At 43.9% G+C, this 142,888-nt stretch overlaps 3 protein-coding genes across 7 annotated transcripts; 1 reads left to right on the top strand and 2 right to left on the bottom strand.

Moving 5' to 3' along the window:
* Positions 1-21,809: 21,809 nt before the first annotated feature.
* On the top strand, positions 21,810-77,116 carry TBC1D8 (TBC1 domain family member 8). Of its 3 annotated transcripts, none has more exons than XM_068419532.1 (20): positions 21,810-21,957; positions 36,261-36,371; positions 42,591-42,709; positions 44,626-44,854; positions 50,581-50,821; positions 58,302-58,509; positions 59,694-59,888; positions 61,154-61,336; positions 61,734-61,902; positions 62,797-63,011; positions 63,867-63,984; positions 68,252-68,537; positions 69,039-69,168; positions 69,467-69,565; positions 70,154-70,222; positions 71,583-71,823; positions 73,098-73,163; positions 73,774-73,863; positions 74,027-74,127; positions 76,134-77,116. In XM_068419532.1, the coding sequence occupies exons 1-20, from the start codon at positions 21,831-21,833 to the stop codon at positions 76,590-76,592; spliced, it is 3,456 nt and encodes a 1,151-aa protein (XP_068275633.1). In that variant the 5' UTR covers positions 21,810-21,830; the 3' UTR covers positions 76,593-77,116. The 3 variants fall into 3 exon arrangements, with proteins under 3 accessions (XP_068275633.1, XP_068275626.1, XP_068275618.1); XM_068419525.1 differs by having other exon boundaries at positions 36,261-36,416; positions 61,752-61,902; XM_068419517.1 differs by having other exon boundaries at positions 36,261-36,416.
* A 566-nt stretch (positions 77,117-77,682) lies between these two features.
* On the bottom strand, positions 77,683-83,191 carry RPL31 (ribosomal protein L31). Of its 3 annotated transcripts, none has more exons than XM_068425164.1 (5): positions 83,100-83,191; positions 82,259-82,375; positions 80,512-80,637; positions 78,307-78,419; positions 77,683-77,749 (listed from the first exon to the last, which is right to left on the bottom strand). In XM_068425164.1, exons 2-5 carry the CDS (start codon positions 82,363-82,365, stop codon positions 77,718-77,720), a joined length of 378 nt encoding a protein of 125 aa, XP_068281265.1. In that variant the 5' UTR covers positions 82,366-82,375; positions 83,100-83,191; the 3' UTR covers positions 77,683-77,717. The 3 variants fall into 3 exon arrangements, with proteins under 3 accessions (XP_068281265.1, XP_068281267.1, XP_068281266.1); XM_068425166.1 differs by lacking the exon at positions 83,100-83,191 and adding an exon at positions 82,920-82,944; XM_068425165.1 differs by lacking the exon at positions 83,100-83,191 and adding an exon at positions 82,613-82,718.
* A 2,679-nt stretch (positions 83,192-85,870) lies between these two features.
* NPAS2 (neuronal PAS domain protein 2) lies at positions 85,871-140,384 on the bottom strand. Its single transcript, XM_068421587.1, has 20 exons — positions 140,331-140,384; positions 135,029-135,177; positions 131,772-131,863; positions 128,387-128,476; positions 123,740-123,860; positions 122,607-122,720; positions 113,204-113,322; positions 110,768-110,850; positions 109,382-109,488; positions 108,013-108,160; positions 107,329-107,410; positions 106,492-106,633; positions 105,649-105,755; positions 105,377-105,469; positions 98,106-98,252; positions 91,933-92,127; positions 90,560-90,741; positions 89,991-90,083; positions 88,171-88,357; positions 85,871-86,978 (listed from the first exon to the last, which is right to left on the bottom strand). Exons 1-20 carry the CDS (start codon positions 140,360-140,362, stop codon positions 86,802-86,804), a joined length of 2,460 nt encoding a protein of 819 aa, XP_068277688.1. The 5' UTR covers positions 140,363-140,384; the 3' UTR covers positions 85,871-86,801.
* Positions 140,385-142,888: the final 2,504 nt, after the last annotated feature.

Here is a 142,888-nt window from a genome sequence, read left to right as displayed (position 1 = left end):
CAGGCTATGGCTATTAGGAGCAGAGGGGAGTGTTCATCTCCTCTGGTTGAAGTTACTTTGCTTTGTTTACAGGGCTTAAAGATTCCCTGGAAGGGAAAAGGAGCAAAAGCAGGGCCTGATGGTTTTAGTGAGAATGTGCTCGGTGAGATGCAGGATGGTGGTCTGCTCCAGGAACAAGGCAAGCATGTGCGCAATGACAATCAGGTATAAAAGCATAAAAATACATGTCTGTAGGGACTGGAAATCTGTTGTCCCTCTTGCCCATTTAAACTCCCAGCCATTGGGAGGGTCACTTCTTCCCATTCTTTCTCTTTAGAAAAAAAAATCAGAAATTTAGTAAAGAAGCTTTCTTTCTCTCATATGTATATAATTGTATATGTGCATCCTTATTCATGTATAAACATATGCACATATTTAAATATTAAACCAAAAGTTTCTCATTAGACATTTATTTCAGATAGGGAAGAAGTAGATTAGAGTATCTGATGACATGACACTTTTCCACATGACATTTGACCAGAAAGATGCTTGGAAATGCTAATTTTTAAATGTGCTTTTGAGACCTGATAAAATCCTTTTGCACAAGAGGGCAAAATGTCAGTAGTATTTTTAGGGGCATTACTGAGCATTGTGGTATAGTGATATATATACACCAGGCAAAGAGAAAATCTCAAACTGCAAAGACCCGTTTATAAAAGTATCTTTAAAAATATTTGGCAATTTTGTTTTCCTCTGGCGGCGGTGCAGCTCCACGGATTTGGATCCTCAAAAGTTCTGCGTCATTCTTTTTCTTGTGTTCCCCCATATGTTTCAAACACCCAGTGAGCTCTTTGCTTTCCAGCTGCCTACGAAGTTTCTCTTGTGCCTGACTCTTTAGTGCCTTCTAAGGCCTTGTTATTCATCCCATCTCCTGTTTTATGCTGAAAGCTTTTAAATATGTTTTAATGATGCATAACAGCAATATAATGAGCCTAATAGCATGCTATTGATTTTCATTTGAAACACTGACATTTGAACATTTCAATAGCCTTTTTACAGTGTGTATATTTAATGTGATTCAAAGACAAGGCAAATGCAACACAGTATCTGTCTACTAAAAAAACTCCACAATCTCTATCTAGTGAACATCTCCCCCCTCACCCGCAATCTGCTGCATTAGAAGTGCATAATTTTCAGTGTCTTAAAACAAGCAAGCCATAATCCATGGTATAAGGAAATAAAAGGGAAAAACACAAAATCGCTGTGTCCAGACACAGCTTTGCTTACCTGCTCTGGTTGTGACGAAGATATTAATGATCCACATCCAGTCAGTGCTGTCAGAGAATGTAACACGTTCACTCCACAGGGAAGTAAACTGCCCAAGGATGCCCTCTAGATAGGAGATGGGACACCTTAACTCAGGCTAACTGGGTGGGCTGAGAAACAAGAAAAAGAAAAATGGAACCAGCAAGCATACACATCAACATAAAATAACAGTTCCCTTTTGATGAATAACTCAGTAGTTGCATCCTATGGAGAGTACTGTTTTCAGGAGAGGTTTCTGAGAAGTCAATGAGCAAGATGGGAAGCAGCCATTCAGTGCCCTGACTAGCCCATGTGTGTGGCTACTTGCCATAACGCTAACAGCAGTGTTGTCAGGCTGCACCAGCCATATATTTTCTTGCAGCTCCTTGTGTTATAAGTAAAAAACTTATTTTTTCAGTGCTGTGATGTGTTTTTTTGGGGGGAGCGTTTATAGGAAATGAATACAAGTCAAGTTTACAACAAATATAAGCCTTACCCTTCTGGCCTTTCACAGCATCACTCATGTGCTTTACACATCAATTATCTGTACAGCCACATAAATGTGCATGACACTATCAGATATTAGGAAATACAGTTTCTGTCCTATGGGTTGATTGAACATAAGGTAATACAGAGAGAGAGAGAAAAGCAAAGGACCAGGGAAACAAGGAAGACATGCTTTTGTAAGGTCTTCGGTTCGCTTGCTTTCCCAATGTGCAGCTGTTGGTTTGTAACCACATCAACCAAAAGGATCATCTGCCAAGTCATGTCTCAGACTTTATTGCAGTTGAGTATAATTAGACAGGGTTTTTGCTATTGAGCTTAAAAAAAAATCAGCTGCTTTGATTACCATTTTGTTCAGCTGTTTTTTCCAGCCTCTGTGCTTTTCTTTCAAGATCGTGATGCAAGTGAGGTCAGGAGCAAAATTTCTGAGAATATGTAAGTGATTGTGAAATCTAAGATGCTTTTAAATTAGTAGTAGTTTCCAGTGTGCAAATTAGGCTGAAATTAAGATACACAATTCTCAGGGGTTACCTAAGAAAGTCAAAACTATTTAACAATAAGGTACCTAAGACAGGCATAGGCACATGTTTTGTGATCAAAGTGTAAGTAAAGTTCTATTTCTGCCCATACCAGAGACACCGACTTCTAGCTAGTGACAGAGATGATCAAGAAGACCATCATAATTTGGTTGACAAATTTGGAAATGGGAAAAACATTCTATCTTGTATAGATGGTGGTAGTAATGAGTAACTCTGCTGAAAGCAGTAGAGCAGAGCACGGGTTTTAAACGACTCAGAGAAGAAATACCAGATGCATATAATTGTAGACAGAAGAAATGGCTGTTATCATTTTATTTAAGATAAGTCACATGAATGGTCCCCTGGAAGTACCTAATACTCTTGGCTGACCACGGAGGGATTGTAGAATGATGAGCTCAGATGTCTCATTTTTGACCTCTAAGTTAGGACAGATCAATCCCATCCCTAAAGTCGTGCTGAATCCCCTGGGGAAGCGATCAAGTTTGAAGCTGAGTTGAGGCTAAATCCTGGTAAGAGCCCCAGTTATACCTGCAGGCAAGATGTATGTTCCTATTCTTATCTTCTAATGTTGTGTTACATCCCTTTTTCCCAGACTGTGCTGGTCTTTCGTATTTTAAACATAAATTCTTCAGGACAAGGACTGCCTCTAGTGACAGTCCTCAGTGCAGCATTTGCTGGGACTGCAGAGTATCCCTGTAATGGAAATTCTAGCCTGTCTCAGGAAGAAGGGGCTTCCGTACAAAGGCCGTTGAAGCAAAAACTAAAAGGTAGTGCAAAAGCAAAGGAGATGGCCAGTACAACCGCTTCTGTTCTGCCAGCCCACCATGAGGGAAGTCCCCCTCGGCTCCTGCTGTATGAACCGTTCTCTTTTTTTGATGTTATGTCGGCACTCCTGTCTTGCAACAATCAGAAGTTTCTAGAGGATGTGGAACTACTTTGTTCCCTGTCTGTTACGTATGACTATAAAAGCCCCAGTCCACAATACTGCCAGTTCAATGAAACCGAAAGGTAGTAAATTAAGATCTTGTAAACAAAAAGCATTTTATATACAGCGTGCATAAAAAGAACTTACTGCCACTGACTATCACCAAGGCCAAGGTTGTAAGGAGGCACACGACATCTTCAAAGATAATAAAATATCTAGAGTTAATGCAGGACAGGAGACATTTAGAAGGCGAATAAGTGCTTCTTCAGTTTACACAATCTGTTAATGGTGGATGAGACCTATTTGGGGAGTATTTCCTCTGAAGTAGCTAGTCTTGGTCACCGTCAGACAGAAATCTCTAGACCATAAATCTGATCAAATATAGCAATTCCCATGTTACTCACACCTGAGAGAGCCTGCTGACTTCAAAGTGCACGAAGGGTTTGGTCTAAAGCACATCATCCATCATTGGTGCAGAAAAAGTGCGTTCATTCTGTGGTGGTGTGAAAAATTGCCCAACAGGAAGTTGGTTTGCAGGCCAGCGATGTACACACCTGGGCAATGTGGCATTGGTGTGCAAGACCCTGCATTTGTTGCTGTGCTGTCATATGCCTAAAAGGATCCCAGGTTTTGAAATTCAGGCACCTCCTGCTCTTCCTTTTAATTCTTTGCTCAAAATCCAGTGCAAACTTCCTCTCTCATCCTGTTTATAAGTATACACAGAAACAAATGTTTTGTAAAGATGTGAGAGACATTCTGCTTTATTCCCAGGGGCAAATAAAGCCTTTTATTTTTAGCCCAGTTTCCTAAGGAAACGAGACTGATGCAATCACATTGTCTATTTGTCTGTCTATCAAATCAGCCCCCTTCCCCTTTTCCCTCCCCCCATCAACTTCTCACCATTAATCTTTTCCAGACAGATCTGAGAGAGGTAAAATTCTTTAAAAAGTGTGAAATGCATGTAAGTTTTATGAAAATCAGTGGCTTGGCCAGGGGAGAGGTCTCATCAGTTCCCTCACTGGAGAAGTAAGTACTGGTTGAATTCAGTGGGTAGGCAGCAAGGCGCTGGCAAGTCACCTTGTGCGTGGCTGTAACACTGCCATGACGCATGTTGTCTCCTGAAGGTGGAAGAACAAGAGGGACTGATGTGGCAGTTCAGAGGTACTTCTGGAGGGGCTCTCCTGGGTACTTGGTGGTATTTCAGGGGTGGGGAGAGAGAGGTGGCACAGGGGAGGGGAAGGGAAGGAGCATCATTGTTGGACCTGTGGGAGGCAGGGGTCAGAGCATGCTTGGGGTTTTTCTTTATATCCCAAAGGGACTGAAAGTTAATGTCATGTTCTGGGGAGCTTCTCAGTGGTGGCTCAAGGAACAAGGTGGAAAAGAAATGCAAAGCCAGTGCTAGGGAAGTGGTCATCTTTGTAATTACCTGGCAAGTGTTTCCCAGGTAGTTCCTGTCATGGAGAATAACATGGACTGGAGAAATAGGGACAGGTTCACATCTAACCAGTCATTTGATAAACCCCTTGCAAGTGCATGTGCTGCCTCAAATGGAGAGCACAGATTTGCCCACATATTAAGTTGTGGACAGTCTTTGAGTTTTTCCAGTGTCACGAACACACCAAGTATATTCAGGCAGAATATACCAAGGCAGAAGCCCAACCTGTCCCCTGGCTGACCACCTGCCTGTTCCGCTGTAAGGTATGGTCCTGAGTGGCTTATGAGTTTCTGTGTTAGAGGGAAGTATGCAAGGTAAGTATTTATTTACTCTACCCGTGTTTGCAGTAATATCTGGAAAACAGTCCAGATGCCTGGAAAATAATCTTAGATAAAGCTAAGATTATAAGCCCAGTGAACATGAGTTCATGTTTCCACTGTGAAATATATATTCTCTTATATTTCAGCATCACAGCATTGTCCCCAGTGACCTGTATTTTAAGTCTCAGTGGCAATGGAAGTGTGTAATCACCTTGGAGATGTGTAGCATGATGCCACATTATGAGAGAAGGGCACAAAACTAAAAGAAAAAGCAATTTTTGTTTTTAAAAAGCTTCTCAAACTTAGTATGACGTCTGCTAATGCCTTCCAAACACCCTTATTGTGATGTTTGAGAATTATTTTTATTATGGAGAAATTGGTAAGATCATTTAAGAGACTAAGCTTCCTATAGTTCCTCCCTATTCAACAATACACTGGTCAGCAGATAATGTTTAAACATCTTAGCAAAGACATAAGGTCTCTTGTCACAGCTCTGGGAAGCAGCTTCTTCTGTTAGGGAATTCCAACAAGTCAGTACCCTAAAAATCTATTTAAACCAGTGTTGGTGACATACCTTTTCTTCAATTGCCCTACCCTTTCTCACTAAACCTGAGCTACTTGTTTCCTAAATTCTTTCAAGCCTAAATCTGAAGTATCTCCTAGAGTCTGGAAATTACTGTCTTGCAAGGGATTTGGAACAGGCTAATGGGTAGAGATGAGATAAAAGAGATACCGTAAAGATTGTGACCCTGTTGTGATGAACAATGTAAATGAGAAAATTCTTTCTTAGTAGAGGGAGTAGAATACAGTTTTATTCTTAGATGAGATGACAGCGCAGGAATCTCTTGGGAGGGAATAAAGGTTCTCCGTTCTCCTTCAAATGCTTAGTGATCTTGGACACAGATCCAAATTGTTTTGAATGTGGTTGGCCGTGGAGTGCATGGGAAAGGAAGAAGAGTCAAGAAGTACCTACAGCGTGAAACTCTTCCTCTCACATACACAAAGTGTGATGCACACAAGCACACAAGCATGCCACTTGCAGTACAGAGATATGGGACCCTGTGGCACCCCTGATTTCTCTTTCTGTCCCTGCCTATCACAGAAGACTTACATCCTTAACTGACACCCTCACAGAAGCTGTGAAGGTGCAGAGTGCTGTGTTAACACAAATGGCACGGAGCACACTGGCATCCAAACAAGTTTGAAGGCTGGGCCATTTTGCCTTCAGCAACTGAAACCATTCTGCAAGTATTTAATATATAATTAAATGTTCTTTTCCCATCAGGTGATCTGAGCTCAGCTTATAACTTTGCATGCCAGGACAGAAGATGGTGAGGTGGGTCAAATAATGTCATAATGGGCAGAAGCATTCTATTTGTAAGTATATTATTGGAAATAAACTGAGTCCCTTCTCCAAAGGGAAAACCCTAGCCTTCCTCAGGATCCTTGTTTCATGCACTATGCATCCTGTACTTGTGTCCATAAATGTTTCCCTGTGACCAGCCACCATCTGCAGATCTGTGTCCCTGACTGCCAGTCATTCCCACGTTTCTTGCAGAAATCACACCAGGGACACACGCATGCAGTCGGTGTGGTTGGAAAAGTGCACTCGCCCTCAGCCAGCTACTATTTCATGTGTATTAGCCACTGGAGCCTGTGGTTTGGCATCAGCAAACACAGCACAAACATCTTACTATCACAGCATTAGAAGTTGTCTAATCAACACAAAAATGGTTACCTAAGCCTGGTGCAGCCATCCCCAGTTACTAGTGATGACTCATTCGTGCACTGCCCCCGCTACATGGTTTATTACAGCACCTGTGGGTCAGAGCAAGCTCTTCACAGGGCTCCATGAAGGTGGCTTTCCCTATTCAATAACCCTGTAGCTGCTGCTTATCACCCCTACTCTAGATCTTGGTGCAATTTCACAACCCTGTGGCACCAGAGACCTCAGCTGGCGAGGGCTGAGGCAAACAACAGCTGTCTCCCTTCTGCTACGTCAGCAGCATTGTTTCTTTGGCAGGAACTATCACGGTCAAGTAAGGGTTAAAAAAAACACTGCTGAAATGCCCTTCATGGCCAGAACCTTCTGTGTGCATCCTTCTGAAATAACATCACAGCCCAAAACAGGAACAGCTCATTCACGGGTGCAGGATCTATGCCTGGGCAGCAGCTGGAGAGGACACAAGGGAGAAAATGCTGAATTAGAGGTATTTTATTTTTGGTAGTTTAATAATGGACTAGGAACATCTGTGAGCAGGAGTTGAAAGACAAACACGTCTTTCCTCAGCACACGGTGAAACAGTTCCTTAGGTAGTTCATACCGGTGATGCTTTGAAGTCCTAGTCACTCTCCCAAAACTCCTCGTGTGGACTTGCATATAGAACTGTGAATCAAATGTGTGCTTTCAGGCAAGTTTGGTTTGTCTGGGTATCCACACCCATATATGTAAGTCAGGGTAAATCCTACAGCGAGAAGTGGGCAGAGGTCTAACTTGCCAGAGCTGCAAATGTGTCGCAGAACTGAAAGTGTCAGGTCCTCCGAGTCCTAGGGCTGCTCCTGAGCCAAAAAAAGGGCAAAGCGCTAACATGACTAGCTTAATTTTGGTTCCCCCATTAGTTCACTGCTTTCTCCATGTAGGTATACAAAGTGTCTGTACAGATGTACGTGTTTCTGTATTTTTGCAGACATGTTCTTTGTCTTCAGAAGATGGCATGCCCCAGCAAGCTGCTCGGTTTACAACATCCTTCCTCTGGCCAGAAGGAGTTATTGCAGCTTGCACAGGCCGTGCCAGGGCAGAGTAAACTTTATGTTACTTTGAAACAAGGTAGCTGGGCTGAGAGCTACTACAGGATAGTTTGATAGCATGAAAATGCTTCTGAAAATGTTTTTTGTTAAGGTCCTGAGTCTGGTTGCTGGAGAACATAAGCACTTCTGCTGGACACAGCCACTGTGTCCTTCAGAAGATTTAATCTGTAGCAAGAATGGATCAACTCACATACAAGCACCACTGTGAGTACAAACCTTGTAAAAAGCAGCAGAGAAAGGTCAATACTGTACTTAGATAAATGGCCTCAACAGGAAAAAGTGAGTTTGCTCAGTGCAGTTTATTTACGATCTGAATATTCAGAGCATTTCAAATGTCTACTTGATCAACAAAGGAAGAAATGAACTCTCTGTTAATATAATCTTGTACCATCCTCCCTGTTCCCAGTAACTCTTAAACCTGTGACTAATTTCAACCAAAGGAGGGGGAGAGACAGAGGCATGGAAGAGATGGAGCTTTACAAGCTCCATCAGCACAAAGCTTGGTGGAGAAGGGCTCTACTGTGGAGTCTGTCCTCATTTTTACTCTTTGGTCTCTCAAGTCTAACCAATCTTCCTGCTCTCCCTTGTTGGCCACTCTGCAGATGTGTCGGACTAGCCAGTCTCAGCACCAAGGCCTTGGGAGGGAGTCCAGGACCATGCTGGAAGGAGGGGAGACAGGAGGCAGTGCGAGAAGGGGGGATTGAAGATGTAAAGGCAATGTGGGGATCTAGGGAGGTGGGTACAGGGAAACTGTTACAGTGAGGGAAGACAGAGGTGAGAGCGGAGGCTGTTACAGGTTTTCTGGTTCTGCTGCCCGCAAAATCCTCTTCTTTGACATGTGAAAGGAACGTGAAGGTGCAAGACAACGGGAATTAATAAATAATCAGTAATACTCAGTGCTTTTCAATTCCAAGTGTTTTATAAACATTAATGAACCCTCACGAGCTGTTAGAGAGTTATTTAAGCTGTATTGCATTTTCATAGATAAGAAGATGAAAGCTCTGGCTTAAGTCCAAAGATTTCAAAAGCAGAAACTACTTTTAAGAGCTCCCCTTGACGCTCAGCACCAGAACTCCAAAGGGACTGATTTCACAGTTGCCATAATTGTCAACTATACGTTTTTGTCAACTGTATGGCTACTTCTGCAAAGCGAGGTCCAAACCTGTGCACTCAAAAGCAGCAATAGCTTCTGAAAATTCAGGCTCTGCTGGCTTGTTGGGTTTTCCCAAAGTGTATATGGAGAGGCTTGTTCATGAGATAAATAGATATGTAAAAAATTTTAATTTGTCACTATTGCACCATGACAAGGATGGAAACAAAGATTTTGCAGGCTTAAGACACTTATAAAAAGAGCAAAGAAAAACGAAGTTTAAAAGAAAAGACTTCCAAGTAAACCCATTCATCTGTGCAAATGGGAAGGGAAGCAGAGCATGTTTTTAAATCTTTCTACATCTCCTGTAAAGACTAGGCAGATGGTTTGGGTGCATCTCTGTAAGTGTGTGATGAATATTTTATCCCTGAAAGGAATAGAAAACATGGACGTGTATGTAGTCACCAGCTTCACTGAAGTGAGGGAGGAACATGAGTGGTGAAAAAGCCTCCAAATTCTGTAGAAATGGAGGGTGTCACATTTAAATTAGCCAGCAGCCAAAACAGGAGGAAATCACAGAGCTTTCATTAGCAGTCAGGTAGAAGCAGAAATGAAGTACTGATCAAAGAGAGCAAGTTCAAACCCAGTCCTAGGCATGTGCAGCATGGTTCCTACCCAGCAAGATCAGCATTGTGCCGAGTACAGTCTCAGCATAACCCTGAGTGTCACAGCAGATCAGTGGGAAGATGCAAGAATCACAACAGAAATGCTCCTTTGGGGATCCCCAGCGCACAAAAATGAATAAAAAATTGCCAGAAAAAAATATCGTAAAGGATACCTCAAAGGCACTCACATACACATTTTAAAACTTGTCTCAAAGCGCTGACACTTCTGTGGCAATCAGGTTTGTGCTGTGACACAGTTTTGCCATTCTTGCAGCTGCAGCTCCCCATGGGTGGTTTCCAATCCTCAGGAGATGAGCAGAAATGGTGGTTCTTCCCTATGTCCTCTGCCGCACCACCGTGCCCAGCCCCATCACCACTGGCAGCCCTGGCAGCCCCGGCACGCTCACCCTGACACTGCTTGGGTGGTAATACAGTGTCAAGCTCTACAATGGGAGATGCTGACTTCTCCACAGGTGTCAAACAGGCGGCAGGATTTGCAAAAATGGAAAGCAGTTGAGTTTTATGCAGCTTCAAGCTGGTCATAGGGTCCCTGTGTGCGCAGGGTTATGAGAAATCCCATGGAACAGGAGTACGGCATCAGACCCTGCTGCGTATAGGCAGGATGGAGACCATAATAACTTTAATGAGGCAATACACTTTCATGTCTTCCTGTTCTGCAGCTCTTGTGTGCCCCGAGTCATCTCTGACAGAGAAACAGGCACGGTTATTTCACAATTTCAAAAAGGTTTTACTGTCTACATGGATGATATTCCAGGAGATAGATTTTCAAAGGAAAAACAGAGTAAGCTCCTAAAGGAAATCTTTAAAACAAGAACCTCTAGCTCCAAATGCAGCAAAGCAAAATGGAAATTCTGCCAGCTTCCCAGGCCATACTTTTAGCTAAGGCAGATTGTACCCGGATCTAGCAGAAGACAGCTGTGGTGGAAATACCACTGCCCATCTTCATACAGAAACAAGATGGGGCACTATAAATAATGTTGGCTTACTTTTGGAGGTGTTTGGGTTTTGTTTGTTTTCCCAAAATCACCTAACTATTGCTGAACTCCTGAAGATTTTTTGATCTTGGAAGATGAATTAGAATGGGGATTTTGGATCAGGAAACAGCCTTGAGGAAGTTGCTGCTAACACTGGCCACTCCACTTCAGGCTTTCTTTGAGACTGCCTAGCATGAGTGAATGCCAGCAGCTACGCTTTCAGTAGCGTGTTAGTGCAGCAATACCTTTTTCCTACCAAGGTCATTTGCTTTCACTGCTGAAACACCACTGCTCTACAGAAAATTGCAGTTAGAAAATGGGCAGGTCAAAACCTCTCTTTAGGAAATTTTGTCCTCTCTGCTCCGGGCTTTTCACCTTGTCACACATTATGGAGCCTTTGCAGCTTTACCTCTGATTCTGCCACCTTTGTTCTTGGCACCGCTAATTTGCTCTGTTGTTCAAGATCTTGTATCACCAAGTTTAATTCATCACATTCCAGAAGGTATCAAAACCACTGGCTGCTTGCTTCATTCTCCTTAAAGGGTGCCGATGCATTTTACAAGGCCAGCTCTTCCATTGCCACTGCACTATAGCGACTATGCCATGCCAAAAATAAATGGTATTCTTGGAATGCAGTTTCTTATACAGGGATGGGTATTGCTCTCCTTTTGTACCAGAATAATTTTGGTGTCTTATTTCAATGTCAAACTGTGTAATATATAGAAGTCCTGAGAGGATTGGGTCTATCCATAGCTATGTCTTTGATAATGAAAATGCCTCTGAGCTGAGGGGTCAGGTCCCTGGAGGATGGGCAGGGAGAGTATTCTGGGTGGTAATATGAGAAGTAGATTCTTCTTTCCATCGTACCAGAAGTCATCAACAGCATCTCCTCTTGGCTTCCCGGGGTCATTACCAATGGGGCTGGACAAGCTGTGATGAAGAGAGGTCTTCTGCACCTACTGAAGGGGGAGAGGAAAGTAGGCATGACTGAACTCTGGCAGAGTGCAGAAGCATTATTAAGCACTGGTTGGGGGGGTGTCAAGTGATTGGCAGGGTAAATAATGGTCACACTCCTCTGCTGTCCTTTGCAGAAACAGTGGCCATGAAGTCCCTGCCTGGGTTTGCCCTCTGTCACCTGCATGCTCTGCAGGGGTTTGCTGCATGTGAGTATAGGGCTAAGGGACTGGTTTTGCCTCCAGTGTTTTGGAGAACTGGAAGTTGAGTGAGACAAGAAAAAAGCTGGAGAATCACTGCCTTAAACCACATGTATGTATTATTTTAATTACATGTCCTGAGAGGGGCTCTCTTCTCAAGAAATGTTTGTCAAACACCTTGAAATGTGATGCTCTTCCAGTGTCACAGTAACTGTGTGGTTCCCAGAAGAGGCTTGGCAGTCCTAAATTGCAGAAGTGGGTTTTGCAACTGGAAGGCAGGGAGTGATGCTGGAAGTAAAACAAGAAGTGGAATCAGCAGCACAAACATTTTGGACATTGATGTCCTAAACAGTTCATCAAAAGACCTAGTACTTGAATGAGTTCATCCAGTTGAAGTACAAAAATGCACATTATAATGTTGTTGACAGGGAAAAAGATGTGAAATATTATTGTATAAAGCTGTGAGTCAAGACCTCTAATGTGTTTTTACAGTGTTGCCTGTAGCTTAATTGCACATGCTCCTGATAGTGTATTATATCTTCTTCTATCTTCATTATTGCACAGGCATTAATTTAATCAGAGATAATAAATGAAACCTCTGGAATTAATTACAGGTCATAACAGTTTTGTTACTTTACTGGAGCAGGCAGGAAGACAAAAACATGTGGACCCATAAACATTAACTGGCTTTTGCAATCCAGTCATCACAGGAGAAAGACGATGAAGATTAAATTACTTGGAAATGTAGCCCAGAATGCTCAGGCATTTCCACAGCAGTTCTCAGTGTGGAAGACCTTGACTGCCTTTGCCATCTCCTGGATCATTTCAAACCCAAATGCTTCTTGTGCTTGAATCTATTTAAAAGATCTAAGCTTAAAAACTGCTTTTGTGTATTCCCGGGATCTGATATGTCTGGCAGGAGGGGTCTTTGCAGTGTGGTTTCAATGGAGGCATGCTGCCAGGAGCTGGGACCTGCGTGTGAATTACCGTGATTTCCCTTTGGGCCCTCTCTTTTCCGCCAAATTTGAAGCGGACTTTCTGCAAGTGAGAAGCAAACATGGCCCTTTTCCAACAGGACAATGTCCGGGAGGGTGTCTGACGTGAAAAACCTTGCACAGGAGCCTTTCAAAGCATCTTTAAAAATCCCCTCTTGTAGAGGATTTCTTGTAGGGAAGAAAGTCATTAGCTGGACATAGGAGGCAGAGGGCATCTTACTTGGTTGCCTCATCTTTCTGATCAGAGAGTTACATTAGAAAGTAATTCCATCTTATATAAAATGACTCATCTCATACTATTTCTAAAATGCCTCTAGTCCCTCGGTACACTACTCAGCACAGTAAAAAACTTACTGGTGAGCAGGATTTGCTTAGTATTTAATCTAACATTTCCTTTTTGAAAAAAACCCCTCTCTCACTGCTTTTAGTGAATTGCTTTTTAAATGCAATAAATACATCATCATCTTTGTGTTTAACACACTGATACTTGTAGACAGCTATTTTTCCTCCACTTCGGTTGTCACTTTCAGCTGAGGCACACATATATCAGACCCATCAAATCAGAGCTTGCAAGTCAGCTTTAAACACTTAATCATTTCTGTTGTTCTTTTCTCAAACTGTCTCTGCTAGATCTACGTCATTCAAGCACTGAAGTACTCTGAAATTAATATGAGATATCAAAAATGGTCCCTTTGGACTTCTGTAGAGGAATACTGTTATCTACCTGGTTTGTGATGGGGATTGTCCTGGTTTGGCCCAAACCAGGCCCATTAGTCTTAGAGAAACCAAGGTCACTGCTAAATTCCTCACTGCTTACGAGTGAAGAGCCAAAGGGGGGTCGCAGCTGCAGGGGGGAGCAGACAGGGCAGGTGACCCAAGATTGACCAACAAGGTATTCCATCCCACACACGTCATTCTCACTTTCTTATTTATCACTAACCCACTGCCTCCTGGAGGTGGGGCCCAGGAGGGAGGGGTCCTCCTGTCTCCCACTGATTGGTACCAGCTTTGCCAATTCTCCAGTTAAAAGCCTGCAGGTGTGATGGCAGGGGGAGCTATTGCATTTTGCCCTCTGCCCGTGCTGGGGGGAGGTACTGCATTTTCCCCTCTGCCTGTACTGGGGGAGCAACTCTGCCTGAGGAGGATTTCCAAGCTCTCAGTCTTGGCTTTGTATATATTTGTATATATTTGTATATATTTGTATATATTTGTATATATTTGTATATATTTGATTATTTCTATTATTATTGTTATTATACTCTTTTTCATTATTATAGTTTATTAAAACTGTTTTAACTTTTCAACCCATAAGTCTCTCTCCCTTTTCCCTTTCCCTTAGGGGGGGGGGAGAGGGTTAACAGAGAGCATCTGCCACCTGGTTAATAGCCAGCCCAGCTTTAAACCGTGACAGGGATTTGTCTCCACAATGCAAGAAATATAATCCTACGTTACACGGAAAGCCTGGCAGTCTTAGCAGTGGGGGATTTTGGATTTTGAAGGTCCTTTCAAAGGTGACCACGTTCCTGGGAGCAGCGTGCTGAGGGCTTAAGGCTGCTGCTGGGTGCTGACCAAACGTGTCACCACATCTGCTCCTTAGTTTGGTGTAGGTGGGAGATAAGGTCTTTACAAAATCCAGCCACATATCAATATGGAGAATCTGAAGGCTTGTGGCTCAGTTCTTCAGAAAAATCCCTTCCCTGCTGTCAGAGTGATCCGTGGTTTTCAGCCAGAGGGCTGCAGACCTCCACGTTGACGGGTGGCTTCGAAGGGACATGCCACTCAGAAAAACAAATGTATTGATGCCTGCTGACAACTGGTCTACAGGAGTCTGAAGCCGTAGTGGAAAACTTTGGGGGCTGCAGAAAATAAAAGGTAGAAAACAGATGCTGTTGATTAATCTCTGTGAAGCTTTTTTTTTTGTCCCCTGGAAAAAGTATATTTTAGTTATTTTTCCCTAGGTGTATTAGCCAGCAGTTTGAATTTCCAATGTTATATTCACTAATGTGTATTATTTCCCTGGCACCCTACACATTATTTCTCTGCACTCACTGCTGCCTCTAGCATGTCCAAACTCAAGATCATCTGTGAGTTTCATCAGATATGTCTTGGGAATTGAATTAGCTCACTGATTAGGGCTTTTTCAGACACTAATAAAGACACAAGGTAAAGATTCAAAACTGGAAACATGGAGCTGATTGCACTGTGCACCTGCAGAATGCTAGACAAATTCCAGCTAATTTGTTGCTATAAGTATAAATAAGTTAAGCTCTATCTTTAGTCTCTTATTTCACAATAAATGCAAATGAATCTCCCTACGATCTCCTGCCTGAAAGATCAGCCTTTTTCTTTCACCCAGCCCAGGATGTACATTTTTACCCTAGTATTCCTACAGTCTCAACATGACTAAAGAACTAACCTATCCGAAACATTTAAATAAATAAAAGTTAGCTTGCAACTAGTTTAGTTAATGCAATTCACTACAGGAGGTATGGCTGGGGCAGAGCATGGACAACCTATTTTGGTGTCAGGCCATATGTGTATCAGCTTCAACCATGCAGCTGCAAGCCTCGGAGCCTACCTAAAGCATTACATACTCTCCTGGCAGCGTTAAAGCATTGCCAGCCCCCCCGGGTGCAGGCTCAGAGGGTTCGGTACCCTCTGCAGAGGGCCAGGCAGGCAGGAGGCCTAGACCACCGTGCCTGTTCCCTGCCCATGGAGGCATCATTCATGAGGAATCCGCCTTCCCGAAGCATCTCGGTGGCATCCAGAATAAAAATTGTATCTTGGTGGGTGAAAAAGGCGAAGTGTGTGAAGTTAGAGGGCATGCCCAGGGTTGGGAGGGCAGTCAGTGGCAAAAGAAAGAAGGGAAAGCAAAGTTTTGTCGCTCTAGTGTTGAGGTAGACCAGGAGGCCTCCCATCCCCCTGGTGTGAAATCGGTGTGCTCAGCTCGCTCCCTGAAATGCCTGTACACCAATGCGCGCAGCATGGGGAATAAACAGGAGGAGTTGGAAATCTGTGTTCGGTCGGGGGGACTATGATCTAGCGGCAATTACAGAGACTTGGTGGGACGCCTCGCATGACTGGAATGTGGTCATGGATGGCTATGTCCTGTTCAGGAAAGACAGGCCGCTAAGGAGAGGTGGTGGAGTTGCTCTTTATGTGAGTGAGCAGCTAGAATGTATTGAGTTCTGTCCAGGGGCGGATCAGGAGCGAGTTGAGAGTTTGTGGGTGCGAATTAAGGGGCAGGCTGGCAGGGGTGATACTGTTGTGGGTGTCTATTACAGGCCACCGGATCAGGATGAGGAAGGTGATGAGGCCTTCTACAGGCAGCTGAGAGCAGTCTCACAATTACAGGGCCTGGTTGTCATGGGGGATTTCAACTACCCTGATATTTGCTGGGAGGCCTACTCAGCCAGCCATCCTCAGTCCAGGAGGTTCCTCCAGTGCATTGATGATAACTTTCTGATGCAAATGGTGGATGAGCCAACTAGGAGAGGAGCGCTGCTGGATCTTATCCTTACTAACAAGGAGGGTCTGGTTGAAGAGGTGAAGGTTGAGGGCAGCCTTGGTTGTAGTGACCATGAGATGGTAGAGTTCAGGATGTCATGTGGCAGGAACAGAATAGCTAGCAGAATCACAACCCTGGACTTCAGGAGGGCCAACTTTGGCCTTTTCAAGCAATTGCTAGGGGAAATCCCATGGGACAGGGTACTAGAAGGTAAGGGGGCCCAAGATAGTTGGTTAGCATTCAAGGACTGCTTCTTCCGAGCTCAAGATCAGAGCATCCCAGCAGGCAGGAAGTCAAGGAAGGGTACCAGGAGACCTGCATGGTTAAACAGGGAACTGCTGGGCAAACTCAAGTGGAAGAAGAGGGTGTACAGATCATGGAAGGAGGGGCTGGCCACTTGGGAGGAATATAAGTCTGTTGTCAGAGGATGTAGGGAGGCAACTAGGAAAGCTAAGGCCTCCTTGGAATTAAACCTTGCAAGAGAGGTCAAGGACAACAGAAAGGGCTTCTTCAAATACATTGCAGGTAAAGCCAACACTAGAGGCAATGTAGGCCCACTGATGAATGAGGTGGGGGCCCTGGAGACAGAGGATAAAAAGAAGGCGGAGTTACTGAATGCCGCCTTTGCCTCTGTCTATACTGCTGGAGGCTGTCCTGAGGAGCCCCGGACCCCTAAGGCCCCAGAAGAAGTCAGGATAGAGGAGGAATCTGTCTTGGTAGATGAGGGCTGGGTCAGGGACCAATTAAGCAATCTGGATGTCTATAAATCCATGGGCCCTGATGGGATGCACCCGCGGGTGCTGAGGGAGCTGGCGGAAGTCATTGCTAGGCCACTCTCCATCATCTTTGCTAAGTCGTGGGCAACGGGAGAGGTGCCTGAGGACTGGAGGAAAGCGAATGTCACTCCAGTCTTCAAAAAGGGCAAGAAGGAGGACCCGGGTAACTATAGACCGGTCAGCCTCACCTCCATCCCCGGAAAGGTGATGGAACAACTTGTTCTTGGTGCTGTCTCTAGGCACATCAAGGATAGGGGGATCATTAGGGGCACTCAGCATGGCTTCACCAAGGGGAAGTCATGCTTAACGAACTTGATAGCCTTTTATGAGGACGTAACCCGGTGGATAGATGATGGTAAAGCTGTGGATGTGGTCTATCTCGATTTCAGTAAAGCATTTGACACGGTCTCCCACAGCATCCTCGCAGCTAAACTGAGGAAGTGTGGTCTGGATGATCGGGTAGTGAGGTGGATTGTGAACTGGCTGAAGAAAAGAAGCCAGAGAGTGGTGGTCAATGGGACAGAGTCCAGTTGGAGGTCTGTGTCTAGCGGAGTCCCACAAGGGTCGGTACTGGGACCAGTTCTATTCAATATATTCATTAATGACTTGGATGAGGGAATAGAGTGCACTGTCAGCAAGTTCGCTGATGACACCAAACTGGGAGGAGTGGCTGACACACCAGAAGGCTGCGCAGCCATTCAGAGGGACCTGGACAGGCTGGAGAGTTGGGCGGGGAGAAATGTAATGAAATATAACAAGGGAAAGTGTAGAGTCCTGCATCTGGGCAAGAACAACCCCATGTACCAGTACAAGTTGGGGACAGACCTGTTGGAGAGCAGCATAGGGGAAAGGGACCTGGGGGTCCTAGTGGACAGCAGGATGACCATGAGCCAGCAGTGTGCCCTTGTGGCCAAGAAGGCCAATGGCATCCTGGGGTGTATTAGAAGGGGTGTGGTCAGCAGGTCGAGAGAGGTTCTCCTCCCCCTCTACTCTGCCCTGGTGAGGCCGCATCTGGAATATTGTGTCCAGTTCTGGGCCCCTCAGTTCAAGAAGGACAGGGAACTGCTAGAGAGAGTCCAGCGCAGAGCCACGAAGATGATTAAGGGAGTGGAACATCTCCCTTATGAGGAGAGGCTGAGGGAGCTGGGTCTCTTTAGCTTGGAGAAGAGGAGACTGAGGGGTGACCTCATTAATGTTTATAAATATGGAAAGGGCAAGTGTCATGAGGATGGAGCCAGGCTCTTCTCAGTGACATCCCTTGACAGGACAAGGGGCAATGGGTGCAAGCTGGAACACAGGAGGTTCCGCATAAATATGAGGAAAAACTTCTTTACGGTGAGGGTGACCAAACACTGGAACAGGCTGCCCAGAGAGGTTGTGGAGTCTCCTTCTCTGGAGACATTCAAAACCCGCCTGGACGCGTTCCTGTGTGATATGGTCTAGGTAATCCTGCTCCGGCAGGGGGATTGGACTAGATGATCTTTCGAGGTCCCTTCCAATCCCTAACATTCTGTGATTCTGTGTTTTCCCTGTGCCTCCCTCCTGCGCCCTGTGCAGCCTGTACTACGTCTGATGGATGCTCAGGGTCTCTGCAGTTTATGACACTCCCCACGAAACTGCTGTTTATTCCAGGTATGAGTGATGCTGTGCTCTAACGTACTCCGAACAGTAGACTCCCTGCCTTGTGCTATTTGGTACTGAAATCTTGGAAAGATACATAGCATCATAAATAACCCAAACACAGTCATTTCAGAGCGCATGTTAAGGGTGGCATAAGGCCAGAAACCCCATTTTCTTTCAGCTCTTTCCTTTCAAATACATCTTCATTTTTTCTAAAGCTATTTTTCTCCTGCCTACTAACCTTAAGTACCTTCCGGCAATTGAGTAAGGTAGTGCTATCTTTTCTAGACTGTATCAGAGAACACATAAAAAGGTGTATAACTTCTCACAGCACCCTGGTTTTTGACTAATAACCTATTAAATTCCTGTTCTCCCTGATTTTACTTACCTCTCTAGACACCAGCATTATAAAACTGTTGCCCCACAGGAGATTTCAGAAGATCCTCAGATCATCCAAATCCTGTTGAAATACTGGCTGTGGAAATAGCCAGTGCATCGCCGCAGGACTTTCTCCTTCAATGCAAACCTTTCGTTAGCTGTTGCCAAAGGCTCTCTAGTTAGCAAGGAGAGGCTGTGCCATTTGCTGATGAGACATACACGTGTGGGGTGTTTTTTCCTTGCTGATTTTTGGTTAAATAATATAAAAAGCATGTTCAACTTCTTTCTGCAAGCCTTTTTGACCTCAATGTTATCGGCGCCTGTTTTGGTGCCGAAGCGGCTGTGTTACTGCGTCCTCATGCCTGCAGCTGCCCATGTGTCCGAGGTTAGGAGCAGCGCAGAAGAGCCACAGGAAGGGTGTGTGTACGGTCCTCAGCCGTGCCGCAGCCAAGGCCAGGAACCATTCAAAATACCTGGCCTGGCGGCGTGAGGGATATGGTGCATGCCAAACGGCTTCACGCTCAAAGTGGCTCCGGTGGGTTCATGTGTCCTGCTGACTTCTATGGGAAAGGAGATGCCTGGTGGGAGTTGGGTGGTAGCATCCTAACGCTCACGGGCATTCTGACAGCGAACGCCTCTCTGTAGCCTCCTCGGGATGTCAGGGAATGCCACAGGCAACGCTACGTTGAGAAAGGAGTACAGTCCTACTTTCAGTAGATGTGAAGTGTTTATTACAATATATATTACAAAGTGCGTTGTTTTACTCTGTCATCTTGGATCAGTTTTTCCCTCTTCTCATCCATCCCCCTTTTTCCCCTTTGAAGTCTTTTCTCAGAGGCTCTTTGTTAGTTTACTTCCACCAGTTCCATGCATTGGAAAAGCTGCTTATTTAAAAAGCGTGAATGATACCACTTTGATTGAACGATTGTCAGGCCAGCCTTGATGCGGTTCCGAAGACCATGATTTTGAAGGAGTACTGTTGGTGGGGTTCAACCAGAGGCATGTCTCAAAATGGAATTAACAGAGGTGACTGTGCATGACACCAGATCCTGAAACCAACTGCTTTACTCTTTCGCTAACTCTCAAGCTCAAAAGCACCCCAAAGGCCAGCAATCTGCTTGGACCTCTACTCAGTTACATCTCAAATCAGCCTGCCCAAAAAACAAGGTTGAATGTAAAAAATGCTCCCAAAACAGTAACAGAAATTCGTATTCAAATATCTGAAAAGGGAAGAAATATTCACCATCTCACTTCACTGTGCATTTAAAATTTCAAGACTTACATGTCTTCAGGATTGTTTTGGGGGCAGGGGAAACCTCTGAGCTATTTTTATCCTGAAGAAGCATTTTAAATAGCTCCTTCTTACACTCTGATTAATTTTTAAATACATTGTTTTGTGGTTGTCCATCATCTCCTCCTTTAAACAGCTTTTATTTTTATATCAGACAAGTAGTATGCTTCCATTCTATGTATGGAAATGAAATCATTGCTTTACACTGAAATTGTAAAGAACAAAGATCACACAGTGTTGACTAGATTGCAGCTGAGTACAGAATTTTGCCTGCTAAATGTTCCCACTGGCAGCTGGAAACCAGTCCACATGGTCACCTTCCAAATCCTACTTAATAATTACTGCTGGCTGTGCTAAGTAGCGCAACTGCAGCATCAGTCCCTTTCAAAGAGTTGGGAAGTTCACAACTCACAGAACAATGGCTTCAGCTTGGTAAAGTGAAGCTCAGGTCTTCTTCCATAATGGACATTCTCTACCAAGGGGGATCTTTGCCCAAATTACGAGTACATGACTTAACCCACAGTGACTGGGGTCTTTAATCCTGATGAAGAGTGTGTGAGGTTTAGCAGCTTGCTACTGCAGTGGTTATAAAGCATTATTTAACATTTGCTGTTAATCGGAAGTGGAATATGACTGAGGGAAAGTACACTGGTCATGTTTTAATGGCAGTCTGGGTTAATGAAAACGTAAAATACAGTGTCAGAGGATTACCAATGTAAGGTGCTGCAGCAGTAACCTTTTGTGCAGTTCACAAACGATCCCACCGACAGCTCAACCCCAAGCAGCGCCTGATTATTTCTTAAATGAAAAAAAAAAACCTGTAAAATTAAGATCCTGACTTTTCAGTTGAGAGATGAAGTTTCGAGCACTGGCATTCAAACATCAAAGCAAGTAGCTGCGGGCTCATGCTTTAAGCTGTGCTCTAGCAGAAGGCAGGGAAGCAGAACCGCCCCCCGCTGAAGCCGATGCGCCCGTTCCTCCGCCGGCGGAGGCCGTGGGACACAGACCCACGGGTGGCGGTGTGCACCGACGAGGCACATGCCGGCAGTGTCTGCGCAGCCCGGGGAGGCCGGGGGGCCCGATCCAGCCCCGCTGTCAAGGGGAACGGCGTGTGCCTTCCCCGAGCACTGCGGGTGCCGTCCGGCACCGGGCTGCTGTACGCCCGGCTGCCGGGCCGATGGCAGGAGCCCGGGGCGCCATGGGATCCCCGAGAGGGAGAACCAGGCCCAACCTCCCCGCTCCCCCTCCCTCTCGGCCGCAGTCCCCCCCGCCACCGCCGTAACTGTCCCGCCGGCGTGTACACCGGCCGCCGCCGCCACCTCCTCCGCCGCGCAAAGCCCCCGGCTCCGCGGCAGGGGCGGCCCGCACACGGGCTCCGCCTTCGGCCCCTCCCCGGGCCGGGCCCGAGCGGAGGGAGCCGGAGCCGGCGTCGCGCAGCCCGCGGGGGGCGATGTGACCTGGGTAGCCGGGGTGCCGCGCGGCGGGGGGCAGGCGGGCGGGCTCGGGGGGTGGGAGAGGGAGAGAGACTCCGAGCCGGGGAAAGATGTGGCTGAAGCCCGAGGAGGTGCTGCTGAAAAACGCCCTCAAGCTGTGGGTCACGCAGAAGAGCAGCGGCTACTTCATCCTGCAGCGGCGTCGGGGCCACGGAGACGGCGGCGGCCGCTTCACGGGTACCTGGTGGTGCGGGGACTCGGCGGGGCGCCGGGCCGGGCCGGGCGGTGGGTCCCCCCTGCCTCTGCTCTGCCCCGCGGGAACTTGGCCGCGCCGGGGGGACCCGCCGGCGGGGCGGGCTGCGGGAGGCGGGAGCGGCCTCTTTGTTCGGCCCGCGCTGGGGCCCCTGGCCGGGCCGGCTCGGCTCGGCTCGGCACGGCACGGCTCGGCCCGGGGGATGGCGCGAAGCGGAGAGGGCGGAGGCACGGGGCGGGCTGGGGGCGCCGCTGGCCTGGGGCATCGCGGCTCCCCCGCCGCGGGCGGTGCGGAGGCTGCCGCCGGCTGGGCCGTGGGGGCGGCCCCGGCTCCCCCCGAGTTGCCTCGGGGGTAGCTTTGTGCTTCTGTAGCCTTGAGCACCGCTAAAGCCACTTTTATTTTTATTTTCCCCCTCTGCCCTCCCGGTGGCTTGCTTAAACGTGACTACGGGCAAGCTCGGCCCCGTGAGCTGCGGTGCGGAGAAGCCGCCCCGGGGCCCGGTGCCGGTGGAGTTGGCTGGGGGGAGCCCCCGAGGAGTCGGGGGCGGCCCCGCTCCGCGCAGGGCTGGCTGCAGCCCGCGGAGACCCGAGCGGCGACCGGGCGAAGGTCCCTGGGCTCGGCGGCGGGAGGTGGAGGGATGCCGGGGGGGCTGTTGGTGCAGCGCGGCTGGGCTGGGCCCCCTGTGCCCCCCAGACCGGCCGCTGCCTGCGCTGAGGCTCGCCCCTCCTTTGTATAATGGGAGTTATATAAATACCTATAGGACTTCTGACTTTTGGCCGATACATACATTGAGGGGAGAGGGTTGTTAATTCAGTGTGGTGGAAAAGTGGATTCTGACTTATTTTTGCCTTAAAGATACTACGCTTATGTAGCTGTAGGTAAGCTACGCTGTATCCATGTGGTACGTGTAGAGACGGATATATATGAAGAACAAGGATGACGCTCTACCCTCGCAACAGTATAGATCTGTGAATAACTCTGGCGAGGATGTTGCTCTACGCTGCGTTGACTTTGTAGAGTAACTGAGTGAGGATTTGGGCCAAACTTTTGGTTCAAAGGGATCAAAAACTGAATTCAAACAAACACTGCTTTGGAGAAATAATACAGTTTAACAGTGTAATTCTTGCATAAAAGCAGGTAAGGCTGTTCTGTACCTTTTAAAAATCAGATTTTTTAGTGGTGGTTTATATATCTGAAAGGATGTTCATGTGTTTTCAAAGTCAATATTTTCTAGGCAGTTCAAGAAGCTACATTACCATGTTTGATATTTATTTTATTAAAACCTTTTGCTCGTGAACCATTGACCCTTGCCACTTGATAATAGTGCTTTCTGCATTGGTTGTTTTTTTTTTTTTTTAAATCTGAGCTTGTCCTAGCTGTGAAGTCATGAAGAGCACAAAACTTCAGTGTGACTTGGTAGGTCCCATGTTATCAGTGTATTACTAATGAGATGCTAGCCCTGGTAAGGTTAATGGAAGTTTTGCTAGCGAGTTGAACAAATGTTTACCCTCATATTTTCCTTTGCTCGCTGTGTGGAAGCCATAGGCCACTCTTTTGTGATTGTAAGAATGATGTGGTTTAATTTTCAGAGTTAAAAATAGCCGTTTACAGCTGCTTGATTTAGGTCCAGGACAATCATGAGGTTCAGATCCACAAATGTTAACTCCTCGTGCCTGAGTTTTCCACGGCAGAAATTTTGCAAGTTTAAACCAAACAAACCGCTTTTCTCTCTGGTTAAGTTTCAGGTGAATCATTTTGCTGAATCCACAGTGCACGGGCTTGCACAAATCTCTTTGGGCTGGCAAAGGAAAGCCGCTCCTGTCTCATACAACGTTTTCCAAGGAAACTAAATTCTGACAGTCTCTTAAACCATTTGTAAATGTTTGTATTTAAAAGGGCTTAAAAATTAGAGTCCTATAACCAAAAAGCAAGTGTGGGGGAGCGTTAAGCATAGCTGGCGTTAGGCGGATAGCTTAATTTTTTTTCGCAGTTTTTACTTGGGACGAGCGAAATGGAGACCTGTACTGAGAAACAGCTGGGCTTTGCTGGTGAACTGTTTGCTTTTGGTGCAAAGCTTACCTCCTGAATCTTTCTTTACGTGACTATAGAGACACTTTATTAGTACCTGCCTTTTCCAACTGACAGATACAAAGGGCAGTTAAGCACTACTTTATTTCAGAGTATGGTCTACCGAGCTGTAAGTTAGAAAATTTTGTTTGTTTTACTGCGGAAGCAAAGCTTAAGTGAGAACGATATCCATATCTGTTTTTTTTTTTTCTCTTTAGTAACTTGAGCTTTGGCTGATAGCAGTTAAGTTTGATGGAAAGGTAGAAGTTTCAAAGATGTGAAGATCCCGTACGTGAAAGCAGGTACCCTGGTAAAAGGGACCCTCAGCTCCTCCCGTGAGGAAGAGGAGGCTGTGTATCCTCAGGCTGTGTTAGACCCATGTGGGATCAGCAGAACAAAACCTCCAGGAGACTAGATTTCATAAGTAAAGAGTGCAGATGGGGCAGCGGACCAGCCGTGATGTAATTTGCTTTAAACAGGGTGGCAGGGTGCAATGCCTGAGCTGCCCTTGTGCGTGCTGCTACAACGTGGTATTTGCACTGAACCTACGTGAGGACATCTGTTTTATGGTCCTATTCTCATATTCGCATGTTTTTTTTTTCTACTAGGACACTTCTCTCTCCTTACCAGGGCATTTTATCCATTACATAAGAGTAAGTTAGCTGGAGGGTGTATTTTATGTGGATTTAATTCCTGAAGGATGGACTAGAGAAGATCTCTCGCACAAAAGCGCTTTTCTTCCCTATCTACGTTTCTTTCTTTGAGTACTGTGTTTCAGTCAGACTCTGAGCAGATGTTTGTAAGAGAGAGACTATATTTACTACTGTTATTTAATTTGCGTCCTAGGGCAGTTGCCAAATGCACACTGGGCTTGCAACAGCGGGTACAAAACATGATGGCGGCTGTGTTTAACTCTTCATTACCTGACCAGTGTCATTCTGGTTTCTGCCTTCCTGAGGGATATGCTTTTCAAGTAAATGTTCACCTTGCCACTTCACCTGAGTCTCTACTTGAGAACTCTGTTGGATCAGAGACTTATGAAGGAAATTAGTAATGTTTTAGAAATAATTTACAGAAACAGATTTATAATTTTTTAACTAATAACTAATTTTTAAACTAAGTTATGGATGATTTTAAAGAATGATTTAGCTCAGCAGTTTCTGTTGGTTCTGGGTTTGTTTTTTTTTTTTTCCTAATTGAAGGCCTCTTTTGCTGTCCCTACAAAAAGACATGATGTAGCCATGATTAACAGGTCAAAGTTGGCTGGATTTGATACTTGCTGATATCTTTGGTTCTGAGGTTACATATTAATGATTAGCTTGAGATGCCACTGGTAGTCAAAAATACTGTCAGATCCCTTATGGTAGAATAGTACAAGGTGGTTTAGCTTGTAATTGAATCACTACTTTCATTTTTATTAGGGGATGTTGAAAGCTTCATTCACCTTCCTGTTTGATTAGATTAGTTTTGTGCATTTTGACAGCAAAACTGCTTGTTCTAGGAGGTGTTGGGAACGATTTCATCGTGGGCACTGGATTGAGGTTTGCAGTCTTCCCAAGCAGTAGCTTTGCAGTTGCTGTTTACACAGTACTTCACATTGCACACTCTTAGTATATAAAAACTCACTTAGGATTCTTTTAAATACTTGTGAATTTTCCCTTTTGTAAATAAGGTTAAATAAAACTTTGAAATGAACTCTTGTTTCAAGCAGCTTTTTGTCTTTACTTTTTGAGGAACAGTGCTGCTTTAACTTCTTGCTTGAAGTAGATCAATAAAAGATTATGTTTTGTTCCTGTTTTACCCATGTTTTTAATTTAGCTATGATACTTCCCCTTACTATTCTTCCAGCCTCCATTTCAGCTCAGGGCACTTTCCAAGCTGAATGTGGTCTTACATTGTTTGCAGCTCACAGAGGATGAACATTTTGAAAAGAAATTAATTTCTCCTTCAGCTCATATAAACCTTTAGGTTCACAGCTTTAAATATAAGGTAATACACTGACAAAAAGGAGCATGTTCTGTATATGAATCTGAACCTTATTCCTTTAATGAAAATAAATGTGGTAGGCACGATAAATACCCTTCCTTGACCTGTATGCCAGCAATTGAAGTAAACTCCCATCTTAGGATTTTATGTTGTCTTTTAAATAAAATTCTTGCAGGGTGATAGCTTTCAAAATGATCTATAAAGCACCTCTTGGTTGTGAGTGGAAATCTGACTAGTTACATGATAAGATCTCTCTTCCTTATTTTCCCCTTACCTGGATTTTAATTTTTTAATGCATACAGAAAAATGGCTATGATAAACTCTATGTTCCTTCTCTGGAAATTAAAAACCAAAAGAGCTTTTGCTGTTCTTTCATGTTTTCCAGGCCAAACAGTACTGTAATCATCGTAAATACATCATCTGTTTAGTAGCCCTGTGCATCTCCCGAGGCCTGGGTAAATAATATCATAACAGAGTCTATTTCAGAGAAAGGCAGCGAGGGGACCGCAGAGGTTGAGGGTTCCCACTACTCAGATGGGGAATCCATGTAGATTGCCCCTGTTCATTACATTGTAGCAGGAGAGGGTCAAAAATGTGGTGAAGACTTGGATTTTTAGTAGAGAATGCCAATGGGTATCCGTGTAAACTTCTTTACCTTTTGGAGGGGTGAAAAGCAAAATGAGTAGCATATTAAAAGATCTGTCCCGATACAGTCTTCAAAACAGCTTGCCTGTTTTGTCTTAAAATATGTTCCAAGATACCAAAACAAGCTACTGATAGATAAAGGCTCAATCTGAGCTCTAATTTATTAAAAAAAAAAAAAAAAGCCTTTATTTTTAATGCAGCAGATTGAGGAGAGCAAGACGCCACAATAATTATGTTAATAAAGGATATTGGTAGTGCTCACTGTCTGTATTCATGGTTTTGTTTTCTTAAGGAAGAGCTCTCTGAAGCCTTGCACAAGGAGAGGGGGAAGTCCAAATACTTTACTGAAAGCTTGGACTCTCATCAAAATGTTATCTAGCCTTGCCCACGGCTGGAATTCAAACCAGCAGGGTTTTTTCCCCTTTTATTTTTATTTTTTTTTGGTCTTTATTTTACTGTAACATTTTTTAAGGAGAATGCATGCTTCTAAGCTCTTTCCCAAGAGGGTGGCTTCTCCGTCAGAGCGTTTGGCCGGGAGGCATGAGCTGGAAGGAGGGACAGCAGCGGGAGGGCCAGGCTCCTACCTGCCAAGCCGGGCACCCTGAATTCCTGCACCCCGAATTCCTGACCCCCCAAGCCTCCCGAGCTCTGTGTGCCGCTCTGGCTCCCTCTGCTTGCCTTTCTGGGGTGGGTTTCCTGCTCCTAAGGCACAGCTGAGATGGGTAAGGTGGAACACAGCTGCTTGTGTTGAAATGCTAACGTTATGTTAAATACTAATATTAAAGGTGAGGATGTACCTGTGCATGGAGAGAGGGGTCTGGGTGGTGTCTGCTCAGAGACTGACCACCAGCCTGCACAACACTGTCATCCAGTGAACAGCTACGACGGCTTTTTATTTTTGTGTTGTGGAAGCCAAACGGCACCAAAAAAGGGAGGAAAATCACAGAATGGTTTGGGTTGGAAGGGACCTTCAAAGATTATCTAGTCCAGCTTCTCTGTCGTGGGCAGGGACATCTTTCACTAGACCAGGTTGCTCAAAGCCCCATCCAGCCTGGCCTTGAACACTTAACAACGATGGGGCATCCGCATCTGGGCAACCTGTTCCAGTGTGTCACCACCCTCATCGTAAAAAAACATCTTCCTTATAAAATAATTGAGCATGTCTGTGGTGGCAGAGTTTAAGTAATGCTAGATTAGTCTCTTCAGCATTATTTACAGCACCCACCAAAAATGAGAAGGACTTATATTGCCCCAAGGAGTGTCTCGTGTCCAGGTAATTTGCGGGACTGCAGCAGCAGCTCGTGTGTCCCACCTTCTCGTCTGTGTTCAGGTGGAAAACAGTTTCAGGTATTTTCGCTTGTAACGTGAGAATCGAAGCATTTGCCTCCGCAGCCTTCGGGGCTATAAAAATAGGCTTGGCCTGACCCGGACTGGTGGCAAAGGACTGAGATAAGCAGCTGGGAGAGCCCTGCCATGGCAGCGTGCCCACCTGGGGAAACAGCCCATGGGGAAGCGAGGGCGAGGAGAAATAACCAGTGCCCCTGGGGGCTGCGGTGCTCTTTTTGGCACCCCAGGAGAGTGGGTGCACGGCTCAGCTCGCTTCTTTTTCCCCGCTGTGGTCTTTCCATACCCGTGCAGTGGTCCGATGCCGGAGCAAGATGTCAGCATCACATCCAGGGATACGGGAGTCATGGGGACCACGGGACACTGACCTCTGCAGTGAAATGCCCAGACTCTCCTCATTTCTCATGTCCAGCCTCCTCGGAGCACTGAGACTGAGGAATAATGATTAAACAATTTGTTTCAATTCATTTCTACATGCCAGACTGAAAAAAAACCCAAACAAATCAACAAACCCCAATTTACCTAGTGACAGTGTTTGATCTGGCAAAGCCCATGTTGGAAGCAATGGAAGGGCTTGAATGTTGTTATTTCCCCGGATGCATAAATGCTTCCAGCGTTAGGTCTGTACGCTGAAATCTAATGTTGTCTGTGCTTATCTTCATGTGTGGTGAGCCCTTATCGTTACAAAGGAAACACAGCCTTCCTTCAGCCCTTGCATGAGTCCTCCTTTATCCTTTTTCTTATGTACTTGCCCAAATATGTTCTGCAACTTTTTTTTTTGGTGAGGGAAGCCTAATAAGAAATACTCTCTCATGGGTGCTGTATTGTGTCAAAACCTGTTTATATAATTTTGCAGAATTCAGTGAAGACAGTGTGGCTGGTGTAACACCAAGATGTTGAGCCGCTGTTGTTAGTGCCTTGCATAACTGACGGGGCTCTTATCCAGCAAAAACATGGATTTTAGGGAGGCCTGAGTGAAAGTCACAACCCGTTAACCATCTGAGTTTTGAACTTTTAGAGAAGTCAAATCAAGGTGGCATGAAAGACCTAGAGACATCCCCAAACGTTTTTGCTGGAAGTCACCACTGGCCAGCAGAAGCTGGGCTGTGTCCTACCTTGGTGCAGCTCGAAAGCCTCTGCCCTAGCCTATAAAACCCAGTGCGGGATGAGCAGCACTCTCTGGCTGGGCTGTAAGAGGTGAGGATGAAGACAGGGGTGTTCCTCAGTGCGTCTGAGCTCTGGGTCTCACCTTGGACCAGCACCGGGGTTGTGATCAACAGTTAGGTCTCCTACATGGTGGGATGGTTGAGGCCAGCTGTCAGCCAGCTTCATAACCTCTCCATCCCTCTCTCAGCAAGGACATAGCTCCTAGGGAGAGCTTTGGAGATGCCTTGCAGAGCCAGGGGAGTAACCCCTGCTATTTGGTGCTGTCCTGGGAGTGCCCTTTTGACAGGCTGAGCTTATTCTGATTGGTGTGAAAACCACCTTTCTGCTCCAGCTGGAGCACAGGGATGATGTGGGGCTGGGGAACGGGGACATCCAGGTGTCCCTTCTGGTTCTGCTGCCTGGTGGTGGGCTGCTCATTCAGCCGGTTGCTGGCCTCCTCTAGCGAGGCTAATTGCTGCCCACCATGGCTATTGTGAGACTCTGAATTGTTTGCAAATCATTTCGAGATGGAGGAAACTATGTGAAGAAGTATAATTAGGATTCAGGGTATGGTGTGCTTCTCCGCCTCAAAGAGCTGAGACTAATTCTTTTGTATTGAAGTTGTTAGTTCAATTTCACTGTCCTAAAAAAAACCCCCAACTTTATTTTTATGATCATCTGAATTGTTTGATTTGCTCTTTTCTCCCAGTTCGCGTGCTTGAACAGCTTGGAGTGCTTTTTGCAGCTGTTACTGCTCCTTGTGCAACTACATCCTCTGGGAAGCAACCTGTACTGTTACCCCTTCCACTTCCCAGGACGAGATTTCTCCTTTCAGGTGAAGTATTCGCTTTGTCAGACTGCTGCTTTTGCTTCCTGGGCTTGTTTTTCTTTCTGCTCCCAGCTTTCTGATGGAGGAGCAGCAGCAGCAGCAAAAAGCAGCAGTGAGGATGAATTCAGAGGCATGCTTTATGCTTCATGGCTTTGTTCGGGAGTGGGAGCCTGACGGGATGCTGGGCTGTGGCTGCAATCATAAATCCTTCAATTTGGTGGCTTTGTCTTACAAAAATAACCTAGCCTTACTGAAAAAAAAAGGTACGAGTATTTAAAACAAGGCTTTGGCATGATCCAGGTAAGCGTAGCCACCAGCTGCCCTTCTGCCAGGCCCTGCAGATCAGCCACAGAGCATCACTGCAGTCACTGGAGACGGCGCAGTGCCACTGCTCTTCTGACCTTCTTCACGGAAAGGGTTATCAAACATTGGAACAGGCTGCCCAGGGAAGCGGTGGAGTCACTATCCCTGGGGGTATTTAAAAGATGTGTAGATGTGGTGCTTAGGGATATGGTTTAGTGGTGGACTTGGCAGTGTTAGGTTAATGGTTGGACTTGATGAGCTCAAGGGTCCTTTCCAACCAAAACAATTCTATGACTCTAAGTGCCAGGTGCCTGCGGCTGAGAGCAGCCTCAGTTTTGGAGGAGCTGAGCACCTTGGCAAATCGGTTTGGGTACTGTGGTGGGGTTCCTCTGCCTGTTTTCTCGAAGGGCTCGATTTGGCAGATATTCTTAAGGCAGGCCTTCTTGCACATCTGTCCAGCTGTGCTTATCTCAGGTGCAATGGAAACATCAAGTCTTTTTTTTTTTTTTCGAGTAGACCAAGAAGCGGAAGGACAGTTTTCTCTCTGCTTCGAATTTCTGCAGTAGTTGCGTTGCTTGTAGAGTGGCTAAAGCTGTTCCCCAGGATGCTGGAGACACAGACTGGACTCTGTCTTCTGTGTGACCCCTTTGGTTTTGGGAGAGTGGGTGTAAGCGCTTGATTTGGGAGGTTTAGGGCTGTGGCACATGGGTGGGAAGAGGTACCTCTTTGTGCCTGTGCCTGGCATCCAACCCGCTGCTCCCCAGCTTTTAAAACTGCTGTCAGAATTTCTTAGCAACTAATTGCAGATACCACATGTTATTGCCTCTTTGAACTACATTGACCTTCACTTCCCTCTTTGTAATGAATTTATGAGTTTGTGTTGAACAAAAGATCCTGGCTGTGGGGACCAGATGTCTTATTTAAAAACAAAGTAAAACTATAAGGGTAGCGTTAATCAGTATTGTGGTACTGCAGGCTTCCTTGTCACTTAGACGTAGATTTAACTCTGCTTTTTTTTTCACCCAAAAAAAAGCTGTAGCAGCTTTGGCCTTTTGCTTTTTTGTTTTCTTTTTTGAGGATTTTATTAATTTATTGGTCCCAGACTCCTAAGTGATCAGTCCAAGTCTCTCTGCCTTGCAGCATGGCTTAGCTACTGAAGTGACCACCCCATTTATGGGAAGGCATTTGAGTAGTTCTGAAAAATTTCCCTCTCAGACCTTTAAGATATGATGGAGGTAAGCAGAAATCATCTTGCTCTATGTAGAAGGTGCCTTATTTCATGTGCTGTTGAGCCAGGCATAATTGTTAGTGCCTTGGACTGTCTGTTGAGTATTGTCCTAAAAGATGGAAATAAGATAGGTTTTCAGTTCCAGTTTTTAGTTTTTAGAGTTCAGCTTTAGTCATCCACTGTCCAGTGTCTCAGAAGTTTAAAAGAATTTTTAAAATACCACGTGGATAATTAACACCGATCTGGGAAAGGAGCTTGCATTCTTTACTTTGGAAGATACAGTATGTTTAGTAGAAATTGGTATTAGATTAACTTATTGTAAACATGTTCCTTTTTCTAGATTAGTTACGAGCATGACACAGGATAACCTGTAATGGGATCTTTTATCTTTCTGGGGGCGCATAAGGAACCGTGTGTTTGAAGATGAAGAGTGGTGCCCTTGTGATAGTTCAAAGTATCCTTGACTTTTTTGTTTTCTGTAAGAAATGCTCAACAAGTTCGTTGTGCATGATGTCCCATTTGGTTACAGATTGACCTCTGTAAAAGGGAGACACTCCCTACCTGTTGCAGAACTTGAAACGATTCTGTGCTAATTTTCATACTTGAGTTTATTTGTGGTATTGTAACCATAATGCACATGTAAGTTTGATAAAAATAAATCTGCAATTAGAAGTACAACATTTGTTTTACTTTGAGATATTCCCATTTCCAGTATTGAAGCAATAAAATATGCATAAAAGTAGATGTTTCAGTGAAATAAAAACTACCAAGTAAAGTGTGGGATTTGTAGCGAGTTTTCCAGATTTGTTTTATAGACTTAATTCTGAAAAAATATAGATAGGTGTTCCCTCTACCTGAAATCTACCTTACAGCTAAAGTAATCAGATTTATTGAGGAGAAGCATATAATTTCAGTAGAAGTGTCTCCTTTTCCCCTCTTCTGTCCTCTCCTCCATATTTGTCAGAGGTATACATTATACCTGAAACTTGTGTATGGATTTTAGCCTGGGATTATTCTTTCTGCATGAGAAAACTTGTGCCTTTTGAGGAACCTGGCATGTTCTGTCAGTGGTCTTTAGCAGAAGGCTTTGCAAACCTACGTTTGCAAGGTTCCTTGGTGCAGTTACGGTACAGTTATCTGCCTTCCTGAAACGCTTCTGCCTCTTGGACAAGAAGTTGGTGGAGTGACTTGTTAAAGGGAAAGAGGTACTGTGGATTTTAAGTTCCTCCCCAAAATCTTGTCCCACCTAGAGTAAAAAAAAAAAAACAAAACCAAAACACAAACCCACAAAACGATGGGAATTTTGGGAAGGAAACCATTGTAACAGTTCTTCTCTCTTTTCCCCCTCTGCTTCTGTTTTCTTTTAATTTTTTACTGACCTATAGGTACAAATGGTTTCACTGTTGCCTGTGATAGAGGTGATGTCTGCTGCATCCTAACTGAAGGCATGCTAATGCATCAACATGTGAGCCAGAGACCTTTTTATTTTATAAACAGACCTTTTTTTATAAGAGACTCTTCAATGGAACAAGCTGTTAGGACATTTTATTAGAAAGGTGCTTGCTCACTAGCTATTTTTCAAAGCATGTTTCAAAATCAGTGTACTGTGTAAAGTTTCTTGTTTGTTTGTTCAGGGGTTTTTAGGTTGTTTATTTTTCATGCGTCAGTGGGAAGCACGGCACAAGTGTTGAAATTCGAAAGTTACCCCAAATGCGTACGAGGCAACTCACATGGGAAAAATTTTGCCTCTAGTTTTCATAATTTTCATGCTACTTCAGTTTCAATTAAACTGTCATATTAGGCTTGGGTGTGTTTATTAGTGTTTAATCCTTTTCATGCTCCTGCAAATGTAATTATTAGCAATTCCCTTTTTCTTCCCTCCCTGCCTCTGTCACTCTCTCCTTTATTTTTTGGCACTTAAGCATCAGCTTCACGTGCAGCTGAACCACTGCAGAGGCACCAGTGCTAAACCACAGTCCCGGAGTCCTGCCGAACAAGGCTGCTGCTCTGACAGGCTTGGCTTTAGCAGTACTCGCTTTTATTCCCCCTCCCTGCTGTCCTCGTGTCACTTCTGGAGTGACCCCACCACACGACCCCCCGGCAAAGGACAGGATGGGACCCCCGTCAGCCACAGCACTGGCTCCAGGTGATGGAGGCGTGGGGTCCAGCGCCCTTGTGAAGCCCTTGCAGGGACTGCCGGCACACGGCTGGGATTCTTGGGCTTTATTCTCTCAGGTGTCCTGTTGCCCACGCTCTTTTTCTTCTCTTTGATTATTAGTCTTGGCTTCTCTTTGTCGTCCTTAGTTAATGTTTTAGCTATGGGTAGTTTAGACAAGGGAGGTGATTTTTTTCTTTGCACAGTTGAAGGAGGAAACTTTTGAATAGTTGGTAAGCAAAATGGAAGTTGTAAGCAGAAGTAAACAGTGAGAAGAGGAATTGGTTTTTCTGGTCAGTTATTCAGGAACAGAAAAAGGAATTAATTTTGCACAGGCTAAGAATTAAAAACAAAATTTTGCAGCTACTTCTGTGCTTTCATGTGGTTTTTTTTCATAATTTCTGAAAAAAAAAGTATTTCATAAATCAGGTGTTCATTAAGCATTCTCTTGGGATTTGGGTAGCACTTACTGTTAGTTGACTTTTTTCCATGACTTTAGTGAAATGAAAAAGAAATCTTTTTCCTAGATCTGTCATCAGGGGAAAACATGCACAGCACTTCATAAGTTTCTTCTTCTTTCTATTTCTTGTAATGTCTCAAGTATTTTGAAATTTGAAAGTTAAACCCTACTTTTGTTCTCTGCATCATTTGATACTATCTTAGTGGCTTTAATCCAGCTATTTTGAAGACCACGCATTGGAGTTGCTGCTCTGTTTTCTGTAAGCACAGATAATTTGCTACCTTTTATACTTGGATGAATTTTTGTGTCTTTTTCTTACAGTTTCAGGAGAGCATTTAGCGTTTTCTGATATTATACGTATTATTGGTTTCCAAATTCAGGTCTTAATTTAAATAGATGGGTGTTATATCTGGACATGTATATAGATGAGAAGCAAACTGGTGCTGAATACAGTTTTAAAACATATTGTGTCCAACTTCTGCTTGGCTTTGAAAGCATCATCAACGGTGTGTGTGAATGCAAGGAGGAAGTATTTGATGTAATTTTCTTCACTCTCGGAAGGTTTTTGATGCTATTCCATGTGAGCTGCTTACACCTCCTAGACCAGAAAGTGGTTACACTGCTGCTTTGTTGTGCTGTATTCAAATTAATTACCCGTGGTTTGTTGTCCAAGTGAGAAGGCATTTCAAATGAGGACTTTGTAGGTATCATTTTATTGTTTCCATTAATCACTTAGGTGGTGGACTGGAGAATGCAATTATACAAACTGCATGTGGTGCCAAGGGCTGGCAAAACTTTTGGAGGTTGAGAATAGTTCTTTTTATGTTGGGTTAATGGTGAAGGAACAAAAATACAACAGGTTGGAAAAATTAAATGTGCAAAGGGAAAATGTAGCATTGCAGAAAACTTCCTGGATACTCCAGTGGCTTAAGCAAACATGGTAAAGCCATTCCTCGCTGTCTGCCATCCCTCTCCATAGGAGGTCATATCTCTGCAGGACATACAGTGTAGAGGAATTGGATATAAAGCTACTCCTGAAATGCTATTTGTAGGTGACATAAACCAATTCTGAGTTACTTTAATATGCCAGCTTGCAGATCATGGCATTTGAATAACTTTTTCATGCATAGCTTGGTTCTGCCTTCTGCGGTGGTGGGGAGTGGGTAACGGGAAAGGCCAACAGCTCCAGCTGGCTTCCAGACTGGAAAATCTTTTTTGGGGGCAGCAATTGCTCCAGCTCTCCAAAAGGAGCTTGCCTGTATTTATGTCAAGTGCTGATTTACAGTGGGATACTGCTGCAAGCTTTCTTGGCTGTAGTGGTGTGTACACAAGATACAGGAGGTGATTTTCCACTCTTACAGATGAGACCTTACTGGTAGTGAGCATCATGTCCAGTTTGGAGTGTCATGCTTAAAGATAAAGTGGAGAGATTCCAGTTTAAGTTCAAGAACAATGAGCTGTTTGAAAAATATGACCCATAAGGACGAGATGAGGTGATGGGGGTTTCTTTAGAAAAAGAGAAATCATTAAAATGTGGGCAACTATGATGATACTTTTTCAGTATGCCAAGCATTACCATAAAAAATGTTTATGGCCAATTACTCTCTATGTTCCAGGGAGCAGGATTAATTTCCAGCAAGAGATTTTGAGATTGTGGTGGTTGGCTTGTTTGTTTGGGTGTTTTTGGGGTTTTTTGCTATAAGAATACTTAATGAAAATAGTGGAAGAGGCTAGCCGGGGCAGCTGTTGCATTTTGGGTTTGGGAGGTTTGAGGAACAGGTTAGACCAACACCACTTGTGGCATAGGTGTATTTATCCAGCTTCAGAGCAGGGCTGGAACGGTAACTTCCCAAGGTGCCCTCAGGTCTTTCCACTTCAATTCTGTGATTGTATACATATATATGAGGCAAAACCAGAAACTCAAAGAACTCAATATGCTTTTGATCTTCTAATCTCGTTTGCCTTTTGCATTTTGAGCATCTGTGCATCGCAGCATAAAATAGGGGAAGAATTGTTATTGTTACATTCTGTATTTTAATTTTACGGCTTTAGATGTGAAAAGACTTGCAGGCTACAGAAGTGAGAGTTGGTGTTAATTCCCTTTCCCCCCCTTTTTCTTTGCAGGTCGCTTGGTTGGTGCCCTGGATGCCGTGTTAGATTCTAATGCACGCGTCGCTCCATTTAGAATTTTACTCCAAGTTCCAGGCTCACAGGTTTACTCTGCCATTGCATGTGGTGAGTTATTGAACGGATCAGAAGTTTACTGGGCCATAGCTATTGGTGAGTCACAGACGAAAAACCCCAAACCGATTCTGAGCATGGTCAGTGTCTGCATGTCCAAGAAGCTCAAGGTAACCCCAGCTAGTAGTGTGTGCGTGGAAAGCTATTGCCTATAGCTTGTTTAATAACCAAATTAACCTCTGGTTAAAATTCCATATACAAATTACGAAAAAGTATTAACTAGGAACATTAAGTTTCTGTAGAAAGCTTGTTCAGCTGAGGTTGTTTTGCGTTAATTTTCTGTCTCTTGCAAAGCAGTGTGATTCTGTTCATATGCATATCTTTTCCTACAGTAGTAATAGTTCCTTACGGCAAGAAGCTGCTTAGTCTAGGCTTTCACCAGTCTAGTCTTTTACTTGCTTACTATGAAATGTCTTACCACACTTGGTTGTAATGAAATATAACTGGAACATTTGGAAGATGCTACATGATTTAGGAGGTAAAGTTGTTAGGAGGGAATGTCAGATTGCCTGGTCTGTTGTGCACTAATCCCTTTTGCAGTATTTCTGCAACCTCTGAAGGCTGAGCTGATTGATCTTCAGGAAAGTGATATTGATGTGAATTGCAGCAACCTGGCCATGGCACACTAAAGGCCATCTTTTGGGCCCCTCAGTACAAGAAAGGCATCGAGGTGCTGGAGCAAGTCCAAAGAAGGGCAACGAAGCTGATGAAGGGTCTAGAGCACAAGTCTTATGAGGAGCGGCTGAGGGAGCTGGGATTGTTTAGTCTGGAGAAAAGGAGGCTGATAGGAGACCTTCTCGCTCTCTACAATTACCTGAAAGGAGGTTGTAGTGGGGTGGGTGTTGCTCTCTTCTCCCAAGTAACAAGTGATAGGACAAGAGGAAACAGCCTCAAGTTGTGCCAGTGGAGATTTAGATTGAATATCAGGAAAAATTTCTTCACCAAAAGGGTTGTCAAGCATTGGACCAGGCTGCCCAGGGAAGTGGTGGAGTCACCATCCCTGGAGGTATTTAGAAGACATGTAGATGTGGTGCTTAGGGACGTGGTTTAGTGGTGGACTTGGCAGTGCTATGTTAATGGTTGGACTTGATGATCTTAAAGGTCCTTTCTAACCAAGATGATTCTGTGATTCTGTGATCCGAATGCACTTGTTCCATTCATCGTGTTCTTGCTTGGCCAGTCTGCAGGGCTGGTCTCATCCCTTCTCCAGTCTATAAAATCCTAGCATTGAAATTTACGGCAGGTTTTCCTTCGGGAATGGTTCAAAGCTGCGTCAGGGGAGTTTCAGACTTGATATTAGGAAACATTTTTTTACTGAGAGGGTGGTCAAACACTGGAGCAGGCTTCCTACAGAGGTGGTTGATGCCCCAAGCCTGTCAGTGTTTAAGAGGCATTTGGACAATGCCCTTAATAATATGTTTTACCTTGGGTCAGCCCTGAAGTGATCAGGCAATTGGACCAGATGATCGTTGTCGGTCCCTTCCCACGGGGCTATTTTTTCCCTTTTCACTTTTCGCTTTTCCTTGAATCATAGAACCATAGAATGGTTTGGGTTGGAAGGGACCTTAAAGATCATCTAGTTCCAACCCCCCTGCCATGGACAGGGACACCTTTCCACTAGACCAGGTTGCTCAAAGCCCCATCCAACTTGGCCTTAAACACTGCCAGGGAGGGGGCATCCACAGCCTGTCTGGGCAACCTGTGCCAGTGTCTCACCACTCTTACAGTCAAGAATTTCTTTCTAATATCTAATCTAAATCTACCCTCTTTCAGTTCAAAACCATTACCCCTTGTCCTGTCACCACATGCCTTTGTAAAAAGTCCCTCTCCCGCTTTCCTGTAGGCCCCCTTCAGGTACTGGAAGGCTGCTAGAAGGTCTCCCCGGAGCCTTCTCTTCTCCAGGCTGAAGACCCCCAACGCTCTCAGCCTGTCTTCATAGGAGAGGTGCTCCAGCCCTCTGATCATCTTCGTGGCCCTCCTCTGGACTCGTTCCAACAGCTCCATGTCCTTCTTATTTTGGGGGCCCCAGAGCTGGACGCAGTGCTTCAGGTGGGGTCTCACGAGAGCAGAGTAGAGGGCAGAATCACCTCCCTCGACCTGCTGGCCATGCTACTTTTGATGCAGCCCAGGATACGGTTGGCCGCCTGGGCTGCAAGCGCACACTGCCGGCTCATGTTGAGCTTCTCATCAACCATCACCCCCAAGTCCTTCTCCTCAGGGCTGCTCTCAATCCATTCTCTGTCCAGCTTGTATTTGTGCTTGGGATTGCCCTGACCCACATGCAGGACCTTGCACTTGACCTTGTTGAACTTCATGCGGTTCACACAGGCCCAGCTCTCAAGCCTGTCAAGGTCCCTCTGGATGGCATCCCTTCCCTCCAGCGTGTCGACCGCACCGCACAGCTTGGTGTCATTGGCAAACTTGCTGAGGGAGCACTCAATCCCACTGTCCATGTTGCCAACAAAGTTTTTAAACAGGACCGGTGCCAATACTGACCCCCGAGGAACGCCACTCGTCACTGGTCTCCACTTGGACATCGAGCCATCCTTTTTTTTCCCTTTTCCCTTTTCCCGCCATGAAATAGTTAGCTAATGTAAGTTTTGATATGTTATTGATGGTGTTTGGCACAATAGTCCTTTAACTGGAAGGGGCAACCTGTATAGTCGCCCCCTTCCTCTGTACAAGCCCATTCAGCATTTCTTCCTTGGTTCAGCAGAGACCCCTCTGCATGTTCCCCATTAATGCTGGGATTTTTTCCGTGTGCCAGACATGTGTGAAGAAGCTTGCATAAAATCTATTTGTGCTGTTTCTGTTGTGGCTAGGTTTTCGTGGGTTTGCAATTGCTCTGTGCTTTATATCCCTACCCCCTTCCTTTTTATATTTAAATAATACCATCTCATGGAGAAATTTAAGAGCTTCATGCTTTTATAGTCCTCTCATGAAGCCAGGTAGCTTTCAGTGGAAAAGCAAGCTCAGTTTTGCTGTCATGGGCTTCTTGATCATTTGAATATAAGTAGCATTACTTTCTGGGGCTGACCCTTGCCCTAGCCACACTATTATTCCCACAGGTTTTGGGGATTTTTTGGTTTGTGGTTTTTTTTTTTTTTAAGTATATTAAAGAAACTACAAATCAAAAGCTTGTTTGGTTGGAATGGTTAAGGATTTTGCTGAGATAAACTTATTTGATTAATGTTTTCTAGAATTCTCTTTGGCTCTTCTGAATGGATGCTCAGCCCTGAGAAAACGAGATTTGTAGTAACAGTGGAAAGCAGAGGGCTGTGTTCTGTATGCCGTGTGGGTAGGACATATGTGGTTGCCAGAGCTGCACGGAAATGAAGAACCATGGTAGCAGCAGTTGTTTCTGAATAATATCTCTGCTGTTAAATCGTGGCGTGAGTGTCCAGGGGAGAGCTGGCGCTGGCAATAGAGTCAGAGGAACAGCATCACCCAACCCTTTTCTTAGAAAGCTGGAGGACTTCCCCTGCACAGAAGTGGCCATCGCTGCTTGCCCAGCTCTGCGGTGTCCGAGTGAGGTGCTTCCCACAAACATGGCATTAAGAGTTTTGTTACTGGATTTGGAAGGAGCAGCAAGTCCAATTAAGGTTCCTGCTGTGTAACAAGGACGAGCAGCAGCTGCATGAGCTCCTTCTAGTCTCCTGGTGTAACTTCATTAGGGATAGCCATCATGTCATTAGGCAGTTAATTAAAATGACATTTTTTAATTGTATGCTGGCAGTCCTCTGTTCCAGGAGCTGTAGGCTTAAATGATAATGTATGCGTGGGGGTCATGTCTGTGTTAGACTTTTGCAAATCTCCAAGGGCTGCTAGGAAGTCTGATCCCTGCCCAGCATGGCTGTTCTGCCAGAGACGTTTTAGTCCAGATGGCTAATCATGTTGCACCAGTACAGAAAAAAAAAAAGCCTAACCTTAGCCCTAGTGTAGAGCCACCTAGGACTTTCCTTTCAGAAGGCTTGTGGGCAAAACAGAAACCCAAGTCACAGGTGACGTAGCTTTTGGGAGAGGGAGAGCAAAAGGGTTCAGTGAGAAGTGGGTTTAAAGAAGAGATTATGAGGAGCGAGGCTGTGGTTAGACTTAATATACTTTTGGTGCAGGCACATAAAGAAGGTGGGTAAAAGGTGGAGTACAATGCTGTGCAGAGGATCGGTGCAGGAAGAGGAATAAGGAAGAGATTGGCAATGCTTGGGTCAAATCACAGGATGACTTTAAGCCATGAAATGGAAATTAGAAATCACAGAATCACAGAACGGTTGGGGTTGGAAGGGACCTCTGGAGATCATCTAGTCCAAGCCCCTGCCGAAGCAGGTTCCCCTAGAACAGATTGCACAGGGTCACATCCAGGTGGGTTTTGAATATCTCCAGAGAAGGAGACTCCCCACCCTCCCTGGGCAGCCTGTTCCAGTGGTCTGTCACCCTCAAAGTAAAGAAGTTTTTCCTCATATTGAGATGGAACTTCCCATGTTTCAGTTTGTGCCCATTGCCCCTTGTCCTGTCACCGGGTACCACTGAGAAGGATCTGGCCTCATCCTCTTGACACCCGCCCCTAAGGTATTTAGGGGACCTGAAAAGCTGAGGAGTTCGCCTGACCAAATGAAAGGGGCAAAGAGATCTTTCAGTATTCGAGCAGAATCCCTGGAGATACCTAAAGGCAGGCAGGAAAGATTGCAATAGCCCCCGTGTGAGATAGCCATTGCCAGGCCCAGGCTCAGAGCAGTCCGAGCTACGTGGATGCTGCTGTGAAAGGCGTCTTGCTCACGGCTTATTTCACAAGAGGCAGCCCACCAGCTCTCCCATACAGCTGGTATCTTTTAGGTGGCTCAGAAACAAAAATTCAGCTCAGTATTTGCTTTGCACAGCCATTTCAAAATAAAATGACTGTATTTGTGGTTTTCTTAACCATTGATATAATTTGTTTTCTTTACCTAAAGGGCATTTAAGTGTCTCTTCTTTTGTGATTTTTTTTTGTTTAACCTTGATTAATTATATCTATGAAGTTCCATCACAAGACCTTCCTGTCAAGGAAGTTAAAGCTTGGAAAGTTTCCTTGCCAGTTGGCATTCTGCATGGAAAACAGAGCAGAGCAAAGTGGAAAAACCTTAGCTAAATTTATCATTTTTTTGTTGTGAGGCAACATGGTGCATCTCTAATGTACACACAAATCAAATCTTGAGATAATGGGTCTTCTGTTTGAGATTCATTTTATTATAATATTCATCTGTGATTCGTATGTCTCTTACGTCCAGCTACTTCTCTCCTTTCTTCCACTAGCAAGGCATTAGGAAAAGCGACTTTTGCTGCCTTTACTTTGTTACCTGTAACGTTTAATCACTGACCAGTAAGACCTGCAGGGGCCAGATTTTCCCCTGATTGCCCCGTACGTTGCCTGTCTTGCTCTGACTTTTCTGTCGTCGTGTGGTGCAGCGACAGTTCAGTTTCAAGCAGAAACAGCCAAAGCAAATAGGTGGTGACTGAAATATTATTTCTGGAGTTAGTGTGAACACATTACATTTAAAACCCTCAAATAAATCCTTAGGGGAGGAAGTCTTAAAGATTTGAAAATCTGTATTTGTCAAAGATTTTCTGTTCACTGTATTTCTTCTGCAAACTGCAGAATTGTGCTCTTGTAGACCTTTTAGGTGTTACTGAACAAAACTCTTGTATTTTTAGGTATTTAAATTATTATAGAGAGCTTTTCAAATAGGATGCAGATTATGACCATGTATATTCCTCTCAAAGGAGGTGTGTGTGTGTGTTGGGGGGGTGTGTGTATGCATGTGCATACTGGGGGAGAGAGAAAAGAACATCAGGGACTTCTGGGAACAGGACTTAAATCAAAGGTTTCCAGTGGCCTCTTGAGGAACACCATGTCAAAATAAGCTGCAGTCTAGCAGCTCAGGATGAAGTTTTGCTTTTTCTGCTTTGACTTTTAATGCAGCATTTGCTGGCTGAGAGCGTTTGAGAAGATAAAACCAAAAGCACTAAAACTAATTCTCTAAAACAATGAGGTTTTTGTTTTTCTCTAACTATACCGCTACGAATGAGACCTTTTTGACCTGTTTGCTACCAAGAATTTTGAGGTTGAAAGTTCAGTTTGTCATAATGAATTTATGAAATAGTGTGTTTTATTATGTTTTTTCTTCCTTTCAACTTTATTTTGTAGGATGAGTTTCAATATACTACTTTTTGCTTTTCTAGGTGCCACTGCAGATGAGATAAACCAGCACTGGGAATGGCTGGAACAAAACTTGCTCCATACTTTGTCTGTGTTTGACAATAAAGAAGATATTGTTAATTTTGTCAAAGGGAAAGTGAAGGTAAGGAGACTGTCTTACTTTCACCCTTCCCTGCCCGATTACGTGTGGTTTATTAGAAATAATGTCATGATGTTGTCATTCATATTTGGTTTTGTCCATCTAAACATTATTGGTTTTCTGTGTGACACTTGCACCTGATGTGACCGGCATCTCTGCATCTTTACTCACATTTCCTTGGAAACATCTCAAAACCAGAGTATCTAATTTAATCTTTATCCCACCCATCCCTTTCCAGCTTCACTGTTCTTCTCTTCCCTGTGATGTGCAGCTGAGCTTTCTTCAGCATCTACTTTCAAGTCTTCCACCTCTCCAAGACATTATGTTAAATACCTTCCCTTCCTGTATCTGAGCTTTTCCTCCTTATTATGTTTCTCCTCCAATTTCTCATGTTTTTCCTAGCTTTATCCCATCAGGTTCCCCTGCCCGTTTCTGCCCATTTCCATACTCCTGTCCCTCTTGATGGGGCTCAGAGGTGTCAGCAGGTGATAGCCACAGTGCCTAAATCTGCTGGCAGCACATCCGTGTGGACAACGACGCAGTCCCCGCAGCACAGGGACAGGGGACAAGGCCCTTGTGCAACGTCACCTTTGTCGTAAGGGTCCGGCATGGAAACTGCTGGTGGCTTTGCAGGTTGAGGGAGTTGTGGCCGGGCACCGCAGTGGAGCTGCTGTGGCCCCAGGGTTGCAGAAATGAGCATCCTTTTGGAAGGCTAAAGAATTTTAAAAGTAGGGGAATTTGGTGACTGGAGACCAGATTTAAAATAGTAACGGCACGTGTGGTAAAGCTTGGAAAGCCTGGTGCCCTGTGCTCTGCTTCTAAAAACACACGCTCCAAGAGGAGCTTGGTGATGGCTGGTGCGGGAGCGGGTCTGCTGTTGACTACCATACCCCAAGTCCTGCTGCAAGCGTTTGCTTTCTAAGAGTCTTAGTGAGGTGCTCTTCCCCCCATACTCTGCTTTTTGGTCTGGAAAATTTGTAGGAACGTAATGTTTTTGGTGAATTTGGTTGGACTCGATGATCTCCAGAGGTCCCTTCCAACGCCTAACATTCTATGATTCTATGATTCTATGAATTTCAACCCTGCTGCTGTGATCTCAGTGGGCTCTGAAGTTGGGGAAGAAGGGACAGGCAAAACATCACTGGGCAAATGTCAGTTTTTATCCCGCTTTCTTAAAAAACCCACTTTGTCTCAGTGCCGTGAAAGGCTCGAATACAATTAATCGCTCCTGATAACGCTGTGGCAGCCTGTTACCTAGCACAGCACATATTTAAAATTCTTCAGGTTTCATTAGTTAATGTAAGTCCAGGTTTTGGACCCTCACCTCTGCTTGGGACTTTTGGTGTATTAGGGCTGCTTGGTAATTGCAAATTGTACCAGGTGCTGTAACATAGAGGTTATTTGTCTGAACGGTGCACTACATACTTAGCTCCTTTGTTGTGATTACTGCTATTACATTTCTCAATGCTTAATTGTATTTATATAGATATTCTTGAAACCATGTTTTTAATCGTTCCAAGCATGTTAACAAGTTACTGACACAGCTCACTGCATTGCCTCTTCATAGGAAAATAGCGCTGGTCAGTATACACAGTTGTTACTCTACGTTTCCTCTGTATACACCAAATAACAGCACATAAGCCACAGTGAAACTGTAAATATATGGTTCTGCCAGACTTATTGAAAAAATTATAATTAAAAAAAAAAAGGCCCCAAAAGTCTTGATTTGGAAGCATTCGAAATGTATGAGAGATGCAAACACCACAGAAATATCTCAATTTGTGACAATTGCAAATCAGCTTGAATTTCTTTGTAAGAGAGGGTTGCGTTATTAAAATTTGAATGGGCAGCTTGTAGCAACTTGCTCGACTGTGAATGCTGTAGCTTTATCCTGATATATTATCTCGTTATGGACTCAGGCACTGATTGCGGAGGAAACGAGCAGCAAGCTCGCCGAGCAGGAGGAAGACCCCGAGAAGTTCCGAGAAGCCCTGGTCAAATTTGAATCCAGATTTAATTTTCCTGAAGCTGAGAAGTTGATCACCTATTATTCCTGTTGCTGTTGGAAAGGAAAAGTTCCTCGGCAAGGCTGGCTTTATTTGAGCATCAATCATCTCTGTTTTTATTCCTTCTTCCTGGGCAAAGAATGTAAGTATAAATGTGTAAGAAATGTAATGCTGGGGAGAGATATAACTATTTTAAAAGGCAAGAATAGCTAGAATTTTTATGAAAAGCCTAGTTTGCGTCTGAAGCTTAGTTTCTGAGGTTTTTGTTTGTTCATCTGAAAGATCCTGTTTAATTTAGTTTTCACTTCAGTCTTTTATGTTTATGTTTCAGTATGAATCCGGTGATAAAAATGAGACTATAAGAGCATGCAGCCACAGCTGTTATCTGGTTCTTTTTCTTGCCATGGTGAAGCAGCCTTAAAATGCAACAGACCTCCTACAGATTCTGAAATAGAGACTTTTAGTGCCAAAAAGGATGAGTAAGGATGGGTACCTGCAGAGGCGGGGAAGCAGAGTGATCGCTGCCAGGTGGCAGGGCAAGGGCTGGTGGGGCCAGGGATGCTGGAGTCCAGCTGCCTGCCTGGAAATAGCCCAGGACACATAACAGGGCTGTGCCCTGAAGAGCCAGGTGAAAATTCAGAATTCTTGAGGGAAAACAACAGGAATTTAAGGATTTCTTTGTGTTTCAGAATAGCAGTGCAGGAAGGTCATGAGAAGTGTGTCCTGGGGTTTTTAGGCCTTCAGAGGGTGGCAGACTTGGGTGTAACAGTGACTGTAACAAATGTACATTTTAAAGAAGTGAGTTGAGCATGGTGTTCCTCTACAGAGGAAGGGTCGTGTGATGATGAAAAGCCTGTCAGAACAGATATTAGAAAGTAAAAAAGAATATAATATATATTAGAAGGTAAAAATGAATGTAGCCATTTAAACTCTATAGCATTTCTCTGTTGAGTAAGATTGATTGTGAACTGATAGCATTTTACGTCCTGTTTATCCTGCTGCAACTTCAGCAAGGACAGTAATATAAATCTATACTGCTATAAATACAGCAAGAATTGTCAGTTATAACAATTAGGAAAACTTTACCATTTACTCTCCGGATTTAATAGTTAGGATGGCTAGTCAAATAAAACTGTAGACTTAAAAATGAAATACATTAATGTAAAAATAAGAAGGATAGTAATGGGTAATTTCTAGGACTTGAAACATACAAAGACATGCTTAGTTAGAGGTCCTTTTTCTGCTTATATTATTTCAGGCCAATAATTTTGTCATATCTGCAAAAGGTGTCAGAGTTATATTTAAAATGCTGGTAAGTTTGTTATTCGTTATAAAAACAGAAGTTGAGTTTTGCTGGGAAGACTAGAATGGAGTCTCTCGATACATACTAGTTATCTGAGTTTGTGTTTAATCTCCTTGTTTTCTGTTTAGTATCAAATAATGCCCTTGTCAATTATTTCTTCTTGTTACCATTGCAGGCTTTCTCTCATTAAATCTGAGATATCCAGTCTGCCAAAGCACACAAAGCAAAAATGATACTTGTTAATGATAGATAAAGGGGGAAGAAGGAGGGAGAGAGAAAAATCCTTCATATTGTTCCAAAAGCTTTGTTTATGCAATACCACAGATCGTTAAATGATACTGAAAGTACAACATCACGCTGTGTTATTTAAGAAGAAATTGCTTCTCATCTCTTTTAGTAATAATTCATTCTGAAAATGCAGAAAACCCCCAAACAACTACATGTTTGCAACTTTTCATTTTGACCGTGGAAAATACACTGTTCATTCGCTGTCGCAGTCAGTTGCATTGCCTTTGTGTTCCCATGCATTTGCATGGAAATGTGAAATAAAACCCTGAAATTTCTTCTGGTTAAACAGAACTTCTCTAGCTCAGTGGGAAGTAGTATAATTTGCCCACCACCTTGATTCTGATAAAGCAGATTGCTTCTATTTCAAAGCTAGTATTTTGTCACATTTATGAAATACTTGTATTACATTGAATAATCCAGATTTACTGTAGTTCTTGTTATTGTTGGAGAAGCTGATGCTGATTATATGTAGAACAAGTCATTCATTGTCTTTTTTTTTTTCAGGTAGTAATCACAAATTAAATCTGGTTAAATCTGGTCTAGAAAATACTGCTAAGAAATCACATTTATTGCATTCTTCAATACAGCGCAGGGAAAAAACCCAATATATGAGTTGCAATCAAAATAGTTCTTATATGTGTTAACTCTATAAAAATCCCCCCAAATTGTGGACTGAAATCTCTTTATAGGGAAAATGTTAAGTCTTTTGCTTCTGGCAAGACTATCCCCTTCCCCTTGTTTTATTTTATGTTGAAATGACCTGGAATGCAATATCGGAACCTATTTTCAGATTCTCATAAAATTAACTTATGGCTTATGCGAGCATAAACTCCATGGAACATTTTTTCCAGGACAAGTCCCCTTTTATCTAAGCCTCGAAGTATTTGCAGAATTTCAGAGGCTTAGAATGTCACATTTCTTGAAAGGACGTGCCAGGGTTTCTTCACATTTTTTAATTAAACTCGAGTTTTTCTAAATCTTTGAAGACTTGATACCTTTCATCAGAAGTTTGGGCCCCTTACAGTCTGGTGTGCTGTTTCTGTAACCAGCACTGTGGAGCCTATGTGATTCTGACCTGCGTGAACAATAGGGCTATTGCTACGGCGCTGTTTAATCTTTCTTCCCTTGGCTGTGCCCATGCAGATGATTTTATGACCATTCACAACAGTTTGTGTGTGTTGACGCAGCTGTGCTTTATTTCAGTAAGAAAAAAAGTAATCTGCAAATAATCTTGACAGCTGTGGTTCATGTAGTACAGAGAACTTGCTGAGGGTAGCTCCTTAGGCAATTAATGATCATGGATAAGTGTCATATATATATGACAATGTTTGTTATTACTGCCTTTTTATGGCTTTATTGGCATCAGGAGACCAGCTAGGGATGTTAGGGCGTGCAGTCTTGATGTTATTGGCACAGAGAATCCTGGGAAGCTTCCAACAGTTGTTAAATAGAAATCTAGTCTATTTTAAAGTCCTTTCCAGCCTAATTTCTACCCAGAGATTCATGTGAGAGAGACAAATAACATCCTTCAGCGGTTATCTAAAATAAGCTGATTCCGTTTACCATTTGTTTGTATATGATTCAGCAGTGTTTAAGTATAGAGAACAGTGTCCTATGCTTTTTCTTTTCTGTAAACAAGTCTGACTAGAGTTAATGTGTGGGGCAAGATTTGCCTGTGCACCTTTTTAAGTAAAAAGTAACCAAAATGGGAAGATTCCCAATGCCTGAGTGGCTTTTTTTTTTTTTGAATGCCCTGTTTATAGTAACAGTTAAACTTTATGAAAACGTCCGTGTGCAAAAGCTTCCTTTTGTATGGGAGTTAGCTGTATTTTAAAAGTTAAAGTACTGTGCATGTAATTGGGTTTCCACCCCAATTGTACTGGTACATGGGGTTATTCTTGCCCAGATGCAGGACTCTACACTTGCCCTTGTTATATTTCATTAAATTTCTCCCCGCCCAACTCTCCAGCCTGTCCAGGTCTCTCTGAACGGCTGCGCAGCCTTCCGTTGTGTCAGCCACTCCTCCCAGTTTGGTGTCATCAGCGAACTTGCTGACAGTGCACTCTATTCCCTCATCCAAGTCATTAATGAATATATTGAATAGTACTGGTCCCAGTACCAACCCTTGAGGGACTCCGCTAGACACAGGCCTCCAACTGGACTCTGTCCCATTGACCACCACTCTCTGGCTTCTTTCCTTCAGCCAGTTCGCAATCCACCTCACTACCCGATCATCCAGACCACACTTCCTCAGTTTAGCTGCAAGGATGCTGTGGGAGAGAGTGTCAAACGCTTTACTGAAATCGAGATAGACCACATCCACAGCTTTACCGTCATCTTTCCACCAGGTTACATCCTCATAAAAGGCTATCAAGTTGGTTGAGCATGACTTCCCCTTGGTGAAGCCATGCTGAGTGCCCCTAATGATCCCCCTATCCTTGATGTGCCTAGAGACAGCATCAAGAACAAGTTGTTCCATCACCTTTCCGGGGATGGAGGTGAGGCTGACCGGTCTATAGTTACCCGGGTTCTCCTTCTTGCCCTTTTTGAAGACTGGAGTGACATTCGCTTTCCTCCAGTCCTCAGGCACCTCTCCCGTTGCCCACGACTTAGCAAAGATGATGGAGAGTGGCCTAGCAATGACTTCCGCCAGCTCCCTCAGCACCCGCGGGTGCATCCCATCAGGGCCCATGGATTTATAGACATCCAGATTGCTTAATTGGTCCCTGACCCAGCCCTCATCTACCAAGACAGATTTCTCCTCTATCCTGACTTCTTCTGGGGCCTTAGGTGTCCGGGGCTCCTCAGGACAGCCTCCAGCAGTATAGACAGAGGCAAAGGCGGCATTCAGTAACTCCGCCTTCTTTTTATCCTCTGTCTCCAGGACCCCCACCTCATTCATCAGTGGGCCTACATTGCCTCTAGTGTTGGCTTTACCTGCAATGTATTTGAAGAAGCCCTTTCTGTTGTCCTTGACCTCTCTTGCAAGGTTTAATTCCAAGGAGGCCTTAGCTTTCCTAGTTGCCTCCCTACATCCTCTGACAACAGACTTATATTCCTCCCAAGTGGCCAGCCCCTCCTTCCATGATCTGTACACCCTCTTCTTCCACTTGAGTTTGCCCAGCAGTTCCCTGTTTAACCATGCAGGTCTCCTGGTACCCTTCCTTGACTTCCTGCCTGCTGGGATGCTCTGATCTTGAGCTCGGAAGAAGCAGTCCTTGAATGCTAACCAACTATCTTGAGCCCCCTTACCTTCTAGTACCCTGTCCCATGGGATTTCCCCTAGCAATTGCTTGAAAAGGCCAAAGTTGGCCCTCCTGAAGTCCAGGGTTGTGATTCTGCTAGCTGTTCTGTTCCTGCCACATGAGATCCTGAACTCTACCATCTCATGGTCACTACAACCAAGGCTGCCCTCAACCTTCACCTCTTCAACCAGACCCTCCTTGTTAGTGAGGATAAGATCCAGCAGCGCTCCTCTCCTAGTTGGCTCATCCACCATTTGCATCAGAAAGTTATCATCAATGCACTGGAGGAACCTCCTGGACTGGGGATGGCTGGCTGAGTAGGCCTCCCAGCAAATATCAGGGTAGTTGAAATCCCCCACGACAATCAGGCCCTGTAATTGAGAGACTGCTCTCAGCTGCCTGTAGAAGGCCTCATCACCCTCCTCATCCTGATCTGGTGGCCTGTAATAGACACCCACAACAGTATCAGCCCTGCCAGCCTGCCCCTTAATTCGCACCCACAAACTCTCAACTCGCTCCTGATCCGCCCCTGGACAGAACTCAATACATTCTAGCTGCTCACTCACATAAAGAGCAACTCCACCACCTCTCCTTAGCGGCCTGTCTTTCCTGAACAGGACATAGCCATCCATGACCACATTCCAGTCATGCGAGGCGTCCCACCAAGTCTCTGTAATTGCCACTAGATCATAGCCCCCCGACCGAACACGGATTTCCAACTCCTCCTGTTTATTCCCCATGCTGCGCGCATTGGTGTACAGGCATTTCAGGGAGCGAGCTGAGCACACCGATTTCACCCCAGGGGGATGCGAGGCCTCCTGGTCTACCTCAACACTAGAGCGTTGCCCCAGTGGTGCAAGCCCAGCTACTACCCCATCCCCCTTCGAATCTAGTTTAAAGCTCTCCGAATGAGCCCTGCTAATTCCTGTCCCAGAACCCTTTTGCCCCTACGACATAAACCTTTCCCATGTATTACAGTCACGCCTGGTGTCTTATAAAACCAGCCACTTTTGCTTTTTTCTCCAATGGCAGTGAAGCTTATCATTCCTTGGGTTGAGGTCCAGAAGTTGGAAAGAACCTCCAATGTCTTCATGACCGACACGGTCCGCGTCACCACTCCAAATAAAGAGCGTGACTTCTCCACGTTCCTCAATATCACCGAGGCTTTCAGGATCATGGAGCAACTGGCAGATGTGACACTCCGAAGGCTATTGGATAATGAGATCTTTGATCTGGATCCAGGCCTACAGGATCCTACTCAGATTACCAAGAGGTAAAAAGCTATATTGTCCTTCCTTGCGTGAGCAGAGATTCAGTGGTGGGCTTCATGGTTTGCTTTGGTAGCTGAGTCAGATTTCACAGGTTTACTTGATTGGGCAAAAAGAGATTTTATGATGTACTGTGGTGTATCAAATAGGTGCATTTTAACTTGCATGCAAGATACTTTTTTCCATTCTGTCTTCTTCCCTTGAACATCACTGTGGTTTTTTTGTTCATTTGTTTTAAAAGTACCATTCCCCGTAGAAGGGTAGATTGCAGCAAGGGATGTTTCCTGTCTCCGCTGAAGAGCGACATTATTTTGTTTATAATTTTGGCAACGTGTAGGCTTTCCTAATGCCATCAATTCTGTAGAATTATTGCTTTTGGTCATATCTGAAACATGGAATTTCCCACTAGCGTGATTGCCATAGCCAACCTAGCAAGCAGTTATAGGACTTAAAAAACCCACAGGCAGTTGCAACAGATTAATATGCTGTTGTCAGCTCTACCCCATGCATCCCCGAAATGCATCTCTGCATTCCTCTCCCACTACAGAAATGCATTGGGCTCTCAGGGGGAAGGTTGGTAACTATTTCTCTGCCGGTAGCACAACGCACAACTTTGTGTTTTATTTGCTGCTGTGGGAAAGGGGAAGGGAAACTGCCCAGAGGAATTTTAGGCGGGCAGGATGGAATAGCCCAAACTGGAATTTGCCTGGGGCGTCAGGGTTAACGTGCTGATTTAAAATACTTATTTTCTGAATGGGGTGTGAGTGGAGCACTTATCCCCTCCTGAATCATACCCTTTCCTGCTCTTCCTTCCTCTCCCTCTGCCAGAGGTATGAAGGCAATGACCCAGGTGTTGCCTCCTGGGTAAAACATGAGGAATGAGTGGTAAATGCCCAAAAAAGAGAGACATGTCCAGTAGCTGTTTTTTTTGTTTCTGAGGGGCATTTTTGCAGTGGTGTTGGGTATACAACTCGGCTAAACACTTCTGCAAGTTTCATAATGGAGTTTAAAACAATAAAATGCATTCTCTCTGCAATTTCGTATGTACACACGATAGGGAAAATCACTGACACCAGGATTTCATTCATTATATCATCAAGGAATTCATTTGAAGTGATATAGTGGTGAGCAGCCACGGACATCTTTGCAGGCTTTTTTTTTCATAGCCAGGGTTCCTTTAAACACAAGAGCGACCGTTGTTTTTACAGTCTGTGCATAGCTGGATGTTGTTAACATTGTAGACTTTTGGTCCAAGAAATGTAAGATATGTACTTTGACTAAGGTAGGGTATGGCTTTGAGTGATAGGTTGTATCTAAGTCCCCTTCCATGCTTTACCATTCCACCCTTCTCGGGCTTTTGGATGGAAAATGTAGATGCACGAAGCAAGGAAAGTAAATCCTGAGGAGATGTAACAAAAAACTGGGGGGAGATATTTTCAGCATCTACAGATTTTTAACTCGTTGTCACTTCCCAAAAGTCTTTGAATCAGGGGTATTGACTGAATGGAAAACTACAAAGAAACTAAAATGATAGTTGCAAAGAAGAGTATAAGCTTAGTAACATGCTCTCAGGGAATCAACCTGTAAGTACCTTGTGGCATTTTTGAAAAGTAGTATGTCTGTTAGCAAACAAGTAACAAACATCCCACACATTTACTCAAACAGTTTTTTTCCTCTCCTTCCTTCAAACTTAAAATAAAAACCAACCTTGGGGAGGGGCAGAGGTGAAGGAAAGATAAAAATATGCTTACTGGAGAGTTCCTGGGCAAGTTGTTCTCTAACCTGTGCTGATGTTGATGTGCTGTAACTTGAGATGGCAGAAAGGAAAACATGGAAACACTGAAGATGCCAAAATCCCATTTTCTCTGCACAAATTAGGTAGTGGTTGGATAAGTTGCTCTTTCTGGTGCCCTTTGTCACACTTCAGCAACCACTTTGATGTAACGTGATTAAGCAAGACCGTAGTTTGAATAGTGGATAAACGGGTTTTTAATGCTAATGTATTTTGGGGGGGTTTGAACTTTTTTGGTGAAGTTTTTGTTGCTGCTTTTTTTCCTGAAGCCATTGTAGTACTACAAGAGCAACTCTTTTTCACTTGACATTTTTTCCCTAATAATTGTCTTTGTTAATTCTTGCGCATGATTTGAAAGCAAATAGTAGTCTATCAAAATGAAAGCAATAATCCACACATCGTTAAAAATATTCCAGCTGTGTCAAATTAATGAAGTTGCTGTAGATTTCTTTTGTTTGTTAGGCTTTCTTTTGCAAGAAGCTCATCTCAATGTCTTTATTTTTAAAAAATGCATTTTTAATGTTGTCATGGTCTGTATATTCTACATTCTGAAAGCCAGAAACCTTTGCTGCTGTTCCTGAGGCTCTTGGGGTCATCCTGCTGAGCAGTGGGGGTCGGGGCTCAGAGAGGCTGTGGGATTAGGCCCACAGTCTGTGACACAAATTATATCACAGCCAGAGTCAAACAAGTTCATATACAAGTTTCTGTGCTGCTTAATGAGAGGATAAGGCTTGGAACAATGGATTACAAAGGGATTAATGGCAATTAAGTTAATTGCTATAAAAAGCCAAAGTAAGGCTGAGGTGTTTGATAACTACAAATGCCATTTCCTGCAGATATATTTATGTGCCATACAATTTTACTGGAACATATGGTAACTGTTTTTTCTTTTTTAATATGGAGGTCACTAAAATCTCTCGCGTAGGTTTCTTGTACTTGTTATTTCCATCTCTTTCAGGATGGAAGAGTATCCATTGTATTCCTCAAAGGTAGCGAGGAAGCTGGCCAGGGCAGAACACGTAATTTAAAAGCTTTAGTGCCAGTGAGGTTTCAAAAGTATGATAGGTTTCTCCAGGCTCTAACCACCTCGGTTTCTTTTCTTCATGTCTAACTGTGAATTGCCAATGAGGTTGGCTTTTCTTCATATGAAGGCAAAGAAGGTTTTTAACACTGATCTAAGCTGAACGGAAACTGTTTGAAGTATCTTGGATCGTAAATGTCACTTCAGTCCGCATTAATTCCTTCAGAGAGGGAATCTGAGAACACTGTAAACCTTGAGTAACAAGGAGGGTGTGACTAGAAAGAACCTCCTTTTATTGCATCTGCCCGGCAAAAGGCAGAATTTGGACAATCTCTGCGTGTCACTTGTGACAGATGATTGCCTAATCTGTTTTTAAGGATTTCCAGTAATGGAAATACCAGGATCCATACTGGTACTTCACTGTCCTATCACTGAGAAGTCTTTCTGAAGTCTAACTTGAATCTTTCGTGCTGCTTTTTGAGTCTGTTACTTCTTGTCCTACCCAGTACTATTGAAGAGATCAGATGTTCTGTCTTTCTTTAGAGCAACCCTTTATGTATTTGGAGGTTGGTAGCATCTCCTTTCTTTTTTCTTCTTTAAACTGCACTGCCCTAGTTCAGCCAGGTTTTTCGTATTGGTCCTGATTTTAGCCCTTCTGGTCACTCTTCTCTGGACATGTGTCACTTATCCCATGCAGCTGCAGGCGTGGGGTGGTGGGATACAGGATTACCCCCGACGCCTTGCTGGTGCTGACCAGGGCAGGAGCAGCATGACTGTCTCTGCAGAAACTCCAGGACTGCCATGCTGCATCTTGGTGGCTGTCCACTTCTGCAGCCCAGCACGGTGCTCCTCTGCCTCTTGTGAGCATGAGGCTGTTGGCTCATGTTCAGCTTGTTATCCTGTGTAACCCCTCGGTCTTTTCTTTTTGCTGAATGGTGGCTGGTGGAGTTGATCTCCATGCTGCATTTGTGCAGCTTATGGTGCACAGCTGAAAATACTTGTAATGCTTTTTTTCCACACCATCTGTTAAGTTTATGAATATCAATCTGAATCTGATCCTGTTCTTCTGCTCATTAGCCTATACCAGCCTCATATCATGTGCAAGTTTAATAACAGCAATCTCTTGATCCATTGTGCAGATTGCTAATGAAGATGTTGAACAGAAGTTAGTCCAGGACAGATCCCCAAGGACGTCCTTTCGATACAGCCTTCCAATTTACCAAGGAGCCTTTGAGCGCTGCTTTTTGGGGTACTCCTTTTCAGCTGGCTTGGTACAACAGCTTTTCACTTCAATCCAGTTTTATTAGTTCCCATGAGAGGAAATATCAAGACTTTCATAAAGTCTGGCTAAAATATACGTTGCATCTCCTCCACCTACAAGTCCAATGTTCCTGCTACGTAAAGGAATTAGGTTGGGTTTACATTTGTCCTGACAAGTCCATATTGGCTTTTCTCATACAACTTCTGGCTTGCTTACGAGAAGCCTTTCTTGCCACGCGAATTTAAGTTATTCCAATAAACAAGACGTGATATCATTGGATGTGTTACTTCCAAAATCTGTAAATTTCTGGAGTCTGAATAGCAAGAAGAGTCTAGTAATTGGTCTCTAAAAGCAAGAGGTCCACCAGCCTGTTTAGATTTTAGATAGGCAGCCAGCGACTCAGCAGAGCTAAAATCTTGCCAACTTGGCTTCTGTTAGATTTAAAGCAGAGAAAAACATTTGACAGTGAGGACATAATTTTTAGTGTCCTGATACTTTTAGGCATTTTGTTAGTCTTGTGTGTTATTTCCTTTAATTTAAAACTCTTGGAAGGTAACGTAGGGGTCACACAGAAGGAGTTATCGCAGTTCAGACTTGCCGTTCACTTTGAAGTGCTGGAGTTGGAGGCAATCCAGGATCCCGTAATGTGCAAGTCGGGAACTGCGCTTGGAAAGAATTGCTGAGTTTTCTGAAAAGTAGGGAACAAGGCAGTTGCATCTTCTCGCCTTTTATTCTTCTGATGGTTGTGTAAACACTCGATAAACACTATTTTTACATAACGATAGCATTCCTTCTTTTTCTTAGGTACAATTCAGGACGCTGCATTTGCTTAAAAACCAAACCACCATGGAAATTGTTAAGTTAGAGGAGAAAATTTCAAACAGATTGGGCGACAGGTAGAAAGGTTGTGTTTCTGTTCAGCATTGGAGGCGTTGTGAAACTCAAAATGGAAGCTGTGGGACCTGGGCCAGTCGCTGCGTCTTTAACAAGTTTAAACAGTTGCCTGTCTTGTTTTAGGACCTAATTTTGTTTGTAGGTTTTTTTGAAGAGTTATAGGGTGTGGGTTTTTTTAACCAGTTCTAATTTCGTTTGGCTCTATTTGTGAAGGGAAGCAATTGCTTTAAGCCCTAGAATTTACCTGCCTAACAGGGAATGTTTTCACAGTGTGCCATGTTCTAATAAAGCCTCTTACTTGAGCCTGCAGCCGTAGGTGCTGACAGCATTTCATCCCCATGCTACCGTTTTTCTTTCCGGGATCCCTCCTGCCAGCAGGGCTGGCCCCTGTTTCAGCACTTGTCTCTGGGGCAGCCCTGGCTGTGGTGTGGTCTCTGCGGTGGGCCTGCATGACCCTGTGTCGTGAGTCACGGGGGACAGGCAGTTCCAGGGACGTTGGGGTTGGCAGCCTTCCCCCCGTACGGGCTGAGGGGACTGGACGCTGTGCTTGGTGAATTGACTTAGTTTCACATACAGGAAATGTCATTCTTCAGCTTAAAAACCTGTGGCTTCTTGTCTGAAAGGCCCCACACCTGGAGCCTGCAGCCCCAAGAGATGCAGCAAAATCATGAACACTCAGAAACTGCAGATTTTGGAGCATTGGAAACAGTCATCTCTTAAATAACAGACAGTCTCTGCCTCAACAGAGGTCCCACTCTTCTGTATAATGCCTCTTTTCACATAAAGGTATAGAAATTTTCAGAACTGAGTAGATCCAGGGAGGGTCTTACCTTCTCAGCACAATAGCAGGAGAGCACAGCTCTACCCGGACCTGGCTGCAGATGCTATCAGCAGCATTCATCTGTGCTGTGCAGGAATGGAAAATATTTTCGTGGTGAGTTAACTAGGAGGCATATCCTGATCCAGCTTTGTCACAATAGCAGATCGCTGTGGGCACTTATCAGAGTTGCTCTCGCTGTGGAATTTTAACTCGGGAGCATACTTTTTGTCTTCCTTCACAAAGATAGTTTCTCTTTGTTCTTTGTGAAAAAACAGGAGGCGATTTGTCTGTTTTCCTTGGATAATCTTATTAAGGAAGATAATGCTTGAGAAGGAAACGGCAGCCGAACAGTGGTCGAGCGCATTCTGTCTTTTCTGTTGGTTGCAGATACAGATCTACCCTTCTCAGGTCTCGGTTTGTTATTGATTGTCTTCCTCCCTGTTTCACATGGCTTTAGTTTTCTCTACAGATTAAACTGAAATAAAAAAACCCACACAACTGATTTACTTACTGAAGCAGAGGCTTCATCTGTCTCAATTTATTTTTAAACATCAGGGCTGAGGTAAGGGGAAGGTGTCTGTGGAAGAGGAGGGTGAAGGAAGGAGTGGAGAGGGGATTTAGAGCACCAAGGTACCACTCCCTGTTATGCTTCAGCCCACGCTTTAAATTCTTTCAATGGAACAAAGTCAAGCTTTTTTTTTTTTTTTTTTTTTCCCCCTAAGGTGAATCATGTTTGGAAAAAATTACTTGTAGTAAAGAAAATGATAGAATTTAAGCCCTAATGTTTCTGGAGCTGCTGTTGGTAAGATAATAGCCGTGGCCTGTTTATAGTGTAATTGCATAGCTCTCTAAATTACTGCAGACTTCTTCATTAAAAAAGAAGGAGAAAAAAACATCCCCAAAGCCAAGTCTATATAACCACAGCTCAATAACGAAAGCTTCATTTATTGAAACTTTTTCTCTCCACATAAATGTGGATGGGTGACTGGAAGGAAGCCAAGTCCAAACTGAATGTAGCTGGTGCTGTTGTTCCTGACTGAGTCTGTAAGTGACCTGAAACTGTTGTGCATTTTGCAACTGTTCTGAGGGCTCTCAGAGGCTGACACCTCTGCAAGTCAAGGATGTGATGGTGTAAATGCCACCATCATTAACTCTTCTATTACTGACCACTTCAGAAGTACTCATCGAGCAAATTCATTACTTATTGGGTGCAGGTGCAAATCCCTGGGATGATGTTGGTAATGCTACTGGGAAGGGAAACAAGGAACATAAAGTAATCTCTGTTGCCTGACCTATTTTCATCAGATGAAAGATTTAGTTATCTCCTGGGCATTGAATCCTGTAACTCTTTGAGGCTGGAAAGTGGTACAGCAGCCATAGAAAACTCAGAGTTAAATAATAATTAAAAAAAAAAAAGCCCCAACAAACCAGCTGATTTAAATTAGTTTCCTTTCCTAGTCACTACAGTAATTGCTTTTGATCTTATTGTTAAACAAGCAAGTGTTGATAATGCTTTTTTTTTTGTATTTCAAAGTTGGTCTTTTATCAATCTGTTCACATAGGCAGTGAAGATAGCTGCACACGGTGCTTTTATTCTATATTCCTTGCTCTTGGTGATGCTAACAAGAAAACGAACCTCGCGCTGGATGTCCTGGCTTTCAGGGTCTTGTGATTCGATCTTACTGCTTTCTCTTAAGGGATCTTGAAGCCAGAGCGCAGAATGAATTCTTTCGGGCCTTCTTCAGATTGCCCAGGAAGGAGAAGCTGCATGAAGTTGTAGACTGTTCTCTCTGGACGCCGTTTAGTCGCTGTCACACAGCGGGAAGGATGTATACTGCAGACAGTTATATCTGTTTTGCCAGCAAAGAAAATGGCTGCTGCAATGTTATCATCCCACTTAGAGAGGTACAGTTGTTTGTTTGTCTCATTTCGGGTCTCCATCTGCCTTTTTCTGCCGTAAACATCCACTGTCACTTGACTTACCTGCAAGGTATCTTTGATGAAAGAGAGTAGGATGTTTGTGTGTATTGTGCCTACAGGATTGTTGTAAAGCTTGTTCTGGGACTCATTAGGACATGATTTCCTAAAAATCTGGCTGATTCAACACTATCCTCAAAGTGAAGTATGGACAGGTAATGCAGCAGGACAGGGCACTGCAAAACCAGAGTCTGATCAGTCCAGGCCTTGGACAGTGCTCCCCTCCCAGTTCCACAGAGGCGTACGTCCAGCTTCGTGTTGATGGGGACTTCAGTTTGGACCCATTCGAGGAATGTAAAAGCATCCTTGCTTGGAATCAACACTTACAAGTGTTGAAGCTCTCTCTCCACAGACAAACTCTAGCAAACCTGGGGACACTTTGCAAACCTGTAGGGCAAAGAGAAAAAGGGGATATTGTGGAGGCAGTGATGAGCTGCCATATTTCCATGAAATCAGAGACTTATTTGAAAGGAACGGAGAATGCATGGGAAGGTGGTGGGAGTAGAAGAAGAGAAGGAAGCTGTCAGCAAACACCTGCCTGATCTGCTGTGGATACAAGGCTGTTATGATCTTTTAATTAAAGCTTTCCTTTTATCCCTGACTAATAACAGAGTAACATCGAAATATCCTAACTGTAGCAACTTACCTTCCACTGTTACAGATAGAGAAAACAATAAGAGAACAGATTATATACTTAATTGAAGCAGCAAAACAACTGTTTTCCCCTGTCCTCAGGAGTGTGAAAGTAAATATCCTCCTCCGTCCCCCAGAATTTGATCAAGTTGATAGTTTTCTAAATCTTGTTTTAATCATCAATCCCCTTTCTTATCTTTCCCCTCAGTGCACTCTCCAGAAGTGGGCAGCAAAGTAATTTAAAAAAAAAAAAAAAAGGCAGCTGGGTTACTTTTGGCTGCCTGCTTTGAGCTTCTAAAGAGATCATAAACTTCAGGAGGCAGGATGTGTCTGATCAAGGAAAGCCAATATGAAGAACCATGTTTAAAGGATGTGTGTAAATAAATGCTGGTTTTGTACATTTTGGTGCACGTAGAATATTTGAAGATGTTTCTGTGGATGTGGTGCATAATATGTTTTATATAATGTTTCTGGAAAAGGTAATCAGTATAGAGAAGATGGAGGACACGAGCCTTCTCCCTAATCCCATCATTGTTAGCATAAGGAGCAAGACAGCCTTTCAGTTCATTGAACTGAAGGACCGGGATACTTTGGTGGAGAACCTGCTCCAGAGGCTAAAAGAAGTGAACTCCAGCAACCCAGTGCATTGTAACAACTTGCAAAATAAGAACCAGGTACTGAACTTCTGGTTTTCGGTTGTGGTTTGTTGTTTTTTTTTTTATTATGAATTCAATGTGTTTATCCATTGGTCTGTTGCCCTGCCTTCCTCAGGGGGTTGATCTTGGGCAAGTGCTGTCTGATGCCTTCTTTAATGACCTGCCTGATGGGATGTAGTGCACCTGCAGCATGGTTGTGGTTGACACAAAATTGGGGAGAACAGTGAATACGCTGGAGGACAGGGCTGCCCTTCACAGAGACCTCAGCAATCTGGAGAAATGGGCTGATGGAGACTTCATGAAGTTCAACAAAAGCAAATGAGAAGTCTGGCAGAGTAACCCCATGCAACAGGAAGGACTGGGTGTTGCTGGCTGGAGAGCAGCCATGTGGAAAAGGCGAGGGAGTCATGGTGGGCAACAGGTTGAGCTTATGTCAGCAATGTGCTCTTACACTGAAGAGGGTCAAGAGCGTATGGGGTTGTACTAGCAGGAGTGTAACCAGCAGGTCAAGGTATGTTACTGTTCCCTGTTATTCAGCACTTCCGAGGCTGATCAGGAGTACTGTGTCCAGTTTTGACTCCAGTCCACCACGCAAGAAAAGCATTGACACATTATGGTAAGTCTAGTGGAGGACCACAAGATGGTCAGGGGCTGGAGCACATGCTTTATGAGGAGAGGTTGAGGGCGCAGGGCTTGTTCAGCCTGTCTTCCACTAGCTAATGGGGAGTTACAGAGAAGATGGAGCCAGACTCTTCTTGGACGTGCCAGCTAAAAGACGAGCTGCAACAGTCACAAGTTGCAGCAAGGGAAAATCTGATTAGATAAAAAGAGAAAGATCTCCCCTCAAGGATGGGCAGAGCTGGACCAGGCTGCCCAGAGAGGCTTCCTTGGAGCTACTCAACTCGACTGGACACAGCCCCCAGCAACCTGGTCTGAGGGGCCCTGCTTTGAGCAGGGGATTGAAAAACATGGTTCCCTGCAACCTAAATTGTTCTTTGATTCTGTTTTTCCAATCATAACCAAAGTAGAAGATTGTTTGGTAGCTTGTCGTCAAGGACACTTAGAATTTACTAACAACTTCTGTTTTAAAGTAACAACCCATTTTCTGACATACAAATGAATGATAATTTGAATAAAGTCTTGGGTAAGGCCTTTCCTCCTGAAAGGTGTGAAAGGTTTTGATGCAAAAGGCAAAGGCTAACCTAGCTCTGTGTCTTGAAGACAGTTGAGGACGTAGTTCTTAACCTCTTCTCAGTCATTACCGCTTTGATTCTGCATTGCAGAACACTCCTGCCTTTGGATCCACCTGTGTGCTCAGGGACAGTGAGCCTGCGTGTCCGGGAACAGAGGCTTCACAAAGCAAGGAAAGAGGCGAATGCGGAAAGGAGAGCAGTTGTTTGCTCAATGCAGAAGCACTAAGGTCGGACTTTCATCAGTCAGGAATGGTGGGCCTTGATTTTGGAAAGGTATGTAAAATTTGGGGGAAGTTGTAAGAGGTTTGGGTTTTTTTACAGAAGAAAAAAAGCTGGGCTGACATTCAAACAGGTACTCATTTTCAGTAAAATGAACTCTGTATTGGCTGGAGAAGTTAGATATGGAGTAACAGCTTTTCTATTTGCTTGGAGTTTTTTCTTCTCCCTCCCCATCATTTCTTTCAGGTGAATATTTATGATTTTTCTCCCTGTCTGATCCATTTTGCTCTCCCCCTGTGTGGTGAACTCCATATGCAGAATTGAGAAAGTTTTAGTCTTTAGAGCAAACTTCCCATATCCATTGGTAATGGAAATACCTTGCAGAATTTCTAATATGTAAAATGTTTCTGTTTATCAGTTCTCATATGCACACAATTTCTTCTTTTAAAAGGTATCTTCTTGTTCCCAGTCTAGGGAGCAAATCAAAGAGAGTCTGTGGGATGACCATTTTGTAGAATATGGCAGAACCGTGTGCATGTTTCGCACAGAGAAGATCAGAAAACTTGTTGCAATGGGAATCCCTGAATCCTTAAGAGGCAAACTCTGGCTGCTCTTCTCAGGTGGGCACGCTTAGAAATGTTGGCTGTAGCATCATCTGATTCTGACCATGGCAAAACATTTAGGCAAGAAATCTCCCAAGGGCAATTAAATGTCATTTACATGGAGCTTATGATAGTGCTTACGGAAGAGAGATGATCAGCTACTGAACTAATACGTGCAAGGAAGTACCTAGGCAGATCTGTAAAAATTTTCCCTCTGGATGACATGACGTGATGTGCAGAAGAACTGAAATAACATCTGCTTCATCTGTGTAATTTAAAATTAACGTCATGTTTTCATAAAATAATGTTCATCTTCCAGCACAATTAGATTGTAGCATAAATATTGATTTAACCCTAGACAAATCAAATTATTGGAAAATAATGACATCCTAAAGTCAGCAGTCCTGTTCCTGCTTCTGCTTGAACGTTGGCAGGAGTGATAGGAACTGGAGATGGAAAAAACGACTAATTTCATCCACAGATCTGGCAGAGCCAGAATATGCCTACAATATGATCTCAAGTTTAGTCCTTAATCCAGTATATGACATGTTCAAACATTTGTAAAAAGTATTCCTTTACGTGGAGTTTTAGCTCCTTGGAGGGTGTGAACAGCGCTGAGTACCTTTCTCCCAGTAATACTTTCTGCTGGGGAAGTTTTCTGCTCAGTGTCAATATTAAGGTGTTTTGAATGGTGTTGCATCATATAAGCTTTGCTAATAATGATTTTGTTTTCAAGACATGTATTCTGCTAGGACAGTATTTCTTTTAGGTCTGGAGATTTCACTAAATTCACAGACCTTGGGAAAAACCATCTTGCTTACATCCTTTTGAGCAGTAATACCCACAACACTTAAGTTTAGCATTTTCCTCATCCACTTGTGTCTTCTCTTTCTCTCTTCCCGCTGCCTTCAGACGCCGTGACGGATCTCGCCTCGCATCCCGGTTACTACGTACATTTGGTGGAGGCGTCCATGGGCAAGTGCTGTATGGCGACGGAGGAGATCGAGCGTGACCTCCACCGCTCGCTGCCCGAGCACCCCGCCTTCCAGAGCGAGACAGGGATAGCCGCCCTGAGGAGGGTGCTCACGGCGTATGCGCACAGGAACCCCAAAATAGGATACTGCCAGGTGAAAAACCTCCATCAGGATAACGCTCGCTGCTTTTTTTTCTCTTTCCGCTCTCTCAGTTTAATCATTCTCTTGGGAGTACTTTTAATGGTGGTTTTGATAAATAATGTTTTTTTTAGTTACGAAAAATACATAATTTTAGATATTATATGTGATTTACTCTGGAAAACAAGTGGATAGGCTGGTACGCTGTCTTAACAAACGTCTTTGCTCAGCATTTTGCAAACTGCAATTAGAGTTAAAGGAGGGGGAAAAAAAAACTTTTCTGATGCTTCTGTTTGTTCGAAAGTGCGTTTCTTACCCAATACGTGGAGACAGTTCCAAGTAAACTGGGCTGCACAGATGACATTCATGTAGAGCACTGGGACAGAGGTTTAATGAACTAAAGTTCTGCTCCTTTCTTCCAAAATTGATGACAAATTATGAAGTACTTTACCCAGCTGGCCAGCTAAAATAGTAACATTACCTTCTGTGCAGCTCCCTGAATTGTGATGAACATCAGAGCAGTTCCATGTCCCCTGTCTTCTTTCGAAAAACAAATATGGAGAGGCGGGGGGAAAACAGCCCTAAAACATCTTGCACTACTTTGCATCTGGGCAAATCCAGTACTGTGCTTTTCTCCGTTGTTGCCTGTTGCTCTTAGGAAAAGCAGTATACATAAGCTTGAAAAACTTGTTATGCCTTTGGGTTGCAATTATGTATGCACTGTCTATTACCTTTCTCTTGCTGTTTTTTTTTTAGTTGTTTACGTCATGTTAGGCTACTTTTCTTTCTTTGAAAACAGCCACAATTTAGCTTTTATCAGTAGGATTTTCTGTCACTAACAAATCTCATTTTCTTCTTTGCCCTTGCAAGTCTATGAATATTTTGACCTCCGTGTTACTGTTGTATGCCAAAGAGGAAGAAGCCTTTTGGCTGCTGGTTGCTGTGTGTGAGCGAATGCTGCCGGATTACTTTAACCACCGAGTGATAGGTGAGCTCATGTCTCTCTTCCTTGCTAACTGGGAAGGGGCAGCCGAATGGCACTGGGGTGAGCAAGGCGCTCGCAGGTGTTCTGAGGTCCAGACCTCACAGGTGAGGTGGTCCGTCGACTTGTGCGGTGTGCAGGGACAGCAGCAGTGGCCACTCAGGTTCCCCCTAGGGCTGGTTTTGGTTCGAAGGGTTTGAACTGCAAGAACTATAAATATATGCTCAGCTTTACAGTTTTGTCTTTTTTTCCCTGTTGGTCAGAAGGCGGCAGCACTTTTGCCTATTAGGTAAAAACAGAAGAGCTTGTGTGTCTTGGTTAGGAGCATTCAGTATTAGAGACCTGAGCTGTTTAAGATGGACCTAGGAAAGATCTGCTAGGGTAGCTGTTTCTGATCTGACCTGTCTGCATTGCCTGGCTGCTGGAGTAATACAGGCTTGCATCTGAACTGGCCCTTGGTGGTGATACAAAACCCTCTGAATGTGAGAGGCTGCATTAAGAAATGAGCCCAGTCCCTCTGCAGTGCGTGCCTTGTACTGCCTGTGCTGTGTCTCCTGTTCTTTGCAACGCGACTGTTTTTAAGACTGTTGTGCAAGCGTCTGCCTAATGCACAGAAATAGAGGGGCTGAGCAGCTTAACGCAGGAATTGCAGGTATGCATACAAGAAGGAGTATTTGTTCTTTGCAATCACTTTCCTCCTCCTCTTACAGAAATGTTTGAGCTTTTTCCCTCGTTAATGCTAACCTTACTCTTTAGTTACGGTATCTGCTGTTACACCATCGCCGTAGAAAAGGGAGAGGGATCAGGGTCACTTGTGAGGAGGTGGGGATAGGAGAAAATCCCTGGCACTAGTGGTTCTGGGAGCTAGAAGTGGTGCAGGCACTCGTGTACTGCCTGGGGAGCTGAAGATTTCCAATCTTTTGGTTGGAGGATGGGATTGTCATACCTCCCTCCTGATACTGTGCTGCTGCAGTTATTGTCTTGTCACTGAACTGGCAGGTAAGGTAAATTAAAGCAGAGTTATTCCAAAGTTAGCTGGATGCTTAAGATGTTTTGTGGTGCTTTGAATGCCACTGGTATTTTCAACTAGTGGATTGGGTACTGTAACTGTCCCATGTGTCCGAACTTTGGTTCTTGTCTCCAAATGTGAGTTTAAACTGCTATCTCAATGACTTACTCCCATGTTTGCCTGTCTCCTTTCTTGATTAAAAAAGAAACACAGCTTTATCAGTCCTTGTACATTTCTAGATATCATCAGCCTAGGGCCTGCCTTGAGTTACTGATGATTTTGGTGCTTGCTGGATTATTGCCTGTAAGTAGCATTCTTCACACCCAAATAAACTTAAGTGCTCCCACGTGGCTGGCCATATCGCTGCCCTAAATTGTAATTAATTTTGTGTTTCTGTCTTGCCTGTCACTCGTCAGGGCTATAGCCTACATTGTTTGAGTGCTGATGGTCTTGGTTGTCCTGTCTCTGTTTTCCTGTCCTCTGTACCCAAAGGAAAGGGCGCGTAGTACCGTGACAATAGAAGAGGTACTGCTATGGCTCACTGCAGTGCGAAGAGCCAGGGGCTTCAGCTCAGAAGTTCCTCTTCTCCCCCTAGTCTAATGGCAGCAACGTAGTTTTGCAGCATGGTTGCTTCACTGAGCGGTTACTTCTGCAGCTTGATTTACCCTAGACCTTAGCTGGCCAAATTGGTGCTACTGAACTTCTCCACCCTGCCCCTCCTCTGGTTCCTGTTGCTTGAGTTAGTGTTGGCTTCATATTCCAGTTGACCTTTTTTGATTTGCAACCAGCTCTTGTCTAAACTTTGTATTGTTTCTTCCTGCGTAACACTTCCAAGACCCAACTTTTCCTCTTTGTCCACACTGCCAACACTGTTATCCAGATTTTGATCTCTCTGTAGCTTTGGTGATCTCTGATCTTGGTACCTGTCACTGTGCTTTTCCTCTTCAGTGTTAGCCAGTAATCTCTATAGTCAAAACAGCTACTGAATTAATGACCTTGGGTATTCCAGGCCTTCTTAGCTCCATCTTCTCTTGTGCCTTTTCTTTATGACATTCAGGATATTTTAAAAATTTATTTCTTTTTAATTTTTGCTTTCAAAACTTAGGGAGTTCAGTCCTCCTCAACCTTTTTACTCTTATCACATGACCCTGTCCCTACTTCACCCTTGCCAGCTATGACCGCTCTGTCTTTTAACAAGCCTTTTCATCATTTCACTGCTTGCAAATGGGAAAAGCCTGCAGGCAGGGCTGGCACCCCTTATCTCTTCCTTCTGTAATTCCCTCCATCCTTCTCCATTCTGCAGTGCATAGAGGAAATTATAAGCAGCGAGCTGCAAGATAGAAGCAAGTTATACTTGGGTCAAGAGTGGTGGCAAGGGTCATACACATCTTATTCTCATGTTACCATGACTTTTCCATCCTCTGCATAAAGCAGCAGGCCATCTTACCCCACTTTAACTGTTAGACTGTCATCGTCTTGCTATTATAATTCTTGAAACGCTGAAAACCTCATTTCATTTCTCTGATTTGCCTTTTCAGTCTTGGAGATGTCATTTAGTTTGGATCTTGGGTTGTCATTTTTTAAATGGATACCCTGGTATTTTCCTATCTCGTCATGGGTTCATGCTATAATAAATCAGAGATTCAGTTACTCAGATGTCATGGTTTCTGTGAGCCTAATAAAAAGGTGGGCGTAAACCTCACTTTGAATACACCTGCTTGTCTTTCGCCTACAGTGTCAACACTTAATTATAATAAGATCTGTGAAAGATCTGGGCAGCATTGCACATTCCTTTTAAACCTCTGCTTTTGCCAGTGCTGCCTCTGAGTCTGGAATGATCTTTTTATATGTGTCTGCCTATTTGTCTCTGGCTTCCTTCAAAGACCCTTAAGACTAGCTCTATTTTTTGGGTCTGTGTTAATTATGGCTATTAAATTGTTTGTTTTAAGCTTCTTAAAAAAAAAAACCCCAAAAAAACCTGCCCTCTGTTGAGTAACCCCAGTCCGTTTTCTCCTCTGTTTTCTTTACCTGTCTTATTTATGACCATCTGACGTGAGAAGGCTTTCTCTTCAAAGCAAAGCACCATGCTTGATGTGTTTCTCAGAAGCTCTTTGCATGGTCCTGGGCACTTATTTTTGATTTGTGGTGCTGTAATGTTTGTTCAGCCACCAGCAGAAGCTCTTTGTGACTTGATGTGAAAAGTTCTAAGACAGAGAAATGTCATAGCTGGGTTGTTTGGGTTTTTTTTTTATGATTTGGCTGCAAAGCCAAAAGATGCTGGCTCTCTGCCACAAATTGTCCAGATTATATTCTTCTTTTGGACAACAGAAGTTTTGAGTGCTAAGGGTATATACGTCTCAGGAATTTCATAGCAATTGAGGTTGTCTCTTAATATTAGCAGAATATGAACTGTGAGAAAGAAATGAAATAACTTGAAACGAAAGACAAAATAATTGAAAAGCTAACTGCATTTTGTGTTCAGGAACATTTTTAACTTCTAGTGTCTTCCGTTAAAGCCCCTGATGTGGCAGATCTGGTTTGTAGACACAGGCCACTTCAGCAATATGAAACTATATTGATTCTACAGTAGCTGCTGACTGAGCTCGTAGCTAAAACAGAGCCCAGATCTGCTCCTTTTGGAAAGGCTGGTTGTGACAGTTAGGAAAGCTTATGTTTGGGCAGTGCATAAATCTTTTGTTCTTTATATATAGATATATATGCATGTAAGTATATATTTATATCTGCACATATATTTAGGTGTAAATATTTTTCTTCCTGCTTAGTGTGTGTAGCCATATCTGGATTTCCATCTTATATTTCCTCACTTAGAATGAAAGCTCTGCTGCCCGCTTGCTTGAGTACATACACTGGAGAGAAATCTGTGCTGTCTTCTTTCATTGCATAGATCCCAAGTTGAACAGTAAAACGCTTTAAGATTGCTTTCGCTAGCACTTAATTATTATGTGCTCTTTTAGCCAAAAACAACAGCTGCTGCTATCACTGTTTCATTGTACCCTAAAGGCCTTTAGCAGAATCAACACTGTCTCTTTGCAGAAAGTTGTATGGTAAGGATTACAGACATGAGGGTTGGGGCTGAGATCACAGCAAGAGAATAATGGGATTTTTCGTTGTAGATGTGTGTGTATCTTGTCCGTTTCAATTTTAAGAAAGTCTTTCAGTTGATAGTTGACAGCGATCATTAGCTTTAAAGAATATTTTTTCCTGTGTCAGTCCTGGCTAATACTGTTTCTTTTTGACTTGCAGGTGCTCAGGTGGACCAGTCAGTGTTTGAAGAGCTTATAAAAGAGCAGCTTCCAGAGCTCGCTGAACATATGAAGGATCTGACAACCTTAGCTTCCATTTCTCTTTCGTGGTTCCTTACCCTTTTCCTTAGCATCATGCCCCTGGAAAGTGCTGTTAATGTTGTGGACTGCTTCTTCTATGATGGGATCAAAGCCATCTTCCAGCTGGGCTTGGCCATACTGGAAGCCAATGCCGTGGATCTGTGTAACAGCAAGGACGATGGGCAGGCCCTGATGATCCTGAGCAGGTATGGCCACGCAGGAGTGCCCCTTCCATCGCAGATCGTTCTGCTGTAAAGCAAAGGCATTTGGGTGCTGTTGTGATGTTGATGGAGCTCTGTAGGCACCAGCGGGACCCTCTGTGTTACCTTGCTGCTGCTTTCGCAGCGTCTGCCTTAAACAATGGGCTTTGTACGTCGGACAAGTAGATGTCCTGTGAAATTTCCTGGCAGTGCTGAGACATGCATCAACTGCGTCAATGTGCAATATTTACTGCTGCTCTTCGTGCCTTCCCTAGAGTGACGGGCTTCCTGCTCCAGACTTTAAGGAGTTTTCTTCCTTGGGCAACAGTTAGTCATTTGGCTGGCTTGCTGTTCCTCGGATGAATAATCATGAAGGCATTTTTGAAAAGCCTAGCAACCCAAAAAACAATTTATTTCTAAGTCTGAGCCATAAGACTTGTTTGCTTATTTATACTGAGAAGAGCACATTGCAGAGTGATCTGTGTTGCTTATATTTGTTCCCTTCAGGTTTTTAGAGCATGTCAAAAACGAGGAAAGCCCTCTGCCACCTATTGGTAATCACCATGCGTTCTTCAGCGACGACCAGGATGCCTCTCCAGTGACTGAAATAGCTAACCTGATTCATGACTCCTATGAGGTAAAATACTGCTCCATGACTCCTGGTCAGTTAAGTTAGAATTTTAAAAAAGAAAAAGGTTAAATTCAACATGAATGTTCTGAAAATTAATACACATCCTTACAGAGTCCTTGAATAATTGCTCAAATGCACGATGCTAGGTGTAGTGTAAATACCTACATCGACAGATCAATTAGAGACTGGGTATGCTTTTTCTTCAAGGATTCACAATACTTTAAAAGTTGTATTTCCAGTAAATGAGAAATACAAATATCATGAAATACTCTAAAAATAATTAACTTCTGTTCCTCCCATGTAGAAATTTGGAGACCACTCTGTGGCGCAGATAGAGCACATGCGCTACAAGCACCGAATCCGTGTGCTGCAGAGCCACGAAGACACGACCAAGCAGAATGTGGTGAGTAGCATATTGTTTCAGCTTGAGTAGAATATTGTTTTTGACTGAGGTAGTTTAACATCTCCCCTCTCCCCCAGCACTGTCAAGCAGCTGGCTTTTGTTTTTTGAAAGGCACCACCAGATCTTGAAAAAAGGAACTGACTCTCAAAAAATCTGTTTCCTGAGATGCTGATGGGTTTGGATTTTCTTTTGCAGCCACATGCATTATTTTCTAGGGTGGCTTTAACATTAAGATCAACTGCAGGACAGTCCAGCCCAGCACCTTGTCTCTGACGAGGGCCCTAGGCAGATGCACGGAGAAGACTGTAAGAAGAGAGCAAGCATGATGTGATGCTTCCCCGGCCTCCTGTGACTTGTAGCTTAGGGACTTCCTGTCTTTGTTTCTAATAGCCCTTGAGGGAGTTCTGTTTTCACGGATCTGTCCAACCCGTGGACTTAAAGAAGGGGGAAAAACTGCAAAAGTTTTTCAATACTGTGGTTTTTAGGGGTACCACATAAATACTGTCCCTGCGGGCCTCATGGGCCTGCCTGTGTCAGTGATGATGGGAGAAAATATGGTCACTAACATGTTTTTTCTTACTTTTTAAGCTCCGAGTTGTCATCCCAGATGTTTCGATTCTTCCTGAAGATTTAGAGGAATTGTATGACTTGTTCAAGGTAGGTATCCCTGAAAAGTATGGGATGCAGCTATTTGAAGCTTCTGGGCATAACTTCCAGCAGTTGCTTTGCAGAGCCACCTTGGCCCTTGTATCCTCTGTCTGGGCGGTACTGTTCAGATGGGACCTTGTTATTTTGTCCTTTCTGTGGTTTTCCAGTTGTTAAAGAGGAATAGTAATGTACTGATCCTGCAAAGGAGAATTGCTTCAGAGTTTCCTTTCTAACTTGCTGCTTGGAAATGGTCCATGAGAAACTAGGTTCTGGTAACTTTCATATGCAGAATAAATTAAGTAATATGTAGCTCTGCTCAGTGGGAGCTCTGCAGTACTTTTTAAGTCCTGGTCTCTTAACGCTCTTTAAAGGCAGACTCCTTTCCATGGGGGAAAAAAATCCCCACAAACTTGTGTCCTTGCTATTTGTTCCCAATTTTCTAGTAGTTTTAATTTTTTTTTTTTAGAACTAAAAGCAGTTTCTACTTCAGTTCCTTTCTGTCAAGCTGATGTTTGAATGAACTATTATAAAAGTTATTTGGAGACAGGGACATCTAAGCTTATACTACTGTACTTGATTTAGAGGTCCAAGCATGTGATTATCGCCCTTAATGGACCATTTCTTCTGTGTATTGTTCATAGCCATAAATACTAGGTACTGAGAATATGACTGTGGTATGTTCGTAGTGTCACATAGCTTTGTGGCTATGAGCAGCTGTACTCTCCCTCCATTAGTGGTTGTAAGACGATGCTGCTGGGGCTTGCTCTTCACTGCTTCACTCCTGCTCCTTGCTGCTCTGTTTTTGACCTTTGACTGGCTTGCACCCCTCCCCTTTCCTCATTTATTTCTTGGTGGTGGTTCCTTTTTCGTTAGCTCCCTTGGTCTCCCAGGACAGCTCGTTTTGTTAAGACTCTGTTTTGCATCAGCCTGTCCTTAAGGGAAGACTAATAGGTACGGTATCCAAATGGAGAGGTCTGAGAGAGAATAAATGAGTAGGTCAAGCCTGTATAACACTTACCCTGGATTTTCTCCGACCCTCTGTACCTTTGGCTGGTTAGAGACATCCCGAGCCAGATGTGGCTAATAGTTTCAGTAGCCTGCAGTGAATTTCTTCCAAGAATCTGCCCAGTCTCTCTTCCAATTTATTAATTATCCACTGGAAATCACATGAGCGCTTGGCTGCTCTAAATAAAGATTCATACTTTGCTTTTTCTCACAGGAATGGTTTTGGTATCATTGTAACACCTCGCACAAAGAGAATTGTGAGCGTTTCCAACATACTTTGATGTGAATACCTTTATCTGCCGGTTGCACGCTCTCTGATAACGCACACCACAATCCCCACTCTCCCGCCTCTGATTTCTCCTAGAGGGAACATTTAATAAGGTGTTACTGGGAAACGACGAGTCCGATCATTGAGCGACATGACCCCAGCAGACCGTACGCCGAGCAGTACCGCATCGATGCTCAGCAGTTCACTAACCTCTACAGGCTGGTCTCGCCCTGGACCTGCGGGGAGCACACAGACATCCTTGCCCAAAGGACATTCCGACTCCTGGATGAGAACATGGACCAGCTGGTTGAATTCAAGGGGCTCGCCAGCTGCTTAGGTATCAGCTCCCCTGTGGGGTGGAGGGTGGGCAGAGTGGAGGGCAGCACATGGGTGAGTCACGGGTGTTAAAATGCAGGGGGAGGATGTGGGCAGATGGTTTTCTTGGGCTTGTAATTAGCCTAACCAGTGACCTTCACTAATTTTTTGTGTTCAGATCAACTGAAGTCAATTTAAAAGACAGCCTAAGGACATGACTGAATATTGTATTAAAAGATTTGATTTATTGGACAATAGTAATTTTGTTGAAAATATTTTATGAACTGAAATTATACTCGGGTCCGCGTGGAAGTCTAGGGGAAATCCTGTCTACCAGATTGTTGCTCTCAGTATACCTCTGAAATCTCAGTATACCTCTTTGTAACTGCTTCTTGAAGACCTCATCTTACACAGCCGACTGCTGCTTGCCTTATATGTTGACAATTAGCAGAACAAAAGAAATATGGCCAGCAGGGACTGAGAGCTGCGCTAGGGTTGGTCTTGAGGCCACCATCTGTTCTAATGACATGAGGCTGCTGGTCCCAAAATGTGGCTGAAGAAGAAAGTGCCACATCTCAACTGTTGCCTGACCCCATATGAAACAAATGAATCAACATTCAAAGCTTCAATAAAAATCAGTAAATCCGTATTCTCACCACTTAAGCTTTCTAGGTTTTTTTGATGTGAACCAAGCCACTCTGTATTATATTGTTGTATGATTTTGATTCTTAGAGGGATACAACTTTAAATAAATTTTTAAAAAAGTTCTTCCCAGTATTTCAGTGCATTGGAAAGTTTAGGATCTCATTTCTACTGGTCATTGAAAATATGAATTATATTACATATGAAGTAGTTATCTCCTTTGGGTTTATTCTGTAGAACAGCAGTAGGGGCTGAAGGGAACAAATATTAAGAATATGATGGCCCCAAAAAGGGAGTTTCCTGTCTCTCCCCTCTCACATTCCTGTTAATCTGTGGCAGCAAACAGCCTTTGCTAGATTCCCCGCCATTCTTGATATTTTTAAACAATGCCAAAGCCTAATCCATAGGATTAGGTACTCCCAGTCTGTTTTACAAGAACAAAGACCAAACCCCATGGCTCTCACCTGCTGGTCCTCGTTGACAGGCACAACTTAAAATACTTCGATGTAATGTACTGGCCATATGTTTTCATGTATTGTCTATGCAAACAATTATCTTTTGTGCACAGGGAGATGCCTGATTGATTTTAAACTGTGGATGTAAATGCTCTAATCTACATCCTTCTTCTTGTTTGTTTTTTTTTTTTCCTTGCAGATGTTATGTATAATGGAGAAATGAATGAAAAGATCAAGTTACTGTATAAGCTGCATATCCCACCTGGTAAGAAATTTGAAAGGGAGTGAATACCTCAGTTTCCCTCGAAACTCTTGCTTACAGCTTCTGGGAAAAGACTGCTTAATGAAGCAGCCTATCTTGCTTCCTTCAGCTGGGAGCATATAGGATTTGCATTTGTAGTTACACTCACTGCATTTTAAAAATTGCACCAGTCAAACCTTTTTGCGTGCAAATTACAGATATACAATGTTAAGGCTCACATCTGCTGCATTCAGAGATCTTTCACAGCCAATTATATGGCTACTTCTAGACAAAATATTGAACTGGAATAACATTTTTGGATGGCTGGTACTCTGTGTACAGTAGAAATCTTCTTGATCCAGTTTTGATTAAGTGACAAAATTCCCTGGTACTGTCTCTGTGCAGAGTTTTTAATTAAATGTGCCATTCTTGGCAAACTTCCAACTCTCTCACTGCAGCACCAGTCTTACTTACATTAACATAATTTTACAGTATGATTTAATGAAGTACTACTTAAAAACATCTTTGCCCAATTATTTTGCTTTTTTTCAAGTATGTAAATTTTAAAAGCATAAATAACCATTATGCAGCATTGGAAGGAGTAATCATTACATTTTTCACTGTTACTTGACAGCTCTCACAGAAAATGAACGAGACAGCCAGTCACCATTAAAGAATCCATTGCTGTCAACTTCAAGACCACTAGTCATTGGAAAATCAAATGGTATGTCCAAAATGGTTCGCTAATGCACGTGCATATGAGAGAACCAACTTTCCATTTGTTAACTCTGCGCCGTTATCTCCACTCTTAGCGTTTTATTTTGAAATGTCAGTTTACTCCAGTGACTTGAAAACTAATTCTCCTTTTTGTGTCTGCTCCAAAAAAGGTGATGCAGTAGATTACCAAAAGCAGTTGAAGCAGATGCTGAAGGATCTAGCCAAAGAAAAGGATACTAAAACTGAAAAAGAATTGCCAAAAATGAGCCAGGTATGTATACTAGGGGCTATAGTCTGTTTTTAAAGAAGTGAGGAGTACTCAAAAATGAAATGACTAAATAAACCAGTTTAGCTTTTTCTGAGAAACCCTAACTTAAGCCTGAGCTTAGATTCAGTCCTTTAGGTATCAAGCACTGGGCTACTCCGATCCAGGGAGCAGGCATCATGTTTAAAAACTCAGCCACCTTTCTAGCAGCTCCCTCGCCTCAGACTGCCTGGTAAATAGAAAGAATTTCAGACTTAACCCTCACCTGCAGCATAACAGACTGGAAAACAGGCTCATTCAGGCTGGAAAAAAAGCCCTCCTGCCAAGTCCAGAGAATTCCTGGGAATGCATATTGCTGAATGCATATTGCTGTTCTGTCTTCCTTGACCTCCTCTCCACAAAACCGTTAACTTCTTTCTTAGTCCATCACCAACTGGGACTTGCCCCATCATAGCCAAACTCTGACTAGAGCTGCATTAAGAGACAGCTGAAGGCTCTCATCATCTTACCATCTCCTCCCTAATGCCAGTAGAGCTTTGTCTGTGTTGTTGGCATGAGGAGATCTACTGGAGAGAAAAGGGTCCTATATTAGTTAAACGAATGCACAGACATACAAAGAAAGATGGGACTAGACCCAAAATCCCTTCTGTGCTGGTGTTGCTAAATAGTTTTAAATTGTTGGCATGTACCTAATCGGTTGAATCAGCAGGGCCACATAATGTCTCATAAAGGCATCACTTGATGGAACTTCTGAGGTCCCTTCTGCCTGAATTATCCATCTGATGACTGTATGAAACTTGAGGGCTCACCAATTTCATAATAGGATATGGAAATGTCCTCTCATAGCCTGATAATTATTTGTGATGGGTGAGCGAGGGAAGGAAGGAGAGAAAGAGGTTGGGCAGGGAAGATGTCTACGTTTTATCATTAAAAGAAAAAGAGCTGGGGAAAGATGGAGAGAAACAGCAGAAGGGAAGTTGCTAGCAAGCCTATTAACCCTCTTCCCCCTCCCCCGAAGGGGAAGGAAAAAAGGGAGAGAGACTTATGGGTTGGAAAGTTAAAACAGTTTTAATAAACTATAATAATAAAAGAGAGTATAATAATAATAATGGGAATAATTAAATATATACAAAATCAAGATTGAGCTCCCCTGATGCCGGTCACGTCACCCCCGGCACTGCAGGGCAGGCTCCAGGAAGGCCCAGGCTGGGCCTAGCGACGGTCGAGAGCTGGATTCAGGAACGCACGGATCGGGATCAAAGGCGGGAGAAAAACGGACAGAGTCCTCTTTGGATGCTGGCCATAGCAGAAGGGAGCGAGACCCTCGTGATGCCCCCGCTTTATACCGAGAATGATGTGTATGGGATGGAATACCTTCGTTGGTCAATTTTGGGTCACCTGTCCTGTCTGCTTCTCCCTGCAGGTGCGACCCTTCTACAGCTCTTCACTCGTAATTAGGGAGGAATTTAGCAGTGACCTTGATTTCTCTAAGAACAAGTACAAGCAAGAGCCTTTCTGCATAACATCCCTACTAGTACCTCAGTGATAACTATAAACTTCGAACATTATCATCAGCCCTAGAAGCAGACACTGTCAGCAAAACACGCAGTTACTTTCAGAAAGTGCAGTTACTTAGAAGAGACTTAGCTGAAAGTAAAAATCACTGAAAGGAAAATTGGTCTGCTTTAGTCCAAACCAGGACAAACAGCCACCAGTTTTCCACCAGTAATGGATTGTGTCCCTTACCTTGTATCTCACTTGCCCTTTGGTCATCTGGGAGGTCCTGCTCTCCTTCATCAAGGCAGCAAAACACTTTTCTGCTCTGTTCCCTTTTTGATTTGCAGCACCAAGATTCCCTAGCATCGGTGGGGGTTGAAATCCCTTTGCTAACATTTTTTTAAAACACAGGCAGAAGTTACAAATGATCAAGTCTGTACACAGTGTTCTGCCTGACTCCTGCAGTTACCCACAGCATGGCTGTTCAGCAGTTTTTGTTTTTTCCTCCTTTACAGAGGGAATTCATTCAGTTCTGCAAAACCTTGTATAGCATGTTTCATGAAGATCCAGAGGAGAATGATTTGTATCAAGCCATTGCCACTGTGACCACACTGTTACTGCAGATTGGAGAAGTAGGACAAAGAAGCATCAGCCTGGGGAGCGGATCGGATGAGTTCACTGAGGACTTCCAGCCCGAGGCCTCTGCTTCAGACCAGGATGCTGTTTTTACTGACACTGTGAAGACCCCTCGCAAAGACTCTCAGCCGTCACCTGTGACTGAAGGGGACTGGACTGTCTCTTTTGAACATATTTTAGCATCCCTCTTGACTGAACAGTCATTAGTTAACTTCTTTGAAAAACCCTTAGAACTGAAGCCAAAACTTGAGACTGCAAAGCTAAATCAGTATAGTCTCAGAACAAATGGAATGAGCTACCTGTCACGGGGCGAACATACAAAACTGAACACACAGTAGTCACAAACCTGTCAAAAATGAAATGCACTGAAATTATGCCAAAGCACATACTGTAAAATGCTTTCAATTAGCAGTGGACTTTTGGTAACCAATTTGTTGGTCTGTGGTTTTCAGTTTAAGAGCTTTAAAAGCTAAAAGGTGTGTAGGTTTGTTTTGTGCCATTGATTTATTAATTATGTTCTTGTTTTGAATGTAAAAGGAAACATCTGTCTACAGTGTGAAGACACTGAAGCCCTCTTCTGCACTGGGAGAGCAGAAGCTGGCTCCAGTTGTCCTTCTGTGTTCTGTTGTTTGTTTTTTTTTAAAGAGGGGAAAACACTTCTCAGCTACTGTCCGCAGTTTGTTTGGGTTGCCTTTTTTGCACTAATACGGAAAACTGTTTCAATGCTGGTAATTGAAACTATTTTAATATATTTGATTGTATTCCAATTTGTATGTCTTGCTGAAATGTTAAGTGTACATGGACTGTGCTTCTGATGTGGTCTGTGAAAACATGCACTTTTCAATAAACCCTTTTTGTACTAGACTTGCATTGAGAATATTTATTGACTTATGGAAGGTAAGTGCCTTTAGCCCCCACTTCATCCGGGCTAGTGTGCACACAATTAACTCACTGGTCAGGACCCCATGTTTCAGTGTAGTGCACAGACCTGCACGGGAGAAGCCTACTGATTCTGCCTGGGAGACCAGCGGGGGACCCACATACAGGGAGTTTACTTTATCCCCAAGAGATTACATTTATGAAGGATTGATCTAAGAGTTTTGAGGCTTGTTTTTTTTTTGTTGTTGTTGGTTTTGTTTTTTTAAACAAACTTGGCCTTAACTTAAAATACCTCTGTAGTGGCCCTTTATTCACATAGGAACAGAACACTAGGACTTTGCCACCCACGTAGGAAGATTTGCATCTCCTCCTTATTGCATTCACGTGTAACAGAAGTTTACAGTATCTTTAATTAAGAAAATCACACCATTATGTACAAGCCCAAAGAAAGCAAGATACTTTAAGATCTTGTCACCTGTTCAACTCAATGCTTCATGGATGAGAGCTTGAAGAGACTGGACAACAAAAAAAAACAACTTAGGAATAAACTTTCTTTTTATCCTTTTATTGTAATGAAAATCAGTTTAATTTTCATCCACATTGACTGTCTGTAGACCTGCAAAACAAGAAATTGTATCACCACCCATTGCTAGGACAATTCCCTTTATGTACATGCACATCTTCACAAGTAAGTGCACCTACAGTTTCAAAGTTAGTTTGCTGATCTACTTCTGGAAGAGCAACTACATAGGCAAGTATTTCACCAGATGTTAAAACAGAAACTTCATGTTTAATCAGCTCTCCAAATAAGATACTTCTCAGATGACAAGCAGAAAAGGCTCAACCTGCTTGAGTTTTTGACATCAGAGGATGTACTTTATATGGGAAAACAAACCTTCATACTACCCTAACAACTCTGGCCATTGTTTTTGATTTTCTCAAATTTTACGTGATTATGTCACTAAATTCTTTTTTTGTTACTAAATTTACTTCTCAATGCTGATCAGGCAAGCCAGCAGCCCTGTTCTCTACAGCAGAGCTAGTTTAAGCCAGCAGTTTGACCCCTCCAGCATGATTTTCATCTGAATTTTGCACTGCAGGAGGAGCTGTCCCACTTTGCTACATGTTCAGAAAAACGGGGCATGGAGGAAGAGAGACAGCACGCAACCTTACCTTTGAATGTTGTGACTGGTACGTAGGTAACCAGCGTGTATAGCTTGTTTGGTGAATCTTCATCCTCATTGCGCTTTCTGGACAAACGCACACGGATACGGTAAGGAACATTCCTAAAACAAAGACAACAGATTAATTTTCAGTAAAATACATATTGAAACCTGCCAATTCATAGAAAAGAAAATAAAAGTTCTTTGCTCTGTGGTTACTACCCCCCCTCAAATTCTTAAGCTTTGCCTATTTGTGCAAAGACATGACGAGTCAATTCTCTGTCTCAGCATCATAACCAGAGCAAAATCCTGTACCTTACAGGTTGTACTGTTTGCCTTAGAGGAGCTTTTTGTTTTGGTTTTTAGTTTTGTTGAAGTAAGCAGGTAAGATGTAACTGAGCCTTGAATAAGATGAATCCATAATCTAGTGGGAGCATAAAGTCAGAAGTGCATCGTCAGTCCACTACTGATCCAGGAAATATACTATGAAGATGATCATGAAGCACAGTGTGAACATGATCAGTAAGCAGCTGTTACTAACAAGCATTTCTTACTAGAATAGAAAATAGTGAGGAAGAAAACCCCAACAATCTGTTTGAAAAGCCTGAGTGCCCTGTCAAGAGTCAAGTACTGCCCAATCTGTATGCCAGAAGTCGTGTGGAAACTCTAGTGAGCATTAGACCTGAACCAAGATCTTATTCATGGGCATACAACTGATCAACATTTCTTCCTCACAAAGCCCACAGGACCACATCTTAAGATTATTTTGTTTGTAATAGGCAAGTCACAAAATTATTTGTCTGCACCATTTTTCAACTAACCTTCCACCTCAAATGAACTGAGGATTTTGGGAAACTCCTGCTCAGAGTGCTTTGCTGCACAGAATATGTGAAGGAACTTCCTCCTTGCTGTACGTTCTCAGGAGTATACTTACTAAGTCAGATGGATGCAGTAATTAAAACACTGTAACTTGCTTCGATTTACTCTGTTCTTGAAACAAGTCAAAAGCATTTTTCACTACTTAGATCACTCACTATCATACTATCTGACATGGTGATTTTAGCCTCTGCTGATCCTTCCAGAGGAAGGTATTTTACTTCGCATACATTATCTATTCTGCCTAGTGAAAACTGCAGTTAAACTCACGCTGGAAAGACAGATGTGATGACTCCTTGCCTCACAGACTGCACTTCTACCAGTTAAAATAAGGAAGTCCTGGTTAGTAGCCTCTCTACTAAGCTCTGAAGTTATGCTGTCACCTGGCTCAATTCCTACTTCTTCATTGCATATGAACTGGAACAGCTCAACAGGAAGGACAGAGAACCCCTGCCCAGAAGACCCAGTAACTTAGTCCCATCTTCCCACTCTTGTTCTTGAAGTAAGGGTTGGCCTAAGCACACAACTCCAGGTAAAGGACTGTAAATAGGTCACAGGCTAGACTTAGGAATCTAATTCCTAGAAGACATGGTTTAAAACAAGGGTTCATGTGTATCCAGTGTATCACTGTCAGTATTAATCCCTACCAGGTAACCTTTTATTATGGTTTAAGAGGTCCCACTCCTCACAGGAGTCCTTTTGGACCTTCACATATGTCAAACACCAAATTGGCTGCCTCTGTAGCAGTTTTAACAGAAGTTGTTATTTTTTGGCCCCCAAACTACTTATCATTTGTACTTTCAAGACAACATTAATGGCCCTATTTAAAATACACCTCATTATTCCTTGTGTAGCATTTATCAATTCAGCATGCTTTGAAACCTAATTCCGTTCAGACACCTTACACAAATCCCAGGTACGTAGCCTGGGACTGTAGGTATCACTAAAAAGCCATGTTTCTAAAACCTGTCTGCTGCAATAGGGATTGGGGCACTACAGTATTACAGTACCCCAATACTTTCTCTCCCCCCACCCTCTGCCCCCAAACCTGCATTCCTTCTTTCCTTTGCTTTATTGTTATGAGAGATAGAAGAAAGTTCTTTCAATTCCAGAGTTTACAGAGGCTTTGCTACAAATACGCTGAGGGAGCTGACCAGAACATGGAGGTGACAGAAAGATTAGCTTGGCATGCACACGGTAAGAAAGGAAGCATTTGCAAAGAAAATATGCAAATACTGCAAGAAGCATACAATTTTTTCTACCCCTCCAAGTCCTGCACCTCCATGTACACAGTTAGACGGTTCTTTCTCACCCAGTAAGGCAAGTTGCAGAAACCTACCTTATTCCTTTAGCCCAGACTGCTTTGTTCAATCTGGTGTCAATGCGAACATCAGGAGTGCCCATTTCCTTCATCGCAAATTTACGGATTTCCTTGAGAGCACGCGGTGCTCGTTTCTTGAAACCCCTAAGACAAACACAAGAGCCATTTCTTTAACTTCAGGAAACTCTCAGCATTGGACACTTGTTCCAACATTCAACCACTGACATTCTCTAAACATACAATCCAAAGAATTGTGTTCAACATCAGTTCAAAAGCTGCATCATAGTACGACTAGACCTTTAGTCTGGTAGGTAGCTGCTAACCTTAATGGCTATGCCTAAAAGAAACCACATATATCTACGCAGAATAATTTCAGTAAATTTTGCACCTGCAAGTTCTCCCATATCTTAAGTCTTATTCAAGCATGTTGACATTAAAACTTGTCGTGATATTATTGAAGAGATCAGAGTTTTCACACATACTCTGAATAAAAGGCCAATGAGAAAAGCAGTGCAACAATAGTAATACAATTGACAGAACTGCATCAGTATTGAAATAAAAGGCAGAAGAACAAAACTGATGCTATTCTGAATAACAGCTTCTGCTAAACAGTATTTGATGGTTACTTTCTTCACATTAGCAGGACTGCACCAATACCACCACCAGAACTGTTTTTTTTACAAGTACAGCTTGTCTCATGCCTATTATGGACAGATTCTGCATGACTGGGCATTCACACCAAAAGTTACAGCTGCACTGTGAGTGTTTTGCCGTTATTATATCCACACTGTGACATGCGACCAGTGTCAGTAGTGTGTGAGGTTCCACAGTGGGTTATATTTAGTATTATTTGCACACTGCTGTTGATATTTAGTGATAGAAATGGGAAGTGGGTCAGTGAGTGAGACAAGCATTAAACAAAAAGTATTTCACCCCTAGTACTTCATGCCCAAAAAGAAAAGAGGATAATCCAAAAAGAAAAGTGGATAGCAGGATCATCAGCATTAAAAATAGACTGAATTGCCATAAACAATCAGCAGGCAAGGTCAGTATATCTTACTGCCATTTAAAGGTACCACTGCATCCCATCCTCATCCATGGTTTTGCAATAGTCCACTGTCTCGTTTCTCTCCTGTTCTAAGTTAACTTCAGCAATTTCACCAACTGTTTTGATTCAGATATAGTTTTCTGCCACAACTGCAGCCATACACATACAAAGAGAACCCAAGGGAGACGCAGTTTCCCAACAAGTCCTCTCAAGCACTTTACTACTACATGGTTGTATGAGGTTCAACATTTTGTTATGTAGAAAGTTACTCTAATCTACACACAACAAATATTGTTTAACTCAAATCATACCCCAATTTACACCTCACATAATTTAGGGATAAGCAAGGAGCCAATCACGTGATTACAACAATATTTAATTTCTAAAACTTACTACAGTGGCCTAAACTTTAAACTTTGCTTGGGAAAGAATGACAACTTGTGCACACAGGCAAACAGATCTAAGTTCAAATTAAGTTCAGGAACACTCACAAAAAGAGAAACATGCTTGTTCCTGAAAACCATGTGCTAAGTGTAGGTCGGCATGGGCACAGAGCCGCTTTCTTGGGACACAACTGTGGCACAAGGGACTAAATCATCACACATTAGCATCGGTGCAGGTAAGGACTGTCATTCTCTGCCGTTTAAAACCTACTGAACCCACTTCCAAATGCCACTTCACATAAGACCAGTTTCACTGATAAAAAGACGAACTTACACGCCATGGATCCGCTTGTGAATGTTGATGGTATATTCCCTAGTTACCACCTCATTGATGGCAGAGCGTCCCTTCTTCTTCTCGCCACCTTTCTTTGCAGGAGCCATCTGAGCAACGCTGAAAAGCACCCGTGCGCACGTCAAACACAGACCCAACTTCCCTCAGACCTTTCCCATCACCACCTTCCCTCCTCACATCGTCCCCAGCTCCTTACAAGCCACAGAACTCCCACGTTCAGAAACTTCTTTAAGATCAATTCATCCCCGGGGTCACATCAGTTGCAGATTTTAAGCAGCAACTTTTCAGCATCACAAATGCTTTATTCTCATCTCCCTGACAGAGCATGAAACACACCTGAGACTCTTCGGCCACTTCCCAAGATGACCGGGCTCCTGCCCAGCCCAGCCCCAAGAGCCCTTAAAGCCACCTCGTCCTGCTTCTGTATGTCCAAGCCCCTTCCTTCTCCAAGGCGACCCAGGTGGGCAGCTCGGCCAGTCCAGGAAAGGAAATGACGGTGCCAAAGAGGCTCCTTCCAGGGACTGACGGCGGCCTACGGCTTCCTCCTCCCTCGCCAAGGCCCAGCACGGGCCGTAACCCGCCCAGCCCACCAAGTGCTCCGCAGGCCTCCCCGGGCCTGCGCCCTGCGCGGCTCAGCGCAGACCTGGGGGTGCAAGGAGATGGGCCCCAGCCCCGCGGAGCGCGGGCCTGCCGAGAGGAACCACCCGGTGCCCCCCGAGCAGGGCCGCCCCCCGCGCCGGGCGAGACCACGGACGTCCCCCGCCGCGGGGTCTGCAAGGCGGATGGATGCGGATTCCTCTCGCCGCCCCCCGCCACCACTCACCCTGCCCGGGCACAGGCCGCAAAGGAACGCGCAAGGAACTGTGGAAGCGAGGAGCGCTTCCGGGATGGGGGTGAGGGCCGACTGCGCCGGCGCCAGGCGCGGGCGGGAGGGGCTGGGGCAGGCGGTGGCGCGCATGCGCGCGGGCCGCGGGGCGGGCGGGGCCGGCGGTGCGTTGTGTGCCGGTACCGGGGAGCGGTGGGGGGCAGGCGGGGCTCCGCGGGTGCTGGGCCCCGGGGCGCTGCTGCCCGCGGAGGGAGCGGTCCCCGGCTGTCTCGCCCCGACCGCCGGTCGGTCGTTGAGTTGCTCCTGGCGCCCTGAGGCGGGGTTCGCAAAGGGCCGGCCCTCGGGTAGCTGCCTGCCTGCTTGGCCCCTGTTGAGGAGCCGTTCTTTCAGGCGGTGCGTTGTATGGGGCCCTCGGCTTGGGGGGTGTTGTGCTTCTAGCGAGCAGATTGCCCTGGTCAGAGGTGCAGCTCCTGGTTCCTGAGACACGAGCGAGGTACTGCAGTGGGGGGCAGTAGCCTGCGGTACCCGCACTGCCTGGCCGCCTGCCCAGAAAACTGACCCAAGCTCAGTGATCATGTTGGGACAAGCCAGATCTCGGCTATAATGAACTAGAACAACAGCGCAGCTCTGAAGAGGATTGGCATTGCATTGTGTGTGCAACAGGGAACAAGAGCAATAATCCAAAACCAGATGAGACAGAGCATGAAAAACTAGGTATTGACGTAAATCTATTCTTGCAAGTGCTCTGTATCTTTCCAAACATTATAGTAAAACAGTTTAGTGGAAGGCAACCCCACCCTATTTACAGCTTCTCCCTGTTAACAAATTCCAGTACTGATGGTTCGAGAAAGATAAGTGTTTGCTCCAAGGCTGAGCTTGGTTTGGACATACCCACTGGCAATCAGGAGAGATGTGGGTGTATTATAACTATCCCTGAGAGTAAAACAAATTCTTAAAGGAATTTTCCGGTGACTTCCATCATAGTAGTTGATATCCATCAAGTACTGCTTCCATGTATTTCCTCTGAGGTGCTCATATTCCTTCATCACCTCTTTCCTGCATGAACTTTTTGGCCTACAGACAAATTTCCCCTCTCCTTTCCCAGAATAAGCCCTTACAGGAGTGGGTGGCATTTATGAAGTTAGCCTCTACCTTAGCTGACTGGCCTTTGCTAAGGTTTGTCTATAGTTAATGGAAAGAGAGAGGTTCCTTCAGACATCAAGTGAAGGCACCTTAAGATTTAGCGCTTTAATCTTCATCTGGTGGGGTCACTCTTGCTTCACTGAATACAAGAATTTAACGAGATGAGCAGTCTAACTCAGACTGGAACCTAAAGTTAGCAGTAAAATCACATTCTTAGAGACCAGATCTGATCTCTAAACAGTTTTTAGAGACCAGGTACTTGATTCCCTTATCTTCCTTCAATGAAGTAAAACAAGGGGATCGTATGGACTGAAATATACATGCACCAATCAGTGCTACCAGCCAGTCTTGCTGTGGAAGCAGCAGGGTCATTTTGCCAGTGGGTTTTCTCCAGGAGATTTTTAGCTTTTTCAGAACTCGGGGCAAATGAACCTTTTTAATTTCTCTGCAAGTTTACTTTTACCATTTCTAGCTCCCAGCCCAATTATCTCCATTGTTTCTCTGACACAGAAACCCGAGCTGAACATGTGGGTCCTGCTGACAAGATCCTTGGCACTGAAGGGCGGGAAGGGCATCATGGTCTGTGCTCTCTTGAAGCTAACCCTGGCTCCAGCAGCTGCAAGCTGCCCTGAGGGCCATCCCCTTTCAGTATCTCTGTGGTGAATGAAAATATTACTATGCTCAGTTATCCACCTCATTCCATGTTGGAGGTTGCTGCTCCTGCAGCAGAGTCAGCAGACAGAAAGCAGACCTGTACCTTGGCTGCTCCATCCTGTAGTCAGTTTGCATTAACATGGAAAAGAGCCTGCACAAAGATGCCAAAGTGGAAACTAGACTGCCTACAGTGTGGGCATGGTAGCAATTCCAGCAGAGGTGTATCACAAAACTCAGGACAGTGATGTCTTAAAATACTGAAGCTGGACATGGGTCAAAGCCGTGGTATGTGCTGGTTCAAATCATTCTTTAAATCCTCTGTTTTGTCCTAATCTAAAACTGGTTGGTTGGAAGTACAGAGCTGCCTGAGGTCTTTGAAGTTTTAAAGGAGCTTAAAATGAGCTGTCTTGGCTAGCAGCTAATACAACTTCCTGAGCAACAACATTCTCGTCGTCTATGCCATGACAAAGATCCCATAGGATGATACTTGTTTTTGCTAACTGGATGCCAGATACTTTTCCAGGCTACGGCTAATATTAATAATCTCAAGTGAATCACAGTTGAACAGCCACAGGAAAACGTGTGCAAGTCCTGCAATAAAGCCTTTTGGCTATTTTATTTTATTCTACAAATAAAGACAACTGTCCATCATTAAATGGAAAAAAATAATAGTTTGAGGTGTATATAGCATGAAACAGTAGTTCCTTTCACAAAAACATTTCTAATTCATTAGTTTATTACAAAATACCCACTCACAAAAAAGCACAAGCACAATCTTTATACTTGTGAAATGAGTTGATATTTCATATACAAAATAATTTCCACATAATTCCATATAATTTTATTTTATATAGAAATAGGTCATTATTACAACAGCTGTACAATACACTACTTTTTATTTAATAATTATACATAAAATCTTTCTTAGAAACATATCAACAGAAAACATACAAAAAAAGCGAAAAGTGCATTTCTTTTTTCCCCCCAAAGGAAAATTTAATCCTAAATGTTACAATGAAAGAGATATGTAATAGTCTGCAGCATCCCAAGTCAGTGGGCCAAAACACAGTGCATATTTCTCAGAGACTTGCAGTGGGTGACTTATTTAGGTTGAAGAAGGATCCATGTGGTAATACTGGAGAGTTGCATGATTGTGCTTACAATTTGAGTTCTCCTTTGCAATCACAATTCATATAGAAAACAGTCCAGTGTGGGTTGTGGGTTTGTTTTTTTTTTTTTGTTTCTAGTCATGAAGAACTGTTAGGGTAAGCTGCATAATACTTTTCAGATTCTAAATCAAGGGTTATGAGCTGTAGACCATCTTCACCAATGACTGGGCTTTCTCCTCCATTGGATGTGCTGATTTGGCCACAAGAATAAGGAAACAAACTTCTCTTTACAGAAAGTGCCTCAGTTTTGTCCTCTGTGCAGTTGTGCAAAATAATAACAATAATCATAATAAAAATAATCTCTTGTTCTCTCCTCAATAGACCTTTGATGCAGTGCTTTTCATACACAAAAGAAGAACTGAAACAGTGAAGGCCAAGTACCTCATGAGTCTGTCAACAGTCTTTTGGAATTGCCAGATAGCTTTCAGAGTGACACGCCAAGACTGAACGCCTCCTCCCGTGCACCCATTCATGATGGAGGCTGCACAGGATAGTGTTCCTTTTTATTTTGCTCTGTCAGTACGTACTGTGCTCATGAGACAGCACAAACTGAATCCAGCATGCTGTAAATGCACTGTCTGTGGAAGTCTTGCACTCTGTGGCGTACTTCTGTCATAGAGCTTTGAAAGAAATGCTTGTGCAAAAGCCAAAACAGTAAGTACAAAGTCATTCTCTTCTGCCCCATGTGCCCATTGGTTAAAGCTAATTGTGCATTGATTGTGCTGGTGGGACTCTATCGCAGTGGCTGTGGTAAATTTGATGATTCTGACAAGCTATTGCTTCTTCTTGATGTTAGCTGTTGCTGCTGCTGCTGTGTCTGACGATACCCCATATTTCCTTGCTGTGGTGAGTAAGATGGCAGGAGCAAAGAATCGGGTTGCTCATTGTGCAAAGAACTTGGTGTTTGCACCTACAGATAAAATAAAATTCACTGTGGTGCTCGATTCTTTCACATGTTAAAGCTCTTCATCCTCAACGTACAAGGTGCTTAAAAATACTACTAGTTTGCTGGCTTTTGTTTCTGGGACTGTTTGGCATGGGGTTAGCTTACCTAATGCTAGAAGGAATGGACATGAATTGCAACGAAGAACATTACAATTAGGCATTGAGAAAGTTTTTCTAAGAAGAATGCACTGCCTAGGATTTGCAGGTTATCCTGAAAAGCCTGTTTAGGAACTGGGTGGGCGAACGTGTCAGAAATGACACAGATGGATGACTGAAATGAAACAGAAATGAAACAGGGGATCCTAGTGTACCTCATGCAGTCCCTTCTAGCCCTTCCTTTTTGTGAGCTTACAATAGGGTGTGACCTTGAAGAGGTGAAGCTGATGTGAATTTTGCAGATGCTTTTATTGGGAACACTATCTGCCATAGTTTTTCATTAATTCTCAGCTATGATAAGGATTTCATTTCAATAACAAGAGTTTAATAATTTGAGGTTGATAATACTCTTTCAATGCTTTCCAGTGGATATGTGAGGTTTTATAGATTGAGTTCAGCTCCTTTTGAGTTAATACGGAGACACCTCATTTCCCCTCCTTCCCCTTTACTTCAGTATGTGTTGAATTAGGTCAAAAAGTAGGTATTTTTACATCTTCAAATCACCTGGTTCTTCCAGGCAATGTGCTCCCATTTGTCTTCTTTGCCTTGTGGAGTTGAAGAAATATGCTAATTTACTGAAGGGATCCAGATATCTGATCCAGATCTTATTTTATGTCGACGCTGTAATTAAAAATCATCTTTTGACTTGTAAACTAAGCAAATTTTGTACTGAATAAAGAGTACAGAATAAATCCTAAGGCAGCAATTTTCTTCATCTAGAAATATGCTTTAAATATATCCAGGATAATCTGATTATGTTTCCAATGTACAGAATTAGTAATTTCCTTTGAAACACTCTGACCATCCTCCCTGCTCCCTTGCTATACTGGAAGGCTACGCGACACTGTATCAGTGTCTCACACATTTCAGTACCTCTAAAACGGCCATTTCTGCCATGAGCAGGCTCCCGCTGAAACACGGGGTCCCATTTGCACAGCCCGTTCGCCTTATAATTATTCTGTGTGTACATTTTATACATCGTCCTCTTTGTCCTACCCTACCTGCAGGTAGCGTTGTTGCTGATGCTGTTGGTGCTGGAGTTGCATAGGTGGCAGAGAGGATGGCTGGGAAGGAGGTGTAGTGGCGAACCCTTGGTTTAACACTGCTTGTCCCATCAGTACAATTGGAGAGCCACTGCTGGAAGTCTGCACTTCCAGACTTTGAAACATTTGTTGGGTTTGAGAGAATCTGTGGAAGAAAGAAGTAAAACAGTCAAGAACAAACTCTTGGAAGCAAAGGTCTTCTCTTAGGATAGGGATGGAAGTTCCTAGTCTTCATAAATAGTTCCTAATAAAGGATCCCAGTGCATAGGACCTGCTAATATGAACGACGGCACTTTTGGCAGCACTGTTTTCCCTTACCCTGTGTGTGAGCTGGACTTGGAGGGCAGCACACATCTCACCTCAAAATCCAGACTACATTTTAGATTCAGTAAAGACTCTGGTTTATGCATGTCTTCTGCCACAGCATTCACATCCCAGGCTCCTTAAACCAAATGGCCTTTGATTCTATATTAATATGATGAGCTCTGAACTGCAGAGAGAGAGAAGTAAATACTCCTCCCATTCTGCTGCCTGTGCTCCCCCGCGGCTGCCTGTGGGGTGGTAATCTCTTGCAGAAAGAAGGCTAGGGTTGATTACTTTTTAAGCTGCTCATACACATACTGCCAAGTATGGTCAGCAGTTCCCATCGCTGTGAGCCACACTGTAGGAACAGAAGAAGCCTCTAGAAGCCCTCCGGAATGAAGGATGGGACAGAAACAAAATACTCAGCTCCTCTTGACAATCTGCTTTTGTATAGCAAAACTTACATATGTGTTGTTTTGTGGAAGGTTGTGGGCAAAAAAAACCCCCAAAACCCACAATGGAGCTATTGCCAACCCAGCCTAATTCTGTTTATCCTGTAATGGGTGATGAGATCATAGTGTGGCGTGTGTTTGCTCAACAGCTGTTCAACATTAGGGGTTAGTCAGAAATGCTACAGTTTGGGTACTTGTACTAGGATGTCAGCTCCTAAAAATGGGTCCCATGAGTCAGGAAGACTACATGAACCAGAAGATCTGTCTTTGCAAATCAGGCCTCTTATTTAGATGCTGAAAAGCAGATCTAAAGTGCTGTATATTTAAAGTTGACAAATTTAACTCAAGCTAATCTTAAACAGCAGTAGTGATGTTTAAAAAAAGAAGTACTGAATACCTCCATTTCTGAGGTAACATACAGAATTAATATGTGTAAACAGTTGCCCATTATTTTAGCAATTCACAATTAAGTACAGTGACAAAAAACAGCTAAGAAAAAAAAGGCATATTCTGATCCATGTTTTCTGCTTCCTTCATCCAAGTTTTGAGGAGACAAACAACTCAGGTGGTTTGTTCAGCAGCTTTTCCGCGACCGCTCAGCTGCAGGGGCCTGATGGTTCTTTCAGTTCTGTCGATGAGACACAGCTCCACTGCCATTACGACAGCCTCTCACTGCCCAGAGAGCAGGGGCTTTCTTGGCACCGGTCATTTTAACTGGGCCAGTGCTGACTTTCCTTCTCACATTTACCTTGGTGGGTCAGAAGTTCTAGCAGTGAAGCCAGCATCACGTGAGAGAGAAAAATTCCCCCAGCCTTGGCTTGTTAAAACGCCACTGGCACGTTGTATTTCTCTCTGTCATCCTTCCTGATGTGACCAGGCAGGGTAAGGCTGGCCCTGACACTGGAAGGCAGGCTCAGCACTGTAACACGTTCCTGATATTTATAGCTCCTCCGTCATCTTACTAAAGAAGGCTATTTCCCTTAAAAAGCAACTTGGATGGTTTATCTTTGAGAAGTCACATACTTAGCCTGGGATCCCGCCACGCTGAGTTCTGAAGGGTGTCTTGTGTTACAGGACCCAGGCATCATGGGCTGAATGGGCTGGCTGAGCAACAGCCTGGCACAGGGAAAAAAGAGAAAAAGTGACATTGCTGTCACAGAAGGACCACTCAAATGCCACATTTTGAAAAATGAGACAGGACGCTTTCATAGGCACGGCACAAGGCTGAGGGTCAGGAGATCTAACCTCAGCTCCCGCTGCGAGCGGAGCCTGGGGCAGGGCAGTAATGGGGGTGCCTTGCGGGGGGGCTGGGCGCTCGGATTCACTCGGGAGAGGGAAATGTCATGTTTGAGCTTTCTGAGTATCTGACTGTAACGTTTTTGGTTCACAAGTCTAGTTGGGTGCCAAGGCCCTGGCCCTCCCCCACCGCCCACCCCGGGGAGCCTGAGGCAGTGAAGGAAAAGCGCAGACATCCCACGTCCCCGCAGCAGGGAGGCCCGAGGAGGCGCGGGCCCAAACCGAGCGCAGTCGGGGTCCTCTAGGCCAGGCGGGCTCGGCTCCGCATCGCCCCCCGCCCCGGGCCCGGGCCCTACCTGAGCTGCTGGTCGTGGCTGCAGGCGGCGGCGGGTGGGCCGGGGGTGCCGCCCCGCGGCAGGGCGGCAGGGGGCGCCGCGGGGCCGCCGCCGGCGGGGGCTGCTGCGAAGGGCGGGGGGGCGCCGCGGGGCGGGCGGCCGCCGCCCGGCGCCAGCTCCGCGCTCCTCGCCGCCTTCGGGCCCTGGAAGAGAGGGGTGAGAGAGAGCGAAACCCGAGCACGGCCGTGAAGCGCTTGCGTGGAGGAAGCCTAAAGACACGGAGCGTGACGGTGCGGCGGGGAGCGCAGTCGCCCTTAATATCTGGCGGTGCGTCCACCCGGCTGCTGCTGTCAGAGACGCGACACGACAGCATGCCTGTCGCCTGTCGCAGATGTCGTACCCGCAAACCCGCAGCTGCCCCGCAAACCCCTTGGGCCGGAGCGCTGTGAAAGCAAAGCTGCTCCCGGTCGTGCCGGCAAGCAGCTGGGGAGACAAAGGACACCCCGTGAAGGCAGGAGCAAAGCGAGGTGTGATTAGCACTGCTGTAAAAACTCAGCGATGGGAATAAACCTTATTAAAGAAAAAAATGGTGGTTTTTTTCTGTTTATAATATGGATACACTTTTAATAGAGTCGTTACAATACAGGTATGTAGGATGTTAAAAGCTCCAGCTGAGAGGTCTGAAGATGGTGGTGCAGCTGTGTTTGCCGCATACTCAGGCAGCAGAAATAGGAGCTAAGATTTCTGTGAAGGGAGGTACAACAGGTGGGCGGGAGAGAAAACGCTATGAGCGCTGAGAAACCTGCAATAAGAAAAAATTCCCACGCCAAACCTACTCCTGGCTCTCCCAGGTCTCAGTTACAACTCACTGAGGCTGAACGTTTTTTCCCCGTGCGGGTATCTGTTACGCTCACAACCTGGGGGTCTCACACGAATCTCCATGTATTCCAGCTGAGTGCCACCACAGCAGGCAGCAGGCTTCGCTGCGTTGGTGGTGTCCAGCTGGATTCAGGGAGCGAGCCAGGGTACAGCTTATTTCGAGAGGTCGCACTGCCGACACCACTATTGCCAGTATCCAGTGTGGTCGCTCAGGTTTCTTTCAGGATCAACTGAAGAACAGCAAGTGATCCGTATCTTCTGCATGCCTCCCTGCTCAGTTTTCAAGTTGAAATAGCTGCTCAAGTAACCTTCCTGGCTGAGCTCTTAAAAAAAGGGATTTAAGGTAAAGTAAATGCTGTAGGGAGACCCTTTATATAGGCTGCCCTTCTTTGGGGGAATAGGGAAGGAAAGGCAAAGGCACACTTGCAGGACGGACACGATTTTACCTGCTTGCTTAATAACAGCTCAGCATCTTCTTTGCATATAAATACTTCTCTAGTCAAAGAAATGATTACCTGGCTCGGTATCACGCTTGCTTCTCTCAGTGCTTGCTGGTTTGCCGTTTGTGAAGATGCAATTTGCCCTTGAAGTTGAGGACTAGGGACAAGCTGCTGCTGAGAAATGGCCCCTGACCTCTGCTGTAGCTGTTGTGGCTCTGGCTGCTGAGTATTGCTAAAGCTCAGGGATACTGTCGGCTGCTGTAGGAACATCTGGAAAAGAAGGGGGGAGGGTTTATTTACATAGCCCAGCTGTCTTGGATAATGAAGGTGACAGAATTAAATCCAAAGATATATTCTAAAATAAAGTTATCACATTTCTGGATTCACTATGCATTTACTGTTAGTTGGAAATCACCTGTCTTTCCTACATTAACATCTGCTGTCTCTAGTTTCTTGATTTCTGCAAGTGCAAGTGCAAGTGCAGTCATTACTTGCAAAATATGTCCTGAAGGTACAAGTCCTCTCTCCATGGGGCAGGCACAGCTCTCATAAGAGCAGTTCCCTGTACATTCACCATGTTCTGGGGAATCCTGATGAGAGAGAAGAGAGTAACTCCATGTCTTTTCAGTTCTTTCCCTTCTCCTTTCAAGAAAATCAGCCTGCCTTTCAGGCAGGGCTGCTTTGAATTTGTCTCTGGAAATTCAACACCTTACATGCAGTTGGGTTGTCGAATGTTTTTAATGAGGCCACAGTCAGGGCAGAGCTGTCCGTGTTGAATGGCCGTGTCCTTATCATTGAGAAGATGTGTAAACAGACAGTCACTGTCATTTATCTGATTTCCTATCAGGTAACTGTCACCCAGTGTTCCTCCTAACCGTGCCATGCATTTGACTTGTGCAAAAGGCCTAGCAGCTCCTCTGTTAGAGTTTCTGTAAACGATATACTCTCCATGCCTGCATTGCAAGATGAGGCTTTCTTCTTTAAAAGTTGTAGGGCTTGGGAATCTTTGCTTTTCTAGGGGCTATTTCTTTTATTATAGCTGTACAAAGGAAAAAGGCATCTTTTAAAACTATGAATTATTAATGCTAGAAGCTATCTTTGCAATATTTCAAACCTAGCCTCTCGCCGCCAAGGACTGTACGGAGGTATGCATCCCAGGTAGTTGAAGGCATTTTTGGATCTGATTCTGATTCCACACCACTGCTACACGTGTGGAACTCCATTAATTTAAGTGGAGCTACTTAGGGTTTAAATGAAATCAAAATCACAATAATTCTCTTCATTATTCATCCATCAGTCTCATGCCTAGCAGTACATCTGAGGTACACCCAGTAATTAGTACACCTTTCTGCAGCTTATTGCTATATTAACAATTCCCTAAACTATCATGTCCCCTCTAATTTTTCTTGGAAAAGAACCATACCTTTCTCCAAAGGACCAGTACAATGCATTGCTTTTCTTTGCATAAGTATGGGTTGATCCATCATATTTATACTTACTTATCTAGCTTTTAAAACATAGTTTTTATTTAAATATGATAAATTTTTAATGAATTTCTGTGTGCCAAGATTTTACTCAGAAAAAGGTACAGACAAAGCTTACATTCATCAGCTGGGAGAGGGCAGCAATTAATGAAAACGTTAATGGACCTAAAGCAACGGCTTCTTTCAGGTGCTGTAGGCTAACCACATCTCAAAGATGTCTGATGATAGAAATAAATGGGTCAAGAAACAGAGTCGGGGCTGCTCACAGCAGGTCTGAAACCAGCTCCGAGTGTTTTCTTTTAAAAAGACTGCTCACTGAGTTTGGAGCCATTACATATCAGAAAGACAGATGGTCTCGCAACTTCTGCCAAGTAAATAGGTCTTATTATGAATAAATCAAAGACAGAAATTATGAAAATTCATTTCCTTGTTTATTTTCTGTATATAGAAGCTAAGCTTTGGATATGTTTAGTAAATGAGCCAATTTGATTGCTCTAGCAATGAAACTGGTCGCCATTGATATAAAATTTGATATAAAACATTTAATATAAAATTCAGAACAGGGAAAGCAAGTGGTGTGTTTCGAAAATGTGATGGAGAGTGTGAGCCCACTAGTACTGGTCAGATCACCGCAAATTAAAACTTTTAGGATTGTCTTAAACGTCCTCCCTGTATGTGGTGAGTAGTGCTGGAGAAATACTAAGTTCATCCAATGCAAAGTCAACATTTATCGATGTGAATGTCAGCCAGGGTGTGAACTTGTGGTGAACAACTTACTCTGCAGGGACCTGCCTGTGTGCATGCGTTACTCCCAGATGGAGGCCAAGGAGCTTATCCTTGAAAGAAAGCACAGTAACCTACTTTGCAATTACCAGAGTGTGCCACTGGGTAGGAATGTGCACGGTTAATGGTAGGCAGCTAACATGCTATAAATTTACAGCCAAGTTTATCCCAGTAAACCAATTTGATTTGTTCGTGTGTTCGCACCCTGAGAGGGCTCTGAGTGTTTCATACCTAGGGACCCTCTGTTGCATTATAATGGCCAAAGCAGCATTATTACTGTCTGAACATAAATGTCCTGGAAAAAACAAGCTCAGGGCAGGAAGCGATGGTGCCATTTAACCCATGTCCCCATGGAACTGGAAGACTCAAGATGCCTCATCGAAACAAGAGTTAACCTGAGAGAGGATCGAAGCGTGGAATTTCTACCTGCTAGTGAAGCCTAAAAGCAAGAACATGCTTCATTTGTACAAAATGGTGTTTTTTCATATTGTGCCTCTTTTGTGATAGTCCTGCCTGAATTCCCCTGAAACACTGAAATATGACAGCTCTAAATAACAACAGAAACACCCGAATAAAGAGTGAAATCTTTCCCAATATCTGAGCAAACTCAAGCAGGTAAATTAGCAGCCCCCTCACTGCACTGCTGTTAATGACACGTCTCGTGGCTGATTTGGCAGACTGCAAAGTCAGTGAAGCATCTTACAAATATTTTTTAATTGGCCAGCTTGTTAACATATGCAGCAAAGCAGTGAGGGAGAGGAGGGACCCTCTGACACTGCTGCCCCCTCATTCCGAGATAGCTGGTCCCTACAGCTAATGGATGAGTCACATTGGCAAGACATTGTGAGGAAACTGGGTCTTTGACTCTATCTGTCCTTTGGATAATCAGGGGATTATAGCCTTCGGGTTCGTCATTACAGACATAAAGACTCTTTCTTTATGTAAAATATGGAAAGATGAGAAGCACAGCACTGGGAAGCAGAGATTCACTGACTTCGAAGGGAGCCTGGTTTGCAAATGATGGGTGGCTGTGGATGGTCTCGTTTGTAGTTCTTGCAGGCTGGTCAGGCTCAGCCCTTCTTCCTTCCTCTCCGTCCGCAATTCATTAGCTAGACTGTTCAAATATGGAGCAGACACAGCGTCCTTCAGACTTTTGAGGTTACTCTTGCTGCTCCTGTCCTTCATACTCTAGTTTGTCAGGAAAAGCAGAAACGGGGATTTAATGGGGTTTTGAACAGTTTTGTTCAGGGCCCACAACCCTCCTGCTACTTTCATCTTTCATCGCACAAGGCTCTTGGAAATAGTTTCTAACACAGACTACCATGCTCATCATCTGTCTGGTTGGGAAAGCATTTCTTGGTGGACTGTCATACTGCAGTTTTGAAGATCTCTGAAGGAAATGGAAATTGGGCTTAATTCTCCGCAGAGCTACCTGTACACTTCTCAGTGGAAGGGAGTGAACTGGCGGGGAAGATATGCTAATAAATCAGCTAACGAGGGAAAACTGGAGAACACTTACCCCTTTTCAGAAAGCCCATGGCACTCCCTTATGCTTACAGCTCTTCTACGCAGAATATTAAAGAGACCAGAAATATGCTTAATCACCTATTTGCTACCACGCTTTGTAGCTCTGATAATAGACACGGATCAATGTCTGCCAATACCCAGCTCTCTGAATGATGAAATCTGTGTGGCAAAGCACACAGTTGGATTTCTGATGTAACAGTTTACTCCTAGCTGCTTGCGAGTCACAAAAGTGCTGCATGCAAAAGCTTGAGGCTTTCTTATAAGTTGCCCCTAGCCAAATAAGATAGAGCTAATTCCCGGTCTCACCCTATCCCTGCAACAGCAAAGTAATTTCTTTGGGTTTTTTTAACCTAGAGGAGGTGGAAGTAGGAAAAGGCCCAGGCCACGAGTCAGTGTGACCACTCGCATCTCATCGCCTTGTTTGATTGCTCTGAGGAGACTGAAAGGCACTTGAACTACAGAGGATGATCCTCTCTGTCCAGCACTGCCCCTTCAGACAGATACGCAGCCCCTGCATTTCCGAGCTGCCCTACAGTCCCCCTGCCTCTCAGTTCTGCATCTGCAGTAAGCTGGGAAATGGTTAGCACTGACACCAGAGGACTTGTACTGGTCTGAAAATACTTGCTCTAACCTGGTACAGTCTTCACAGGGGAGAGGATCACCCAAATGGCATAACTGAGAGCTACAAATTGGTATGGAGTGGGCAGTACAGAACTACCCACCATTTACCCGGTGGGCCTCCTCTTCTCTCTGCTTGAGCTCTCTGTGAGCGTATCTGAGAATCTGTTCCATGGTCTTTGGGTTATTAAATGCACCATAGCACATATGGGAGACAGCTATGTAGAAACAAAGTCCATTTCCTGCATATAAGAATGTGCTCTGATCTTCTTTTTTTGCCTGAATTATGGGGAAAAAAAAGGGATGAGTGTATGTGACTATTGAAGACTTCACCAGGAGAGAGTAATGGTTTTTACCCAATTAAAAAGAGAGGCAGTGAGAATACCATGTCTCTTGATATTCATAATAACAATAAAAGCTTTCAGACATATGACATGATTCTGAACTGAAGGCCGGTTAATTGCAGAGAGACTCTCCCTTCCCATTAATCAAAGTCAGCACAGAACCAATAGAAGAAATGCACTGAAGTTAAACCTGGTCTACCTATATGCTTATATGGCATCAGTTCCTGATGCCATCCTGGTTTTGGGACCTGCCATTGCTGTGCTGCCTTACAGCACTGCACATGCAGCAACTTAGGTGGCAAAGTTTCTAATTTGGCTTCACTGATACCTTAATTGCCTAAAAATACAATCCGAGTTTTTTTTTAATATGTGAAACTGCATTTCACAGATGCTGATGATGGGTAAGAGTCTATTTCTGTGGAAGTCGGGAGCAAAATTCCCACTGACTTCAGCAGGTCCCAAGTTTTCATCCCGTGCTTAAAATGTTCTTTGAGACATTCATTTTTGTGACAGAGCTTGTCTTCTAAAAAACTCTTGTTACTACAATACTCACAGTGGGTCCCCAGTGCAACATTTCTAGCAAGCGTCATTTAACCTGGCATTTATAGTTAAATTATGAGGAACATAGCAGTAATCACCCCGCGTTCAGAAAACTTCCATAAAACTGGATGATTTGTCCATTTGTCGTTAAGTGAAACCTGAGATGTACTGAACGGCACTTGCTATTATTTCTGAGCTTTGGTAGACATAAGGGGTAGTACAAAGCAGGCGACACTGTACTTGGTGAATTAAAAGCAGATACTGAGTGAATTCTAGCTCTGTGTAGGAGGTATCAAAGGCAGAAGAAGAGCAGGCTCAGTCAGCTTCACCCTAAAGGCTTAAGCTGGTCCAGTGAAGAACAAATTCAGACACCTCCCAGGTGCGAACAAATGAACATCAGCAGAGGTTTGGGGTTTTTTAACATGACAAGGAAATTAATCTCTTGTGTTCTGTATCCAGGCTGGGGTAGGGTCAGGAAAACAGGGAGCAAATGAAAGAGATGAGCACTGCCTGAAGGAGGGCTGTTGGCTAGGGATGAGCAGGACAGATGAGATACTGAGTGCAAGTGATGCCAACATGGAGCAAGCAGTGACTGGATGGAAGCTAATGAACTAGAGAGGCATAATCATTGCCGAGTCTGAACTTGAACACTTTTCTATTACAGCTGCTCAGTCAGAAGACTCAGTAGATAAAAGTATTAAAATGTTACTGTAAATTCTTCTCCTCCTTCTAAAGCTGAGATATTTCTTCCTTCTCTTCTTCCAGAGAGCTCTGAAATCTTTCTTGATGTAGGTTACTCAAGAGGCTTTCAGAGGGCAACATCCTCATTCAGATGGGCTGGTTTTCACGTGTCCAGATTTCCTGGACTCTGGAGCTAATTTTAAGTTGCCAACCCTATCAAGGGCCAGGCGAGAGAGGATGCTTTGCTCTGCCCCTCCCAGCAGTAACGCACCTGTACGCTGGAGTCCTGGACCAGGCAGAGCTGCTCCTGTATCTTCTGGAGCTCCTCCTGCTGCCACCGTATGTTGGCCTGCAGGATCCGGGTCCGCTGCTCTAGTTGGTCCTTGATGGTCTGGAACATGCTGAACTGTGCCGAGAACTGAAAAAAAAAGGGGGAAAAAATCAGTCATTATAATACAAACAGGCCTCAATAGAACATTGTTCTGTTAGAAGTTATTGGTTTCTTGATTGAAAAGCACAGCCAAAGGAATAAAAGATGTGTTTGTAATATACTAACATCTAGGCAGAGATAAATCTTGTCTCTTTTCAATTTTATGCACATATGTTAAATTGCCATGGTTAGAGTGATCTGCTTACAACTGACCCTGTTCTGTTAGGGAATTATCAGAAGGACTGTTTTTGAGACTATGCTACTTTAAAATATCAAGAGCATCTTAACTGGATGGCAAACGACTGCATTATTTTTATTAGCCTTTAGTTTGGAGTCCTTAGCGTGGCATAACTGTATATTCTGGACATGTTTTACTAACGCTTTCCATTTTGCACACAGAAATAGCAGTGCTGCAATGGTTTATTCTGCTGATGACTTACTATAGCATCATGCAACAGCTGATGGCAATAAACATTTTCTAGATTTCTACAGCTGCGTAGTAGTCAAGCTACTAGAAATACTCATTAAGTTATTTTTATACATGACATAGAATGAATAGCTCAGCTCAGTGGGAGAAAGGCTATTCTAAGTAATAATATAAAATGGAGACCACTACTCAGGGTCAAGAAGAAAGTGCAACCTCCAGTAGCAGCAATACTTGGCACAAAGTGGAATCATTCAATAAGCATGGAGGGGACTAACACAACAATAAATTCCCAGTTTTATTTGGTGTTTTTGGGTATGATTCAAAGTCCATCCAAGTTAATTATTACTTTAATAGGCTTTGGAATAATTGCTTTGCATGAGCTCATATTCAAAAGTAAAAAACAGTCTTTGGAAGAAAAACACTTCAAAAAATCTGAAGCTTTTTTGTCATCAAGGCATCCAAGACTCCTTTTAAAACATGCAGTGCTGTGAGTGTCCAGGCAAAAGAAAACTAATAATTTTGCATTGACTTGAAAACAGTGCCCTGTTCCTGTGGTTGTTCAGTGGCTCTGTGCTAGTGGGTGAACTGCTGCACGCTGCTGGAGTCTTTCTGCTCCACGGTGGTGCACTTGCTGGCACCATTTCTGGCTTTTTAATAGGAAAACAAAAATGGTAACAAGAAGGTAATTAAGGAGAGCTCTGGTGCTAGCAACACTGTACAGTTAAATGAAATTTCTGACTACTTAGAGAAATCTAAATGTGACAGGTCAGATTCGTATCAGCTAACTGCTTTGCTTTAAACCAGCTAAATACGTGAAATACCTGCTCATTCCCTTCAGCAAACAGCTGAAATCTCCGTGTAAATGGCCTTTAGGTGAGAAAGGACGAGAACTTTAGAGGGTTTATTTCTATTTACCAGGTGGAGGGTGGCTTTCCTGCACAATCCGGGGGGTCACTGCTCAAAGGGTTTCCTCACATGGCAAGCTGGAGGGGAGTTTCATGGCCAGCCCTGCTTAGGAGGAAGGAGGGCTGCTGAGGTGGCACATGCAGTTGCTGGCAGAGGCCCTCCAAGCCCACTTCGGTGGCAGAGGCATCTGCGAGCGCTCACAGCTTGCACCGCTTGCCCAAGGAGATAATGTGAGCACTTGGCCTCTGGTGCCATGATCCACGGCACTTTTGCCTTCATTTGAAGACATCATCAGCAACCTGGTCCTCCCCCAGAGCAGAAAAATGGTGTCAAAGCTGCCGAAGGGAAGTTTGTGTTACTTCTAATTGGTGTTAAAGGGGAGAAGTCAGAGCTGGGTCTCTCTCTTTTTGTAGTCCATGTATAAAGTACTAACCCGAGGAATGGACAATTGGAAACCTCTGATGTCTGGGAACAAGGACAAGAGACCCAAAGGGGTGTCCAGTGGTGCTTGTTCTAGTCCGAAGGTGTGTTTCTGAAGAGTCCCACATACCCTGATTTTAGGAGTGGAATGACGCTATAGCTTGATAAGGTGAGACACAGCTAATTCCTGCTTTAAGCTGGGTCTGTACAGGATTTTTTAAAAAGCCGAGTCTTACAACCTAATTCTTTCTATATGAACTCTGTTAGTGAGGACTACTCTTAAGTCTTTAAAAGGGTCCTTATCAGAAAGGAATCAAAAACAATTTTAGCCAAAAGCTGCCTGGCTTGCTGATGGCAGTCTTTTCATTAATGTGCAAAATCCTTGAAGACACTTTGGGAAAGGAACCTGATTTTCTTCAATTAATAAATGTAAGGAATTTTATAACAGACAATTTCATAATCATTTTATATTTCAATAAGAAACAAAATCCATTTCCAATGAATTTGAATTTGCTTTGCAAATTTGCATGCAAAAATATATTTCTGTTGATTTTAAATTATTATTCCTTAATTTTTTCCAGCACCTTCTTATATTTAGCCTATTCATCTAGGATTGTCTTTTTGTTCTCTTTTTCATGTGCCCTTTGTATTAATACACTTAACAACAACAATTAGCTGGTCTAGTAGAGTGAGAGCCATTATGGAAGAAGACAAGGAACTTTCTCTTATGCTTTTTCCCCTTTCCCACTTTAACCCCCAAATTCGATGATAACTCTAGCCATGACCCCTGTGATTACAGAGCTTCTATTGTTTTTTGTACAATGAGACACTAACAGCAATTGACCTGCACCAGAGAGTATTTATCTCAAGATCATTAACTGCTCTACTAATTAGGGGAGAAATCTGTAATTGTATAATAAATTAAAAGAGCTTAATTCAAAATGTTTCACAGAAAACACTGCACAGCTTTACCTCTACCATTTGCACCAGATGACGTTGCTATCTGTCTCACTTGGGTATTTACAAACTTCTGTAGGATCCTCAGAAAAGTGCGTGTTACACACAGAAGAGTGCCAGCTTTCCACATACAGGCAAACATGGAAGACTAAGCCTATGAGACATCTGGAATTGCAGAGGATCACCAGTTTAATCAAGGTTTGTTAACACAGACAAAAGCCCCGCAGCAAAAATTTTAGTCTGGTTTCTTAAAAAAAAAACCAAAAGTGATGCTTTTGGGATCGTGTCGGCAGGCGTTCGGGTAGGGATGGGCACGATCCACCGGGCTCGATGCACCAGCACTGGCGGTCCAGACAGACTGTGCAGCCCAGGGAGAGGGAACAGCACTTCTGGGCTGTGTCTCCTCCCTGCCAGCATGGACATCTGAAACAGGCTGGCTGGACCGTGCCCGAGGAGGAGCGTTTCTCTCCACTGGGTGTTACTGTAGGGCATCAGGGCTACTCCCTCTCTCTAGGTGCTGGGGGGCTGCAGCCGGGGGAGGGGACCTATGGGATGGTCCCCCATTTCAGATGTGACAAATGAAAAGATGGACACTTCAGAGACTTTCTGCTCCTACAGGTTTCATGACAATAGGTAGCTGGGTAAAGAAAAAAGACTATTTATTTTTTAGCTCAGTTTCCTTTAAACCTTTCTTTTCTGCCTACCTTCCAACCTTCTGGCCAATGCTAGAGACATGCAACAGCGTTGTGAGAGTCTCAAAAATGCCGGGTTGCTGTAATTTCATGAGAGCTATAGCTGAGCAAAGGAGACAGGGATCCACTCGTCCCTTCCTCCTGCGGGAAAGGGTGGGCCTGTGCTCCAGCCTTGCAAGGTGCAGCCCCTGGGAACCCGGGTTTCATTAGTTTTCCAGCTTACCGAACAACTTGTTTGTTCTTTCTGTCTTCTGAATAACACCTGCACAATCCCAAACGGATTATTAGTGCCAATTATTATTCAGTCATCAGCATGCGCTGTGTTGTATGGGATTTATTACAATGAGGAAGGCAAACAAACAAATATTCTAATAGGGAGCACTTGGTTTAAAGTAAACCATTTATATTCAGGTGACATCTAGTACCGTGCTATCTGTTCATTCAGACAAGTAAGGCAGACACTAAAACCGCATTTTGGTGGAGACAAAACCATTGCAGCCTTTGCTCGAAATAAAACTAATCAAAGTTCAAGCAGATGGTGCCCGAGGCAGCAGCTAGCTGCTTGCTGCAGATGTGGTCGTGGCTGCTTAAAATGTCCTTCCCCTCTGCTGCTGACCCATAGCTGAGTGTTAGCCCCAAGGACGCCCATCAGAGTGCCGGGGCCCTGCGTGGCCAGGCTCGGCACACTGCCTTTCAGCTCCTGCCATCGGTCACCTTCAGCTGAGGACGAGCGGCAGGAAAGCAGTGGGGAGCAACCTGTGCAGCTCCTCCTGGTGGGCTGGCAGCGGGGTGCCCGGACATGCTGTTTCTGAAAGTGATGAGCTTGGGTTCTGCTGCTAAACTGCTGCAAAACGGTCAACTAGGAAACCGAAGAAATGTTCGTGGTGGGAAGCACACGGACCTGGGTTTCATCCCTCACTCAGTGCTGCAGGCAGCTTGTCTTTTAAATAACCGACTATCTTGCTGTAGGCTGACACATTTATTATTTTAAAGTGGGAGGTAAGCAACTGAAGAAAGCAATTAATAGTTTATGAAAATCACCCAAGTCTGTGGAGAATTGCTACCTTTCTCAGAAGTACCTCTATGGGGTGTGAGCCTCGGCAACCTGAGCTGCAACATCCTGGTGCTATTTCCCTGCTCCACATCAAGGGAAGCTCCATCTTGAGCCTTGCAAGGAGCATTGCAGTGTCTTTGCTGCCTGTTGAGAAGAGGGCTGCCTGTGTAGACAGACCCAAATCAGCCCTCTTCCTTTCACTGAGATTTAGCCAGCGCAAAGAGGCTGAACCAGTGTCTGTGCAACTGGACGGCGCTCTGATTTGGCAGAGAAGAAATGGAGCTGGGGTGCCAATAAGAGCGTTTTACTGGGAAGGGGTGAGGCAGCGAGTCTCTCGGTAAATGACTGAAAGGCATCTCTTCACAAAGAGCTTTGATGGAGAAGAAGGGGAGGTTGAAAAAAGTCAAACAAAGCATGCGTGGGTTTATAATAAATAAACTAATTGATGTTTGGAAGTGCAGTAATGAATAACGGACAGAAATATCTGTAAAAGAAAATGAATGCTCAGAGCAGATAATTGATATGCTGTTTCTTCGCTGCATGCTGGTGTGGAGTCGTGAAAAGAATATCAAACATAGAAGATAAATGAGAATTTGTTATTTTAAAGCAGAGGTCCTCAGGACTTTATATGTTTTATATGCTACAGAAAGAAGCTCCGGGATCTTGTGAGGGAGTACAGGGTACCAGTGGTATAGAATCATAGAATGATGGAATCGTTTTTGTTGGAAAGGACCTTTAAGATCATCAAGTCCAACCACTAACCTAACACTACCAAGTCCACAACTAAACCATGTTCCTAAGCACCACATCTACTCGTCTTTTAAATAACTCCAGGGATGGGGACTGTAACCACTTCCCTGGGCAGCCTGTTCTAATGTTTGATAAACCTTTTGGTGAAGAAATTTTTCCTGATATCCAATCTAAACCTCCCCTGGCGCAACTTGAGGCCGTTTCCTCTCGTCCTATCGCTTGTTACCTGAGAGAAGAGACCAACACATGCCTCGCTACAACCTCCTTTCTGGTAGTTGTAGAGCGTGATAACATCTCCCCTCAGCCTCCTTTTCTCCAGGCTAAACAACCCCAGTTCCCTCAGCTGCTCCTCATAAGACTTGTTCTCCAGACCCTTCACCAGCTTCATTGCCCTTCCTTGAGCTCTCCCCAGCACCTCGATGTCTTTCTTGTAGTGAGGGGCCCAAAACTGAACACAGTATTCAAGGTGCAGCCTCACCAGTGCCGAGTACAGGGGGATGATCACTTCCCTTGTCCTGCTGGCCACACTATTTCTGATACAAGCCAGGATGCTGTTGGCCTTCTTGGCCACCTGGGCACACTGATGGCTCATGTTCAGCTGGCCATCGATCAACACCCCCAGGTCCTTTTCCGCCAGGAAGCTTTCCAGCCACTCTTCCCCAAGCCTGTAGCGGTGCATGGGGTTGTTGTGCCCCAAGTGCAGGACCTGACACTTGGCCTTTTTGAACACAGTTGGCCTCGGCCCATCGATCCAGCCTGTCAAGATCCCTCTGCAGAGCCTTCCTACCCTCAAGCGGATCAACACTTCCGCCCGACTTGGTGTTGTCTGCAAACTTACTGAGGGTGCACTCGATCCCCTCGTCCAGATCATTGATAAAGATATTGAACAGAACTGGCCCCAATGCTGAGCCCTGGGGAACACCACTTGTGACCAGCTGCCAACTGGATTTAACTCCACTCATCACAACTCTTTGGGCCTGGCCACCCAGCCAGTTTTTTACCCAGCGAAGCACATGCCTGTCCAAGCCATGAGCAGTCAGTTTCTCCAGGAGGATGCTGTGGGAAACAGTGTCAAAGGCTTTACTGAAGTCTAGGTAGACAATATCCACAGCCTTTCCCTCATCCAGTAAGCGGGTCATCTTGTCATAGAAGGAGATCAGGTAGAAGCAGGCTAGGTCCAGGAATACTCTGTCATTTCTAAAGTCAGAGGAGGATGGGGTTTATCATCACAGCATGACCACAGGAGAGAAACAATGTCATGGGAACATGGTACTCAAATTTTCTCCTTCAAAATCCACTGCAAATGAAACACTGAGGTGGCTTTTTGGGTGATCATCTGCTTTTGACATATGGGTTAACAGATTTCATTGGAGGAGCTTGTCTCCAGCGGCATCCTCACCATTACTGGCACACTCAGAAAATTTGTTTTGTTCAACTTGTGTGTCCTTTACTGCTGGTTAGTTCTGCATCAGCACAGCCAAAGAGGTGGTTTTAGAAGGACTGTGTGTCTTTGTTAGTTTTTGGTTTTAATTCTCATTGTGACTTTGATTTTGATGGGACCTGATTCTGTAGAAGCAAAGTTGAAAACTCTTTTTCCATCTGCTTTTTGTCCTCCTGTGAAATAGGGGTGTGTGTGCCCCTGAGCCTACATGCACCTGGGCTTCTGCTCTGAATGTCTACATGCAGATATATGTTTAAACATACAAGTGTATAATTCAGATTACTTACCTACAATATTTTAAGTGTTTGGGAGCTGGTGGATTTGGGGATTTTAGCTACTAAAGAGAAAACCTAAAAGTCCTGAAAGACCTGGACCCTATTAATTAATTTATTTACTAGATGAAGAGAGAAAATACCAAGAGATGACAGGTAAATGATCTATTCCACTTCCAAATCCCCAACTAACCTGTGCCAGAGGTGCAGGCTGATTTTGCAGAGTTGCTTGAGGCAGCAATTGCTGTGGGAGAAGCTCACACAGAGGCTGGGAAGGCAAAGAAAGCTGGGTTAAAAACAAAACAAAACAAAATAAAAAACAAAACAAAACTTTATTTATGTTTGGCTCCTTTAGGTTTCTTCTAATGCCATGGCTTTTGTGTAAGTTGGTTTTAATTGCTAAGCTGTGTATGTGACACATGCTTTATACTGTGTGCCTGTTTTGATGACTCTTTGTGAAGTTACCTGAAGAGCAGTAGGTTGACTGAGTCTATGCACGGATAAATCCTGCTGCATGCTTGGTGTTCTTGGCAAGGGAGTGTTAGACTCTGCAACCAGCTTTGTTGGTGTAGCTGCAAAAAAAGTACTGGTGAGTTCTCACATGCTGGAAATCATCCTCGTTTGAAGTGGGAGTTACAACAAGACCTGGCTAGAAATGATTACGGCCTGGCTAAATTCCAGCAGGAGTCAGAGCTGTTCTTGTTGACTTCAATGGCAGTAAAATTAAACTGATATGGAGGGCCTGGGCAAAGATAAAAGTAAATGAGACAGATTATGATTCTGTGCTCCAATGAATGGAGAAAAAGGAGCCAAGAGCTCTTCTAAAACAGCTGGAACTCCCTTCATATGGGCCGAATAACTGTAAATTTAGGTTAGCCCATCGGCTTTTCTTCCAGACCAGGGAGCAGGAAGTGTATAAGGTGTGCTCAAGACTTGGCTGGAGCATCCTGCATCTTGGCCAGAAGGGAATCACCCACAAGCTGTTATTACTCATGTAAGTCTATAGGAGCCTCGTATTGCTCATACTGGTGCCCTCAAATCTGAAGACAGAAGTCCTTATTTTCATAACAGATTGAAACAGCAGGACTCATGGCTAGTCCTGCTACTCATTTTCCAGTGTATGGGTGGTTGCAGTAGAACCTTCCCTCTTGTACGTTACCATTTGAGCTTATGCATTTCATTGTCAGTAACAAACACATATCATCAATACCTCATAAATAACTTAAATTAGCAGCTGTGGTATGTAGACACACATTCTGTAACTTGGCTAAATTAAAAATAATGCAGTAACCAAGGAATGCCACTCACATGCTGGGTCCGACTTGGGTGTGTGGGAAGATTTTGGTGAGCTCTTGGATGATACTGAAGGTGTCCGACTAGTGCTGAGGATTGAGGCACCAATATCAAGTGCATTAAAGTGCTGTTCAGGATCCAAGCTGGAGCCACTGTCCTAAAACAAACAAACAAAAGGGAATAGCTATTGCATCTGTCAGGGTAAAAACATTTTGAAATGCATCTAGTAATGGTTGCACATCCAGTTCTTTGGTTGGCCTAAAATCACTTGAGCAGAACTAATCCCAGGCAGGCCAGCAGAAGACCTGGGCACACGTGTCAATGTCCCTTCCAAATAGCATCTAACCAATGCATTTTACAAAGAGCTATCACTGAGTTGGAAATAAATAGCAAGCTACTGCCATAGTCATTTCGTGCCTTCAGATGTTTTTCTGAATCTTTCTTTTGCATTCAGTTGATGTGACAGCAACTGCAACCTCTGTGAGACACTCAGCCATGCACTGAGGAGGAGCTTTTCTTTCTTCCCTCAGCAGATGACTGATGTAGCCAAGAAGGCTGATTGCCAGAACATGTCCAAATGAATCTTTAAACTGCAGTACCTTGCCAAGGAAAGGTGGAGATATCTCACATTGCCCCTGCCCATGTTCCACTTAATTTGTGGCTATTACTGATCTCCAGGTTTATCCTTTCATGAGCTTATCCAATTTACTTTAAAATTATTCGAGTGAGCAATGAATTCTGAAGTTGGGGGAATCCACTCAGAAAGACCACGCTGGAGCCTTCGCTGATGTTAACATCGGAACAAGTTGTGATTACTGCATATATTCATGAAAAAAGCTTTTCTCATTGTACCTTTAGTGCTGAGGACACAGCCTCTGAGGACACTTCTTCCAAGCCCATCTCCTGTCTTCTCTCTACCCGAACATCTGCATAACTGAACGGAAAATATAATTCCATGTATCAACATGGTATAGTTATATTTCATAAAATGTGCTTTAAGCAAGTGGAGGAACAAATTATTGTAACATTTTATAGGTTAAATGAACAGCTGAAAAATCACTTAAGTCAAATGCTACTGAATAACATTTGAGAGGCTGTTTTAATTTTCAGTTTTTGCTCTGTTCCTATCTTCTTGAAGTCAAGAATTATATTAAAGCAGTATATATAAAGGTCAAGTTCACATCCTACAACCACTTTATGACTTCATTGCAAAGCTTCCATGCATCTCTTTAAAAACAATGTAAGGATTAGAGGAAGTGAATAGTTAAGGGATCTGTCTATTCCCTATTTTTGCACAAAATAGAGAAATGCAACAGTTAATCTGCCCCTAAACTCATGACTGACAAATCAAGCTTAGCATAAAGTAAGGTTTAGCCTGATCACTTTTTCTATAATGAACATATTTCCCTCAGAGTTCAGTCTTCGTTTTTGTTACATAAAAGATGTCATGTTTCTAAGATAAAACTTTGGCAGTCATGAGGCTGCCCTTATCTTACTGTCCTTTATGTTCCCGTCGGTTGATATGATTTTCCATACCTTACCACCATGTGTGTGCACACAATGAACTCTGGCTTGGAGTTCCACTGGTGGTAGGTGATATAGTAATGGGTCTGGAGCCAGATCCACTGCTGTCCTTTGGTCAGAAACCGATAGCAGCACGACTTCCCCTTGCCAAACTGCATCACTGTCAGCAGAAAACACACACAGCTTGTAGCACAATTTGCAATGTAAAAGTGACGTGAAATGTGAAGAGAGTGACAAAAATATCTGTGGTCCCACTGATTCCCAAGGGAGACAGGACTCTAAGCACCTTTTGAGTTAGTGGTCCTGTCAGTCTTGTGATAGAGCAAAAATCATAAAGATCAGCAGGTATCTTCTTCTGACACTTTCAATGGTACATTCCTACACAGTACAATGAACCTTAACTTTGGACACCAATGCTTTATGGTCTGCTACAATTTAAAGGTAGATCTCACCCTCGTTTATGTGCTGATCACATACTGCTTAATTAGGCATCTGGGATTAATTTCTAAGAGTGATCATCTAAAGTTCTATAGCAGAAAAGTACAGCATAAAAATGCTTGAAAAGATGAGTATTGCGTGCAGACGGATTCAGAATGAAGCGAGTATAGGAGATAACATTGTGCAAAGACAAAAAACATTTGAAACTGAAAGAAAATCCCCAGACTGACAAGAATTCAAAGTGCGGTAAACTGGAGTGTACTGAAGGTTTTAAAGATTCATGGACAAAATTAATCTCTGCTTTTCTTCCCCAGTGATTTCAAGGGGTTCCCAAACATGCACATATTTAGCCTTTCTATATTTTAATGTCAACATATGAAAACTAATGTTGACGGGATATTTTTGGGCCACCCAGAGGTGGTAAGCTGAGATGTTCCAGCCAGTTCTGTAAGCAAATCTTTGAAAAGGATTACCTCATTTTCTTTATGTAGTGAAAGAGTTTTTCAATTAAATCTTAACAGACTATATTTAAATAATAACAGGTAATCCCAACTACTTGGTGAACAACATTAGGGTAAATAATCCGCAAGAACGTCACAGAAAAGGATCTCCTCTGAGATTGCTTGAACTATTCCTGTATATTCTTTACTAATAGAATGGGGGGTCTAATCTGGTGTATTTTATCCATTCAGTGAGTCTCGCTGACTGCTTCTGGGGATACGGAAGGTAAAAATTGCTCTTTTTAGAGCTCGATAAGTCTGGCCCAGACATCAATCATCAGCTGCGGTGCCCCCAATCTGCTATAGCTCTGCTAAGACATACAGGCGTGAGGCAAGGGTCAAACCTCCCCTTCCAAGTTTAAACCAATTTTAACTGAAATTACATTTCACTGAAAAGAGGTGCCCCAGTGACTCCACAGAAACCTCGGCTATGCAATACTTACAGTGTTCATGGCACCTTGCTAGCAGCTCTAGGTCATCTATATGGTAATAGTCGTAGCCAGAAGTACCCAGCACTTCAAAAGGCAAGTATCCTATAATCGGCGGTGCTCTGTGGTTAGGCACAATATAAGTGAATTCATAAACCACAAAAGAAACAGCAGTTCTGCATGTTGACATGGATATGTAAAAAGCCCAGATCTGCTTGAGCTCATCCGTGTAAAGTCATCCCTCCCAGGTGACCAGGTTGTGACTTTCCCCCACCTTGTACCCAGGATGTCCGGCTGGGCATGGCAGTGCCAGTGGGCACCGTCCCCCCAGGAAAAGGCCATGACAACCCCATCTTTCCAGGGAAAATGTGGTTATGGAAAGCAACTCAACTTCTCAGGGACCTTCACACAAGAACCTGCTGTGAGGGAGCCATCCCCTGTCTGTTCCTTGGTCAGGGGCTCTGCTGGGAGAAAAGGAGGCTCAGGGGAGACCTTATTGCTCTCTACAACTGCCTGAAAGGAGGTTGTAGCGAGGTGGGTGTCGGTCTCTTCTCCCAGGTAACAAGCGATAAAACAAGAGGAAACGGCCTCAAGTTGCACCAGGGGAGGTTTAGATTGGATATTAGGAAAAATTTCTTCACCAAAAGGATTGTCAAGCATTGGAACAGGCTGCCCAGGGAAGTGGTACAGTCCCCATCCCTGGAGGTATTTAAAAGACGAGTAGATGTGGTGCTTAGGGACATAGTTTAGTGGTGGACTTGGCAGTGCTGGGTTAATGGTTGGACTTGATCTTAAAGGTCCTTTCCAACCAAAACAATTCTAAAGTTCTATGATTCTATGCAGCTCCTGCAGTCCCTGCACAGGGGAAAACGTGTGGCGAGGCGATAGGAAGCCATCGTCTGCCGGGACTAGGGGGGTAGGAGGGGAGATCATCTGTGCCACTTCCCTCTGGGTGTCTGCAGAGCTTGTCCGTGGAGTGATGAGGCAGTTGCTTTGTACCTTTGCCAGCACAGTTGCCTCAGGCCAGCGCAGATTTTCCCTCCATAACTCGGTGGGAATTGCACACACACAATCAGTGGCTGGATTTGGAAAGAATAATTTCCGTAGCTGTATAATAATTAGATGATTTTGCCGTGTGACAGTCTTTGGGCCATTGATATTTTTAAAGGAACCAAGAACAAGCTAATCACAAATTTGGCCTGAGAAACAGACTAGTTTTGTTTTAAAAGACTGATGAAAATGAATGCAGGGCAAAACAGTAAATATCATCTTTTGTAGGAATTTCAGTGGTTGCCCTCCTGTTTAGATGTGAAACGTAACACTATTTGAGAGAATTGCACTTATGAAAATAGCAGTAGGCAAGCACCGAACACAACGGGGAGTGCTTTTCCTGTCACCAACCTGTGATCCAGGAATAAAAATTTCCACTCCAGACTGTGTCTTGATGTGAATTCTTCTAGAGGTTCTTCCACAATGCACATCTCCTGTATGGTGAAGAAAACTGACTTACTGAGAGTTGCAGCTTCACCCCTCCCCTTTATCTAGCTTTTGTTAGCTATAAATACGCGGTGTATAAGAACAGAGGATTCTCACGTTTTCTGGAAATTCCAGAGACTGATGGTATTTATCAATGTCAACATTTTTGCAGGATTTGGGGAGAAGAACTTGTGATGCACATGGACTTAAGAGCCATGACTGTTCCTTGGGGTGCCGAAGTTTTTATGGCTTTGAAGCAGCGCCGGGGGTGTGAGGGCTGTGCTCCCCATGGCCCCGAGGAGCAATGCCCCTTTCCAGCATCCAGCCTGTGGTTGGTCCCACCTGGGTTTGCCACATCTTTTCTTGCTCTCTTCTTTTACTTAAGATACCCATTGCCCTTTCCTGGCCGTTTTGGACACTCTCCTTTCCATTCAATATCTGAGGGCACTATGCGCTGTGGAGGCAGAAATGCCTTTTCAGGCAGGCAGGTTGTGCGGGGCCCCTCAGGCGGGTGAAAGGCAGAGGTTTTGCCTTGTGCTTCACTCCTGCAGTGAAGAAGCAGCTGGCCCTTAAGACTCACAGCAGCCCTCAACACTCACGAGAATGGTAATTCATAAGTGAAGTACATGAGGCACGGCACAGGGCTGCCTGTGAGGCAGGGCATCCTTGGCCCAGAGGGATGGGGATCAGGATCTAGTTGGCAAGGATCAGCTGTTAGGTGGAGGTAGGAAGCGGGGGGAAGGATGGCACCATGGCGCACATCCGTGCGTGGGCTGGGGCTGGCTGCGTGCCCCACGGCTGGCTCCCAGCTGGCTCGTAGCTCCCCTTTGCCGACCTCTCCTCTCCCACTGGTGGTTTGCAGGGGCAACTCCAGCTCCACGAGCTGTCAGCCTGCAGACCCCTGGATGAGACTTGGCAGCATCAGCGCTCAGGATTTGGTGGCACCCAGGGTTACTGTGTCCCCCATGTCTCTCCTGCAGGAGGGTCTCCATCATCACTGGTAAGGACAGCCTGCCTGCTGGCCCCTAACACTGTTGTCCCCCTGCTCCCTGGTGCCACGCCCCCCTGTGCTGTGGGCTCAATGACACCCTCCCATCGTCTCCACCACCACATCTCTCTCAGCTCTCGCTGTTGGGGACAGAAGTGTTTCAGAGCACGAGTGTTATAAACCCTCTTGGGACAAAAGGAAAAGCTGAGGTGCGCTGCCATCAAGCATTTCTTTGATACATATCAATACTCACAAAGTTGATTAAAGTTGCTGAGTGTACAGTGGCAAAAGGCTTCACACATACCTTAAATTCCTCTCTCCCCTCCTCCACTTTACACCAAAATCCATGCTGATGCCAAGAACATACACTAATATTCAAGGTGCAACATGCAAACATTGCTGCGTGCAACCAAAATGCTGATTTTGCCTTGCTCAGCCAGTCAGATAAATATTTTTGCCTTCATTTTAGAGAAAGTCAAGACGAGGGGTTAAATGAGTCACCCAGGTGAACTGAAGAGATCGGTGCTCAGGGTTTCCTGGCAGCAAGGAAGCTTCTCCCCACTAGCACTGGGCAGTTCATTGCCTTTTGCAGACCATTTTTGTTTCCCTGTTTATTTTGAGATGTTAGCTACCCAAAGACAAAGGAAGTTGCTTTCAGGATTCCCAGAGAACCTTAACTCCAGCCTCCTCTGCTAATATGATTTCTATGGTTAAGATTTATGGAAAGTGTCCTCACTTACTTACCCAGAAGGGACTCTACTTGCCTGCCAGGGCCATGAATCAGTCGAGAGTGCCCTTCAGGTCCCTGAGCAGTAATGGAGCCAGGACAAGGGAGCAATGATTTCATACCAGATAGGTCTCAATTAGACTTTTTAATCTTTTAACCTCTGAGGACAGGACGCCTAATGCAGTAGGTCACATTTGTTAATTAGGGAACCACAATGCCAGGCACAAGGGTTGGGTGGTCTATCCTTATTTCCAGAAGCAATTACCTTACTCCTGGGATTTAGGAGGAGGACAACTAGCAGCAGTCACCCAAAACCACCGAGGGGCACAAATGAAAGCATTGGTGGCCATCTGTACACTGTCCCATTGCAGGAACAGAAAGCAGCAACGAAGAACCCAATTTCAAAGTGACTTTGCAATTCCTAATGCAACGAGGGTTCCCATTTCCTGTGCAAGGGAGGCAGAAGTGACATCACTTCTGCAGATCCTGGCTCGCACTGATAATCCTCTTCACCGGATTTTTATGCATGAAATGTGATATCTGTAATCCGTTCAATTAGCAAAATTAAGAACTTTGCATGTCACCCCCATGTTTGAAAGTGTTTTGAGAAGTTCTGAAATGAATGGGATCCAGGACATGCACTTACCTTTAAAAACTGAGGCGTTGCCAAACGGACAGTCGCGACGAAGCAGACCTGCTTTCCTGGGGATGTTCTGTAAGCCCTTGGGACAGCCTCATCAAAGCCATTGCAAGTGGAGTTAGGCACTAGGTAGCGAAAAAAACAGGACCCGGAGTCATGCCTCATATGAGATTTGCTCTCCATGAACATTTTGCACACTTGAAGCGTACTAATATTAATTTCATTCAAAGAAGTGCTCTAAAAGCTTTTAAAGCTGATATGCATATATTTAAATCCAAGTCAGACATCAGCGCTTAACTTCAAGTATGAATCTTACAGGTTAATCCTGATAAAAATAAGGCCAAACCTTATTACAGAGCATAAACCAGCTTTCTGGAAAGAAACCACATGCATCCAATTGCTCTTTTTCACCACTCACAAGTAAAAAATATATGCTGTGGCATGCCTAGTGCCCTAACTTCCATGAGGCAGTGAAAAAAAAGTGTTGGCAAGGGAGGTAGCTGAAGAGAGTTCGTCAAGTCATCAGTGGCAAAGCGCTGGGGCCCACAGCCAGTGAGGCTTCATCGAGCTAGCAAGAGGCTGCTTGTGGTTCTTGGCTGCTGAAGCACACCTTCCCCTTCTGCATCGAAGGAGAACAGTCCCCAGCTTGCTCAAGTTCTTGTTTTAAAGAGTGCTAGGTTAACGGTTGGACTCGATGATCTTAAAGGTCCTTTCCAATCAAAATGATTCTATGATTCTATGCTTCTATGATTCTAAGAGCAAAGAAGACCCCATGTATGGCACTGGCTTCCAGAGCTGGGCATTTCTGGTGAGTCTGCAGATGGTCTGCTGTCTCCTGAAACACTGGGCAGAAGGAAAAACTGGATGCGATGTGGCTACAGATTTTGTGTATGGGTTTTTATCTGTGTCCCTCGTGATTGCATGGCTCTTGTGTTGCTCTGAGGGCCCACTAGCACCTCCTGCCACAAAGATGCGTTGCCAAAACAACGTGTTGCCTTAAGCTAGCTCACAGTCCCATGTTAGAATGACACAATGCAAATTCTTCATCTAAATTCGAGCTGTTTGGAGATGGTAATCCCACAGCAATGAAAGAAAAATGCGTGCTAAGCTGCAGTGGGAACTGGGCTGGCCCCGTGGGCTCTTGTCCTGCCCAGCCGACTATCCCCCATGGGGCAGAGAAGGTCCCATCTAGCAGCCAGAGTTCTCCAATATGAGTTGATCTAATGCTAGTAGGGATTAATGCTAATATGAAACTGTCTTTCCTTATTAGTAGGCCCCTATGTCCAACTTTGTGAAGTTTTCTACAGTTTGTCTCTGTTGCACAGGACAAAGCAAGGATAAGCATGTCCATTCCTGTGGAAATGAAGAGTTTTGTGTCTATCTGGGGAGGAGATCACTAGCAATTTTTATTCTGGGGTGCTTCTGCACTGGGCTTTAGTTCACTAGCATAGTTCTAGAGATGGAAGAAGTCTCAACTTATCACAGGTACTTTTGGAACCCAATTCAACCTATTAGAAGCCTTAGAACAATGATATATAGCTGATAACAAGGATCACAGGGTATGAGACAGGAAAATAAGTACTCTGAGGAGAATTCACACCTGCGATTAACTGGTTTAGGCCACTGTATGCACAGTATGTATTGCACCAAAAAGGGGAAGAAAGATTTCTCATTTGAGGAGGCAATGGAGATGTGAACATCCACAGAGATTACAGCCCTCTCTTGCAGTTGAGTCTGGAGGGCATAGCTGACTGGATATTAAGATAAAAAATATGGGCAAAATTCTCCTTTCACCAGCAAAGCACACTTGCTCTGGGGACTTTCTAGGAATATGTATTCCCATTCTGCTCCTGAGGTTATGTGCATATACGAGGGCTTCTATGGGATTATTAATACAAGAGGTGGAAAAAAAAGAAGAGTTAGGAGCTACAGGAAACGGAAGCCTGAGTAAAGAGTTATTGGTTCTTCTCTGATATGATTATTTTGTGCAAGTCTGTTGATTTCTGTAGTCAGTCATGTTTAAAAATTAATGATATTGCTATAAACCCACATTAAGGGCATTGTGAAAAGTTACTTCCAAGCTTACTACGTAATATGTTGTCATATTTGAAGTCAACGGGACCGTTTCTCTCTGTAACAGCGAAGTTCAGTAGCAAATGTTTGCAGGCTGGGCTCTAAGATACGAAAATAAGATAAGCCCATTCAGCCTCTGAAGTACAGGTATGGTACGTTAACCTAGTTAGTGAACCCATGGGCTTGCAAAAGACACCAGTTGCAGAAGAAATGCCCAGTAGAGACCAAGTCGCACCAAAGAGAGCGGATGGCTTTTTTACATCAGCTGTTTGATGTAAACAGCCATGAGCATGAGACATATTCCCAGAAGAGAGCAGAATACATCCCTGAATGTGGCAATTTACAAAATAGGATTATATTTCCAAGAGGTAAATGCAATACTAAAAGGGTAGTAATTATCATATAGGACAGCTATGTAGTAAATTTAGGATTTCATCACAACATTTGGGAATGTTGAACTTAGCAGCAGTGAATGAATAAGCCCAAGGAGATGAGCCAGAGCTGGCTTGGCTGAAAGTCATCCAGTCTTTGAACAGCTACTGTGCCATCTCCATAGTCAGCTGCCCTTCACAAAGCCCAAAGCACTAAAAGCCTCGATGATGCAGGCAGGTAGCCACCACCTTGAAATGTACACGTTGATCTGAAAATAATAACTACAATAACTGAAAGAAAAAAATCCCACATTTTTTTTCTGAATTACTTTGCTTCCTGACTTATTTTGTTGGTATCTGTTCTTTTCACAGCTCTATCTGCATGACCTGTTTTGTTTTGCTCTTGCAGCTGATCAGCAAATTTCAGCTTTTTTTGTTGATAAATTTTAAAGTTTAGTTAAAAAAAGAGATCATTAGATGAATTTAGAAAAAAATAAATCCTGGCATAATCTTTCAAGCATGTCTTCTGAAAAATCATACTTCATAATTCTCCAAGTCTCTTTAAAAGAAACACACAACATCCTGTAGTAGCAAAGTTCAGTAGTGAACTTTCTGAGAGCACCACAGAAAAATAGTGGAATCGAAAATATAGGATGAAGCCTGAGGCTATGATGATGTTAACATTTATAAGTCAAATACGGGTCTTGGAGTGCTTTTGTCAGAAGGCGCCTGATGAAAATGTTAAGCTGGCTATAAACAGGTGAGCTTGGGTAAATGAGGGCATGTGCGTTTCACAATTAAATGATCTAGCCAGAATATCCTGAGTAGGGAATTAGAAGGTCGTGTGACAAAGCTAAATACATAATCAGAAAGGTGAAACAGTTCTCTCACATATATCAGTTAGCTGATGCTCCTTAGCATGAATTGTAACAGTTTTTGTGGTTGCCTATCAGACCTGCTGCTTCTAGAGTTACCACAAAATTCTTTTGCAGAAGAAGTATTAAATTACCTGCAAATATCATGTAAGAAGATAGAAAGAAACTGATTTGCCTGTATACAGGGGGCTTTTGTTGTTGTTTGGTTTTGGTTTTTTTTTTAAAAAAAGACCAGGACACTAAGGACAAGATGTTAAAAATAAGTAATACATATAAGGAACCAAGCCCTTAACTACCATAGACAAAAAGATTTTTATCCTTAGGGATACAAATCATGTCACATGGAATGAACAAAAACATGTTTAAAAAAACCCAGATGCCACATTATTCAGTTAATAACAGTACAGCAGTAAGTTGCTTGGTCATCTTATTTTAACTTAGGATGTTTAAAATGTATTCTTCCTATAACAGCAAACCTCTTATCTATGCCATTTGAAAGAAGAAATCCCTTCCTATTTTGTCAGGAGATGTTAATGTTTAAAGAACCAGTCTTAGTCACGGTCAAACAAACTCAACAGTGATTTCAAAAAACACAAGCCAATCAGACCAGAATAAAATCAAGATATTTCATATAAATAAATTCAGATCACAGATAAACAGAATATTCAGCAATTAATATATATAATGAAGAAATCTAAAGTGCTAGTGGCAAGCCGGACTGCACTCAATAGCTTCGGATGAGTAGCAGTGATGGTGTCCATACATCACTTGTCTACTTTGATCTCCTCTCTCCCCTTTCCTCCTCCTGTTTCTTCCCTCGCCATACTCTGTTGATATGAATCCCAAGTAAATTCTTTAGGACAGGGAATGGTGCCTTTTTTCTTAAGTGCCCACAGAGAGCCCGGCATAAGCGCTGCAGATTGCTAGCGGCAGCTTCTACAATATTGTTAATAGTAAATAATAATATGTGGCTGTCGGTTCTGATCAAAACATTCATTTCAGTTGGAGTTATTCTTCTTATCAGATGTTTCTGCATATGCTTATGGAGGCTCAAGATCAATGTATCTTCTGTATAAGTCTGTTTATTTCTTTTAAAAAGGAATTCAGATTGAATTAATTGTTCTGGGAGTGAAAAGATTTTTTTTCTCCCCAGCATAATAATTTTCTTGATGGTTATTCTTATCTCTAAGAGATATCAGCTAACAGTAGAGTATCTGCTATTATTAGCATCCAGTAAGCAGATACTTCCCGAGTTTCCATTGGGAACAAAAATGCACAATTTTAAATTCTACTAGAATATTTAATTATATTAGTTGATCAGGAACTCTTTTCACATAATGGTTATCTCCTCCTTTAAGAGGAAAACTGCAGGCATTTTGGATGAAAGGATGGATCTGCCACTTTAAAGGTGGTGGTGGTTCTTTTTAATATTGGTGAACGCTTTGAAAGGCAGGACTCTGTCTTTGTCCCTTTCAGGACTTTTTAAGCAAATATGTCACCTCAGAAACAGGATACCAAAGCCATTATAATATGGCTTATAATGGCCATAATAATAATATATAATATTATATAATTATGAGAGATCTTTTTCCATTTACAAATGTACAAACAATTTTTACAGGAGAGAGAAATCCAGCCCACCTTATCTTTTCTTATCAGAGTGAGCTATTAAGTGGCTTTGTAAAATAATTTATTCTCCTTTAATTTGACATTTTATACTGGTAGCTAAGCATTTCCTTGGACTTTTTGGAGGGTTATCTTTGTTACTTGCCTTCCCCTTCAGCTCTCAGGCAAAACTGGATGGGAGCCACTGCATTATTCATTGGGGGTGCTGACATGACTCTGCCCCTTATCGCGTACTACTGGTCAACAGGTACAGTGATGGCACTTAGCTCCCTCAGATATTTGCATATATTCGTCTCTCTTGTTAAAATCTGGACTACAGGACCAGAATCTGAAATATATAAAATATTGGAAAGAGTTCCTATTCGCAAATAAAAAAAACCAAACTTTTGCTCTGAGAGCAAGTAGGCATTTCTCATAGAGGCAAAGAGGGAACTCCACCTTCCTCTTCTGAGTGGCCCATGGGTCACCTCCCCTCCTCTCAAGGGACTACTGAGTCTTCACATCAGCTTACAGTCCTGCTTTTCTCATTGAAGCTTAATTAATGATGATTATATAATCCTCCCAAATGGAAAATCAAATCTCTTGTATTTGATTTAGCACAGCCAGTGACTCATGCAGTCACTCCGCACAGCTTGCACTGCTGTTTCGTTGGTCGGCCGCTCTCGCTTGGGCACAGCTAATTCGAGGGCAGTTCGCTCATGTGCAGGCAGCTCGTGTCACATCCCTGGTGCAGAAATGTCCTTGCAGCAGGGGTTAGAGTATGGTTTCCTGCACACCATCCCTGGGACCAGCCTAAGTGTGGACCCTTCTGCTAACCTTGGCACTGGGCTGTGCAGTTCCTCTAGCCTCCAGCTATAGCTGAGCCCAGGAGCTCTAGGGAGGGTGATCTTCTGAAAGACTGAACACATGCCGTGAGCTATGTGAACTTTCCCAGGCAACATCTGGAGCTTGCACATGCATCTCCCTGCCCCTTCTTGATTGGGGTAAAGGTGCCAGTGACTGCTCCTCTGGGGGAACAGCATGGGTTCCATGTAGGTTGTGCGTGATCTGGCTCCCTGATGGCAATCCTGGTCACAAGTGACCTTTGTAGATATCAGGTATTTGTTCTGCTTTAGTAGAAAAAACCCTCTCTTTGGCATCTCAGTGTTATAGTACAACAGCCTTTAAAGCCCTAGAGCTCCCACTAAAGTTAGGGAGAGCAGCTAAGCCCCTAACTGGCTTTCTAAGCCTCAGTCCTTCAAATTAATCCGTTCAAACCCGTCCCTATATGATGTTCTCAGCCACAAGTCACAATGCAATTAATAGAGAAGGTATGAGAGAGGAGGGAGCGGGACAAGGTCACTGGGACCCCAGCATGCATGACCCCTTCCCCCATGCACCACCGTTATACGAGCAATGAGCAATAATAAAATGAGCCTCAGAAGCTGATAATTCAAGGGAGGTTACGTAAAAGGTTATGTGGAAGTAGAATAAAGCTAGTGACATTTCTGTTCAAGAGGGTAAAAAAAGACCTACCAGTTCTTCAAAACATTAGCGAAGGTTAAGTGAGAAGGAAAGGTGAACGATTCATTAAGACTGTCACTGCCACGACCCTACATTAATGAGAATGGAATAGTTAAGTATCCTGATGGGATACAGCCTGCCCAGGGATAAAAGAGCTTCCCCGGCCCCAGGGGCTCAGGCGTCCCTGCGGCAGGAACGTGCAGGCAAGGTGGACTCAGAGGATGCTCAGCAAACCGTTGGAAACAAAGGTAGGATTTGGGGTCGGGCAGCTAAAAAGGAACAGCAGAGATTTGTATTTAGAGAAGAACATGCTGTATCAGTCTCCCATGTGTAAAAACATGCTCACACTTCCACTGCTGTGAAAAGCTACAGGGAAAAGCATTCTTGAATACATTCGTAAGGAATGTCTCCTGCTAATTAAGCTTAATTTGCAATTTCTGTCTTTCTCCCCCCACAGTATGCTCAGCTAACTCTTTTCTTATCTTTAGCTTAGCCTCCTGCCTCCACAAACACCTCCGGAAAGCAGGATTTGGGGCCAGTTGATCCTACGCACGTAGGATGAGCACTGCCCTGTCAGTGATACATCTCTCCCACACCATCCTTCCCACCACTATCTATCTTTCTTGCCTGCTTGGTCTCACAACTGGAGGGGTTCTGGCTGGAGAACAGGTATTTGTTTAATGTGAGGAAGAAGAGAGCAACTACCGGCAGGTCCAGCAGGTGACAGCCCTGGGGTGCGTGGGCTGGGGGGACAGTGCCCAATAATGGGGGCACCCTGGGGCGTGGGGGGCCAAGCAGAGGCAGGAACCCAGCCCACTGCTGCGCCCATCAGATGCTCAAAGGTGTCCGTACCACAAGTCTCTGTGCCAAAGCGCAGCTGCTTGCCCCCAGCCCTGGGGCTGGAAAGCTGCCCAAAGGGCGGCTGCGTTCATACGGTGCTCGCTTGACCTGATGTCCTCCTTGCCTTGCTCAGGGTGCAGCCGGATGACGCAAGAAGCCCGGTGGAGCTAACAACAGCCGCTTCGGAGGTTTGCACCCTCCTCCAGCTGCTCGCTCTGTCCTTGGCCCAAGGTTATCAGCTCCCAAGCAAACAGAGTTTGCTGCTGCTACATCGCAAGTCCAGTGCACTCGCTTCCAACTTTGCTGGGAGGTGATTTCGGGGCTGGATTAAGAGCCAGGCTGGTGGGGGGTGCAGAGGGGGCCATGGGGGTGACCCCCGGCCAAGGGGGAGCAGTGCTGGGGACACACTGGTGAACCAAGTATTTCCACCAGGCTCTGCACCGAACTGGGGAAACTACAGTCAGGATGGGCAAGCTGCTGTTCTGCACCGGAGAGAGGGGAAGGGTGCCAGGAGGCACCATCTCACAGAGCGGGGGCAAGGGCCATCCCCTCCCCACTGACCAGAAGGAGAGACAGGAACAAATTGGAAGAGACAAGATAAAGTGGAAGATTTAGAGAAAGGTGGCACAAAGAAAAAAAAAAATAAAAATTGAAGCAGAAGGCACATGTCCTATTTGAAAGCTATAAGCTGGAGTCTTTGGAAAATGATTTTGTGTCTTCTGAAATCAATATGTTCCCATTTAGTTTATATGCATTAAGCTAGGTAAGATATCTGTAATGCAAGTTTTATCTTTCTTCTGACAAATAGCCACTGATACAAATGCTGGGATATGAAATCCTAATGGGTAAGAGGGCAATATTAAGGTCACACCAAAATAAAAGGCTGAAAATCCTTGAAGAAAATGGATCAGAAATTCCCCTGGTAGAAATGTATCCTTATGAGTCAGCATCTGAAATCCGGTTTCTGCTCTAGAAAACAGAACAGCTTGGTGCACGCGTCTGTCAGGCAGCTGCATTTAGCTTCATTCAAACTAGAAAGCATACAGGCAGTTACATCTTTTATACAAATAAAGCCTCAAATCAGATGGCACCAAACAAGAAATACATATCTCCATCCTGCACGTAGGTTTCTATTCTAGTCATGTGGAGCAAGAGCAGAAAGTTAAACGGGGACAGGGACATTTTTTTTCGCAGTGTGGCGTGTGGTTTTTGGAAAGCACGGTGGGGAATTTTTTGCTAGGATGACCTATTATTTGGAACAATACCAGCAACTTTGGAAATGCCACTCTGGAGTTCAATCAGGCAAGTAACTAAAGCAAACTTGGGCAGGCGGGAGAAGGGAAAGTAATAAAAGAGTATTTCATTTCTGACACTAATGGCCGTGCAGCAATCTGTTTGTTAGGGAACAGGTGAGGTGGAAGCCTGCTCTTCATCCCGTGGAAGATGGTTTCCCTAGACTGACTGTGGTGCGTTAGCGACTACGCTGACTGTATTTCTTTCCTTTTATTTTTTTTTTTTTTTTTGGAGAGTATTGGGTTCTGTAGGGCTGGAGAGGAATGTAAAATGGCAGCTGGAGAGGGAGGCGAGTGGAAGTGTCCTCAGTCACTCCGATGCCAGTGGCAGGGGACCCCTCACCACAGTGAGGGTTGCTGGGTGCAGGCACTCAATTATGTGGTGCTGCCTCCTTTCCCCAAAATTTTGCAGAGAAGGGTGAGAGGGCAGATTTGGCAGATTATCAGTTCTGGCACAGAATCTGTGTTTCATGTAAGCCAGCAGATAAAGTAGCAAGCTTATTATTTAGCTAACAGGTGGAGTCTTAGCACATGGTATTAGTGAGCACAAACAAACCCTCTGAACGTGTCATTATTTGCAAACTTACCCAGAGTCCAGGATCACGGCTAACAAATGAAGGGCAGCAACAAAAGCAACTAACACAATTTCACTCTTCATAGCTATTCGGCCAGCTATTGCAAATCAGCGGCGAGATCCACGTGAAGCAAAATTTACCCCATAATGTTAAAAATAGTCCCTTCAGTTAAAAGCCTCTCTTGTTCAATGGAGCAATACTTATATTTTATTTTACAGAGCTAAAGTAACATTTATACAACAATTAAAGCTTACCATTGCTGTAAGACCGAAAATTTCCTACAAATTTTATGTATTCATATGTTGGAAATTCCTTTGGGTTCAAACTTCCTCTCAGAAGATGACAATAAAACTCTAGTTCATTGTCAGCTGGATTGTTAAAAGAAGAAGAAGAAGAAATAAATATACTATTCAAGCTAAACACAACCAACGGTGTCTTCCAACCCCAATCTTGCAACTGGCAGCAAGAGAGCAGCTTGTTACCACTCAGAGTCCTGTACACCGATGTGCTATATACATTGCAGGATCAGAGCCTCTGCAAGGAATTGCCTTGCGGGGATGCAGGTTGTTCAGCACTGTGCACAGGTCTGCCTGCAGCTCAGGGACAGCCTTCGAGACTAACTCTCCTTTCTCATACACCACCTTCATCACAGGAGTTACACTGCCATAGCATCGGTGTAGCCATGGAGGGAATTGTATCTTTCCTTTATAGCTTTTTTTTCTGTTTAGGCTTTCCATGACTCACAGCTGATCTACATCTTGTGTTGGAAAACTATGCCTAATTACCTCAAAATATCTATTAAATTAACTGGCATATTAGCTATCAATCAGCTGCAGGTTTTGTATATGCAGTCGATAAAACAGCTGTGTGTCTTACATCATCGTGTGTTTTCTGGTTTCCTAAGTCTTACCTCCTAGAGTGAATAAGGGTAAGGCAAGTAAAAGCGTTTTTAAGAAAAACAAAATTCAAATTGAAAAATAATTACAGATTTTACAGATACTTGTCAACTATAATGCAAACCAAAGGTATGCGGCATAAACATATCTCTGAACAGCATCTTACTTGAACAGGCTAAAATATCAATTAAGATGTGATTTGTCTCAGGTGAACTCTCAGTTTCCATCGGCTAACCTATTTTCCTTAGCTGTCTCAAAAGATATGATATTTAATAATTAACATAACTGCAAGTAGTGTTAGCCTAGTAAAATAAAGGCAATGAGTTTCCTTTAAAAATAGAACCAAAAGGTCATTCCAGGTGGGAAGATCTTTTTAAAAGGCTATGAACCTAAGTTTTGTATTGCACATCACACAAGAAATTCTTTCTGAGAGAAAATTTTTATCCTGCCCGTGCTTTTTCATTTACTGGGGAATATAAAATGAAACTTACTTTTTAGGTAATCCGATGAGGCAGAATCTGTCATAAGCATACAAGAAGATAACATTTTATAAATTTCTGAATGTTCTTGTTCTGGGAGGAAGTTTAACAAATTCTGATCCAAGACATCGCACTGCAAAGAAAAAGAACCTTTGAGAAAAACAGAAATATCACGACGAGCAACGCTTGAAGAGGTGCACAGCAATGTGGATATGGAGCCTGTGGCAGTTGACAGGAGTTTTCCCACTGATTTCCAGGGACTCCTGACAAAGCCTAAAATGGGGGGGAACCTGCTGGGCAAACCGAGCAGCTGCTTCTCCATGGGCCGGTTCTCAGCTTAATTCTCAGGACTCAGCGGTGCTCCTCTAACTTTTCTCAGAGACCATCAGATGCATCAGGTATAGCCATACAATTAAATGATGAGACCTGGAAGTGAGCTGGAAAATGGGTGCCTGGCTCCCCACTCTGCTCGCCAGCTCCAAGAACAGGCCTGTTGTGGATCGTTGGAGCTTGCTCTCTCCCCCTGACTAGTGGGAGCAGTGGGGCTGGGAGCCACCCTGGACCACCAGCCCTGAGAGCCAGGTCAGTCCCGGATCCAGCCCCTCCCTGGGGGAGCCCCTCAGCTCTTGGGAAGTGCCCAGCCATTGCTTCCCCCTTCCTGCATCCTGGAAGTGGGGAGTAGGGAGAAGGGGACTCCCCTGTCTGGACATGGCTTTGCAGCAGCAGTAGTTAGTCCCCAGGGAGGGGAACTTCACGGTGCCACTGGCACAAGCCCTCTGGCCAGCCATGGGCTGAATGCCCAGGTGCCTCCAGCCCCACGGTCAGCTGGCATGAACCTGAAATCCATCCAAAATCTGTGTACTGAGATTGGGGAATGGAAAGAGGAGATGGATTTGTGCAAAAGGCCCAGCGTGGAGAAGGCAAAGAGTCTGTCACAGGGTTGCCAAGAGGAAGGTCTCACTGTGTTCAGCATGGTGACTAACCTAACACTAGAAGAGCATATCTGAAAGGAAGTCCTGAGATAAAGTGACCCTCTAATGGCATTGACTTACATCCATCCCACTCGAGACTACCCCGGGCTGCGCTGGCACACTGACACAGCTTTGCGTGTCGTCTGAACAGCTGCTATCAGACTGTATAGTCGTGTTGAAAATGTGTTAGCCCTATATGAGACTGGCAAGTCATTAAACATCAACATTTATTTATGCATTTACAAAGTCTGTGCTTTGGTTTCCCTCTGCTTTCTACCCGTGCCTGCTGTTCTGTGTGGAATTCTTGTTTAGAGTAGTGAAATGCATCCAGTATACTTTGAAAAATCAGTATGCTGTGCTTTATACACTTATCTTGATGAGATAATATATCATTTTAGATTATTCAGTTATAAGTATTTATTACATGTGCTCGTTACTTGAATACTCCTTTTGTGAAGAATACTTAAAAATTATTTTTGTGACTTTAGTGTATACCTTATTAATATGCATCCTACTGATACAGTATGTGATTAAGTTTTTATATATATGTATAAATATATATATATACACACATACATTATATAATGTATTTTTATTTATTTTATATATACACACACATATCTATATACACACTTTATATTTATATTTATATTTTCACAAAATATAGTACATTGTTCATGTAATTTTGGGCATATGAAGAAAGAGCACCTGATGGGAAACTGCAGTGGTGAGTCTTGTTCAAGGCTTATGGTACAATCTCAGAAGATATTTTTCCTTCTCATTCCCTTTCTACCTGTAAATGGTAGACAATGATACTTACCCACCAGTTTCACATATGTCTTATGGAGGTTAATTGATCTCCCATCCACTCAGCAGTAACTGCAGGAGGACTAGATATGAGCTGTCACCACTCCTCAAACTCACTATTGCTTCTTCAGTGACCTGAGGATGTACCACCTTTTGTCTCCATATTGTGACCAAGCTCCAATTCAAAACCTATTATCAGTTCTGCAGTGGCATTTCTGTTTAAGGCGATAGCTGCAGAGGCCTGTGACTACACCTGTGGTTGGAATTGCAAGAGACTTTTGTTCCACATACCCCTCAGAGCAACCTCCTGACCTGAGCACCAGCTATTCATTGATTTGCAAGTCCTGGCATTTATACTTTTTGCCTCCATCACATACCATATCCAGAATTTAATTTGGCTTGCACCTTTGCTGTTAGGAAATATGAACTTTTTTTAAATGAGTTTGAAAAAAATGGTAAGATATCTACTTCTTACTGTGTTTCACAACTCATGCCTCCTGCAGAGGTTAGGCACACCTGTAAAGCAGCACACAGAACAGAATTTCTGGATCTTGTATATATCAAGACTCCAACAATGTTCTTGAATCAATATTTCAATCAAGAATATATTAACAGGTCAATTAGAGAGAAGGAAGCAAATAGTCCACAGTCTAGCTGGAGCTGTAGGAAATGCCAGGCAAGCTATTCAGAGCTAATTCTGCACCAGGCCCAAAGAGCAGACATCTGGTGCCATGGCAAAAAGGTGACTAGAGAGATGGACAAAATTTAATCATCACAGACAAAAAGGTGTCAGTTGGAGTGGAACAGTTTGCAGCTTTGTCTAATTATTGTAATTATTCTGCAGTGGGCAGTTCTGCCCTGCTGGCAGACACAGCCACAAAGCATTGCTGAATGAGACAGGCAAAGCAGATAAAAGATAAATTACAGTAACTGTGAGTAGCGTGGTTAGATGAACTACATTAATGTGTATTTCAGTGCTCAAAGCAGAAGATTTGCAGAGTATTTTTTTTCCCCTGCAGTCACAGAGAAGAAAGAATTGGTGTTTTGTCCCTCAGTGACTGAGTTTAGCTTACAAACAGATCCTGGAGGTAAACAAAATAAGCCACATAGATTTTTCCAGATAGCACTCTGATCAGTTTTAAAACTTAAAAAGACATATGGAAAGAGCAGCATGGGACTAAAATTCCCAGTGTGCACCTAACTGCACGCTCAGCTGGGCCCCTACCCACGACCGTAGCGATTTGCCGACCTCAGGCAGGCAGAAGCCTTTATTGCTTGCTCAGTTGCGGTCACTGAGATGCACCCAGTCACTCCGCACATGTGGGCTGGTGGGGCAATTGTTAGCCATTATCACTCCATCAGCTCTGCGATGGTCTGTGGGAACTCCTGCTCCACCTCCAGCCCCTGCAGGTTGGTCCCTGGCTTGGTCTGCTACCTGCTGCTTCTGTGCGAATAAAAAGTAATGATCATCCTTGTCCTTGTTTTGGGCAAAGATTATCACACAAGGCATGACTTTGGGAGGGAAAACCAATTTAGTCTCTGATGGTCCAACTCAGGAATTATGAACCTGAATCCGTCCACGTTTAACCAGGGCTTAAGGTTTTAGGCACCGAGTCTGAAATGTGTATTCCTGAAGAGCAATACTTTCCTGCAGCAGATCTACCATCTCCACTAAGAATCAGTATTTGGAAGGGATAGCAATAAAACCTCCAGACCATAAAAGACAAAAAAATACCACGGAAATCAGTAAGTGTATGAAGACCCAACAGACTGCACACAGGACAGGGCTCTCCCTGCCTTTGAAGTAAAGGCAAATGTCAGAAAATAATAAACTACTGGTTTTCTCAACTGTTGAGGATTAAAGAAAACTGAAAGAGATAGATTCAATTCAATCTGTTGTTGCATAGCAATATTCTTGCATTTACCAGGAGCTGCCGCCTTTCATCAAGTTCCTTTTGTCTCAGAAGAAAATAAGTTTTGTTCATAGTACAGCAAGGTAGTGTGTGTGAAATACATTTGTCTGGGTGGAAAACATAACACATATTTGGTGAAAAAGTAAACAAGAGAAAAAGAATTGTAATTTTCCTAAGAACATGGCAGGGGGGTGGTACAATAATGATTTGGCAGCTGTTTTTTTCTCCTGGGCATGGACTTATTTGAGACCAAGCTACTAAAAATGAGTGTGAGAATTAATCCTTAATTATTGTGCCATTTCTCCTAGAGCAGCCTTAGCAACAGGAGCAGGGTTCAGAACAGTCGCTCTCCCCTGCTCCTCCAGCCCAAGCAGTGCACGCAGGACTGTCTCCCATGGCACGACCCAGCAGCCCGCAGATAAAACAAGCCCTGTGTGCCGGACCAAGCGCCGAGCATCAGCTCCACCAGCACCTCCCGGGAACGGGGTGTGCTCCCCATGGGAAAGCACAGCTGAGCTGTAGGGGCAGTTGCAGCCACCACCTAACTCCCACTTTTCTGAATTCAGTGGGGGTTTTGTCCTTTGCCTCCCTGGGAGCAGAATAAGGCCCTTAACAAGCTCCTCGCTGGGCTGCCAGCGGCACTAGTGCTATTCTCTGCTAGCTCAGAAATCAGAGATGGAAAAGATCAGCCAGGTCACCCTGTCCCTCCCCTGGCCAGAGGATTCCTGCAGAGTTTTTTTCCATTCAAGCTGAAGTGCCTCATAGCAACAAAAACCTGAAGGGTATGAATCAGACGAAGAGAGGACAGAGCTGATCAGCAGCAGCAACCAGCATAATGCAGGGACAAAACCACTCACTGCAGTTTCAGGAAAGCACCACCCCCCCACCACCCTTTTACATCTGTTTCTAAAAATGCAGGGCCCAGTCCTATGGCATGTAGTAGAAAAGCCAATGCCAGAATTACTCACCGGTAAATGCCCTAGAAGAGGTGTGATGCTGTCAGACACATAGATGATGCTTCCACCTGTGGTTACTGCTATAATGAAGCCATCTAACGCCTAAGGAAAACAGACAAGTGGAGAGTGCTTTAATAGGAACGAGGGGTGTAAAGAGGGCGTCTCATCGCATGTTGATCAAAACAGTTTGACTTCAGCACCATATTGTTATCGAGTTGTAGGAACGTTATCTCAAGTTGCAGAACAGTAATTCTCTGATTTTACAGTCTGATTTGACTTTTACAACATTCTTTGTAGTCTAGTAAACCTACTATTGAGGCAACAAAGGGCTCACAGGAACATTTCATGTCTCAGTTTTTAAATTAATCACACATTTTAATAATGCAAAACGACTAAGACTGGATCCCTTGGAAGTTACTAAAATGAACATTTGAGCTCTGTGTAAATATCAAAGGACGATGAAAGGATGCGGTCCTATCTCAAAATGGTACTTCTCTGCAAACCCCATAAATCTCAGTTTGTATTAATGTAACATTGTCTAGTACTGGGCTTTCATGTAAGTAAAAGCAATGCAAATGATCAAACAATCCTTAGCCTGAGTTTTAATTGAGTGATTTATTTTAAAGGTCATGGTATTAGATTACTCATTCCAAGAGAAATTCACCCTTCTGCAGAGTTTTTGCCTCACTTTGGTCCTACCTTGCAGTAAGCCCCTTCACTCCTAGGACCAAAGGGTAACATCAGCCTTATCCCCATCCACTGCACAGGGGCAATTTCACCTTCAAAATTAGTTTCTTCTTTAGTCTGAGCTGCAAAGTTTTGCACTAAGTCTTGTTCAAAGCTATATATAGGTAGATTTCCAGATCTAAAGCAACCTACTCTGAGCAGAACCATCCCAAAAATTTAAGAGTCAATAACAGGTGCTCAGAGACTATATTAAAACCTTCCCAATGTAATAGAGGAGTCACTGGTGAAGCTCCCAATGCCTTCAAGTGGAGCAGGTCTGGGTCCTTCCTGTCAGTTCACTGGTGATCTGAAGTTGGTGTTGCCTGCAGTATTTGAGCCATACGGGCACTGCAAGCATGACTGAGTCAGAGCAGAGTTTGACTATACTCCAGAGGCAATACCTGGTCAGGAGAGAGGTGTACTGCAAACAGCCTGATCATGGTGACACGGCATTGCAAAACCTTACTGCCAACCCAGGCATGCCTCCAAGCCAGACTAGCAGTTGATCCTGTGAGCCGCAGCACATCCTTCCCCCCTGCTGACTTCAATAAGGGAAAGAATTCTGAGAACACTGGAAAATGCTAATTGTTTTTCAAAAAAAAAAAAAAAAGGAAAACACAAAGCCTTGAATAAAGACACAAACATATGTTCCGTTTTCCAGAGAATGCTGAGCACCCACAACTATTTAAGTCAATGGGAATCTGCTGGTGCTACAATCCTTGAAAAGCAGGTCAATAACTTATACCCGAGTAGAAAAGCATGTGTTTAGCATCTCTGAAAACCCTCCAGCTGCTATAGTTAGTTCGATTTTGTTAATCTAAGTGCAAAGAACATGTTTTTCTGTAGTGTAGTACATTCAAGCTGTTTTCTAAAAAAGCATGATAGCTGTTAACCTGCAGAAGAGAGCAGTGGTTTTACAAGACAGCTGGATTGTGTATGTTACTATGGTGAAGGTTGTTGTTGTTGTTGTTTTTTTTTAATCCAGTCTTTATTTCATATCCAATGCAAATTATACAAAGTGACTCACATCAGAATTTTGTGGTAAAATCAAGTTAATGTATGCATACATAATTCTATTTTTATTTACTCGCAACTGGTCCTTCCAATATTAAGAGGGCATATCTCACTTCAAAGATTTCACTACTGCAGCAGTCCTAGATGGACAAACAGAGCCTAATATCCACTCCTATGTCATTTGATGACAGCCCTTTCAATGGGGTAAGAAAAGGCAATTTTCAGGAAAGTTGATGTATTATCACAGTCAGTTGTGCTCTGATTCTGTTGAATCAGTGCTTGAAAAAACCCTTCCCATCTTTTAATAATAGGATGGGAAAAACTTCAAGCAGTCAGTCTTGTCCAAATGTTAATAAAATAAGATTAGTAGAAAGGCAAAAAAAAAAAGAGAATGAGGAGCAGCTGGCTCAACAGGACATCCCAATACCCAATGTTATCTTGAAGGGCGTGGAAAATCACAGTAGCAAAAAGGTGATTTATAAGCTGGGAAACTAAAAGCAATTGTTTTAATCTAAAATTGTGTGGCATACAAGTAGAATCAACAAAGGCCCAGCCAGTCAAGACAACTGTGAATTTATTGCTATCCGAGGGAGATATTTCAGTGCAGACTGAAGGAGTTATGTATGTTAAGTTCCTGCACACTGAGATGGGAATGGATGGTTGTCAGCGCAATGGGAGCAAAGCGTCTTGTAACGCTAGACCAGGAGAGTCTCATCACAACAAACTGCAATGTCTGAGGGACTGCCAGACCCTGGGGGACAGCAACGTGCCCCAGCTTCGTGCCACCCCTTGGTGGGTCAGGCTGCTCCCCCCGCATCCCTCCCTGCCTACTGCCAAAGCCTGGATTGTGCCCCATGTTCACATCATTTGTGGGAGGAGGAGAAGCTTGTTCTCAAAGGACACTGTGGGGCCATGTAACCTCCATGTGTTTAGTACAGGAGAAGATGAGAAGATCCTTGCTAAAGGTTCTAGCTGTTACTGAGAGAGAAAAATACATTTTAGCAGCTCATTTGCATTTCATCTCGAACCTACATAAACGCCATTGAGTCACCTCTCTTCAAATCCCAGCTAACGTTAAAAGCACCTATGGTATAATTTAAAGGTAATTTAAAAACTATCATTGCAAAATAACCCCGCTCTCTGTTAGAATAAAAAGTGTTTGATAAGGGCCTTGAAAATCATTAGAGTGGAAGTATTAACTGTTTCAACCCAAGAAGAGCTGTCAGGTTTTATCTGCTTGTACAGCACTAGAGGGACGTGACCCTGTTGCTTTTTAGGTGATAGTCTTGCATAAATATTAGGTAATAATAACGCCTTCCAAGAACAGAAGAAAAACTGCCGCGTGCCCTTTTCCTCACCTCTGTTTGTAAAAAAAAAACGTAACCTGTGATTTGAATCTCTCCCCTGGATTGCATTTCTTGGGAGTCCTTGTGCGGCTTTGCAGGCTGCGGCAGCATGGTGCAACGGCACCATCGAGAGTGAAAAGCAACGTGTGGGGACTCTAATCCCTTGTCCCAGTGACAGCTCTGCTTGATGGTCAAATACAGCAGTACCTGAAACCTCCTCTTTTGGAACTGCAGATGACATTTTATTCTAGACGCATGGGCATTTCCACAACTGCGAGACAAAACTGGGAGAGGTATATATGCGTGTTCACCTCCAACATCAGCTGGGTGAATTCTTCGTTGCTGAGAAATGAAGGCTTCCAGTCCTGCTGAATTTCAGAAATCTCCGTCTGTGCTGAGACTTCTAGACAAATAAAACATTTCATTTTTTTTAAATTCAAAGAAACTTGTATTTTGCAAGACTATATATGAGTTGCTATGAAAAGACAGAAATCACCTTTATATTCAAAAACTGCAGTTTTCAAGCATGGGTTTTGCACACAGAGACAGTAATGAGTACCTAAACTGGGCCCGATCCTGAAATGTTTCCCTCATTTTTTACTCAGCTCAACTTGAAGTGACTTCAGTGGGAGCCTGTATTCACATAGCCATTGGCCTCAAGCAGCATTACTTGGGTATTGATTAAAAGATAAAAACCACTTTGCATGAAATTAAAATCAAGACAAGGATTAGCATGTGTCAAATTGTTATTTACAATTTACAGTGTCAAAACTAGGATGCCAGAGAGCTAGGGTTCAGCCTACAGCTTCTGTGCCAAATAGGGAGCAGCAAGAAAACTCCTTCAGAGGAGCCCCAAAGGGCCGTGACCCCAAACAGCAGAACTGTTGCTCTGTTCTCCAAAATGTGATCGAAACACGAGCGTTTGCAGCAGCCTTACACCGGTGCTGCTGCCACCGCTCTCTCCTGTGCCTACCGCCAGCCTCATGGCGCAGGGCAGCCCAGGAGAGGGAACAGAGCATCAGTGCCTCATGCCAAATCCTGTCCGGGGGGTTTTGCCCCGCTGTTGGCCAGTCCTGGCCCCACAGCAGCCTGAGGAAGCTTGCTCCCCAAGGGCTTTCCATGGAGGGGTGCAGGCACACCAGGGTAACAAGTCACAGCCGCGCACTGAAACTGGGGACCATACTGGGGGTAGCTGGATGCACCCTGGTGAACCGTTTCCTTCGAAAAACAGCCACTCGCGTTAGCTCTGCCTAAGTCAGACAGGGTTACGGGGGACAGATCTTAAAATCTAGAGAGACTTGAGCTGGTTTTGTTCGCTGTTCGCTCCGCTTGTCTAGTAGAGAGGGGATGCTGAGCACAGCCTGTCTTCTCCTTTCAGCGCCGCCTGCTAATTAATCCTATTGATTAACACTTCCAGAGCATGTAATATTCAACACTCCCTATTCCGAGCACACAGGCAAAGTGGCCAGAGAAGTGCAAGTGGCTAAATGATATTAAAGACAGTGAATTTATACTGGTGCCTGTGCATATTGTCACCTAGAAAGAAATCAAATCTTCCGTTCAGGCTTTATTAGTGGACACGCAGCCGTCTGCTTCGAGTGGCTCGTTCGGCTCGCTTTCTGCACTGCTGGGGGCTGTCACCGGTAGCATGGTGGCTCTCCACAGCCCCCATGCTCTTATACAGAGATTTCAAAAACAGAGTAAGGAAAAAGAGAGATCAGCCCCGATTAGTCTTTTATTATATAGTCTCAGAACATAGGCTACTTTCAGCAGATCCATAGCTTGGAAAAGCTGATATACATGAAACAGCGACTGTTAGAAGAATTACTTGAGCTTTGGGAGATTCTGTGGATTATGAAGGAGACTGTTTATGAAGCAAAAAATCTGAAAACTGACCTTCTCCTCCGTTATAACTAAAATCTTGGTTTAGCCTACTAAATGAAAGGCAAATACGATTGGAAAAAACAGATCCAAAGTACACGGAAGATAATCAACATTTTTAAATGCTGATGCTTTTGTATTATATTGTGTGACTACTAATCTAGTTTAAAAATGGATAACATTTGCTTTTTTTAGCACATGCACAAAACCCAGTCACAGTTTGACCCAATTGCTGTGGAAGGATTTGTGATTGTTAGCTTTCTTTTACCTAGTTGTTCTTCCAGAAATGAAGTGCCTTTTGGAGTAAATTATTTGGGCTATCATCAGCTAAACTTGCCTACACTTATTCAAATCTCATGTGATTGTTCTTTGCTTGGCTTTATAATTGAGCATATTCACATCCTCCTTTACTCTGCCTTGGGCAGCTAAAAAAAAAAGAAATGTTATTACTGTCATTTTTTAATAGGTATATACAATTATTAAACTTTTAGATATGCTAGTCATGCCCTTCTGTACGAAACCATCTTGTCTGCGGCAAAAATTCATTTAAGGAGAAACTGCGCTCCAACAGAACCACTATAATTATTTCCTCAATAAGTTTGACATTTGCGATTCCATTATGCTGGGAGTCATGATATAAGAGTTTTTATGATCTTTCCCATTTCACCCAGAGCTCTCCAGGGAGTGACAGAAGGTGCTGGATGAGTGAAGGCGAGCCTGGTGATGCAGTGTATCAGTTCACGAGACCCCTTTCTGCTTTGTGGAACCAGAGACGTTCCCTATGGTCACCCGCTGAAGCCTCTTCCTCACAGGAGCAGAGCAAGAGAGCCCCATTTTAAACCAGTGCCCTGATTTATAAGGGAGAAGCACTTTAGCTGGCCACTGCTGGCAGATGTCCGCACATCACGGAGCCCACAGTGCGCATTCCTCTCATCGACTGGAAACTAGACCAACCAGACTACACCAGCAGGGTCAGAAATTTCCTCTGCCCTCCATGAGGGTACATTTCTAAGGGACTTAACTGTCACTGCTGTGTGCATTTAAAAAAATTAACTCCTGGCTTTCTGAGGCTGAGCTTTACTAATGCAACTGCACGCTGTGCAAACATGACATAGTTTCTGCTTGGGCAAACTTGGCAAAGCACATCAGCAACCTATGGATGCAATTTGCTGAAGCCAACTTCAAAAACTGGGGCCTCTTCTAGTCTGAATTTTCTGCTCGCTGTGGAAAATTGAGTCCTACACAGTCCACTGAGGAGCAGGGGGGCTGAACAGATTGCTTCCCTGCATTTTTCTGCAGAGAAGCTGAGGCAAATGCTTTGTTCTTCTCCTCAGAATACTGCAAATTTCAAGAAAGGGAATCTTCCCTCTGGCCCCAAATTTCTCTTGTTCAAAGCATCCCTCTCCTTCACATGTGCTACAGGGCACTGCTGCCCTCCTTCCCTCAGTTCCTGCCATTCACCCCTTTCTTTAGCAGCTTGAGAGTCATCCTCAACTAAAGAGCAGCCAAGGAGATAGATTTGGGCAGCACAGTGCCTGCAAATGATCTTTTTTGATGAGATGATAGAAAAAAAAATACCTTATGTTGGCACTTTTAGGCCCCTTGAGCCATTCTGATAATCACTGAAGGAAAAAGCATATTGTAGTAACCGTCTGGCAAGTTCATGAAGAGCTGCAGTAAATCTTACCATTGTGTTTCTGCAGAAAGCCAATGACTTTTTCCAGCACAGTAGTTTTGTCCATTTTGCGAGTGTTGCCTGGAAGCATGGAGCTGAGCTCTTTGATGAGAACATTGAACTGGTCGCGCCTCTTCTTTTCAGACTTGTTACGCGAAGCCCTGTAGACAGGTTTAAAAAAAGGATGAGCAGACAAAGGGGAAAAATCATCACGTACCTGCTCTTTGCAATGTATACACATAGAAATTAACTTGCTGTGTGCTTCAGTATGTGAAGATCAACACTGGCCTTCAGCAAAGGTGCAGAGACAAGTAGGAAGCAACTGTTCCTACCTCCTGCTCTTGTCTTTGGGCCCCCTTTAGAGTCCAGCGGGGAGATGGAGGCTCTGCTCTCCCCTCTGTGCTTCCTCCTGACACTCCGGTCAAGCCTATCAGGTCAGCATTAAGCCTGTAGGTGAAGGAGCTCTATCCATCTCCTAGGTATGTGCAGGATCTTGAAAGTTCACACAGCCTCTGAGGCACTCAGAGCAAGAAGAAAGAGGAATACTATGACAACAGTAAAATCATCCATAAAGGAGAAGAGTCGGGACTGGTAAAATGATGGGTCATACCCATCTGTGCAGTCTTAACAGGAGAGACAGACCCTGGTCCTGCAGTTCAGCCATTGCACTCAAGCTGGGCCCATCTAGAGGGACCTACCCACTTTGGTCACAAGTCCTCTGGCTACCTCCAAGCTGGCTTACACAGAGGAATTGGGCTGTTGTCTTCCAGTCTTTAAGATCAGGGACCTGAGTAGAGATTGCTGCAGCTCCCATCTAGTTCATATGCCACCTAGTTCAGTCTCCTTTCCAAGGTGACAAGGGCAAGCAAGAGGGAAGGCATCAGCACGTCTCATCCCAGCATGGACCAGGTCTGAGGCTGGGATGTGTTCCTAGACCTGGGGGCTCAGAAGTGCTAGCAGGGGTCCCCTGCTTGCCACTAATCTCTGTGTGCCACTGGGCAAATCACTTAAGGTCACAGTGCTCCGACTTTTTAGGTGTGAAATGAGGACTCTGCAGCTTTCTTTGCCAGTCTTGTCTGTTTAGGTTGTAGACTCTTCAGAGAGAGCCTGCTTGTGCTGCTGTGTTTGAAGAGCTCACAGTAAGAAAGGACCTGATTTCATTTGGGGTGTTTTGGCACCATTATAATACTGTCATTAAGGCTGTTGATAATTTTTCAACATGTGCACTTTCTTTTTTTTAAATTATATGTCAACCTATACATGGTCAAGGGTTTTCTGAATTGTTCCCATGAATATGACAGTCGTTATTCTTGGAGGGTATCATCTGGACTTCCGTAGCCATGTGAAAATAGAAATAAATGTAATGCATAAGGTTTGTCTGTTCTTCTGAAAGGTCCTCAAGCAGACAAGATTTGCCTTGTTAATTACGTCAAGATCCAAAAATCTGGTTACATGTAGACAGGAAAGAAAAGCCAAGAGGCCGCTTCTCACTCTGAGTTTCTCAGTCCCAGCTAACTCTGCTGTACCTCATAAGCAGCTCTGGATTCACACTGCTGAAAATCAGAGCAAAATGTAGCCCAGCATCTACATCCCCCCCAAGGAGCAGAATGGCAATAAACATTTTCAGCAGAGAAATCACTGCAGAGGCTTCGGGATGTTACTACTGACAGAGGGGTAACTTTTGTTTGTCTTGCTCTGAACGCACTTGGAGATACAGTGGATAGAAGCCAACACTTGATTATTTTACAGCTTTGAACACAAGAGATTGGGTGGATACTGCCTGACTGATTTCAGCCTTTTCTTATTACAGTGCAAAAGGCTGTCAGAACAAGATGTGAAAAGCTCCAGCCTTCTCCTATTTCTGTACAGTTCAAGGGGACGTTGAGAACATCAACATTTTACTTCCTCGTAATTCAATCCTCAGTTCATTTTAAGCTCAAAGGGTCTTGATCTCCCTGAAAATAAAATAAAACACCAACCATCTATAGGGAAAGTGTTGCTTTTTCCAAAAAAAATAAAGGTGCCTTGACAAAAATATAAAGTATCTATTTTTAACACAACATTTTATTCACAAAGGAAATATAAAAACTCCTCTAGTGGAAATAAGTCTATGAAGATCTGAGTTGATGATCACAGTAAAATCTTAAAAAGGAAAAAAAAGAGAAAAAACCCCCACAATTAGGACATCTAAACTATCCGTGCACAGTTGTAAATGCTTTGTTCAGTCCAGTTGTAAATGTCTTCAATAATGCAGTTTTCATCACTTCCTTTGGAAGATTATTCCCTAGCCTTGCTTACTTCACTGCTAGGGCATATCATTTACAGTAAGCCAAAACAGTCCCTGTCTTAATTCCATACTATTTGTCCCAGTTCTCCTCCCTCCTCACTACTCCAAAAAAATCCTAAGGGAAGAAACAGAAACAGTATGAATAAAATCTGGATTTTTAGTGAATACAGCTAAAGGCAATGCAGGACAGCTTGAATTCAGAATGACCAAAATCACCCATTTAAAATGTGTTCTAAATAGCCATTTTCATTCTCTTATACGTTTGCTGCTTATTGTCTTAAAGAGAGACTGATACTTGCTGACTAGTAGCCATTATATCTTGCTGATTTACAATAAAATGTAGCTTTACATTATATTTCGTATTTCTTTTTGCTGTCCAGTGGGATACACTATATATGCATCAAAACAAGTAACCGTACTAAATTTACTTTTTATTGGAGTGGAAAATGGCAGATGATAGTTCTTATTTGTAAGCACTTACTTGTGGTTCACTTCAAGCTGGTTTTGTCTGCCATTTGGAATTCAATTGAATTGCAAAAAAATTATTTTCAAATAATTTACTATTAAAGCAAGCTAAAAGAAAAGCAGAGAAAAAAGTGCACAAAGCATGCTTTTTGTTTAAGATTAATAAATCTATAAAACAAAGTAAGCCTCGTCTAGCATCAAAGAATTGAAAATGAAATGATGGTTTCTGATCCACAGAAGATCAGTGGACCTCAAAGAGGTCTTTGATGCTCCAAAGTGTGGTGCCATCATATCCACATTTTAGTCCTCGGGTCTTTGGAGTGAAGTAGTGCCTTTGGGAGCCAGAGGATGCAGAATGGGGCTCAAAATAACCAGTGTCCTGAAGGAAGAGCTATGCATCTTGGCCAAATACTAAACACCTGGCCCAGGGGTGGGAGTGCAGGTGCCTCTCCTGAGGAGAGGATGGACCCTTTTTTCATCATGGGCAGGATGTCTGTGTAATACAACCTGTCCATGCCTAATAAATTGCAGCAGGTAGTAAATGGTGTGCATGTGGGTGTGCTAGTCACACTTCCAACTTGAGAAACCCAGCTTCTGGCTTGGGTCAATCCCCAAAGAGTTAGATCCAGAAACTTCCAGTCTCACCTACTTTTGACTCAGAAAATGAAAGAAGAGAACAATTTTCTTGGCTTTTTCACCCTCTGTCGCGTTTCTCAGCACTGAGGGACCCGATCCTTATACCAAATGGAAGAAAACAAAGAAAACGATTCCCCTGCAGCAAGGGACAGATGAGAGTCCTCAGTCTTCAACACACAATAGCAAAATGTTCAGCCCATGGCTTCTCCCAAGTTTGACTCTCTTTAAAGCTTTGGAAGAAAACCTGTAGCTTTTAAATGATTCTGAAAGGTTTTAGTATATTGTAGTAACTTTAGACCTTCATGAAGCCTCTCATGATTTCAAACTTAATTTCAAATTTAGATTTATTTCCAAAAAGCAAAATGTACTTAAACTACAATTTCAGGAAGCAATTTCCTTTTCTCATTTTCAAAGTTATAATTTTTTTAATCCACCTTGATAGAGGCCTGTCCCAGGGTATGACAAAAATTCCCTCCGGAAACAAACGTCATGAAAACCGTACCAGATGGTGATGACAATCGCTGATAGTGAGGATACGTGTTATCCTATTTTTGTCTTATATGGATTTACTTAATGCATTTTTTTTAAACAATCAGCAAACAAATATCTTGAAGATAATCAGGCTGCAAGCATGTGAAGCGGTGATGCAAGGTGGGCTCCATTCCCCTGCTCCCCCCTTCCCTGATCCTGGGGCTCTGGGGAAGCGTGACACCTCCTGCTGTGCTACACCCTCTCCTGAGAGCCATCTCTTTGCCATGCGGCATGGCGGTGGGAGGCATCCCTTCCCTGAATCCACCTCCTCCCCTGGCCCCAGGTGCCTGCCTGGTTGACAGATGGTTGGGCAGAGCCACACGCAGAGCCATACCCCATGTTGGCCCTCTCCCACAATGAAGCCCCCCGTGAAGAGCGGCAGCAGCACGGCTCCAGGGGTTGGCAGACCCCTGGCCTCAGCGGATCACCCCTTGCAAGCCTAAGGGGAGGCGGTTAGGTCAGCGCTTTGCTCACAGTATCTAAGGCAGACCTTCTGCAGCCTGAGCATGCACGCATTAAGAGGAGGGAGCAAAGGGGAATGGCTGAGCTCTCTTGCTGCCTGTGCTGACCTATATTGGTGAGAAAAAGCTGTGGGGAGGAAAGAAGTGGAGAAGGAATCAAAAGAGATGAAACTGGATCAACTAGTTGTGCCTGGACTGGAAATACTCTCATTAGAGGGAACCAAGGGGAAAAATGTGGGCAACCCAACGCTCCCTCTCAAGCAATTAAACTGAGGGCTGCAGTATCGATAACGCATCCAGAAAAAAAAGCCTCACATGCTTCCAAACAGCTTTTCTGCAGATGCCAGTCAGATCTGACAGTTACTAAGAGTTTTATTGCCATGGGTCTTCTGCCTTGAAACACACCCTTCCACTCCCCACAAAGTGTTCACAACAATTTCCCGCCAACCGGGACTTGATGATGGAGTGCAGAATGTGTGTGAATAAAGGTTTGTGCCAGTTTAGGGCTGACACAGCACTTTTTGTGGTCTTTCCCTGCTCTGAAGCTAACTTCTGGGTGTCTTCTCATTACTGTGAGATAGGCACATTTTTAACCCACATTTTTATACACTTGGGAAGCTCAGATGATGTATTATAGTAGCAGGAATATGTTGTTGGTTCTTCAGTTCTCGTGTTCTGCAGTAATGTGAAGAAAACGATCAATGCCTTGGCTTTTTTGACATTTTCCACAGGAAACAGTGCTACGTTATTTTCTTATTACAGGGTAGCCAAGAATAGGAATCTGTGAGATGGCAGTTTTTCAAGTTGTGCTTGGCTGTATTTTACTCTCTCTCTCTTTGATTAATTGATTATGGATAAAACAGCTTCTGCAGCAACAAACAGTATCAAGCTCATCACAAGTTAAACAGAGGGTTATAAAAGAAAAAGTGCTCACCTCTTTGCCCTGTCTTTTTCATCTTCATCCATTAGATTGTCTAAGCAGTTTTTTCTGTTGAAGGAATGCGAGAATCATTATGAATTGTCATTTTGTTAGCTCTACTTGCAGGTTAATCTCAGAGTCGCTCTATTTCATTTTAATAAGAGTGATGATATCCAGGTCAGATAAATGTGTCAGCAGTGCTTTATGCCACAGTCCTTGATTTTAGGAAACATCCATTGTGGATAATGTTATTCCTGAGCATCACACAGGCCTTAGGGGCTCCAGCCAGGGATCAAGGCTCCCAGGCACAACATGGTGCACCAGCACAGTACAAAACCAGACACTTCTTGGGGGATTTTTCAGTGCGGGGGTTACTCTCTGCAAACTTGCAGGCTGGATGAACCCTGGGGTCTGCCCAAGTTGAAAAGGCGTTTTCAGCACCCCCACGTTCCCCAAAAAAACACCCCCAGTGCAAGAGCCAACATTACTGATGCCTCTGACGCCTCAGGTGGAGCTTCCTACTGGGAGGCTCTTCGTCCTCCTCTGTGGGCTCTGACCCAAAGCCCGAAGAGATGGCAGTAACTATACTGAATTAAACCCCAAATTCAAAGTGTCCTCATAAATCCCACTGCCTAAGCCATACTGTGAAAAAACCCTCCCGTAGCCCAGACGTATCACCTGCCTGGCAATGCTGGCACCAAGCGTGGGGACTGCATCATCCCTATCACTCTTTTTGCTAATCTTCACCAAAATGTTGTGACCTGCCATCAGGTTTATAGTCCAATTGCTCTGGCAGTTTGAGCTGTAAGGAGAAAGTACTCTGAGCACAAGATGTGTTCATAAAGCCACAGAGTAAAAGAGGGTAAATTGGGTAAATTAAGTAAATTTGTGTAGGCAAGACGAAGGGAAAAATACAAGAGCAGCCCAGCTGAAGGCTGACATCCTCAGAAACACTTGTCACCAGCTCATTGCCCTCCCCTCCTTTGCTCTGTGGCCTTATGAGAAAGCGATGCTTGAGCTGTAACCGCTTCAGCCCGAGGAGGAAGCCCTGCACTGCTGCAGCCTCTCACGGCACCTCACACACATGTCACGCACAAAAGCCCCGTGCTGCTGCATCCCACACAAATATTTTCTGAATTGGCAGCACAACACAGCTACAAATCCTGGATATTGTCAAAGCATCATTTTCAAAGTGGTGGTCTAATGATGGGCAATGATAACATTCATTTTCAAAAATCAATGTTTTTCATTTAATGAGTCCTCAACATGTAAGACATGAATAAAATTGGAGGGGAGGAGGAGGGATGTTAATTGCTTGGCATTATTTAAGCCCATGGTATTTTCCACATATGAGTCACAGAGGAGTGAAAACTTATCGATAGTAAGAACAGTGGAAAAATTCCCTCCTTCTGCTACTAGTTCCCTTACAGCAATATTCCACCTGCTCATTACTCAACAGTTAGCTAAGAACATGAAACTACCCTGTAATTTTTTATCAAATATCAGAGTAATGAGGAATTAAAGCCACAGGTCACTGACTGGAGGGTAAAGCTTCATGGCATTCAGCTCGTTGATGCAGGACCATAAATAGGAAATACGAAGGCCAAGGGACTGGCTTTCTAAGTCATAACTGGCAAATTTAACTTGCTGAATTCTATTATACAGAACAAAATAACAAATAATACCATGTAGTTTTTAGATGTTTTTTTCAGATATTTGGCCTTGCAAAACATCCAAGTCAGCCATATCACAATCCATACTTTAGACTAGGGGAATTTATAGACCCAGTTAAATTTTATCTACCAGTGTTTTACAAATACTTTGGTGGTTATTTGCCCAGTCCCAGACTCAGACTGCTAGCCTAACAAGTGTGTTTTCAAATAATTCAGGCTAAAATGTAGTGACAAAATTCAGTAATTTTTGTTGTTTGCTCACTTACTGCAACCAATATGTTCACCTATCTTATTCAAGAATAAAGAAGGCATCAGTAATACAGCAAGGGTTAGCATTTAGGATTTTGCTGTCAACAGCAGAAGTTGCTTTCTCTGAATCTTGAAGGTCTTCCTCTGCTGCACCAAGGCCTCCTCTGGTGGTAACAGATTCCCAGCAGAAAGCAGGCATATGGGGACAAGAGCTCTGGGTGGTTCTGAGGAAGGATGGGGTGGATGGGGCAGTCGTCATCAGTGCTGCTCAGCCCTGGCTGTTTTGGAGAGGCACAACATACCTAATGGAAAGGGGCTTCCTACATTTGTACCCTATAAACTGTCAGGGAGTTACGCTGCTGGGAAGCCTCTAGCCTTACGAGAGAGCAACAGGTCTAACTGGTCTGTTCTGCCAAGGATTTAGCTAGATCTGTAAAGCAATTCATGGCCAGCTTCCAGTAAACAAGGTTTCTCACTGACTGACATGAAATTCTGGACCTGCTGTGCTGTTGCTAGCGTTAGACAATATCTAATTGTCATTTTGCTTCTGTTTGCTCACGCGGCAAAATCTCCAGAGCATTGTAAGCATTGCTAACAGCGTTTGCCAGTACATATGTACCACATGAAATTAAAACTGTTCTCAATGAAACA

The sequence above is a fragment of the Nyctibius grandis genome, chromosome 2, assembly GCF_013368605.1.
Source record: "Nyctibius grandis isolate bNycGra1 chromosome 2, bNycGra1.pri, whole genome shotgun sequence".
Classification (NCBI taxonomy): Eukaryota; Metazoa; Chordata; class Aves; order Nyctibiiformes; family Nyctibiidae; genus Nyctibius; species Nyctibius grandis.
This window is presented reverse-complemented; position numbering and strand designations above follow the sequence as displayed.

Bases quoted from the DNA above. Each gene is read 5' to 3' on its own strand.
- RPL31 (XM_068425164.1), bottom strand. From the start codon at position 82,365: ATGGCTCCTGCAAAGAAAGGTGGCGAGAAGAAGAAGGGACGCTCTGCC. The intron at 78,420-80,511 runs GTAGGTTTCTGC...TCTTTGTTTTAG, and splicing joins GTCTGGGCTAAAGGAATAAG to GAATGTTCCTTACCGTATCC. The intron at 77,750-78,306 runs GTAAGGTTGCGT...CTTGTTTTGCAG, and splicing joins ACCAGTCACAACATTCAAAG to GTCTACAGACAGTCAATGTG.
- TBC1D8 (XM_068419517.1), top strand. From the start codon at position 21,831: ATGTGGCTGAAGCCCGAGGAGGTGCTGCTGAAAAACGCCCTCAAGCTG. The intron at 36,417-42,590 runs GTGAGTCACAGA...TTGCTTTTCTAG, and splicing joins TTACTGGGCCATAGCTATTG to GTGCCACTGCAGATGAGATA. The intron at 68,538-69,038 runs GTATGGCCACGC...TGTTCCCTTCAG, and splicing joins GCCCTGATGATCCTGAGCAG to GTTTTTAGAGCATGTCAAAA.
- NPAS2 (XM_068421587.1), bottom strand. From the start codon at position 140,362: ATGGATGAAGATGAAAAAGACAGGGCAAAGAG. The intron at 108,161-109,381 runs GTAAGTATTGCA...TTCTGCTGACAG, and splicing joins AGCAAGGTGCCATGAACACT to TGATGCAGTTTGGCAAGGGG. The intron at 105,756-106,491 runs GTGAGTGGCATT...CTTTTTTTGCAG, and splicing joins ACCCAAGTCGGACCCAGCAT to CTACACCAACAAAGCTGGTT.